Source organism: Centropristis striata, chromosome 2 (genome assembly GCF_030273125.1).
Source record: "Centropristis striata isolate RG_2023a ecotype Rhode Island chromosome 2, C.striata_1.0, whole genome shotgun sequence".
NCBI lineage: Eukaryota > Metazoa > Chordata > Actinopteri > Perciformes > Serranidae > Centropristis > Centropristis striata.
The window spans coordinates 38,395,719-38,537,009 of record NC_081518.1 but is presented as its reverse complement, the minus strand read 5'-3'; the positions used below and the strand labels follow the sequence as shown (position 1 = coordinate 38,537,009).

The following is a 141,291-nucleotide window of genomic DNA, read 5'->3' as shown; positions in this document are numbered from 1 at the left end:
AACCTCTGTCCTCATCAGAAGTCATTAGATAACAAAGCAGCAGAGAGGAAATGGCGTAAATCCAGGGATGCCTCTGACATCAGTATTAACCTCAATATTCATGCTTAATATTCAGCTTGGATCCACGCAACTTGTGCCCACAAGTTCTGCACAGAACTTGGGTATCATGGCTGACCTTTAAGGTCCGATTCTCCCTATACAACATTAGGAAGATCAGAGCCTACCTGACCGAGAATGCGACACATCTCCTGGTATCACGTTTACACTACTGCAGCTCTCTACTGGCAGGTCTCCCTGGATGCACCTTCAAGCCTCTGCAGGTGATCCAGAACGCTGCGGTGCGTCTGGTTTTCAACCGAGCACGTCACTCCGGCCCTACATCTCAAACTACACTCTTCCTCTGTAGCTCCCTAGTGGTGGAATGAATTTCCAAACTCCATCCGACCTGCTGAGTCCATCTCAATCTTTAAGAAGAGACTAAAGACCCAGACACAGATGAACAAGAGTACTACTTGCACTGCCTGATAACATTTATGTCCTAATGGGCTTAAACTTAACCCATTGCACTAACTCATCTGTCGTCTCCTGACTTCATCTTTGCTTGTGTTGAATTAACTCTCAAATGTACGTCACTTTGCATAAAAGCATCTGCTCAATGACATTGTAGAATTGTAGAATTTTTAAAAATGTTTTTTGACAATGAAGAAGGATTCTGGAATTTGCTCCTAATCTCTCAAATCTCGCTTGTTAATAAGTCACTTTATAGCCTGGATGGTGAGAGGAATGTGTGCAAAAACAATAACACTTGAAAAAATGGACATGTGGGGTTTTTTTGGAAATAATATGAGCCAATCCTTACTAAGGGTGCACTGCTAAGTTTTCTTGTGAAATAAGCTTCTGTTTTACTCAGCATTTCTAAAAACATTTAATCACAATGGGCCTCATGTATCAATGTTTTCTTATTTTCTAGCTTCTTCTTCAATACTTCTGCTGGTGAATTGTTATTTAGTTGTTGTTGTTTTTAAGATGTGCATGATGTCATCCATCTGCATTCTATCCAAACAAAATAGGGACCTATACAAACATTGCTCCGCAGTGCTGCTAGTGGTCAAAAACTCAGAGTGCCTTTAATCTTTATCTTTCCTGGTCTGGCAACAGAAGACCCCATATTCATAATAATAATAATACTGTATGTTGTAACAAGAGCAATACTCTACAGCCATGCTAGCAGCTCCATACAACTCTGTTTCAGCACAGCAGTTAGCTTAAAGCTAACATTAGCATGATAACATGCTCATAATGAAAATGCTAACAAGCTGATGTTTGGCAGGGTTAGCATGTTTCCCATCTTAGTTTAGTTTAGTTCAAGCCTGTCAACTTGCTAACATTTACTACTTTGCACAAAATACAACGTTCAGTGGTAGTATTGGGCATCCTGATTTTTTTTTTCCTGTTGGTGAAGCTAGAGGAAAGGTCAGAGGATCACCAAAGTTCATAGTATTGGTCCACCATAGATGTCTGTACGAAGATCCAATAGTTTTTAAGAAATTAGACAAAGAGTTAGACTGACCAACAGACTATTAGCATCATGGTGATGAAAAGACATGATAACTGCGCTCAGAATCACATTGTCTCATTAGATGGTGTTTATAAGGTGCTCAAAATAGTTTACTCGGGTTCATGGTTGGCAAAGCCACTTGCAAAGCCATGTTAGCTGTTCATTAAGCGCATCCTCACACATTAACATTTAACAGCAACAGCAGCCTGAATTAATGAAGTTTGAGGTAGAATCTGCTTCTTAAGTCCTAATGGAGTCCTGCTGCTCATCAGAGCTTGAGCTGTGAGACACATAGTGATTTTAGGAGCTCAGTGCTGGTACCAGATAACACGTAAGGACCAGGTCTGACAGTAGATGTGGAGGATAAGAGTGCAGCAGTAATGTAATGAGGAACTAATTTGAGCCAGTATGTGTCTCCTCTATCGGCCCACCCTCACAGTGTCTCACTCTGAACGTCGGTGATGGCTCACAGACAGAGGGAGACTGGAGAAGGAGGATAACAACCACAACAAAGGCAAGCCTTGTCCGCTGAGCTGCACGTAAACACTCCCTGCTGCCTGTGATGTAACACCGGCCTGCTTTTTGAACCTCCTCTTTAAATAACCCGATAGTTGCCCTGTAGTGTTGGCTGACATGTTCATTTGACTTTGTGAAATATCAAGGTTCCCCGAGTCGCAGAGAACATGTTTTCTGCACCGCTTGTCAGCATGAATTTGCATTTTGCTTTTGACATTTCACCTCCCCCTGCCCCGGGCCCCCGGCATGCTGTTTGCCAGTGGGGGGGAACTGTGCCAACACACATCCCAATAAGGAGATGGTGAAGGGCCCCGCAGCCCCTGAGAGCCTCCATCATGATACCACACCACTACACGTAGTAACTTCCCAACCTACATTATCCTTCTGACTGTTTTAAAGCCGCCAACAATGGCAGCATAAGATGGGAACAAACATTTAAGCTGCACCAGGAAAGACTTTAACATAAAATCAGACAATTACAAATAAATCAGCACCAGAGACAAATGTAAAGTCATCCAACTTTTGTGCTTGCAACTAAAATGTTTCATTTGCTTTGGTGGAAGTATTCACTCGACATCTAAAAAATTCAAGGCAGATAGAATGAACAGTGGCAGAATATGACCATATAAATACAAATACACAGGGTGAGGAAAGTAGAATACATGATTAACATCTCTGCTATTTAACACAATCGCCCTCATCAGACCTTGTGGTCGACATCGTCATTATCATCAGCATCCACTACACAAACCACATCATCATGTCATCAACTCAATACACAACTTGCCAAGTGAGCAGCCTGACGACTCACTGCCTCCTCCCCTGGCCTGGATTCACAAGTAAAATGTTCTGTGGGGATGAAGAAGAGCGTATACCTGTTTCTTTTAACAGAGAGGAATCTGAAATAGGACCAGAGACAAAATCTGAAATTCTGTGTATAGGACATTCCTCTCTACCTTTCTGTTAAAAAAAATCTTATCCTACCAACTGGGATCATTCAATTTTTTCATGGCTTTCTCAGTTTGTTCCTAATGACTTCATGTCATTATTTTCTCTCTCTCACTCTCTTTTAACATGTATCTTTTATTAAGATTAAGATTCCCTTATTTGTCCCACATTGGGGAAATTCAACCTCTGCATTTAACCCATCCTTTTGACACACCAGTGAACACACCGTGCTTAGGAGTGGTGGGCAGTACATTTCTGCACCCAGGTAGCAGTGGGGGGTTAGGTGCCTTGCTCAATGACACTTCAGTCCTTGACCTGTAAGTCCTGGGATTCTAACCAGCGACCTTCAGGTCACAAGCCCCATTCTCTAATCTCTAGGCCAATACACTGCCCAATACGCAAGAAACTTGCTAATCTTCTTGCTAATACGCAAGAAACATTTGAAATTATACTCATCAGCCACTACATTAGGTACACCTTTCTAGTACCGTACTGGACCCCCTTGTACCTTAATTCTTTGTGCCGTAGATATAACAAGGTGCTGGAAACATTCCTCAGAGATTTTGGTCCATATTGACATGATAGCAGCACATAGTTAGTGAAAATTTGTCAGCTGCAAATCAATGAAGTTAACTTCCCACTCCACCACATCCCAAAGGTGCTCTGTTGGATTGAGATCTGGATTAAGATACAGTGAACTCCTTGTCATGTTCAAGAAACCAGTTTAGGATGATCTGAGCTTTATGCATTTATGACATCCTGCTGGATGTAGCCATATGAAGATGGTACATTGGTCAGCAGCAATACTCAGGTAGGCTGTGGCATTTAAACAATGCTCAGTTGGTACTAAGGGGCACAAGTGTGCCAAGAAAATATCCTCAATTAGACCACCACCACCAGTCAGAATCTTTGATACAAGGCAGGATGGATCCATGCTTTCATGCTGTTTATGCCAACTTCTGACCCTACCATCTGAATGTTGCAGCAGAAATCGAGACTCATGGGACCAGGCAACATTTTGCTAATCTTTTATTGTCCAGTGTTAGGGGTGAGCTTGTGCGAATTGTCACCTCAGTTTCCTGTTCTTAGCTGACAGGAGTGGCACCCGGTGTGGTCTTCTGTTGCTGCAGCCCATCTGCTTCAAGGTTGGACATGTTGTGTGTTCAGAGATTGTCTTCTGCATACCTTGGTTGTAACGAGTGGTTATTTGAGTTACTGTTGCCTTTCTATCATCTCCTCTGGCATCAACTAGGTATTTTAACCTTTGGCCCTTTTCAATTTTTTTGGCTGGTAATTGAACATGTCACCCAGTTTTATGATGTTCAAAACCATATGGAAAACCCACCCATAGACTTAACAACATTACCTTTTGCCCATCTTTTGTAACGTGTCCTATAGCATATATTGTTTATTTATAAGGCACTACTAAAAAAACTACCATTCTACTTATCGAGCCTAGTGAGCTTCAGATCTTTTAACTTTCCAACTCGTTCATATAACCCACTGGCTCCAAATATCCCTGCTATTAAAACGGAGGTTGGGAAATTCGCTTTTGTTTATTTTGCTCCTTTTAAATGGAATAATTTACTGTCACAGCTTCAGCTGGATACACTGATTCCTTTTAATCATTTTAAAGACATTCTTATTAATCTTATGATTTCTGAATGTGTATGTACTCATTGAATTTATTGTGCTTCTGTTGATTATATATTATTATGGATATGTAGTGTAATGTGTTAAAATTGTATTTGTACTGTAATCAGGGCGCCATTGGAAATGAGAGCTTGCTCTCAATTGGCCCTCCCTGAATAAATAAAGGTGAAATGAAAAATAAAGCAGCACATACTGGATGTGTCTCTCCTGCCATTAACAGACGTCACTTTGCAGGAATTCTGGGTTTTGAAGTTCAATTCATTTTCAGCCATTTGGAGACGCTAGTGTGCAAAGTTTGTTGGCTCAGCTTGAAAGAAGCTTCTCTCCTGACAGGCCGGGGCCTGGCGGATGATGTGAGGTTTGATGAATCCTCGCTGTGTGAGTCACAGCAACAGTCTGACACTGAAGACTCGTCATGCTTGCTGTCATTCAGAAGTAGGTGTTTGTTATCACTTTTTATAGACAAGCAGCAGGCTGCCTGAGTAGACAGCGTGCCTGTGTGCCATTTATAGCAGGAGTGCTAAACTTTACACTCCCACACCAGAACATACAGAACTGACTAGAAACTAATGATTACATGTTTGTTTGTATTTGTTAGTAGAAGTAGGAATTAATACCAAATATAATCCAACATACAAGAATTCCCTGTAGCCCCAGAGTTTTTATACTGATATGCATGGTGTGACAGTTATAGAGATGCAATGATAAACTGAGGAGAAGACGTCTGAACATTTCCTGTCGCAGAAAAGAAAATTAATGTTCAGTCTCGGGATTTCCACCCTCACAAATGACCTAGGCTTTTGTTTTGGCGACTTAGCGAGCATCCACCAAGGACAGACCATAAACTGTTGTGACACATGAGGAACTGCAGCCAACCGTGAGTAATGTTAAGGTTCACGAAATGCCTTGGAGACTGCAAATAAAACCGTTCAGTCAAAGACTTGTCACAACTGTACGTTCACAGCTACATTCTTGGATTTTTTGGGTGGTAGAATTTTAGGATCATGCAGCACATCAACTCACTCCTGCAACACCTTATTCTGGGCTGGGTTATTTCAAGGACTTGCATGATAATGAGAAACGTTCGTTTTTAGAAAAAGAATGTGTTAATTTCGGCAGCATAACTGATTTTCCTTTGTTTGGGAGGACAAATTTTTGCAAAACAACATTTTGAAGAACTGGCTTTGTATGCACCCAGAACCCCCTCCCTATGCCCACCCAGCTCCCCTGTGCACCCATGGGGGTGGGCCCAGTGGACCACACACACCGTCTGAGCTGTCCTCCTGCAGCCTGGCATGGAGGGTAGGGGGAGGAAAGACACAGATGAGGACTGAAAGCCTGCACAGAGTTGTTAGCCAGACCCTCCTAGAAACACAGGAGCTAATGAATGCAGCCAGAAGTCAGCAGCTGCAGCTCCACAGCACGACCTACCCCACTGTAGCTGCTCTGAAGAAGAAAATAAAAGGAAAAAAGAAGCAGGAATGGCTCACCAAGTACAACAAATGAACAGGGATTTGTCTTGGATATTACAAAGAGAACATTATTCCACTTATACAGGCAGGAAAATGTCTCCAAATAGCTCTGTGTGTGTTCCTGTGTCTGAGTGATGTAACAGCCTCTGTACCGTGGGCAGGAATGACTCCGGGCTGCTCCGAGCACATTCACATTAATTAAGTTGATGCATCGTGGCAACTCACATGTGAACAGACATGTATAATCACATGGCCGCAACAAAGCAAGCTGTTAGTGAGCACACATGTTCTCCATGATCGCCAAACAGAAGGCAAAATACAGTAACGTTGTTTTAGGGGTGCATGAGAGCTTGTGTTAATATGGTTCTGTAGGTCTGACAGGAAGTACACTCAGGGCGCTGCTTGACCCTTTCACTTTTGTTTTACTTTGCTTCAGTGGTTGTGATGCCTTGTATATTCCTGTGTAGGCCTTTCACATCGGTGCTGCTTTATTAGAGGTTGCTTTGTGTGGAAACTGTTATTATGTGATCATTAAAAAGCAGCTATTTAAAAGCATTATGTTGATCATCACAGCATGATACCACCACTGCCTTTGTCTGTCTGGTAGATGTTGTATAATTGCATGATTACGGCCATCCCTACTCTGTGGAATATAATGATAGGGACAACCAACTGTAATTATTTTTGAATTTGAGATTCTGACTAATTTCCACCAAAACAGATATGAAAAACCGAAGTGTACTATTATACTCCTCTTGCTTGCTCTCTGCTTATATTATTTTTGCTACTTTTTTTATTTGTCTCAAACAGGAACATTTATGACAACTTTGAGTTCCAGAATCTACTGTTGACTGCCTTTTGTTGCCCACAAAGTTATTGCTACAAAAACAATAACTTAGTGGACTAGACAATAAACTAGTGGACAGACCTGACCTGGACTACACTTTGCATAATCAAATTAAATTATTCTACATGTAGGGACAGTGCTGTTTGCAGAGAGCACTCAGAAGTGTTAACATGGAATTATGTTTATTCATATTTTATTCATTCTTCAAGACAATGCATATCAATTAGCATTTCTGTAAATGTGCCAGTGTTAGCCAGCTGACTAATTTTCAACTTAAGTTCTTTCTGAGATTTTGTGGAACTGTTTAATTGTCCACGAAGGAATCAACATGTTCGGCACACTAGGACTCAACACAAGGCTCAGCAGAAATTGTGATCAGAAAGTGATCAACTCAATTTCTAATTAAATCCATTCTGGGGGACGTAGGCATGTTTTCAGGTCAGATGACCTCCATCCAAGCAGATCTGGAGTACTGATAGGCCGTTTTTGGTTTAGCCTGTAACACCCAGCGCCTAGGAATAAAATGATGCACACTGACGGTAAGCAGCATCTGCACAACAAGGACAAAAACATCACAGCCTCATTGGTTTGTTTCTTTACTTCATGTTTCTGAAACCCGGCAGAGAACAGAGCAGCAGTACTGAGTCAACCCCTCCTTTTTTATGAGCCAAGCTAGAGAGCATAAGGAAGGAGGTGGAGTTGCCATTTTGTTTAATAATTCTATTCAGCACAAGCAGATGTCTTATGGGAAATTTGCTTCCTTTGAATATGTTGCTCTTCAGCTGAACTCGTCATGACAAGCTTAAACATCTACAGGCCGCCTAAATATAGTGCAAACTTTTTTGCTGACCTTCTGTCCGTCATCTGCAGTGACTTTGACTGTGTAGTTACTGTTGGTGATTTTAACCTTCACGCTGATGACCCCCAGGACAGCAGCACTAAAGAGCTCTGTGTGGATAACAGGGCTGACTCAGCATGTGATGAAGCCCACGTACAATAAGGGACATGTCTGCTCTTAATCGTTTCCAAGGCTCGTAACATTTCTAAGGTTAAGGTGGCTGATGAGGCTGACTGAGATCCCTGTGCACACAAATACTTAATTAGTTCTTTTCCACACATGTCCTGCTTTGGTTCCAGTATATTATTGATGCTAAGGAAAAAACACCAAGGAGAAATGCCAAGCTGGTAAATATGTTTTAAAAAAGAGTGAGAAGCAAATCCGCAGGTACGTTATGACATCATGAAGAGAAATGCCAACAATTTGTTTCGTTCTTCACCGAATATGTTGGCCACAACTTATTATTAGACAGATGGACTTTCTGGCACAGTGCTAAACTGGCTTGAATCATCGACTGCATAAAACAAGTGGATGTAGCTTCCAAGTCTGAAAAGTGAAGTCTAATGTGGAAGTGCATTAAATTTGTATTCTTTCTAATCACCAGCAGGGGGCGACTCTAGTAGTGGCAAAAAGAAGTCTGACTGCATGGACATCAATGAGAAAATGACCCTACTTCTCACTTGATTTATAACCTCAGTAAACATTTACCTAATGAGTTGATGATATCAGTCACTATTTCAAGTATCTCCTGTTTCATTTTTATTTGATTTACTCTTTTTAAAATCTTATTTATGCATGTCTTTTTATATTGCCTTTTTATTAACCCTAACCCCACTAAAAATGAAATAACATCTGAAAGCTGGGGATCTGAACATTATTACATTATCAAGAATAATACATCAATACACCAAGACCTCTGGAACACCATGGAAAAAAACCTTGCTGTGGCTTTTGGTCTCAAAAACGTTAGACATTTCTGTATTTTTTGCATTTGGATGACTTCTGTTCTGGAAACTGCTGAGAAATCCCCTTATTGTCAAGATACACAGGAAAACCATACATCCAATGAATGGTCTCTAGTTTATGGTTGTAAAGTTTCATGAGGCTGTGATTATCCTAGAGGTCACAGCTCATTTTATACAGTGATGTCAAGTTTCAAGAAATGCTCTCCCTCTAATAAAATGGCTACCACAGGGACAAACATCATGACATATGAATTTGAGTGGGCTAATTGAATCCAGTTAGCAATGCAATTCACAGACTGTTAAGGGACCCCAGTATGCACAGATATTCTAAAGCAGTGGCAGAAAATAACAAATTGCAATTCAAGAGAAAAAATATGTGTTTTGTGCATTCATTCAGAAATGGGGTCAGAGGTCAGAGGGCCGCTTAGAAAAATGTGACATTTGAACATACTATAATATGGCCTTTTTTTCTTTGCATTTCTGGACAGACTACTCGATGAACTGTTTTTTTTTTTACATTTTCCGTCATACTATACTATGGGTTTTTTTTGGTTTTGGTTTTTTTATAGAAATACTGTGCTATGTTTTTGTGACGTTTTTTGGACTATACTATAACTATTATCGACATTCTATCCTACTGTATTTTTTTTTTTTTTGCCTTTTTGGACAAACTACACTATGACAGTTTTTCTAACAGTGGTAACATTTATAAAATAAAAAATAAACTCCTAATGACAATTTACTTCATGGACTAAACTGTGAAATATTTGATTCATCTTTTAGTTTATAAAATGTTATAAAATTGTGAAAAAATGCCCATGACAACTTATCAGAATACAATGACATATTGCTTCTTTTGTTTGACAAATTGCCCAAAACTCAAAAGTTTAAATTAAAACATTGAATTCTTATAATTGCATTTGAATTTTCTGCCAATCTACTAGATAATTGATCAACTACGTGTTTCAGCTCTCTCATATTCTGTTTCTCATAAGTGTCAAGTATAAACCATGATAAATGATTTGTGCTTCCTCCTGTTCTGTCTCTATAGATTGGCTAATTGATTGAGTGGTTTGGATTGGCTGCCGTCTGACCTGTTTCTGCTGATAGTAGTGACCTCAGTCCACTGAAACACTTTACGTAAGAATTACATGCAACCTTTGTTGTTCATGCAGCCTGAGGCCAGATTTACATCACTGCTTTCGTGTTCTTGCAGCCGCTCTGCTGCGGATTATGCTGGCCACAACGGTGACGCTCAGTAGTTATTTCCTGCTCAGCTGGCTGTATTAATGAACTACTATCATATAATTTCATTCAGATATTGAAACCCTGTTTCAAATATGCATCACACAGTAGAAATATTTTTTGCTTTTTTTTACCTAGGTGACTAATTCAGTCATCTCTGCCTTCAATGGCATTAGATTTGCATTAACTGTGTGTTTAGCTTGGTCTGTGTTTCAATATTTTCCCACTCCGCTGAGACTTGGCTTCAAAGACTCGCCTCCTGCCTCAGTCCAAGCTGGATTACTCATCAGCCCCCACACACAGACGTGGGCAGCAACGTCGTGCATGACTCACGTGGCTCCCAAGAATGTTCATTTTAACGCTGCACTGACGAGAAGAGATGGGAGCACTACGGTGAAAAACTTGGGGCATGATGTCAGATGTGTGTAGCACACAAAGGGCTTCTGAGTGGTCTTTGGAAAAATGTCAAGGTGACACACTACCTGCATTCATTCATAGTGTGTTCAGAGTACCAGCTAAATCCACACAAAAACACCCTGACTTTGGGTAATTTTATTGGATATTATAGCTGTGAATCATTCACTGAGTGCTGTCCAACCAGTTCAACCAGTTCATGTGTCCTTGGCCAGTTAAGCGCACCAATGGAGAGCTCAGGGGTTCAGAGTCTGGAGAGGCAGATGAAGGATTCTAAATATTTGTCATTTATGTTTCCTGTCCGGATGAACTGAAACATTTTTTGTGACATTATAGACCTTTATTGAGCCTATCTTTGACTGTCTATCCATCGTGAAAATGGTAGCTTTTATTGCATAATGCTTGTCTGAGACATGAATGTAAAAGCTTTTATTGACTGGCTGCAGGCTGAATCACTATTGTGTATCCTGAAGGGTGATGACAGGTGATGGGTCAAATCCCACGGAAACGTTAAGACAGAGAACATCCATCATCTCAGATAACACGTGACGAGACAGGCTGTGAAAGCGCTGTTGTCAATCACATTTACAGCGGCTCTGGTGCACACAGGCTTCCATGTCTGTTTTTTAGGGTCTGTTTTTCACACAAAAGCCATACAACATTTATATATTGAAGAAAAAAGCAATGCAATAAATAGGTACAGGTACAACACAACAGTTAAATGAGATTTAATGTTATGAGATTTAATTAGAATAAACCTAAAAAATAATTGCATACACGGATGCTAAAAAAAAAGCCTGGTTTGAAATTGATTTTGAAGTGTTTCATAATTAACAGAGGTTTTATGATTCCTTCCTATGCTGCCCTGCATCAATCTGGTCCACCTGAACAAACTAACAACTAGAATCCATGGTCATGTAAAGAAAGGCAGGGTGAGGGGATAAAAAATAATGAGTGAAAATGTAAACCATGTTACTTAAGTGTTCTTGAGTAAACCTATTCAGTTACTAAAGTGTTATACAGAGTTTATCACATTCAGATGACTGTCAGCTGACTCAACACATTTATGTTAATGTCCTCTATAAGCCAATCACAGCGTGCCACATCATCTAAAGTGGACTGCAGCAGAGCCACACTACCTTCTTCATCAAGCATGGCCGACTGTGAGGCGAGGAGGAAACACAAGGCACATTTAAAGTAGCTAAAGTACACAATTTGTGCTTAACTTGTACATGTCAAAATATCATATGAAAGATTTATGGCTTTTACTGTTGAATAGATGGAGGATCTGAATGTCACCAGAAGAGAAATTCATTGGAAAATACTGTTTTGATTTATTTTGACTCTTCTGATTTGATTTTCTAAATACAACCAGCTTATAATGGATCCAATGGATAATGTACACACAATATACAACTCAGGAGACTTCGAACATACTGTTTTCTGGAGATATATTTTATATATTTTGTATTAAAATAATAGAAATATATGCAATGTGTTCCAAAACATTTTTGTTTGAAATTTTCTGAAAATGTTCAGATTTTTTCCAATCCTTTGCAACCGTAAACATAGTCCATCTCAATAGGTTTTTTTTGTTTTCCCTCTGTTTTTCAGTGTTTTTTGATTCACTTGTATTGTTAATATCATTGTCCTGTCCTGATCTTTATATAACTGCTGTGTTTCCTGTGATGTGTCAGCCAGGTGTGTGCTGTTGGACTGTGACAGGTCGCATGGTTAGCGGGGACAGGCCGTGACGGACACTCTCTCCTGACCGGGAGGGAAACGTCCACGCGCAGCCGTCTGCGTCACGTGTCAAGGAGGCCATCGCTTTGACGAAGTCCATGACGGGACTCAGGAATGCTAACGTATTGAGGCAGCCTGTCACATAAATCCAACATCCTGTCCAGCCTCCAGAAGTTTGATGGCTGCAGCATTCGGCCCTGACTTCTCAGACGTCAACAGCCTAGTTTAGGAGCTCACCTTACCTTCACCTTCAGCCGTGACGTGCGGAGGGACGCTCTGATTGCGCCAGAGTTAATTGAATTTGGTGAGCAAGGGTCTGACACAGGGGAAGAGGGAGGAGAGGAAGGGATGTTAGCGCTCCAGCAGGGATGGAGATGATGAGTTTGCCTTTGGGGTGAGGGCTTGATTCAGTAGAGCATATGAGACGTTTTCAGTGGATTTCATCAGAGCTGGCCTCATGTTGTTTGGGTTGAGTAGAGGGCGCGTGAGGTTGGGCAGAGACATACCAATACACAGGATCTTATGTAAGTACTCCTTGTGCTGCACTGGGCCAGTGGCTGTGGAGGAACCTGGCTCCAATGTTAGAGGAGAGCCGAGTTCAGCGTTTCACGTTTAGTTTTTCTGCAGTCTATAATAAGGGTACAAATCATTACCATTAACAAATGATCATTTCTCTATGATTTCAAACAAATAGTTCACGCTTAACAGATCATTAATTAAGCAATTCATTCACAGTAACTTTACGCAGCCAAATTAGCTGGGTCCAGTTACATAAAAGTTTATGTCAGACCAATGCATTTGCTCAGCCTCCACTAAAGCAGAACAGTACCTATTCTCCTATAAATATTAAGCTTTTCAGGGGGTGGGTTGGTGTAGCAACATGTAAATATTTGCTTCCAATGAACAGTTGAATTTCTGGAGATAAATTTATTTTATTGTAGAAGAAAAAAAAACATCTCCACAAAGCCATATCAGGCCTCAAATAATCCAAAATGTAGGTTCCTAAAAGATTGAAATGTACTCTCATGAAGGTATAGTGACGAGCACATGAACACTGTTGTGTTCTACATCACAGTTGCTATTTTCAACACGTTGTTTATCCTGTAAAACGGTTAAGTTTAGGCACTAAAACCACTATCCTAAGGTTAGGGGAAACAGAGTTAGGCTTAAAAAACTACTTCCAGACATAAATTCCAACAATGAGTCACTTGCATGGCTTTCCACTCAAAGTGCTCATTCAGCCACCCTGCTGGCAAAGGCTACCCTAAGGAATTCATCTACACACCGATAGACGCAGCATCCGGAACAATTTGGGGTTCAGTATCTTGTCCAAGGATACTTCAACATGTAGGCTGCCATGGTCAAGGATCGGACCACTGAGCTGTACAGCCGTTGCGCTGCTTCCTCATTGAAAACATTTTGAGCCATACCTACAAATTCCAGTGCATTACTTTATCGAAGGAAATCATAAGAAAAGACTGACTGAAATCAGCTAGAAGTTGCAGCCATGATGAGAACTGGTTGAATTCTCTAAATGCTTAGGTTCTTTAATGCTTCCTTTCTTATTAAGTTAGGTTAGGTAGCCTCATTTTTTACATTTCAATTCCAACCTTGTTGATGAAGTCATATTTTTTACTTTAATGTTTATACAGCTGCATGAAACAACACCTTGAGAATGTACAGGGGGCAGTAATTTTCAAACTATTTGACCACAGCCCAGGTCTATCTAGTGCACTGAAGCTGCTTATCATGGTGCTACTTAGAGAAATAATACCTGCTCTACTGCTATATGTCTGGTGTCCTTTTTGGAGAAGCACTTGGAAAATACTTTTTGCGCTTTTCAATGAGATGAAGAATACATTTGTCAGTCGATCTATAACCCATTCTGCATCTGTAGTCTGTTGTTTATGTGTATAGTCGTCCCAGAACCTGAGCAGACAGAGGAACAGAGGAAGTGACAGGATGAGGACGAGCCCCACCTCCACCCACCCTATTGCACGTGCAAACAGACACACACTGACTCATACTCCCTCCTCACATGGGGAACAACACAGCCTCTTACTAAATCACTGTGGGTGTGTGTGTGTGAGTGTCGGTGTATGTGTGTTAATATTTGGTGTTTACAGATATGAGGCCTCTAAGGATAACGGGGATTCAGAGGCAGTGATGTGTGAGGGCCGAGATCAGATGAGGTCATCAGGCAAGGCGAGCTTAGAGGAGTTTGTCCTGAGCTGCAGCTCTGTGAGGAAGTCAGCTCTGTGTGTTTTTGAGAGAAGGAGAGAGGATGTTCTTAGTTCTGGCATATGTCAGAATATTGACCAAACATATAGCATGTGAAAAACACAAAATAGATTAGAAATAATCACATATATCTGGTAGTTTGCATGAAATTGCCATGTCATTGTCAATTTAAACATATGCATGCTTCAGACAACAAGTTAGAGCTCAAACACACAATATGCACGCTGCCGTTAATAAGCCCATAAAGCACCATTTGCATGATTGGAAACAAATGTCGGACACCTATTTATAGCACATCTGAATGCACCCGTTCCGGTCTGTCCCGACTCCACAAGGCCTCGTGTTTGCGGTGGTTCAGCTGTTCTCAGATTGGTTGTGTCCGCTGAGACCGTGTAAACATCAGTGCTCAAAACCTTCCAGTGAATGGACAGATAGAGGCTGCACGCGAAGGCAAACAAACACACATGGTCAGTAAGGATATTTTGGCGGGAGTTGGGTCAGTGTGGCAGACAGCTAGGACTGCAGAGGCTGCAGGCGGAATGTCTTTACCACAAGGGTCTGAAAAATCCAGAAAATCGCTCTCATTCCCGAGGCAGACTCTCTCCTTTCTGCCCTCCTCTCTTTTGTTTGCTTTGAATCCTAGAATTCGCCCGTTTTTCGGGGGAGGCTGTCCAGGGTAAAGATGGGCCAGAGTGCAGGTTTTCTGAGGTCAGACTGTGGGAGTTGGTGCTCATAGTGTAAACACACCAAGACAGTGTTTATTTGAATGTAAATACAAGCCGAGCTCTGCTGTGACTCAACCGCATGTGACTCTGTGCTGGGAGACGTCATCGTTTCAGTGACAGCAGAGCCTGCATGTACGTGTGTTAGTTTTTATGCGTGCATGTTTGCAGGAGAAACAGGAGTGAGGAGCGTGTTACAGACTTGGGGTCATAATTTCTGTCATGACTTCTCATTGTGTTGGTGGGGGAGGGGAGTTATGTAACAGAGAGAAAGGCATGCATGTTGCTTGCATTGCTGCGCATGTGGGGTGATGGGGAAATCTATGTGTGTGTGTGTGTGTGTGTGTGTGTGTGTGTGTGTGCGCGTGTGTTTGTGTGTGTTTACAGATGAAGATGTGAGTGTCTTCTGAACACCAACACCCTTATCATAGCTGCTATTGTAACATAGATGCCAGAAGATGTTTTTGAGACTTGTTTGTGTGCATCTGCGACTGTTTCTCAGTCTGTCAGTGTGTGTGTGTGTGTAAGAGAGAAAGAGAGGGAGAGAAACCAAGCTGTAGCTCTCTAACACACATGAAACAGATGGAGTATAAGGCTTCAGGCGGACCTCAGGGTCAAGACAAGATGACAGAATATATAGAGAAGATTGGGCATGATGCATCAGGGGAAATATAGTGTAAGTAGTATAGTGTAAGTATATAGTGTGTAATGAGTCCATTGTGAAATGCTTCGTACTAAAGATTCAAGTCTCCATTTGATCAGTTTAACCTCATAGGTGAAGACAAGATAAAATATATACAGTATATATTTTTACATACACACATCACATCAGATGTCAATTAACAGCATTTGACAGCTCAAGAAAGAGAGTTTGGATTTGAATAAGGAACACTACTGGGAAGCTACAGAATGAGGAATAATAATAAATGAATGGACCTGCCCATTAAGACATGTAAAAGTAACAAAATTCACAATTCAGGTATCGGGTATTTTCAGACATATTAAACAAAATGTGAAAACAATATAAGCTTGTGTTAACCACAAAACTTATTTCATCGAACCAAACACCCATTCAAAAAATCCATTGACTTCAAGACAAAGGAACCAAAAGTGGTTAACCATTTTTTTTAGGTTAAAGGACTCATTCCTACAGAACTTTGACAGTGGGTGAAATGACCCACAAACACGAAATGTTTTATGGTGAGATACCATGTGTTTACCTATTGTTTTACCTTGATAAATCCATTAAAATGTTGATCTGTGAAATGCTTATGTTGACAGAGAGACAAACACAAAAGAGCATCAATGGGTTTAGGGTGAAATGCGTTGATTTAAGCATACAGAATATTCTGGAAAGAGAGTTTACCTGAGCACATACAAAGTATCTCCCTCGGACTAGAGAATAGAATTAGACATGTATGATTCCTAGAAAAGACTGAGGTCAGAGGCTAAGACCTTCAGTATACATTAAATGTCAGTGTCAAAGATAGCAGTACATGGTAAATAGTAATGTTTTCTGTTATTTTATATTCAAGCAGTGTTACAGAAGCATATGTAGAGAAGAGCTGCACAGTCACCAAAATTAGTAATGTCAGTTTTTCAGCAAAAGGATATCTAGTTTTCCAAACAGAAGCTAACATTAGCTTGTTAGCTACCGTTTTGATTGTGTTTTAACGGCCAAAAAAGAGAATGTGGGATTACTTTTCTGAAAATCGATAGTTACACTTAACAGCCTTGGCATTAATGACAGCATTTGTCAAATACAGCCACATGTGTCACATGTTGAAGGACATTGAGAACATTTACCACATAGCTAAACACTGCTTACTAGCATAAAACCTACTGTGACCAATATGTTTTCTATATCATTGAGTTAGCTTAAAGTTATTTTGAATGTGCTATTATAGTCTACACTGTCAGAACTGAAAAAGTTGGTTGAGACTCTGTCTTGTGAACTTAGAAAATCCTTGAAAATGTTAATGTGAAACTTAAACAGAAGAGTCATTGAAAATATTTGCAAATAAAGGACCTTTCGCCTATAAACTCCACACACACCAGCACAGGATTATCTATACTATATTATTAAGCCGCAGATGTCACCAAACTGTTTGTTGTAAAATGGCTTTTTAAATTAAAAACCTTCATCATTCTCTGTCGCTCCCTGTCGGGCCCTTCTCCACTGACCTTCACCCCATCTCCAGCCATCTAAGCAGCCATTTCTCTCCATCCTCTTCCCGCTCCTCTTACTTCTCAGCCTGCTTTATCTCATCCTCCTCTCCTTCGTTCACCCTCACACTGTCGATTGTTTGCATCTATTCGTGAAAGAGAATTTTCCGGTTTTCTCATTCCATTTAAGCTCAGCCAGCACTAACCCATTGTGCTCTGATGTTCCTCTCAGGCAAGAGGTCTAAATCAGGCAGGGAAGACGGGGGAGGGATGGAGGGATGGAGAGGAGGGAGGATGGTAGGGATTTGAGGGAGGGAAGGAAGGAAATTCGGGGGTGAGGAAGGAGGGGGAGGGAAGATATTAGGAAGGGGTTAGAAAAGGGGAAATGCAGAGAGTGAAGCAAATGTGTGAGAGCAGTGAGGGAGAGGTGCAAAAGAAACATGAGGGGAAAGAAAAGCTAAATAAGCAGAGGCATTACAGTGCCTGAGTGGGCTGAGCAGCAAGCCATATGCTCATAATGTGGACTCAAATCTCACCCATGACCTTTCCTGCCTGCCATCTTCTCTTTCCTGCCTCCTGTAAAATGGTAATTTCCTTATATAACATACTAATATCTCTCATTAATGTCATTACATGTCATTTTTACTCCCCACTACTAGTTGCTTATAATTCTTCTGCTGGATAACAGCTGCGGCGAAGGGTCATTTTACCCACTTTATTAAATGTGATTAAAAAATCCCCTCTTTTTATCATTGGATATCCAGATGACATCACAGACTGTCTCACTGTGCGGCGACTTAGCCCACTTTGTAGCCCAGCGGATACAGCATGGCAATAAAGCTGCAATGCTTAGGAGGTTTAAACCCACTAGAGCTACTTACACTAATACAAGTTCATGCATTTGAATGCAGAAAAGTGGAGCATGCTAATATTAATACTAGTCTGCGCATACATGGAGATAGGAGCTGCATTTGATGTAGGCTGGTTTCTTTAAAGGGGTTTTAACAGGTTGGCAGCAGTTTTACAGAAAAGAATACTGTGTGTGGATTTAACAACACTTGTAAAAGCAGAGTATTATTACAGCACTGCAGTTTGCAGGGAGTGTAAGTTTAGGATCGCATGGAAGTAAAAAAATAAATTAATGGCTGACATCGTGGCACACAAGATAAGATGTTTGAAGACCCCACACACCGCTTTCCTGTACTCGGGTAGCTGGAGGCTGGAGCCGATCCCGGAGGTGTAGTACACCCTGGACAGGTCGCCCGACTATCCAGCACTGACACACAGACAGTGGTGGTTCTACACAGGGGCCTACAGGGGCCACTGCCCCTGTGAAGACGCCCTTGGCCCCTGCTGTGGCCCCTGTGTCAAATTAATAATAAAATGATCAATTTATAACAATGAACGACGGAACAATTCTTACCTATTTTTTGTTCAAACAATATCTCATTGTACACAAAAGGAACCCATAATTTGTACATTGTATAATAGTTTAATTGTGCAATAAAAGCTAAAGATAAAGATCATTCTAACTATACTGCACTTTCAAAATAAAAAAGTAATTGTGCACAAAAATGAGAAATGTCATTGTCGTACAAAAATAACTGTTAATGTTGGTAAGTCTCAGTGTTTCAATCAATGTACTTCTTCCATATGTGAGAATTTTAGCTAAAATAAAGGTTTTGAATGCTTAAATATAATTTTTGACTATTTTTAATGTGCCCCTCTGATTAAACACTGGCCCCTCCTTGGCCCCCACAGTGAAATTGGTCTAGAACCGTCACTGCACACAGAGACAGACTCTTCAGATTCACTCTCTCATTCACTCCTATGGGCAATTTACAGGACTGTGGGAGTAAGCTGGAGGACCCGGAGAGAACCCACGCTGACATGGGAGAACATGCAAACCCCCAGAGGAGCCCCAAGCCCGATTCGGACCTGTGACCCTCTTGCTGTGGCATGAAGTGCTAACCCTACACCACCATGAACACAAAAAACAACAGAAAAAAAACACAAGTAGCAATATAACATTTACTCTAAAGCCATGTTGGCCAATCATGCAAAGCGATTAACGGAAGGCACGTTGATCGCTCCATTGTGCATCCAGCCAGTGGTGGCAGGACCCAAACAGACTCTAGAACTGCAGCATAATATTTGTGTAAGTGTTTGATCTACGGTCCATTTCTGTGAAAGAATGTTCTGATTGTCCTCCGTCACTTTAACTTTCCACTGTCTGGGTTCAAATTATGTTTAATATCCTGTTGTTACTACTCCATCTCCTCTTGATGAGGCAGCTGGTGTTGTCCTCTCTGAGGGAATGTTCTGTTTGAGTGCGGCAGCTGTCAGAAACAAACTGTATTGTTTTTGTACTCAGCATCATGGAAAAGTTGATCATTCCGGTTTGTGTGTTTCATCTTTGAATAAAACAGTTCATTCAGTGTGTGAAGCACATACTGCAGTCTCACATGTTGTGGCAGAGTTCAACAATGCCTCTCAACAGTTTCATTTATTTCAGTGATGATTTGTCTTGTGATTTCTGCATCACAGTCCCCGTCCCGTCTGCTTGCAATTTTAAAAGGCAGCTGTTCTGCAATGTTTCTGACCATCCTTTTGGGGTTTCTTTTCAGTTCACACTCAATTTCACAACCTATTTCAGCCAATTCTCTGAACATTTGTGTTTCATCTTTCTCACTTTTTTATTCTCACTGTGCGTTTTTATGCTGTGAATTCTGTCGCTGAGTGCGTCTCTTAGCAGCTTCATTTCACACTTTCAATCATGCCAGTGTGTTATTTCAATCCCAGTTTGTTTACCACTTTTTTTCCCAGTGAATGTATTTTTTTCGGTGTTGAAAGACTTGTTTAGAAACCACTTCCCCTCTGCAAAAGTGTACATGTTAAATCTGAAGGAAATCACAAAATGCATACTTATACTATATATCTTGTTGAATTCATAACAAGGGACAGACCTCAATTGTTTTACCAGAATCATTTCCATTTAAGTTTTCTTATTTACTGATGCCAGATTGGATATATACACTGTTTCTCATCAAAGTTTATTGCAACAAGCTGTGAAAGAGAAAAAGTCAGATTGTATCACCTGAGCACATGCTCAAATAACTAGAGGCCATCTTGGGTTAAACAGCCACTTTGTTTGATCTCAGCTGCACATCTGTAAAGTTTTGTAACTTGCACATTTGTGATGCAATTGTGTTTACAAAATCAGTCCACAGCAAACACACAATCAGGGGCACGTTCAATATGAAAAAACGTTGTTTTTCCAGGTTGAATGTTTCCCTGAAATGGTGTGAAACAGTGTGCAACATGCTGGTGGGGTGGGGGTGTCAAAGTTGTAACACAATTAATTCTCAGGTTCACTCTTATCCAAGGCGTCAATCTTTAGATCTTCATCTTCATCACTTTGTTGGTAAAGAACTTCATCTCTATAAAATGTTTCAAAAGATGTCTAAAAGCCCATTTAACTGCTGTTTTAAAATTCTAATTCACACACAAATACACCTTTATATCATATTCATTTTTTTGTGTTTATATTGTTATTTTTGTTATGGTCATTATAACTTCTTGTTGATGTTATACATATGTTTTTCTATTATCAGTTTGTTATTACATTCTTATAACTATGAAATTACAGGTGGAGGCTTTGAATAAGCCCATCTGGGTTTTCTGCCTCTCCCTGCACTTTACACTACTTGTTATCACTGTCATTTTATGTGTTTCTAACTATGCAAATAAATAAAACCTAAACCTTAACAATTATCAGTGACGCTAATTTGAAGAGAAATCAAGTTTTAAATCAACTTAATATATCTTTAAAGGGTCAGTGCAACTAAATACAAAAAAAAAAATCCACTAGTGGTAGTAGCCATACATGCAGGTTTGGGAAGATTTAAAAATGACTGTAGATGTTAATATATGCTAGCTTCATTTGCCCAGGTTTTACAATTTCTCATACCATCCCAATACAATCCAGGGGAATGCTGCTTGAAACATTATTTAACAACATGTCTTTCCAGAGACAATGTACCAGTTACCCTGGATAAACAGTTTGCAAATACTTTCTACCCAAGAAACAGTCCCTGAAAGTGTTTGACAGTGTGTTCTCATGAGGAATTACTTGATGTTAGCCAGGGGGACAGTTGCCATGCTGACATGCGGTGTAGTTCAACACCTCCCAGACAGCCTGCGGGGCATCAAACCACCGCTGCTGGGGTGACTCGCCTGCCACCATATGGTGCGATGCTGCTGTGACCCCACCTGTCTGTTCGATCTCTGGTCAGATGCTGATGCAGAGAGAAATAAATCGCAGCTAATCATCAGCCTTTCCAAACAGCCTTGAATGCTTTCTTGATACAAAAACTAGGTTTGTCATACACGGAGCACTTTTCACTTCTAATGAGATTAGTGTGATATTTTGTCGTCTCACGAGGGGGGCGCCACTCACACACTGCTCTCCTTAAAACAGGCACCCCGGTGACTTGCTAATGGCGTCATCTCTGCCTGTGTGAATTTAAAAAATCCCTGAATGCACATATTGTATGCTGCAGGGCACATTTGTCTGATGAGATCAATCCCTTGACTAAAGAAACAAAGGTGTAACACTCAGCTGCAGAGGATCAGCGAGTGTGTGTGTTGGTGTACATAAACCCATCCCTCCCGATCCCACACAGGCTCCTAATCCTAGAAGATCAAGTGTAACCAGGCTGGAAGTGCGACTGGGCAGGAGCCAGCACGATGCTTTCGGTTATGTTGACTCACACCGTGATCCCTCCTACCTCACAACAACCGCAGTATGTCATGATTCTGTAACCTTTGGTTGCTTTGATTCAAACAGTCTTCTTATTCTTATTCAAAGGCCAAATGTTCTCTATCTGTCATGCACAATCTGTATCTTTTCAACATCGCTCTACATCTGCATTGTTTTTCTACATTATTCATGATTTTTAAAAATTTTGATTGATAGCAGAGAGGAATACTTCTGCAACACAGATGATGTTTATGCTGTAAGGGGAAGTAACGTGTCAGGTCTGTGTGTGCAGCCGTGCATTGCATTTACAGTTAACATCTGTGTGAAGGCTTTGCATGCACTTATGCTTCATATATGCGAAACATAGAGCATAACTGTTAATTGGGAGCAAGCAGGAGCAAGGGAGCATTGACGTGAGCCTATTTCTAAATCAGGTACTGTGGGTCATGTTTGTTGTAACTGACCATAAAGGTCACTTGCTGTTATTTAACAAACAGCTGATTGCATCCTCTTTTTCAAGTGAAGAACCCAACAAATATCCTCGAATGTTGAACAATTTTACTGATTGTAACATATTCTTTAGACACCACATGAAAGTCGAAAAATGAATGGCCAAAATCGTGTTATGGTCTGCTATAGCTTTCATAAGACGCTAATTTCATATGGAGAAAATAATTTTACTCACTTGACTTTTACGTACTTAGATTTTCTGGGTATCAGCACACATATTGAACTGTATCAAAAGTTGGGTGAGCATTTCTATGGAGACCCAGAATTAATTATAAAGGAGACATGTGAAAAAATAAACATTGTAAACAGTGCTTGTGCACATACATTTTGGTATCTTGAATGCCTACCAGGCAGCCCACAAAACTGACTAGGATGTCTAATTTTACTATTTGTGGGCAGCCTGGACACCTGAAAACCAAGATTAAACTAGGACTGCGCGCAGTACTGAACGGGCCCTCGCAGTACACGCGTGTCGGGGCATGCTGCCGTTGGGGTGTGTGCGTTACAGGGGCCAGTCTATACCACCCCTATTAATTTCATTGCCTTAAGTCTTGTGGTCTGGGCACAGTGGAACTTATTAAATTAAACTGCCGCCAGAGTGCCACCTAGGGGCCGATCAATAAAATCTTCAAGGGTTATCCTCAGGAGGGCTTTGACAATAAGTATACCAAGTTTGGTGTTAATCCGACGAACCGATGTGGAGATATAAAATACTTCAATTTAAAGAGCGCCACCTAGTGGTCATCGCGCAAAATTTTGCAGAGATCCTCAGGGGCTCATGGGGAAGTAGTAACCTGAGTTTCATGTCATTCAGACACACCAATGTGGAGATATGCAACACTTTGTGTTTGGTGTTGAAAATAGCGCCACCTGCAGGAAGTTGTTATTTAATAACTTGAGTATTCTTTGGGTAATCAAAATTCTTTTAATAACTTTTTGTCATGAGGGTCCATAGATGCTGTGTGCAAAGTTTGGTGCAAAACGATGAAATTTCCTAGGAGGAGTTCGAAAAAGTAGGTTTGCGACATTTTGCGAATTTGCGAAAAAAAACGGTAGGCGAAAATGGGCGTGGCCTATATCACGAGATTCAGCACAACTCAGTGAACGCGTGGATATACATTTTTTGAATGTGCGACAAAGTATGTGGGAGTTATTAGCCAAAACGCGCTTTCCTTTATTATAGCGCCACCTAGTGGTGGAAATTCAGGATGACAATAGATTATAAAATTTTTCACCAGGTGTGACTTATATTCAAAGTTTCATGAGTTTTGGGGTATGTTCAGGCAGTGAAATATGCGATCATTTGGGTACGAGAATAATAAAAAAAAAAATAAATAATCATTCGAAATACAATAGGGACCTCGCAGGTCGTTGCCTGCTCGGGCCCTAACAAGATATACAGATTTGGCTCCTGTTCCTATGGCATATGCAGCCTCATTAGAATATAAAGCCCCCTATCTGAGTATACTAAATATGTAAGAGATATGACTTTCTGACAGAAAGTCTAATGCCAGAAATCTTTATAGTACTAGTAGTAGTAGTAGTAGTATGAAGAGCGACAAAGTATGTGCAAGGGGGAGGTTGTGTTGGATGAATGGGTCAAACACAAGACTTTCAATCAAGAAAAAGGGGTTTGTATCCTGTGAGCTACCACTTAATCGACTATTTTCATTTTGTTTTTTGCCATTTTATAGTTGCAGTTTACAGTCTGACAATAAAACTACTTGGTTAAGTTTAGAGAAGGTTTATGGTTGGTGTGAAAATAGACTTCCACAACATTAACTACAAATCTTTCTGGCAGATTGATTTCTGCCACAAAGGTGCTTTATTTTTCCAGAAAAACACCGGCCAATCAGAGCAGACAGAGCTTTTTTGGGAGGGGTCTTAAAGAGACAGGCTTAGGTGTGTTCATGAGCTTTAAGTCATAATGTAGAAACAACAGGATTGTATTTTATTGCTCAGAGCATTTTAAGAAACACTGAAAGTATTTATGTGACAACTGAGAACAAAGGAAACAGATAATGTCTTAATGGGTTCTTATTTAGCCCATGCCACATCCTTCCACCAAGTTTCATGAAAATCAGGCCAGTAGTTTTTATGTAATCCTGCTGACAAACAGACAGCTATACAAACTACCAGACAAACTCAGGCCTGGCAAGCAACAAAACACACGTACCATAATAAAAGGATCCTCTGCTTTTTCATCATCATCATCATCATCATCATCATCATCATCATCGTCATCATCATCATCATCATCATCATCATCATCATCGTACTAAGGTAACTCCAAAGAGACCACATTAATAAAACACATCATTTAATGAACAGGGAGATTTGTGTCCAGGACTTTCTGCATCTTTCTATTCCTCCCTCAGCTGTTGCCAGAGGTGACAGTATATATTAAGAAGTGGGTGTCATATTTGGTACACTTGCCAATAAACATCGGTTAGAAGCTCTTGCAGAAAAGGACTCTCACTTTTAAGGCCAACACGATTGTTCTGTGACGCTCAGCTGCCACAACATGTCATCATGTGAAGTCATCTCCACTGAGATGTATGAATTTCACCATTAAGCCTGCGTGTGTGTGTGTAATTTACATCATCTTGGATTAAAACCTCCTGCTGAGCACCTGCCGGAGCACCTGTAGTCAGGGCTCAATGATAATCCATTTAAAAAAAAGTGAGTGAGACCTGGGCTGGGAACAGATCCCATGGGTGTGTGAATGAAAAGTGAAAAGATATAATTTGATGTTGAAACATGCTGGTTAGGCAAATTCTTTCTTTTTATTAAATTTCACAGAGATTACAGTTTTGATCTTATTCACCGCGTTACGTTTCAATCTATTCACCGGTGGCAGCTTTGAAGTTGGAGAGAGATTTAAAAGCGAGGCAGGTATAGGCTAACAGGGCCTCTATAAGCCTGTGACAAAAAGACACTGAGACGCTCTCTGTCTCACTTGATCCACAGGGACTGGAAAAGTAGGCCAGGCTCGGTGTCAGACTGCTGCGAGGATCAGGATGCTGAAGTTGTTGACTTGTAATCAAAGTTTCTATTCACACTTTGGATGTCAAGAATCTCACAGAGCGAGAGAGAGAGATTTAAAATATTCCTCACACACACACATGTAGGTGATATTTTTAGAATTGAGGCGTTCCAGCTGAACACTGCGTCAGACCGTGTCATGCAGAACCACCCAGCGTTTTTAATAAATCATCTTTTCTGGTGATGGAAGTTGAACTATTCACCCGCCTACCCCATCAAACACACGGAAACATGAGAGGAAGTAGCACAGACAATTCTATAGGAGGCCTAACAAGCATAAGACACTAATATCATAAACTCACTTGTGGGTACTACAGATATGTGAGTCACTACAGGAGTATTATGGTGACGCAAAATTTCTAATTTTAGAATAACAGCTCCAGTTTCTGAATGTTAGGGACAAGGAATATTTACAAGGACATTAAAGGCATACTATGCAGGGACTGTTGCTGACTGTTTGTAAACACAACAACCATACTTAGCACATGATGCATAATACATGGTTGCCCAGAAGTTGGAATAATCTTTTCAGACACAATCCTCTGTTAATTGTGATTTCATTTTCATTGTGATATGTTTGTAAGAGATTGATTAATTACGCTTCGAGAAGATATACACTTTATCTGTCAAAAATATTTTATTCATGCTTTATCGGCAACCGTAAATACCCAGATCTTTTAAAAAATCCCGGATTTTCAGCTGTTTTTAAGATCTATGGGGTGGCTGTGGCTCAGTTGGTAGAGCGTCCATCCAGTGAACAGAAGGTCGGTGGTTCAATCCCCGACTATGGCAGCCTACATGTCGAAGTATCCTTGAGCAAGATACTGAACCCCAAATTGCTCCCGATGCTGCATTCATCGGTGGCAGATGGCACCAGTGTGCCCTGGTAGCCTCGGCCACCAGTATGAATGTGTGTGTGAATGGGTGAATGAGCGTAGTGTGTAGTGTAAAGCGCTTTGGATGAAAGCTTTATATAAGTGCAGCCCATATTGGGCCAATATGGCTTGCACACTAAAGACTTTGTCAGCTACTTTTGGTTTAGCACTTTGATAACTAACTTCATAATGTGAATAAAATGGTAATGTTAATCTGCTGTTCTGTCGGACCAAATGCATTAAAACTTGTATTGGGAAACAAGTCATTTTGGAGGGTTGTGATGGGTTTGTTTTTTTTTTTAAATCCATTGATTTACAGACGTTTCTTTATCAACATTAAGTCTATAGGAAAAGTCTTTCTGGGACACGCCCAGAAACTGCAATTCCATTGTTTCGCCACTACATTAAATCTACTACATTAAATCTACAATTTATTTGCATCCTACCGGTGCTCTGTCCACTATTTTCAGAACTTTGTGCACTAAAAGAGACGCCCATAAACGTCACAAACACAGAAAGATGAAAATAGGGCAGAGGGCAGGGTCTTCGAAGATACAGACACACTTCCACACACTTCTCCTGAGTTATAAATGAGGACTAAAAGGGATTACTTAAATGAGTTTAAACATTGTTTCTCAATAAAAATCCTGCATAGGATGCCTTTAAATGCGCACGGAGGATAGATGCTCTGATTGAAATATGCATTTTCTTCATAATTTCAGTAGCAATCCGCTTGATCTTGCATCAAGCAAACCCAACTGGAGAAGACAGCGAGTCATCATTTCTAAGTGATTAGGGCCAATAAACTGAACTCATGCCGTGGGTTAATAGACAGCCATTTGACTAATTTGCAATTAGGAAGCTTTTTGTGTGTTGACAAACTGTTAGGCTCCAGCGCGCAGATGACCCTAAGACAGACAGAGGCACCAAAACAGCCAGGAGACACTGAGGCTCGTCACGTGTTGTTTGTCCCCCTCCAGAGTCCTGCCTGACTCCATCGCGAGTTATAATCAGACGGCGAATCACGGGAGCAGCCCACGATGCCGACGCGCGCCATGCAAGCGCACACTCAGTCCGGCGGTGCCTGGGATTGGGTGGAGGGAGTGGTGGCTGCGGACGGACTCACAGGATTGGTAGAGTTCAGCGCCAAACTTGTTGACTCATAACTGAGCAGCTCCACTCCATCCTTCACGGCGCGGAGCTGTCCAGGGCCAGTGGTGCTGAAACTGCCAGCTTCCGACTCTCAGCTGGAGAGATTTTTTTCCCCCCGACGGTTTGATTTCTCCCACCGAGCCTTTAAAAGTTACACGCGCTTTGGTTTAAGCGTCACTTGGAGGATATTTCATCCACCATCACCGCTCTATCCAAGAGCGCATCCAAGCCTTCAACTTCTCAGCCGATCAGGTAGAGGACTCTCCGAGGCGCAGCCATGGCTTTTATGGTGAAACACATGGTGGGAGGACAGCTGAAGAACCTGACAGGCGGACTGACGGAGGAGAAACCCGAAGCGGAGAAATCAGATGCTGCCGCGCAGGGGATGACTCAAGAGGAATTTGAACAATATCAGCAACAGTTAGAGGAGGAAAAGTAAGGCAATGATCGAAGCTTGTGAATGTGAAGTTGTGATGAAAACCTACAGCTTGTATACGGGAAAGCATGGCGTGCTTAAACAGCGCGTTTTTGTGTGTAAATAGCAGAGCGCTCCCAGTGTGCCGCGCGCTTTTTTACGCATCAATGCAATAACACGAGCGCTCCACACACAGCTGCTCCTCTCGCCCAGGGAGCTCTCGGTCTCTTAGCTTCGGCAAAATGTGTAGCGCCGTTTTTAATTTGGGATTCCTGGAATCATTCTTCCACGGAAATGTCTACAGGGATATGTGCCCGAGGCGAAACATGTTCCTATTGATGTGCGTGCGAGTGAATAATGAATCACACTGAGCGATAAATAAAGTGGGTGAAGTAAAACCTCCATTTGAATAAAAAAAAACAACCTGACTATTAATTCGATTTTTCTTTATAAGTCGTCTTGTAAAAGTTACAACTCAAGATAGTTGCGATACATTTACATTATAAAATGTATCGCCGCCTAAAAAAGTGGATACATTAAATTCAGATTGGTATGGCCTCTATTTTACCTCTAATATACATATTTACAGCTGTGATTCCATCTGTGCACCTTGTCACGCTTGCTTTTATCAGTTAAAGTTGTGTGTCTCGCCTACAAAAGTGAATTCTTGACATGTTAATGTTCCCTAATTTACATTTGTGCTATGGTGTTTATCTCCTGGGCCATTGGGGGACAATAATAAGGTAACAACAAGGTCATTTGGCAAACAGTTCACCCAGCAGGCACCAATTCACTATTGATTATTGTGATGCTTCCCTCAGAGCAGGACTCCACATCACATTTTAGATGTTTCCGTTCAGATCCAGATTATTGTCCATTAGATTTACATAGAGTGGGAATTTGTGTTTGGCACTGGCATAAAATACAACACACAAGAAAATACACGAAAATAATGCCTTTTAAAATCTTGAAGTGATCCAGTGGCAGTAATAGAAGTGTGGATTGTGGAATGGATTGTTCTCCTTCTTGCATGCAAGTCCATCAAAACATCACATGATGCATGACACATAGCCATATTGAACGTTAAATTAATAAATGTACCTTGAATTAAGTGATGATTGCAATGTCCTAAAAAGCCGCCTTAATAACCTGTATGTTCAGTTTCCTGGTCATAGAATAAGTAGGTGAATAATGTTGGAAACTGAATTCAGACCATGGTTTTTCAGAAAAAAATCTAGATTCTGATTATATATTTCAGTTGTTTCACAAATTATAGACATCTTAAGCAAAGCTGCTTGCTCTTTTCTAGGATATATTATCCTAGATGCAATTTATCCAATTGTTTCCATTTCCTGGCTCATCCCCACCAACACAAACACATTTTGTGCCTCACAGTACCATGTGCAGACATTTTAAGCACAAGTGTGAAGTGAAGTCCTAACTCCAGCAGCATTAACACTCAGCTCAGCCCACTAAGCGCCACAGGAGCCATGGCGAGATGCTTAACGCTCTGCCGCCATAATGTGACCTTCAGTGGACGTGAGTTATTAGTCAGAGGTGCTAAACATGAGCATAGATCACAGAGAAGCCCATAGTGCTCAGATTAAAGCAGAATAAGGTTGAGGGGGGTGGGTTGCTCACACTGGCATGTCACATGTAGACATTTTATCACCCTCAGCACCCGGGCCACAGTGACAACCCTGGTCATCTGATGCCCTTGAGAAGGGAAGACACATTGGCTGCGAGTGAGCGCTACATGGGCCCATGTGCCATTCGGCGTTTGGCCCACTCATGTTAATACAAAGTGAACTCGGGCTCACACAGACAGCTCCATGAATGCTGCATCTCCAGATAAAACGACCTTCCCCTGACACATTGGGTACAAACACTTTGCAAACCATGCCCGTGGTCCTCTAGTCAGTGTCCCCTCGCCTTTACATTATGCTGCTGATCTGATCCTTCTAGGCATACATGCAACCTCTGCCACTGTTGCTTTGAAGAATATCTTCTATTTAGTAAGAAATGCCTACTGTATTTCACTGACTCATAAAATGTGGTCTTCCATCACTCTATTCATGCTATGTTTTGCCTCAGGCCTTAGAGGCACATTTGTTAAGCATTATGTTGACTCATGATGTTCTAGGTATGTCAGCAAATGTAGCAATTTGCAAGGGACAATTATAAACTACACTGAAGCCATACATTTTCCAGTGACGTTTAGTGGAGAGAGATCTGCCAGCAGCTTGAAGTCTGCCCTCTGCTGGAGGCATCACATACTGTCGACTGGGTTGTTTTAAAAGACAAATAACAACAAATAAATATTGCACATCCTCCAACATTTTGTTTCTCAGAGACAGATGTGTTGAATTAAAAAAAACGCCTCAACGCTTCACTTGTATGCAGAGTCAGACTTAAGGCTATTATAAATATGGTTGGAGTGTCATCTTTCATTTCTTAGATGTTTTGCCTTAAACTACAGACAGTTACGAAGCTCTTTTGATGGTTTCCAGCCTTAAAGGAGCCACTGTAAGGAAATGCATGCAGTGCTGCACAGCTAAAGTCATGTAAATCCAGGCTGTGTGTGTGTAGGAGTATGAGTTGACAGTTGAAAGTGGGGGAGTGGTAGTGAGTTAGTAGGTTACCTCGAATAGTCCACATCCCAAGAGGATTAAAATCTCTCAGAGGAGAGCTGACTGACAGGATGCTGCATCTGGGGCTCCGAAACATAAGCACAACAGCTCTTCCTGTTTTTCTTTCCTTCATGGCATCACTGCTGTTGCTGCTCCACCTTCTGCTGGCTCAACACTCTGTGGTTAGAGTTTAGAGGAGACAAGGTAATGATAAGCTCCAAGGTCCAAGTCCTGCAGGAGCCTCATGACGCCCTGAAGCAAAATAAAACTCACAGTAATCAACATTGGTTTTAACCATTTTTTGTACTGTGTGCCTCATGCAGGAAGCAAAATACGAAACAATTCAATTGATTCCTGGGATTCTCCAATATTTTCTTATTTCTGCTCTTCTCTTAGTTGAGATAAAATTGTACAAATGGTCAGAACTGTTTGCACGTCTCACACAGCATATAAAAATCACAATAATGATATAATTATATTTTGATTATTAGATATTATAGATTATTATATATTTACATATTAGATTGCTAAATGTCTTAGCTGGGTTATTCCTTTCCCTGTAATGTCAATAAAACACTGATAAAAATCATATTTATTTGAAGTTTTTTTTAACAGTACATCAATACTGATTTTTTTAGTTGTCAGCTTGTATAGTGTTCAGGGGGTGCTGCCTATGCTAATAAACAATTATCTATCTATCTATCTATCTATCTATCTATCTATCTATCTATCTATCTATCTATCTATCTATCTACCTATCTATCTACCTATCTATCTATCTATCTATCTATCTATCTATCTATCTATCTATCTATCTATCTATCTATCTATCTATCTATCTATCTACCTATCTATCTATCTATCTATCTATCTATCTATCTATCTATCTATCTATCTATCTATCATTATGACCAATTATGTGGGATTCATCATTTAAACACACCTGAATCAGACCAGATTTTGTGGGTTAAGAATGCTTTTGGTGCTTCTGGAGATTAATTATTTTCTTCTTTTAACAGATAATTAAGAAAAAAATAGGAGACAATTTTAAGAGAATGTTGCTGCATGATACCCTATATGTTTTTTGTAACATTTGGGAGGTATCATTCCTTAAATAGCCTTGCTATATCAAGCTTCCCATGAAAGCGTGAATAGAAATACATTTGATTTAAACTTAGATGTTCAGTGACACTGACACATTTTTTGCCAAAAACTATTTTTCCTCCCTTCTTGCAGACAGGAACGAGAAGCCAATTTTGCCCAGAAGAAAGCTGAGAGAGCCACAGTTAGAAGTCATTTCAGGGACAAGTACAGACTACCAAAGGTAAATTCACCCAGCTCTACTTCTGTAAAGAGAACTTAGGACAAAGCACCAGATTCTTGTAGAAAAGTACTATATTTCTAGAAACAGTGAGGATACCATGGGATATAAAACCTTTGTTGTGTTTTCTCTCTTGTCCTCCTGTCCTGTTGGGTTTCTACCTTTAGAACGAGGTAGATGAGACCCAGATCCAGCAGGCGGGGGATGATGTGGTGTTGCCCACAGAGCTGGCCAAGATGATCGCTGAGGACAACCAGGAGGAAACACACAAGCAGTCAGTGTTGGGCCAGCTGTCAAACATCCAGAACGTGGACATCGACCAGCTGAAAGACAAAGCCCAGGCCACGCTGGAAGACCTCAAAAAGCAGACGGAGAACTGCAGTCTCATGTGATCTGCACTCTAAGTCCCACAAGTTTAGAGTCTTACTTGTACTAATATTTTTCAAAGGCTGAGCCGCTCTGGAGGTAGACATATTCTTACTGCTTTAGCGGAATTTCAGTTGGCAGAGCCACATAATAACAGTTTTTCTAGCTGTGCAAAGTTATACAGAAGCCCTGCAGAAAAGAAAGATGATGAAGCTGAAATCCAAGACCGGAAAAAAGGAATTGTAGCTATAGCGTCACCGAGGTGAGCTGGTTAAGTTAGCTTTCCTGTTGACTTTCAGATCTCCTAAAAGTCATGAATGTCATCCACATTTTCATTTAAATTAGCTAACTTGCACTCTGAAAGACTTATTTGGCTCTTACTGTTGAGATTTAACCAATTAGATTATTTCTGTCTTTAGAGCAACTCCTCCTCTGAGAAATATTAATCTACTAAATCCTTTACTCCCTTCAGTCCCTAACACCCTCAGTCTCTGTAACTCACGTGACCAGTGATAGCAAAATAGGATCTGCAGATGAGTTTTCAGGTGTGTGTGTGTGTGTTTGTGTGGTGTGGTGTGTGTGTGTGTGTGTGTGTGTGTGCGCGTGTGTGTGTGTAGATTTCCATTGTTTCCACACACACAGCAGATGATTTCACTAATTAACACAGTGAGGTAGGAGATCAGCTGCTCACACACACACACGGCTGACACTGGCTCATGTGAGGACGCCATGTGTGTTTTGCTGAATTTGCGAAATTTGGTCATTTATTTAAGAAGACATTTGTCGGGTTGTTTATATTCCATGTACAAAAGCACAAAGTCATAGAAATGGGAAATATTAATCTGAAGTAACAAAAGAGGCAGATTTTTGTCATAAGTAGCTTACTAATGTTGGCCCCCGGAGCCCTGATTAAACCTCCCTGCAAGCTGCATTAATCTTAGTTTTAATCTTCTCCTAGACATATCATTATAAAGTTTGGTTATTTTTTAGAAGTTTTTGTACTTCAGCGTGCCTTGGACGTCCGTACAAGGTTGTCTTCTCTAGAGCTCCAACATCTGTAAGCTACTTTTTACGAAGACGGGCCTTCTTGTTTCTTTGTTTCTGCAGGAGATTTCTTCAAAAGCAACAAATCATTTGTGAGGAGGCAGAAATCATGCCTTAGATGTATGGAAACCCATTTCTGTCACAGTGATGAAAAATCTTTGAAGTCATTATAATGACAAACTTTAAAAACATAAACTTTCTCAAAATTATGAGAAACTTTTTTTCAAAATAATGAGATAATGATTATCTTTTGAAAATGTTTCTCATTAGTTTGAGATACTAAGTCATTATTTTGACTACCAACTAACTCCTGGATATCCTAGATCATTTCAAGAAATATTTTTATTATTTTGAGATATGAAGTCATTATATAGAAAGTTTTTCTTCATTTGTAGATATAAAGTCATGAGATGTTGATCATTATTTCTAAATACTATGTCATTATTTTTATGAAAGTAAGTTTTTTTGAGATACTAGGTCATGATTTTAGAGAACATTTCTCATTTTGAGAGACTTATTTTTAAATAACATTTATTATAATATTAAAATACTAAGTCATTGTTTCTAGACAAGTCATTATTTTCAGGAAATGTCTCATTATTTTACAAAACTATAGTATGTCATCATTTTGAGACACTAGGTCATTATTTCGAGAAAGTTTTTATAATAACTTACCAAAAGTTTTCATCAGATTTTGTTCTTTAACTGGCAGAAATGGGCTTCCACATAGATGTGCTGCATTTTATATGCTGGAAGAATTGTCAGTACAATAACCACGCTCCTAAATTTAACCTTGCATCAATATGGAGCAAATCTGTGTTTGTGCTGCATCCAGAGGTTAAAACATTGAAAGCTGCTCAGATGAGAGAAATGTAAATGCTTTAGAAGTCGTATGCCAAAGCCTTTGTTGAAAACACTTTGACCAACATAAAGGAAATGGCACTAATATGTCAAACTATGTAACTGTGGTGTGAGTATAAATCCACATACAAATATTTATGTTGTGTAAGACGTAAATGTATCTGCTGCTCGCCAGTACTGTCAACAGCGGGCCGTTCTTCGCTCTGTTTCCATCAAGTCGCTCGGTCTCGTAGTGTCGTCACATGACCTTTGACCTGTCCTCCATCTCATTGACCCCTGCGTCTCAGTAGTGCCGTTGTTGTGCTGGTGGATTTGTGTTGTTTAGACGATGTGATACGTCAAGTGGTGTCTTTGTAAAAAAAAAAATGTGGCTGAGAGTGCTGGTCGTAGTGTTACGTGGCACACAGTCACTGTGGGCTTTACTGCGTAACTCAGTACTCCGTCTCTGTTGATATCTAGCCAAGTGAAGGCGTGGGCGAATAAAGAGAGGATGTTGTTGATGTTGTGTTACATCCATATACGCGACATTTTGACAGTGTTTGACTTTATGTAGCAGTGCTGCTGAGGACGATGTCAGCTTTGATCTCATACCTGTCCCCACTTTTATTTTGAAGGAAATATGGGCAAACAGTTATCGACTGTTTCGTTGCTGCAGGTGCCACATCACTGCTGAATCAAAGCTGAGTCTCAATTACCATGGTTGTCATCATATGATAGATAAACAATATATATTCATAACATTTTGAATAACATAAAGCAGATGAAAAGTTGCAATAAGTAATTTTATAATAGAACTACTAGAATATATCATGTCTGATCATGAGACAATATTGATCGGTGGAACAGAAGCCATAAACACTGCTTTGTATGAGTGTGTGTGACTTGAAATAATAATTCAATAACTCAATAATAATATTCAAATGTAATTTTTTTGTGTTGTCATCCTGTGGAACTGATTGTTCAGGAAATGGCTGCCATGACACGCAGTTTCTTCTTGTTCTTTGTTTGACAGTATCTCTATCATTCTGTCTCTGAAAGTATTTCAGTGATGTTTGAGTTTTAACTGCAATAAATTGATTTTTAGGATAATGAAATTCTGTTCTTTGTGTGATTTCTATACAGGGCTGTGACTGTATGTGGTAAGTTGTCAGAGGTTTAACTGGAACAGCAGATGGAGACAAAAATATGCTCACGACTACACAAGCTTCCAATAGGGAGGCTGCAGATAGACTGACAGATGTCAGTAATGGGATGCTGTGGTCAGTTAGTAAAAGATCAATTATATAATTTAACATTCTGTGGCAACAGTGCAGTGATACAATGAGTCTGTGAGTTTGTTTTAGGTCGAACTTGACTATGACATCTCAAGAAAAGCAATTTAATTGAGAGTGCCTTGGAGTTTTCATGTGATTTTTGGCTACATGTATCCTTATCAAAAGAGCACCTCAAACAAGCTCAATTTGAGTCCAGGAAATGTTCCTCTCCAAACATTTTTTGAGATTGTGCATGTTTGTATATCCTCTTGAAATTGACTTGCCTGCTGGCAATTTAAGTGGTAGGGGTAGGATTAGACCAGAACAACTTTTTGGAGCCAAAACTTATAACATAAAAAATGTGGGGATAAACTAAAGTAAATGAATACATTGAAACATTTTTTTTTCAATTTTCTGAAATGTGATTGTTTAGCATATAGCTGAAACACAACCTACAGTACATCAGCTCAAATACACTTAAAAAAAGACTTTAAACTTAAACTTAATTTAAACTTTGTATAAACTACTTGTTAGACTTTATGGTGGAGCTGTTGTATTGAATAACAATATATTGTATGGCTGGACCGTATAAGTAGAACACTGACTTTATAAATATATGTAGGTGGATTTATGGAAGATGTATAAAATAACACAGTGTAGTCTGATAAAAAATATTGCTGTTGATGTTTAGGATGTAAAGATTGTAGCTCATTTTAAACACACCTGTGTGATCATGTTTGAAGCTTTCATTTGCAATGATAAATTGGACCTTACCTTGCTCTGCATTCTGGTGTTGCTGGTATCTTGTCCACGTGGAATACAAACCTAGTTCCAAAGACGCTGTGAAAAATGTAAATAAAAACATTGTATTTCATACATATTTACTGCATGTATTTCATTCAGAATTCAGATTCACTTTTTTGGAATCAGGGTTTTTTGTAGACATGAGACCCTTTGTTTTTGTTTTTTACATATATATACTTTATGTCTAATCACTGGTGGACTCAGGGGAAAGGAAATGGGGGCAACCATCCCATTTGACCCCCATGAAACATTATCAAGTGCCCCCAGGATGCCTGTCCAGTGGAAATAATAAGATTAATTTCTTAAAATAAAGAAGACATGAGACAGTGCCATATTGGCTGCTACATGCTAGAAAACGTCCTGCTTGCTGGTGCCCCACCACATGAAGATAGTGCCCTTTTCGTTTTTCCGCCACTGGGTCCAATGCTAATTCTATGCATCTTTTAGATTCTGAACTGCAGCTATGTCATATTGTAGTCTTGAACAGATCTCAAGTCGGGCATCCATCTGGTTTCGTGGAACTTGTGCAACACTGGCACAGCCTCCCAGTGGGGGGAAAACCTGAAAAAAAAACAAGTTATTTACCATTTGAATGGCAGAAAAGCCTGGGCTGTTGGTAGTTCTCAAGTGTGGTGTGAAAGGGGATAGCTGTAAAATATATTGATGCTGAAACCCCTCTCTATTGATAGGCCGCAGTGCGTGGACAATCTTCAGCCTGGAAAGACACTGGGCCACTGCATGGCCAATCTGACACAATTGGGGTGAAACGGTCCAGAAAATACTATTCTCTCCCATTCTCTTCCATCAATCGGGGCTTAAAAACGGTGCAGAATGAGAGGCAGGACGGGGAGTGGGGGAAAGAGCGACAATTAGCGAGAACCTTTGAGTGAAAACTCTCAACGGCGACGCAGTTATCACAGAGGCTTCCCCCCTGTTCTGTTTGTGGTTAAAAAGGACCAGATTTGTTTTTCTGCGCTGAAAACTGAAGCAGTGAAGTTGCAGATGTGAGCTTCTTGCAAAGGAATGCGTTTTGAAAGCCTCCCCTGCCCCCCTCCTCCATTTCACTTGTATTTTGCTACAAGAGGAGAGGGGACCACACAGATGCAGGGAAAATCATAAACATTTTTATCCAGCCTATCTCGTCATGTAGTGAGAGGATTTGTGCGCAGAGCTGTGCTGCTGCAGGCCTGGAAATGGGTCCCACGGCTGACTCCTCAATGACGACCAATCGGTGGCCAGGATTGTAAATGAGAGAGAGAGAGAGAGAGAGAGAGAGAGAGAGAGAGAGAGAGAGAGAGAGAGAGAGAGAGAGAGGAGGGGGGGGGACTTTTCTTTCTTTTTTTTCGACAGAAGGAGGGGTGTGTTGGGGAAATGCTCAGTGGACCGTGAAGCGTAACAGCAAGAAGAGGGACAAAGACGCACATAGCGGGACAAAATGCGACAGACAGAAACCTCTTCCAACTAAAAAAAAACAACAACACCGGAATGGATGGATGGTAAAAGTAGTCGAACTGGGAACTGGAGTCGAAAATGGCAAGTAAGATGAGTTCAAGTGTACAAACGGAGTTGCGGACAATAACTGTGGTTAGAGTGCGCGTTAACTTTGGATAACTCTGCCAGCGGCGCGTTTCAGTGGTGTCCACCTCAGATCTGCAGCGGTGGATTGGAGCACACACAGGCTGCACTTTGGAGTATGATTTCCTACGTTTGAACGGACATGCTTCCCGGAATGCGCTGTTTCTCCTTTTTGCAGCCACGCGTGGTGATTTCCCCGAGTCAGATCCTGACTGCAACTGCTGCAAAGCTCCACAGGAGGAGGCAAAGTTAACTTCTATGATCATTTCTAAAGTGTGTTTTCTTCGACTGGGCTGCTAACAAAAGTGGTTGGTTGCAAAACGCATGTATGGAATACTTATGAACTCCAGCCTGTGAGTGTACATTGTCCTGATCCTAATGTGCTGGTGGAGAAAGTGCACGTCACCGAACTAGAACTCCATCCAAGCATGAAATGTTGGTGCAGCGCCCTGGCACTTCTCCCATGGGTGCTGGTGGCCTTAGATGCCCAGCTAATCTGCTGGCAGGCGCTCCTCCGGTGCAACGAGGAGCCCGAGTGCGACCTCGCATACAGTCAGTACCTAGCAGCTTGTGAAGGTAACATCAGAGGCACGAGGAGGCAGTGCCCGAGCCACTGCATCAACGCGCTGATCAGGCTCAATCACACCCGCAGCGGGCCAGACCTGGAGACCTGCGACTGCGCCCAGGACCAGGAGTGCCTCGGCGCCAAGCGAGCCATAGAGCCGTGTCTCCCCCGCAGACACCCGAGCGATGCCGGGGGGATAGGGTGCATGGAGGCCCGGCAGCGCTGCGAGGAGGACAGCAACTGCCACACCTCCCTCACGGCCTACTTGTCATACTGCGGGCAGCTGTTCAATGGCAGGAAGTGCTCCTCCAAGTGTAAAGCCACCATTCAGCAGATGCTGTTCATCCCAAATGGCATGCTACTGAACCGCTGTGTTTGTGATGGGGTGGAGAGGCCTTTCTGTGAAGTGGTAAAGGAGAACATGAGCAAACTTTGCTCCATAGGAGACCACATTGTTATTTCAGACCAGCCTGATGATGACATCTATGAGGATGAAGACTATGACCCTAAACATGACAGAGAGGAGGTGTATATTGATCGTTCCTCTGCTTCCCAGAGGTTGCCCAGCTGCATGACTCTCCTGTTTCTTCCTCTTGCATGGATATTATTCTGAGACAATGGCTACTAGACAATTTGGTTGGATTTATAAATGACAGTGTGATTCAAAACCTCTGTTCATTCGATCCCTACGGGGAGCGAAGAGTCCAGCTGGAGTTGGTATGGAATTAGTAAAACTCTTCAGCATGGCACTAGCTTGCTGGCACAGGATTCAAACCCAGGTCTGCCGGATAACGGAGGCTATTTTTTCACCCCCAGTCCTCCCTGCCATTTCATTTTAGTTGCAGGGCGACAGTGAGCACAGTAGTGGTGTGTGTCCTCTCCACAACCGTACAATTTGCATAGTAATTCTTCTCAGAGCACAAAACTGCCTTTTTTGATTTGTGATTCAAATCTTCACATAGATGGCCTTAAAGCAAACTGCTCACTTTTTTGCCTGTTGACAAGAATGTCAAATATACTTTGAGGTGATGATGAGAGGAAGTGAACCACAGCAGACTGGTTGCAGGGCATTGCCAAGTTGAGTGCCTTTAAACAGCTCCTGTTTGTTTGGTTTCAATGGTACTTGGAGTGTGGCTTTATTAAGACCTTAGACAAACATTGGACCCATCCAGTCTCTGTTTGCTCTGCTCTCCATTTCGGGGGCCTCTACATTGTTGCAGCAACGACACTTCAAATATTTGTGGGAACAGCCAAAGGACAGGCAAGGGTGTGGGATCAAGTACTGAAATTAACTGAAGCGCCTCTCCAGCACTCTGTCTGGGGCCCATCCCCCATGTGAGATTGTTTTATTGAACTTTTCCTGAGACACCCCCCACCCCGTCTTCCTCCTCTCAACTGCCTGCCCCCTTTCACGCCTTTAAAAGACCCCCGACTTTATTACTGCTTTCACACTGAAGCACCTAGTCAGGAAAGACTGTCTGTTGCTGGTACAAATGGGTCAATTTATCATAGCGAGAGTTTGTCCACAGCACTGCTCATTCCACAGAGTGAGTTTACCGCATAAGTTAGTTTGATTCACTTTCAGTTAATTTGGTTGCTGAATTTGTTTATGGAACAAAATCAACTGAAAATGAGTCACAGGGTTGCAAATTTGGTTGCTGAATTTGTTTATGGAACAAAATCAACTGAAAATGAGTCACAGGCCCTGATTGGACACTGCTTGGCTTTGTCTTATATGGCTGAATTCGATATTCAAACTGTGATTTGCTCAACAAAATTGTTACAATAGGTTTCCTTGAGCTCAGCAAACAAAGACAGTACATTAAGGATTCATATAAAGTCTTAAAAGTTTGGAGAAATGCTTGATTTTAGCCATTATCTTCTCCAGGTCAGGAATATGATTGCATTTGAATATACTCCTTGATAATGCTTGAATTTTAACAGGATCTGGTGTTTCATCTACACAATCACTGTACACACTCATGTAAACTAAACAATCCTGTCCCCATATGAGTTTTCTTGTCTCCAGGAGTCTCACACCAGATGAGCTAAGCTAGCTAATAGCTAAATAACTCCTGTCCAGCTGGCAAAATAATTGCTGTGGGTATGAAGGAATTCTGTAAACATAATTTTTCACAAATTGCATCTAAAGTAACAAGATTTGAGGATAAAAAAATGTTATGTTATGGATGTAATAAGAAAAGCATGACCAAACACAGGGTCACACTCAGCCTTATTGAATCTCCAGTTCAGCAACAACAAATCAATCAGTGGATATAATAAAGTTACAACAGGAGCAACAACATACTCACTCATCAGTCTGGTATAAACATACATCATACATAGGCTGAATGTATGTTGATATTTTGTGTCACAGTGTTTGTTAAAGGAGTGTGAGTGTACTAGGCTACACGTAGAGTGCTTTTAACACACAGGATTGTACTTTACACAACACAAACTACAAATGAAACTCTAATTAAAGCAAAGAGATTGAGTCCAGTTTACAAATTTGCTGTACTTTTTGAGCTTGGGCTGGGTATCGATCAAACATGTGGCAGCAATCTGTTCAATACCGGTTCCCGAATTATGTTTTTTTCTATAACCAATTTTATAAAATCCATTTTAACAAAATGAAAATAACATTACAGAACAAATCTTTGTTTACCCAGCCCTACAGAAGGCTTTTATTTTGTGTGTTTTGAGACAAAGAACAATTAATCACAATCATTTTTGGACCTGCTTTGTATTATTATTATTGAGCAGCAAACATGGCAAATGTTACCTGTCCCATGGTCCACACCAATGGTCCAGGAATTTTGAAGCAGCAGTCATTTCATTTCATTCTCATTAAGCTGTTTAGAAAAAAGGGAAATTAAAACAATATATTTGTTATTATTGATCACTTGTAATGAAGCTGCCGATTTGTGTCTTTGCCACTTGAAATTGTCTAAACTAATCTTTTTGTTTTGTTATGAAGTCTTGATAAATGTTGCTAAATGTTAAATTATGAAGCTAGAATATGAAGATTGTGTATATATTTTACAATTATATGCAGTAAAATGAGCCCACAGTCACTTACAGTTCAATACAATATGAAGACATATGTAGGACAGATTTTGTGCACTCAAAACCTGACATGATTTAGTTTTTCATCTCATCTTGTGGGAACATAGCAGTAAACACTTCAGAGCAACGTCTTCCATGTGGGAGGGTGAGTTTTATAATAAAATGTTTATGAGCTAAAGCTGTGTTATGATGTGATTTGTCCACAGAGAGATCAAGAAAGAAAATAAAAAAGATCAGTGACTTTTCAAAGATTGGTTTCCCTCTGAGTGCTGTAATCAATCCCATAAGATTTGCTTATACAATATTTACAAATGGCTGTTTTGGGTGGTGTGATATACAGTAATTCTTAAAACGAAAAAGCAGAAAATCTCAGACTTTGTTGGAAACCGTCATTCTCAAAATCAGCCAAATGACTCCAAAGTAAGAAGTGAATGTGGAATGCTTCACTGTCCAATATTTAAGGGATTAGATCAGTCTAACTGAAAACTGGTGAGGAATTTTAAGTGTCTCAAACCATCCTCATTGAAGCGAAAAGACAAATCAGAATCCGACTTTAAAATTTAGGCTCAAGTTGTAATAAAACCACCATGAATTGAGACAGTCAATGAAACATTTCAACTGATCCAACTTAGCTGAATGACTTTTCCTTATAATCACTATCTGTTTGCTAATGAGCAAATTTCTAACGTACCTACTGTTTCAGAGCAAGCAGCCATTTGAGGCTTGTTCCACACTTACTTTGGTATTTACAAGTCATTAACAAACTGTAAAGGAGTCATTTAGAGTTTCGGTGTGAGGTGTACACCTGCTCTGCAAATGCAAATTTAGTCATGTCCAAAAGGTGCAAAAGTGCTGTGGCAAGAGCAGGAAATAAACAAACTGGGAGGAAAATATGAAGGGTTTTCCAGGACAAGAAGGAGTTGATTTTGTAGAACTTTTCATCAAACTATTTTCTGTTGCTTGCAGAGAAAAAAAACTTCACCATCACTATGCATGGTAAGAAGCAGTGGTGGAGGAAGTATTCAGGTCACTTAGCCTACTTAAGTAAAAGTACTAATACCACACTGAAATTACTTCATTACAAGTTAAAGTCCTGGATTCAAAACTTACTGAAGTAAAACCACTTGTAATACGGTGGCCCTGAGACGTCACAGTGCTGCAACTTAAAAAAAAAACACATGCAAATCCACAAAACACAAGCAAATTGAGAAAACATCTTCATCAATTTGCACAGCATTTAGAAAATGTGCTGCAAAGACCACAACACAATAAGAAACAGCACTAAAAAGATCACAACACAACAGAAGTGTTTCCAGAGGACACTTAAATGTGATGCACACATCTCGACGCGCTTGTGATATTATCAACTTATTTCAAGATAATGATAATTTCACGTTATAACATAGCGCGCTAACGTTAACCGCGATCGATAGCATGATAGCGTTAGCGGGCTAACAAGACCAAGACCAACTTGGTGCTGCTCAGAGACCAACTAAAACGTGTATCATTCATTTATTTGATTTGTTTAACTGCAATGTGATTGATACGGGGTAGCGGGCTAACGCTATATATCACATTGTAACATGAAAATATCTATCATGAAATAACGTGATATTTTCACATTATAACGTGAAATTATCATTATCTTGAAATAATGTGATAATATCAAGCGTATCCAGGCGTGTGCATCACTTTTAAGTGTCCTCTGAAAACACTTCTGTTATGTTGTGGTCTTTGCAGCGCGTTTTCTTATTGTGTTGTGGTCTTAGCAGCGCGTTTTCTAAATGCTGCGCTTGTGTTGTCAATTTTGATGAAGACGTTTTCTCAATTTGCTTGTGTTTTGTGTATTTGCATGTGTTTTCTTAAGTTGCAGCGCTGTGAGCTTTCAGGGACACCGTTAAAATGGCCCCACTCAGATTGTTATGTATATGCCAAATATATTATTGGATTATTATTATTATTGATGCATTTATGTTAGCTGCGTTTTAATTTCCTCAATGTAGGGCTAATTAAAACTACCTAATATGCTGTTATGTGGTTTAATTTACAAGTATGTTTATCATTTTAAATTGATCATATTTTTCATGTTGAATTGTGACCTGAAAAGTAACTTAAGATGGCAGCTAAATGTAGTAGAGGGAGTAAAAAGGGCAATATTTGCCTCGTAAATATAGTGAAGTGGAAGTATAAAGTTACATATGAGGAAATATTTAAGTAAAGTGCAAGTACCTCAAAATTGTACTTAAGTACAGTACTTGAGTAAATGTACTCCACAACTGGTAAGAAGGTTCCTATGGGTGCTGGAAAACCATAAAAAATAGGTATATAAAATAGGAAATAAAGTACTTGAAAGTGCTTCAAATTTTAAGTTAAATAGGATGTAAAGTCTACCTACAAACAGGTGACACATTTTGAAACATTAACTTTGTTGTGCTTTGTCACCCTTTTATAGCTGCTGCCACAAAAAAATAGTTTTTTGCAGTTTATCGTCCTTTAAGATTTAATTTAATGTGATAAAGCAGTGAAATAATCAGTATGCTGTATTGACTGTGTGTATTGTAATTTACCACAGCAGTATGGTTCTGGAGAAGCTTGAAAATGCACCTTGAAAAAGCTTGAATTTGGCTTTGTAAAAAGTGTAGACACAGTGTGGTAATTCAACAGGCGGGTACTGATCGGGTCTCATCATCTGCTGCTACCATTATTTAAATAAAAAGATGTGTGTTTATGACCAATGGGTGGCAAATTTCAACATCTCGAAGCCTGGAAAAAACATCTGCACAGCTTCTCCTGATTTTTCGTTTTTACCACAGGAATCCGCGGGCTCTTCCAACTGTCTATTGTGTCATAAAAACAGCGAGATAGAGAAACAAAGTGGCCTACAGCTACAGTATAGCATGACTCCCTCTAGTTTAGTTAGATTGTCTTTGGTCCAATCTGTCTTAACCATTGCCATGCATCTTAAAGCCATCCAATGTAACCACCCGCACCCCCCCCACCCGATTCTGGGAGCAAAATCAAAACAAACATGAGCAGAGCAGCCTTGGGGAGTTGAGTGTGTGGAGGGAACAGGAGTATACAGAGGCACCACTGTGCTGGAGCCCATTTTCTAAATTATCTTTATTCAACATTTCTCTGAAACAACCGCCCCTCCGTCTGACCCCCACTCTCTCTTCACCGCTCCAAAGTGGGAGTGACCTGAGGATTTAGGAGGCTGTTGTCTCTCATTGGTACAATGTTCCATTCATGATAGCCATCGAGCCACAGTGAATGGCTGACCTGCTCTCCGTTTTCAGTGCAGGGGGTGCTGGAGTCAAGGGCACCCAGTTCCTTCAGGTCTAGAACATAGAGACCCCTCTTTATGGGTGACGCTGATGCCAATATGACTTGACTGCTGTCCCATCAACAGTATCAACAGAGACAGAGAGACAGAGAGGGAGCCTGAAAGGCGAAAGGACAGCGAGTGGTGTTGTTGGAGCTGCACAAAAAATGGAGGCCAATTAAAGCCACAATGCTGTAGGTTGTGGTTCGGGAGAGGAGACTGGGGGGTGTCTTGAAGGTTGAGGGTGGGGGATTAAGGTTTGCATTTCAGAGTCTCCCTTCCTGGGTTGCATTACTGTAAGGATATTCTACACACTTTTAGGGGGCAATATAAATTGGCAGAACTCCCAGAAAAAAGCAACAAAGCAAGCACATGGGTCACAATTGCATACAATGTTTTCCTGGAAGCAGCGTGCTCATGTCATGATTAAAGCAAAGAAGCTGAGCCAACACCATAGGCTCTGTTAGCCAATTAGAGGCCCCCTCCACAGCGCGGCCACAAATGGCTCTCGGTCCTGTTGCTCCAGGACTCTGCTGCTCTCCGGTCTATGCGTACAGTGTGGGAGTGATTTACACCTGGCATGCCAGGTGAATGTGATTAAGCAGCTGTTAGGGCAGAAAACAAACATTACTGTGAGTCCTGGGCACATTTGAAAACCACTTGTTAAACCTCAGGCAACTACAGTCACACTCTGTATTTCACTGCTGCTAAGAGAACTAGGCATATTTTAAAAAAATGAGAAAATAATTCCCAAGATTTTATCGTCTTTTTAGAGCCTATTTTATAGAGGCCCTCAAGATTTAGTATTGCACTTCTTTCAAGTTAAGGGATTTGCAAGAAACACATAAAAACAATGGTCAAAATCAAAGCAGCAGACACTGAGATATCCTCATTGTTTAGCCCCAGACACATTAAAGCGACATCAAAGAACTGGTGGCAACTGCTGTGTCAACTCACGTTGCTTGTGTCTGGCCCAGAAAGTTGTGCTTGAACACACCACAACGACTACAGCCAACAGCCAACTAGCACGTACATTTTGCGCCTGTGTGAGAGGAAATAACTCTTCATACCAGCGGTTGGCGGTAGTCTGTGCTTGTCGTTCAAAAAAAGGAAACCGGAAGACTGCGTTGTAATGATACATACATGAATAAAGCAGCATTTTTACACCAGTCTTGCTCACCACTTTTGTGTGACACAGACCAGTGGTTCCCAACCTTATTCTGCAGGGCCCCTCTTTTGTAAATCTAAATATTTTTCAAGCATCCCTCACCACCCCCCAGGCGACTGCCCAACAACACACTGAGGTCTCTCTTTCATGAAGCCAAGGGCCAAGGAAAGGTCTCAACATATTTTCATGTCCTTGTTTTGGTAGTTGTGTTTGGTAAGATTCATCATCTGCTTTAGGTTTACCTTGAAGGCCTTTACCAAGCTCTGCAGAACTATGCATTATTTAAATTTAGCATTGCCGAGCCCCGCTTTTATAACTCTGTGCACCCCCTAGGGGTTCTGTGCCGCAGTTTGGGAACCATTGCCTTGGACGGATCTGCACATTTAATTTCATTCCCTGCTTTTCCTAGTAATGTCCAATTTCTCTGCAAATGTTTAAATATTTTAGCAGAGGTTTGAATGAAAATTCTGATTTATCTTAATTAATTATTAATTGGTTAAGTTTATCTTGAATGTATGTATCGTGTATTGAAATGTGAAAAATGAAAACCACCCTAATTCCCAAAAAGCTGGGTCACTGCCTGAAACATAAAAAATCAAAACATGAATAAAAAGAGAATACAATAATTGGCAAACCCTTTGTGACTTATATAGCATATTTAACCTTTTAAAACCCACCTGCTCGGCGGTGGGTAAGGGTTTTTTGACTGTATCATTTATGTTATTCCTAAACTTGGTGCCTCTAATCCAGTGTTACTCCATCTTTCTAAAATAGTGAGTTTTTTTTCTCCTAAGCTTAATTTATGCTTGAGGCTACTTTTCTTCTGTCTAGAGTAGTACAACTTGAGTAGCACTATAAAAAGACCTAGAGCTGTCACAAATAGTGGAAGAGACAAGGGCAATAACCGATCATATATTTGTAATGAATTCTTAGTGTAATTCCCATAGTGGTTGAGATCTGGAAATATTCAAATGTAGTTTTCCAGACTTCCATAAGAATCATATAATCATCAAATGTCCTTACTTTGCCTGCCTTCCTCTCTCCTCCCCTCGTGGACCTGAGCCAGCTGTTTCTGCAGAGCAGCCTTCCAGATGATGACGATGACGTGGGACCAGCAGCGCTCCTGCTCCCACGTCAGCACATAAATCTTTCCATAGGTTCTGTAGGATGAGTAGTTTTCTTGTGCTGTTGACAAAACGTCTGAAGAAGTCACGGACTACGGAGGCTTTGGTGATAGCATTTTTATTTTCCACTGAATCTCTCATATAATAAATACATAATATATAAAATCACAGCTGTATAAACACTGAAATAAAAAAAGAAAAACAACACAGCGGTGTGGAAATCTCGCCAGCAGACATATTTTTTTCTCCTTTGACTCCTGTTTCAGGTATATTCTCCAGTTGCCTTAATAACTGAAATCACAAAGTAAAGCTCACTTTTGGATTTTCAAGCGCTTTACCTGTCTGAAATAAAAACAGTGTGGAGACCTACAACAGCGACGGCCACCGACTGTTAAGCTTTTTACCGTTTCACAGAGGCCTAGTTATGAAGGCTGTGCTTGAGCGCTACAACTCACTGTATCCCTCAAATACTCAGCCAGTGCCAAACCTAAGAAAATGCAAGTCTAGTGTAAATAAGGCAGAGGCCGCACCTCTCCAGTTTTCCCCTCATAGTGGTGGAGAGGGCTCCATCAGTGGAGAGAGCATGGTGAGGCTGTGGTTGAGCCACAGTAAAGGCAGTGGGGAAGGGAGGGTGAGGGAGTATGTGCATGTTTGCCGAGGCCTCAATATAATATTATACTTAATACTACAGTTCAAAACTGATGTGATACTTCTTGACGTCACAGTTACCCCTTGATTATATTTTCAGGTTTTCACAGTTGTTAGGTGTGCTGCAAATACCGTAGATTGTTCCACGCTACAATAAATGCAACAGTCTCTGTTTGACTCGTTTACCATGACAGTGTGGTATTGTCATACAAGCTGTCCAGCATTTACATATCAATGGTGTGTCAGTAAAGGGGGATTTGAGGCTAAGCAGTGCAACAACACTACTCTGAAATAACTTTCACATTCGACAGTGTGTAAACACAAAATTTCAGTATTTTACCAGCCAAACTGACCACCTCCAAATAACTATAAACATAAGTCCTCAATCTGCCAAATCATCAACTTTCAAGCAACAACCAAAACATTGACCACATTTAGCTGGCAATGATAATATCCCACCCAGACAGCGTTCTGAGTTAGTTTGGGTGAAGTGTGATGCAGGTTTGATTTGGCCCCAACAGAAACCTGGTCAGGTGAAAGCTCTGTGTTCAACCTGACCGGCGGTCTGATGCTCCACGGGGGCGTCCCAGCTCAGTTCCCACGGTGAGCGGCACGCTTACTGCAAACAGCAAGCTGAGAAAACAGAAATGATTGATGTGTTAGGCTTCATGTATTCAACACATGACTGACTTGAATTTTAGTCCTTGCCCCTCAGGCCCTCACACTGATGTGACGACTTAAAGTCTGTGAGGGTTTAGTGCTTCGGGGGGACCCTGTAACTGGGCCACTGAAACACAGCATGCAGCTCAACATCTAAAATAGTCTGAGGCTTACAGTACAATAGTTCTCAGCGAAAATGTGCTGCTTGTTTTGGTGTAGTCTAAGGTCACCAGACAGACTTGGGCGTTGCTACGACCCTCTCTCGTACAGCTGCTGTTGGCTCAGCGCCAGCTGGTACGGCTGGATGTGGTGTGGTTTTATTAAAATAACAGCAGCAGAATGAAAAGCTACGTTCTTCATGAAACTTGAGCAACCTCCAGAGTCATGGGTGCCCTTCCCCCATCCCCACTTTTTTAATTCATAATTCCCCAGGAATTTCTTGCTGAGAACAGGATATTGTCTGGGCTTTAGGTATTCACTATCCGTCCAGGAACTGAGCCCAGAAAATACTAGGAATTAGGCTGCATATATATGTTACAGCGAGGGAAGTTCAGTATATTATAATGTAACTTGTATCAGTTACACATTGGCTTTTATATAGTTTAGCAGTATATTTATAGTGTACAGGAGTTTACAGCATATCACAAGTTACTGATACACTGCTTTTTAATGATACATTTTCATTTGAAATGTACTAAATGTACACTGTTTTTTAAAATATATGTTTGGCATATTAACTATATTGAGTATGTGACATGAATGAGGTCTACATGTGTGCTGGACATGTTGTTGTTGATGTTAGAAGAGTAACTCTTTGCTAGTCTCACTTTCATAAGACAGGCTTTACAAGAGGGCAGAGGACAGAGCAGCCCAGGGCTGCACTGAAATGAAATCAAAGAGCCAGACAGTGCTGAGGGGTTGCCAGCACAGCAAGAGAATGGCTCATATTTTACAAGTGGAAAAACCTTTAATGAAAAGACATTTCATTGCAACTTTAGGCGGCCATTCCTCACTTAACCCCCACCACCTTCCTGTACCAATCCACCATATAGTCTCTTAAAATAGAGATATATGCCTGTTTTCCGTCTTTTAGTGTCTAGAAAAGCACTATATAAATTAAATGTATTATTATTATTATTATTATTATTATTATTATCAGACAGGCTGCAAGGTTCTCAAAAATCACACTTTCTTGAACAGTGGAGCAGTTTATACAACACAGCAGGGGAACTCACAGCTTCTGACGGAGTCTGCAAGAGGTTCTCGATCCAGAGACACGTCCCTCTGAGTCTCCTGCATCTGAAATATTCACATACACTTATGATTACCCAAAACTAAAAACCAAACAACAACAAAACATGGATGATAAATACAGATAAAGGGACTTAAATGTTTTATTTTTCATTGAGCATTACCGACAATGAATAGTAATAATTTAGCATCTTAGAATTTCATCCCTAATATTCCCATTTTGACACAAACATCGTACGTGTTCTCAGTAGAGCTGCAATGTTTAGTCGACTAATCTTTTAGTCTATCAACAGAAATAATGATATAACTATTTTGATAATAGATGTATCATTAAAGTAATTTTTCATGCAAAAACAGCAGAAAATGCTGTTTTCTGCAAAAAATGAAGCCTTTCTGCTTTTCTCTGTTTTATATCATATAAAACTGAATATCTTTTGGTTTTGGACTGACAAAACAAGACATTTTTCACTGTTTTCTGACATTTTATGGACCAGAAAGACTTATCGATTAATCAGAAAAATATAAATTGTAACCCTGCAGTCTCAGTGGCAGATTTACTCCCAAAGTCTGAATGTGTGTCTAGTCCTTCAGATGAATATTTGAAAGGAATGCATGCTTACCTTGATATGTTCTTTGAGGTATTCAGCTCTGGTCATGAGGCTTTTAATCTGGTGAGATATAAAATTCCAATAAATGTAAATACAACTGTGTTTGCTCATGCTTCTAGGGAAGAGACACATTCACGGCTCCCAGACAAACAATACAGACTTTAGTGATCCACTGACTTTTACTCTTAGCGCCACTAGCAGTTTGACATTTTTATGTTTTATGATTTTGTTGTTGTAAAATGCTTCTGTTGGAAGTATTGTGATAAAATTTGGTGATCCCTTAACTTTTCATCGAATACTATCTTCAAGCCAGAATGTTATATATACAACACTTTGATGACCAAATACCTTTAAAACTAATGACTTTCTCTTCAGAATCAGCTGAAATTGAACCTGTTAGCATGCTAACCAGGGCTGGCAATTGCCCCCCGTGGTTGCTAGATCAGCCAGAAAACAATGGTTTTCTATTGAGTGGCTGGTAGATTTTAGAAACCAAAAAATATTTAATTTTAAGTTATTTCCTTGATGCTAACACGCCAAACTTATAGGGTTAACATTTTACCTGCTTAGCATAAGCATGCTAGGATTGTCATTGTGAATATGTTAGCATGCTGACATTAGCATTTAGCTCAAAGTATTGCTGAAACAGTGTGGTCATCTGTTTAAACTGCAGCAGGAAACGCTTAGATGCGTGGGGACATTAACACCATTTTAAAATCAGATCTAAGTAACCAGCTCTGCTGATGTGCTGCTTGCTCTGTTATATTTTGAAAATGTTTCATATGGTACACATGTGCTAGTAGTAACTGCTGTCATCATCTGCTTGAGGGTGCTCTTTGCTGTGGTAACAGTCCTCTGGTGATCATGAAGGTTCTTGGCTGCACCTCATACCTAGCTGTATCTCCAACATGTCTCAGTATAAAGCAAGTCCTCTTGGGTAATACTGCAGCAACATCTGAGGGTCATAATCACACAAGACCTAAACTGATGGCTTCCATAATGTCCCTTTAAAACACCAATCTGTTGCGGTAAATAATCATTGTGACCACAGGTTTTAGTAGTCAGCCCTGACCCCAACCCAATGTAGCCACAGCACTTTAATCACAAGCCCTTTAATCAACAAATACAATAAATGGGGAGGAAATCTACATGGCTGATGGATGGGGCGTATTGATAACTTGCAGAGATCTAAAAAAAAAAGAAAAAAGAAGAAGGTACATATCCTGAAACACAGGCCACAGAACTGCAGGACCTCACGTATGTTACTGACTGGATCAAAGCTGTGGTCCACATATGAGAATTTGGGATATTGAATTACAGCTTTAAAAGGCTAAAGTGTGCTTTACAGTAGATACGAACGCTCACGGAGGCCAGTCGTGGCAGCATGTGTTGGTTCTTTGGGGTTCTCACATACACACATGCTTTCTATCGAATCCCCCGCCCCCGCCTCCCTAATGCTGTGTTAGATTATTACAGCCGCATCTGAATTTACTTAAGACAAGCACCCATAAAACTTCAAATGGGGAGGTCTATGAGGCCCACTCAAACCCCCAGCCCCCTTCTGGGGTTTGTTGGTGAAATGCTGTTGTCTGTTGTTGGCTCAATTACTGACTAAACAATGCACAAAAACACAAGGGCTTAGGAGCATTAATGGCAGACATGCACATGTCCTCTGCATGTGTTTTTCAAAGTACAATATCGATGTTACCACTGTAGATTTTACAGCCATCAAATTTACTGGACCATCAAAATTTAGGGTATATTTAAGTATGTTCTGGCTGAAAAAGAATGTATATATTCTTGAGAAAGTAAAAAGCAGGAATTTGTTGTTAATTTTTTTAAGTTAATGATTATTATTACTATAATTATTATCATTTATTTTATTCTTTAACTGTAATTGCCGATTTGGTGTCTAAGCCAAACACATTTTTTTTTGTAATGCTTATCATTATAGAGTTTATTCTTTCAAGTTACCTACATTAATTTAATTTTGAATGTTAAATTAATCACTTTTTAATGATTTTTAATAACAGGGAATCATTAACAAGTTGAATGTTTAGTTTAAAAAAGACCTGGTAGACACCTGGTAGAGCGCGTACCATAGAGGCTTTGACCTCGCAAGCGGGCGGCCCGGGTTCGAGTCCGACTCGGAGCCCTTTCCCGCATGTCTTCCCCTCTGTCTCCCCCTTTCACTCTCTCTCACACTATCAAATAAAGCCTTGAAAAATGGCCAAAAAAAATCTTTTAAAAGAAAAAAAAAAAGCAGCAACCAACAAGTGAAGCCAATGTGAAAGTGCCTTAAACCTGCATTCTTCTAATGGGCAGCAGGGGGTGACTCCACTGGTTGCAAAAAGAAGTCAAATTGTATAAAGGTCTATGAGAAAATGATTCTACCTCTGATTCCATTTATTATCTCAGTAAATATTTTCACTAGTTTATGGTCGCTAGCTTCAAGTTTTATTCAATATATTATCATTTTGTAAATGATGTAGTGTGGAGCTGTGTTTCTGGCCTTCTGATAAATTTAATAGTCAGGTGGCTCTTCTACTTCTAGCTTTTTTTAATTTACACCAACTCCTGAAGGAAATACCTCACTATTTGGCTGCTAAACACTCCACTGTGTTCACCAGCTAGTGGTTAACTTTGACTTCTTCTGTTTACTGCTGGGCAGGTACCAAAGGTTTGGTTTGTTGAGCTATTTTGCTGGAAAAAGCTTCCTGCTGTGGCCAAAAACAATGATAATAGCCGCAGCAACCAAAACAGTAAATATGTGGGCTGTAAAAACAAACCAATAAGCTGAAAGACCTTATAAAACGTTGTAGGGTTGAGGGAAACTTTAAAGTTGAGTGATGATTCTCTCGATTGTCACTACGTCACATACAAGTGGTGATTTAATCCGCTGGTGATACAAAAAAATATTCTAGCCACTCTCAGTAGGCAATTATAAAGTGGACAGTGATCTATGTGTATGCTACAGCAACACAGATGATGGATAGTATTATTTAGCCTTTACCACAAAAAAAACAAGTGCATGGGTCACGAGATGGAGCATCTAATGTGTTATGTGATCAGCCGAGGGCTCGATGGCGGTGACAGGTAGTCGTTCCTACCGTGAGCATTCAACCAGAAGCCTCTCCTACTCACCTCGCTGTGGAGCAGCTCTCTCCTGCGGCCCTGGGGCTCGGCTGGCTCATCGAGATGAGGGGGGAAAAAAAAGATAGAGAATAATGAGGAGAGCCTCCACTGCCTAATCACCTTGTTTGCTCAAGAAGAGGTCAACTACTAGATTGGATTTCGCTAGCGTGTAGACTGGGGGCTCAAGGCTGGATTCTAATGTAGGCCAGTGTTTTCACAGTCAGTCATCCTGGAGGGGAGAGTGACAGAGAGGGAAGAGAGAGGGGAGGAGAACTCTCTGGTGGCAAGGCATGTTGAGAAGCTGTGCAACAAAGACATCTTAACCAAACAAAGAACCAATGTTTTCTCCCCACAATTCCCTCTGGTGGTATCTGCTGTGCCACACAACGAGGCTCCCTGACACTGGGACGGGATTGGTTGGACCGGTAAATCATACGATACTGATCCAGAATGAAGACATAGCTGTAGCATCTACAGTCTATCAACTCAATTAAAAATGTGTTTAAAGCTTTACTTGATGAATCTTCAATAGCGCTAGTTCATTAGAGAGATAACCGTTTTTTATTTGTTCCCAGTGTGTAATAACACATAGAAACGAAGTGTGCTGTCTGAATGGGAAGCAGATGGCAGGAATCTCATACCACACACAGGGTGCTGGCACAGGGTCTCATCCCGGCTCAGAGCCACATCTGGATCACTCTATCCCACCTCTTCCATTAGGCCGATCTTCCAGATGAGCTCATGAGCCGGGTCTAATGGACGCCAGGCCACAGAGAGAGTCACTGGAGTCTCCGTCTGTCGCTTATTAAGTGTCCCTTTCTCTCTCCAAGTTCATTGCTTCACTCTGTCTGTCTTTCCCTCTGTCAGTTTGTCTTTAACACTTTCTCAATCACTTTCTCTAAGTGTTTTTCCATTTCTTTGAGACTTTCTCCAAGTCTTATTTATATCCATCTCTGTTAAAGTATGTCTTTCCTGGTAAGAGTCTCTCTCGGTTTGTCTCACTCGCTCCGTTTCCAGTTAACAATCTCCACATTTCTACTCACTCCAATTTGTTATTGTCTCTCTTTTCCAGCCTTTCCCTTGAGTATGATTGTCTTTGTTCAGCCACTTCATGACCTGTCTGAGTTCCTGACTGTATTTCTCTCATAATCTGCTCTTTGTGACCCACCCAAGATCACCTTATGTCCACCTGCCTTTCAAAATCATTTTTTTTGCTGAGTCTCCCCTATTCTGTTTCTCCAATACCAAATTTGTGCAAACCCACACAGCAGCCTGAAGTCTGAGGTGATGTTTTTTAAATGCAGAAGAAGTGTAAGATCTGGGACTACAATATTGTTTACATTTCTTCCTCCAACTGCTGCTAAAGTGTCCTAGGTAAAGGCGCTTAAACCTTTGGCTCCAGAGAAGTGGCTCAGTAGCTAACAGCCAAAAAAGCACAGGATAATTGCAAAAACAATCATTGGGAAAGAAAGGAGTTTATTTACCTGCTAGAGCCAACAGTAGTTCTCCTAAGCACTGTTGGTACACATCCAGGGCCTCATTATCATCCACTCCACTCTCCTCCTATAATGGAAGGTTGAATGCGAGACAAAATATAGCTTTATAACTGACAACAGAGACACTTGGGCCACCCTGGTTCCCATCCAAATGTATCACAAATCAAACCAAATTTCGAAATACATCTAAAGGGAATGCAAATGAATGTTTGTCACCATCCACTCGTTCAGCCCCCAGGAAGTGCGCTGTAATTACATGACGTCACAGGGCCCAAAAGACTTCTCCCCATCAACTTATGTCCGAAAATCGGCAGATCAATTTATTTTTGACCGTATTTGGTCCAACACCATTTGGGAAGTCTAAAACAGCTGTATGACTTAATCATTTTTTCCCAATCAAGTCAGTGGAGGGCTAAACCAGAAGAAGCAGGGTCAGGCAGTGGAAGTCTCTATGGGCCCCGTAGATCAAGAAGAGCCAAGGAAGATCCAGGTAATTTCATACATGAAAGTTACCTTTATATATAGTCAATAGCAGTATAGCATCTTACAGTAAAACACAATGAAGAAAACTCAATGGACACTTCTGTTTGTTCCATGTATTAATGTGAGGATGGTTACATGAGGAGACTGTTTCAATCTGCTGCTATTGTTTCTCTCTTCAGTGGACCAGAAGCTTCAGTCACACGCTTTACGTACGTCATGATTTATTTGCTAAATCTTTTTCATTTTGCTTTTATCGATACACCGACGTCTCCTCCTCAGCCAAGCGGAAAAATTTTCAAGTGCGAAATCTCAAGTTTGCAGGCAGAAACTCAACTAGTGTCAGACCAGCAAAAACCAGTGATCTTCAAAGATGTGGTTTGGAGAGCAATGGATGAAAGGAGATTGCTTGTACCCTGTTGGCTTTTTTCTGTTATATTACTTCTGCTTCACCCTGCCTTTGTCTGCATCTCTATAGCAGTGGCATCATACAGCAGTACCCCCTTCTAACCTTAGCAGCAGCAGCAGAGGCCACCTCCAGAGCAGCCAGCAGTCGTGGTTGGTCTCGAGACATTTCTGGAGCACAAAGAAAACAGAAAACACAACTGTATTTTAAGTTATAATGCAACACTAATCAGCATGCCCCTGCTGTATCTTAAGACAACATTTTTGGACCTGAGTTACTTTGACTTTTAAAGATTTATAATAGAGTATTGGAATATAAGTGTTCTTGAGCAAAATACTCAATTCCTAAGTGACCCAGAGCTGCTTTTTTGTGGCTGACCCTGACCTCTGACCTCTGAGGCAGGGGAAGAAAAAATAAGAATTTCCTCACAGGATGCATTAAAGAAGACAGGAAATATCTTTACTTCACAGCATTTTAATGTAATTCCTCATTCATAAAGCTATGTTATATATATATATACAGTACAGGCCAAAAGTTTGGACACACCTTCTCATTCAATGCGTTTCCTTTATTTTCATGACTATTGACATTGTAAATTCATCAGAACTTACTCATTGGCTACTTTGAGGAATCTAAAATACAAGACATGTTTTCAGTTATTTCACACTTTTTTGTTAAGTACATAATTCCATATGTGTTCATTCATAGTTTTGATGCCTTCAGTGAGAATATACAATGTAAATAGTCATGAAAATAAAGAAAAACGCATTGAATGAGAAGGTGTGTCCAAACTTTTGGCCTGTACTGTATATGCATACTATTTGATTAAAAGTACAAAACACATGGTACTTCTCAGGCTGTCCTGACCAGACCAGGCTAATGCCGACATACAGCGGCCCTGCCTCTGCACTGAGATGTGTTCTTTACCTCGGAGGACATCCCTGGAGGTCCGGGCCGCCTCAAAGCTCAGTCTGTTGTCTGAGGCCACCAAGGCTTTCAGCTCCTCTGCTCTGGACACATACTGGCTGACCTGTGGGAAGTCCTCTTACATTGACTCAACTTAATCATGTCAACCATGCCATATGCTCTCCATCCACACCATATGGTATTGATAGAGGGGAATTCATTCCAAGTGAAAGCCACTGGAGTGTGACAAAAAACTTTTTTTAAATAGAAAGTAATCCAAATGTGAATGAGGGCAGTGTTTTCAAGCCTACCTTCTGCCTGAGGACATCTTTACGTTGTCGATCTGTCTCGTCTGGGGAGGGCGGAGAGAAAAGGATGTTTTGGTTTTAAATTTAGTGCGTTTACTTTGCAAGTTTATTGTGGTGGAACAAAGGCAGTGCATTGTTGAAGGGATCAAGCCACAGACAGGAAATAAGAGGAGCTGTTGGTCTTACAGTGAATAGCGGGGACAAAATGCTCAAGGGCACTGCAGTAAAGGGAAAGAGCAGCAGTCCGCTCCCCCGCCTGGTCCTTCTGAACGGCCTGCAGGACCAGCTCTTTCTAAAAAGAGGAAATAGGAACTGGCATCAATGAATGCAAACTCTCCATTGCATATGCATGCATGCAGAGTTATACATGAAGGCCCATGTGGGGCAGGCATGACAACAAACCTACTACCACATGTGCTCAGCCAATTACACACACATTATTCATGGTCATCTAGAGTAGATACACACATGCCAGCATATACTTCCCTTTCTTTTTATTCTCTTACCGCTTTCACCAAGCTCTCTGCACTCGGCATGTGCTCCATATCCACAAAAGGGTGGGTGAAGAACTCTGCAAAGGTGATCCGGGCATCTGGGTTTCTCTCAAGCAGCCGCAACAGAAGGTCTCTACAGTCCTTGGATACCCTGGCCCCGGGAGGGAGCTGTTGCACAAAACATGACCTTATTATGTTGCACTCAATCCACAGGACAATCCAAGGGAAAAGGACAGCAGATTGTTGCCAGAGACCTTCTAGTCTCACATTGCTACTTTTTTATCAAAAGATGACCTTAAGACTCCATGTGAATCCCTGGTTAATGGGCCGTATGCTAATGCAATCCATTTAGCTCAAGTCTCATGTTGGACACAAGAATCCAAGTGTTCTGAAAGCCCTCCATCATTAAATGAACAGTTATCTTCACTGTCACAATGGTAGTTAACATTTGGTTTGTGTCTGTAGCGGGAAAATCAGGACAGGGGCGCTATGAGAACTTTTAACCGTCAGCAATAAGTTTCATTTTAACATACCAAACTAACAAAACTATTTAAATTAGAATTTTAAACTTTAGTATTTGTTGGCGTTTTTGCATATGAATAGTTAAAATAATTTCTAGATTATATATGAGCATATTTTGTTTCTTCACAGGTCAAAAGTTGGCAATTATTTTGAGAAATTGGCTACCACTTTTTTTTTTTTTTTTAAACTTTGGCTGCCATCAGTAGTAGCATATTTTTAACATATAAAAAATACAGACACGAAAAAGCCAAATGCACCTCAAAATAAATACACTTTAATATGTCTTGCATTAGTGGTATTTAAAAATTGTTGAGGGATCTGTAGAGAATGACAGCACTACTTTTATTTTCTATATATTCTTTTATGTCACATTTCATTATTAAACTGATGTATAACTGTATAGCATCGTAATTACTCAAAATATAACATAACAAAAAATGGCAACCATATTTTTAGTTTAGGCAATCAAAAGCTAATGCCACTTTAACAAAATGAGTGAGCCTGATTATACAGGCCTTTAATATGCCAGATTGTTCATTTTAATTGTATGAGATGAACAATAAGTCCTCGTTTCAGCTGAACTCCTCCACTGCCAGTCCTACTGGAGTGGGAGATGGGTATAGTGTGAAAGTATGCCATCTAGCGGTTTAATGGTGCAAAATCACAAATACAGAGTCCAGAAATGTGTTTTTTTTTCTTTCAATTGTTCAAGGGGAACAACAGGGAAAACATTTAGTTGCATACTACGTTGATTTCAACAGAGGACAAGATAATGGTAAGACGTACCATTATAACAAGAAATGTCAGAGATGGGCAACTGGAGGCCCGGGGGCCACATACACACCATCAATTGAAGTGGACCTCAATACAACTACAAGCATTTGAGCATAAAATCTTAAAAGTTCAGTGTAAAAATGCACAAAATTACTTCTTGCAATTAATGTTGGTCTGCTGTTCTTGCACTGAAAAAAAAGAAATCATAGTAAGTGGTTATTTTTAATTTGCTTCAAACCTTTTGTATTCCTATTAATACTGTTACACACACATGCATTTGAGCATGAAATATTTTAAGTTACTGCACTGTAAACATATTTAAAATTGCAGTTTCATCATATCTGGTTAAGTGCACGGTCCTATATGTGGCCCTGTGGTAGTGTTGATGAAAAATTGTGGCCCCCTCCAGCATTTAAGTTGCCCATCCCTGAGATATGTAATGGTATTTAAATTCTTACTCTGTTTGGGCATAGAAAATACATATATATATATACATACACACATCCAGTACATGCACTCTTTGTAAGGTACACTTGTACAATCTATTACAATCCAATACAACTGTTATTCCCTAAAGTTGACTTTTATAATGCCAACGATGTTTAGTATTTACGACACTTTCATAGAGGTGTTAATTCAGTTATATGTTTAGCATTGAGATCACAGTTAGCGGTAGTGTTGTGCTGGGCTACACTACAATTCATCAGCTAAAGCAACTTACCGCCAACTTTCAAGTGACTCTAGCCCCACTCAACATTCCCTCCTAGAATTTTCCATTGTGAAAAGCTCCAAGTCCTTTTTGTTATTTTTTGCTGGGGTATGTCATTGTTAAAATAACTGAATGAAAACTGCATGAAACTCCATGCAATGACTTTAATTGCAGTGGAAAACTGACATCCAGTCTAAAAAGCATCCTATCTAAAATAAACATAGCAGCTTTAAAGATGTCTTATTTCTGCAATTCTAGATATCCTTTATTTGGATATATATGCTCAACATATGCTTTATTAAATGACAAATATATAGCTAAATGTACCAGTACGAGCAGTGAGTCATTCATACATGTAAGCAGGATTTCTGACTCCAGAAATTTACTAATGAGGAACTAATTTATTGCTCAGAACTCACCTCAATAGGCTGGTTACTCCGGATCTTCTCCTCCAATTCAGCGTATGACCTTGATGCAAATGGTGCTCGCCCAAACAGTGCCTCTATATGCACATAAACAATGCTAAGTAAACTCTTCCAAAAAGGGTCACCTTCAGTGATTTTATCAATGAAAAGTAAAGCTTAAACCTCTGGTAAAAGGTTTGCATGCTTCAGAAATTATATTTGAAATGTACATTTTTTATTGTTAAGCTACATTAAATATAGCTTGCAAACAACTTGTCATGAACATAAATCATATCTTTGTATCTTTAGTGAGAAATTCTTCGCCAACAGTCTGTCAGTTACATTATTTGTCATACAGAACTGACAGCAACAAGAACCCCTCCCATTGTCTACTGTGCATTGTCACTCCATTCAGGGCCATTACTGTAATGTGCTGTTGCACTATTATTGTCCAATGACTGTACCAGACTAAAAAGGGGACAAACAAGGCTGCCATTTCATGATTAATGGCACAATTTGGTTTTGTGACCTACTCAGCACGCTCTTTCAAGCCTGCAGGGTCAGTCAACTGATTAGCCTTTTATTGTTGAAAAAGAAGCAATGCTGACATGTTAGAAATAATTATTAAGTTGGATTCATGCTACACAGCACAAGCACAACAGATTCTGTGCATGGGAATTTGTTTTGGCCACCTTAATATATAATGAGGCAGCATTACAATGAGCAGATTATCTGAAGCAGTGTGTAATCAATAAACATGGAAAGGATTTCATATTTAAAACAGATGAAAACAAAAAGTACTCACCATAGAGAATGACTCCTACTGACCAGAGATCCACCCTGGAGTCGTATTGGCGTCTACACACCATCTCAGGAGCCATGTAAAGAGGAGAACCTCTCAGGACACTCTGCTCATCCCATGGTGACATGTACTGGGCGAAACCAAAGTCTGAGAAAAAAGCATAGAGTAAAAACATGTTCTACTTCCAGCAAATTCATTTAGTCTACTTCTGAATATTATCCTTAGTTTCTTTTGTTCAGACAAAAAAAAAAAACATTTCCTACTTTCCCTTGTCTGAACAAAAGAAAACTAAGAAACTAAGGATAAAAACATGTTCACTGTGACAGGTTTCAGCGGATACAATTCCCCTAAAACTGACCTGTTTATTATTCAAAAGGCACAAAGTTGTTTAAAAACGCACATCTCAACCCTATGACAATAATGTTTTTTTGTTTTTTTGTGTTTTAAAGGAAAATTAGACTAATTATCATAGCTAGAAACTGTAAAAACAGAAAACCGGTCCTCTAACAAATTGTGTGTGTTACAAACACTTCTGTCAAGTAAGATAAACAAATCTTAGCTTAAAATAGTGATATTTGATAAATATCACTTTAGTCTAAATATCTCTTTTTTCTTCTTCTTTTTCCCCTATTAAAAGGGTTTCTTCCCTGGTCGATGTGAGGCAAATATGTGATTAATGATTTTGGGCTATATAAATAAAATTGACTTGACTTGAAATTTACTTTATTTTGCAAGAATTACCATTTGCAAAAAATAAATCATTACATTTTCCACTCTGCAGCTCAGCTGGGAAGACATGAATGACTCGGTTAAGACAAACAGTCACGTGAAAAAAAAATCTGTACTTTGAATGAACTCCAGGCTGTTTATACAGAGCAGAGAGGAGAGCACAAGAGAGGTTAAGTAGAGGTTATACAAATATAAATAGTTCAAAATGTGAAGAAAATAGAGACCTCATGTCTTTCCCACTATTGGTAACACTTGTGTAAACTTGGAAAAATTAAAAATAAGATCATGTTTTTTGCTGTTGTTTTCTTTTGTTTTAGGGTTTATGGCATTCCAACTGTGTAATACCACCCAAAAGACCAGTTTGAGTTCTCTCTACTTCTAGCAGTTTCCATAGAGGCGCAGGACTTATAGATTGCAGTGAAAAACAAGGCCACAGTGAGAAAAATGTGACATGGGCAGAAAAAGCCCTGAAATTGTTTGGGTTTCAGAGGGTATTCATTCATTCATTTAATAAGCAAATGAAGACACAGCAGCATGATAATGATTCAGTTTTTATTGTTGTCTGGTATGTTGTTGAAATTAATCATCAATATGTGTTTACTTGTTTACTGTTTGGGAAGTGTGAGGGTGTATGAGATCACCTGCTAGTTTTAGGACAGAGCCGCTGAGCAGAATGTTCTGAGGTTTTAAGTCCAGGTGTGAGATGTTTCGCTCATGAAGAAACTGAAGGGCACAGGCTGCAGACACACACACACACACACACACACACACACACACACACACAGTAATACTAAACCCACATCATGCAGTCCTAAAGTCTTCCGTTTGCAATGAGCACAACCTTGTTTCTACCACAGGAGTTAGTCAATATCAACATTTCAAAATGAATGATATGTGGGCATGGCTTCCTAGTTTTAAAATGATAACAGTAATACTAATTAGTACACAAAGAAGCTGTTGAAACTGAACCATTGCTGACGTGGTTATTTCTTAAAAAATCTCACCCATCTGTTGCAGGAAGCGACGGGCTACCCTCTCAGGTAAAATCCTGCGACTGCGAATAAAGCGGGAGAGATCTCCACCAGAACACCACTCCAGGATCAGATAAATATTCTCAGCATCCCACTGATGAAAAAGAAGAATTCAAACAATCAATGGCAGATTTCAATGTAAATACTTATGGATATGTAAACCAATATAGTTTCATTAGCTCTTATGGACTGCTTTTTTTCATTTCATAAACGTCCTTTGTACAAGCTACAACAACGCTAAAAGCTGTAAATGAGCTTACCTGAAAGTCTTTTAGCTGGACTATATGAGGGTGACGCATTGTCTTTAGGATTTCAATCTCTGTGAGCAGGTTTTCTGTAGATGCCCTATTTAGAGTCTTCTTCCCAACCACCTTCACCGCCACCACCTCTCGACTGTCCCCCTGCAGTGTCACAGTCAAGAAGTCAAAGTCACTTTAATAATAATAATAATAATAATAATACATTTTATTTGTAATGCACTTTACATTACAGGAAATCTCAAAGTGCTACAGGTTAAAAGCATAACATTCTAATTATAAATTATTATAATTATATTAATTATAATATAAACTATTATAATTATTATAATTATTATAAATATTTTCACTATGAACGACAAAAATCTAGACGAAATTTATAATACTGGTGTCATTCATTGGTGAATATAAATGTCATATATTTATACCAAATAGGTGGCCTGATCTTCAGCCTTCTACAGAGAGGTCAGAGGTCAAATTGGCAAAAGACAAGTTCTAACCATAGTATCTGTCAATCATTTACACATTTACTGTAGCATGCACAATTTGCAGTGTACAAAGTCCATCTAATAATGGCTCATATCTGTCAAATTTATTGCCACATCATAGCTGTTAAGCAAAGTAAAATACAGAAAACATCACCCACCTTGAGTTCAAATAGAAACCTGAATGTTACCCCTGATATTTCCACAAACTCACCTTCCGGTAGGCTTTGTAGACCGTAGCATAGGTACCACTGCCCAGCTTCTCTGTGAGGATGAAGTCGGAAAGTTTTGGAGGAGCAAAGCTGGAAGAGGTTGAAGCCATCCTGGCGACAGCAACATCAATTTCTCCAAGCAGAACTGGGCTGTAATGCAAGACCAATGTGCTATTCATAACAAATAAAGCTGCAGAAAAGTGATGCTAACCTTTGACCTTGCACAAAAATGAGATGCTTCGTAACGGGAGTGCACGGACTTTCTAGTTTTGGCCAGTCTGTCTAGTTTAAAACAGTGAACTGTCTCACCACTGTGTTTGTCAATCATCTACAGAGATCTACCTGTGGCGTGTTTTTCGATGTAAGGAGCGCCTCTTAACCCTATAAAGCCTGAACCATTAAATAATTGCCAGAAATGTATTTATTTTTTAAACTTGAGTGTTTAATTAAAAAAAAAATCCAAAAACAATAGGGATATGTGATTATAATTTGTATCATATTTGATACATCAGTTCTTTTTGTGCAATTTGTTGCTCACAGTTTGCTTTTCTTGAACTAACAAAAACATATAAAACCCAACATTTTTAACCTTTTAAGGCTTTACTTTCTTTTAACATTTTCCTCAAACATGCAAATTATTTTTTTCCATATGACACAACATCATACATCTGCTGATATGAAGTTTTCACGCAGCAATGACTGATCCATCAGTGGAACCTGCATATAAATTTTGCTATATCTTGTATTTTTGTGCAATTTGTTGCTCAGTTGTTTTTTTTTCAACACATGTATACATCAGGTTTTTCAGGAAAAAAATATCACACTGATGATGTAGAGGTCTCAAAAACTTGTGTATCAAATATGATACACTTGGCTTTATAGGGTTAATCTGAACACACGCTTTATTTACATTTTACTGTCCGCTTCAGTCCAGAATACATGCCGAATTTCAGACAGGCTCGTTAAATGTCTAAAGCCGTATTCTTTCATGCATTGGTCTTCCTAATATGTTAGAAAACTGTAAACAGCCAGGTGACTGAACTTAACTTGGTGTGCATCAGTTTTGGAGCTAGCTACAAGTTCTAGCTAGCTAACATAGCTCCTGTGTTCTGGCATTGAACAGTTAGCAAGTATGTGACGTCACTCTAGATGCAGCGGTAGTCAACTGTTTGCTTAAAGAAAACTGGAGTATGTTTGTTAGACATTTCCCTTTTCATTCAAAAGCTGGCACTTACCTGCGGGCTAAGAAATCCACAGCACATGAAGAGAAAGTCAGTGTTTACATTGCTGACGGGCTGGTTTGGTTGCACGTTGTACTGCAGTGATCAGCTGACATTAAAATGTGTTAGAAAATGTGTTATTGCCCCCTAGCGTCGCTACTCCATTACTGCAAAGTATCAACCACTATTCAGCAGAAATATATTTGAAATATCGTCACCCTGTTTAAATAATCGCCTAACTAATTTTTTCAAGTTTTGCAGGAAACACAAAAAACTTCACCAAAAGTGTAACATATGACATCTATTGATCATTTCACTCAAAAAGGATGTACCAAAGGATGGTTATTGGCACAGTAATAACACTGTGTGAATTATGTATCTAAAGAGAAATAAATGACTGAAATGCAATTTTTTGAACGTGCCTTTATGACTTAAGCAAGATATGGTAACACTTTATTTTGAAGGTGTCTACATAAGAGTCACACAAGCCTGTCAGAAACATGACATGACAAGTATCATGAGCATTAATGTTACTTCAAAGTGTCATTAATGTTCATGACACATCCCATGTCATGTTTATGACACGCTCATGTCACTCTTATGTAGACACATTCAAAATAAAGTGTTACCATATCTTGTTTAAGTCACAAAGCCATGTTCAAAAAGTTTTATAAGTCACATTTTATTTTGACTTAGGCATAATAAATCCGCTTAAGTCACACACTTGACATAGACCATTATCTTAGAGGGGTAAAATCACATGATCTGATTAACTGAGGATGTAGGCGATTTTACCATAGGTGGCCAGCGTCATGAGATGATTTAGGCGATTATTTTAATAGTGCGACGATATATATTTAAAAATAAAAAAAAGAACATGAATCATAAGAGCCCCAAACACATAATATAATATAATATAATATAATATAATATAATATAATATAATATATTTTTCAAATCGTCCACAGAAAAAAACGGAATCTCTGAAACTCAAAACACGAGCAATATGCATATTTATGGTTATCGAATGTATTCTAAATGTGTATTTTAAAAAATCATGTGGATTTGTTGTGGTCGCTTGCTTGCTTTTATTTCCAAAAACCCCAACCGGAAGTTATCTGTCATTGTGGGGTCGTTTAAAGATGGCGGAGTGCTTGGCCGCACGTTTGACCGCCCAGGAGGAGCAAATCCGGCTCCTCTCAAACGAAATCTCCACTCTCCGGGACGGATTAAGCCGAGGTGTGAATGCCGTCGTTGCTGCGGGTGTTACCCCGGAGCTGGAGAGCCTGCGGGCCGAGAACGAGAAGCTCAATTACCGGCTGCTGCACCTCCGCCGGGGTCTGCAGGCGGAGGTGCAGCTGGAGGAGGCGCAGGGCAAGAAACAACAAGGAGGGAAGTGTGGTAAAGCACCGGAGAAAAACACCAGCAAAGAGCAGCAGACAAACAACCGACCTGATAAAAAGGTAGTAATAAAGACTAGGACAGAACATATTACCTAATTTTAATGTGTAACGTGATAAGGGGAGTAGTGGGCCTCTGTCCAGAGAAGCCAAAGCAGCCAAATGACAACATCTCCAGAAATAGCTGTGTGTGTGTGTGTGTGTGTGTGTGTGTGTGTGTGTGTGTGTGTGTGTGTGTGTGTGTGTGTGTGTGTGTGTGTGTGTGTGTGTGTGTGTGTGTGTGTGGAATACTAAGCATGTTCACTGGCATTAATAATAGACTGATGATGTGACTCTGACATAGAGTATATAGTGATAAAAGCCTGTTGTAAGCCTAAAACATACACACGCTCTCTGTTTGTGGACAGGTGGCAACCCCGGATACTAAACCAGCTGACAGGAACAAGAAGGAGAAGAAGCAGGATAAGGGACAGGGAAATGGAGTTTTGAAAGAGGTAATTTATTAAAGAATCACAGGACTTTGATATTATCCTATTCACCCATTGTATCAACACAGGGACACAACGTGTAATACTCCCTTCACCATAGTCCCTGGCTTTCATAAAACATGAGAAGTTATATACAGAGTCGGTCTGAAACTTTTGGGGGCCCTTAGTATGATTTGGTTTGAGCGGCTCCCCTCATTGTAACATTTTGCTGCTTCACATGGTTTTGAACCAACTTGTACAATGTAAATATAAGTCTAAGCACAAATATTGTATAAATCGTACAACCAATTCATATAATTTTGTAAAAAACATTCGGTACAGTGATGAAACAACAAAGACAGAAAGGAGCACAGTTTCCAAGAAAAGAGCATGTATAATGTTAACATTTTAGCAGGAACCATAATAGAATGTATGTATTTATCTTTCTTTTTTCTTTAATTGAGTGTTATTACAGTAACCTTTCATCTACCTAGGCTTAAAGTACATTCCGCCGTTATTATTTCTTGGGGCGCACTTCTAATCCTGGGGTATTTTTGTCATAGGGGACAATAAACTACTTACTCAAAATTATGTCAGTTTTTGTTCAAGAAGTTTTTAGACTTTTATTTCATTTTTGTCTTATGATCATTAAAACAACCTTTTGCTTATATCATTTAATATGTAGGGCCAGCTTTGGTGAAATATCAATACTCTGATGGCTCATATGACCAAACAACACGCACAGCTCTGGATGTGCTTTAATTTTTCCTAAATGCATTTACCAAAGTAAAGCACTTTCTTAACTTTGATTGTTTTTATATTTTCCTCTGTAGCAGAGGACATTGCCTGGATACGTTGCCGAGCGCCTCAGCCTCTATGAGGAGCTGAAGAGGGAGAGCGATGCCCTGTTGGCAAAGAAAGCTGCAAACAGCAAGCCCATTACTGTGCAGCTGCCAGACGGACGGAAGGTTGAAGGCAAAGCATGGGTCACCACACCATACCAGCTGGCTTGTGATATCAGGTTGGTACTACAACAGCTGGCCAGATCCACAGTCTCATCAACTAAAGGCTGCTAATACTGCTCTCAATACTTCCCCAACACTGTTCTCAGTCTTTCTTTTTCTATTATTATGATTGAAATCTCTCGATGTCTTCGACACAGTGTTTCTGAGGAAAATTGCACTTGATCTTTCAGCCAGGGCCTGGCAGATAACGCTGTGATTTCTCGGGTGAACGGGGAACTTTGGGACCTGGACAGAGCCCTCGAGCAGGACTGCTCTCTTGAGATCTTGCGCTTTGACAATGAAGATGCTCAGGCTGTGAGTGCATTGGGCGTTTAAACTGATTATAAACAACAGTTTAACCCATTGAAGCCTGGAAAGCGGATTTGTCGTTTTGTGGTATTTGTATAAGCTCTCAAATACTTTTTGAATTTCATTTTTATCTGCTACAGAGGCTGTAAAAATCTATTATTTAGTAGAAGCGTTGACACTTCTGTTGAATTTCCAGAAAAACTTCAGGTTTTAGGGGCTTATTTTAAAATCGTTTCAGGCGTCAATGGGTTAACATATGTGAGATTTCCTTCTTTTGGCACTAGGCATATGTATTTTGTTATATGTATTATATGTTTTGTTGTATAGCAAAATCTACATTTGCATTGTTAAATCGTTGAATTTACCAGATTCATTATAATATATACTATATACATCATCATCTCATGTTCTAGGTCTATTGGCACTCCAGTGCTCACATCCTGGGGGAGGCAATGGAGAACTATTACGGAGGTTGTTTGTGCTATGGACCCCCCATTGAGAATGGTTTCTACTATGACATGTTCCTGGATGGACAGAAGTGAGCAAATATTTTTACTATCAGTATTTTCTCAGCTCTGGACAATTGTTCTTGTTTATGTTAAGTGTTCTGGAATAACAAAAGATAGACTTAAGATACCATGGTCTAAAAAAAAAGTGATACAAACCAGTTTTTCAAGTTAAAGGACAGTAATTATATACACACGATGAAGGTGCAAGGCTGTCAGAACAGTGTCAGTCACATACCAGTCTTTATCATGTATTTCACTTCTTGTTTTTTCAGTCATTGATGGTGTTTTGTTTGGTCAAAAAAAGTGGTTATTGCAGAAAAGAAATTGGCTTTTCCTTTCAAATGTGCCAAGTTGAAACGCAGGATCATCATGTCAAACGCTAACAGGTCATTACAGAAATGCGGTGGAACTTGACAGAGCAGCGCTTGTAATGAGCTGAACATGTTTGCTGTTTCCAGGGGAGTGTCTAGCAATGAGTTTGGGGACCTGGAGAGTTTGTGTAAGGCTGTGGTGAAGGAAAAACAACCCTTTGAAAGACTTGAGATCAGCAAGGAGACACTGCTGAACATGTTTAAGGTGAGAGACCAAGAGAGGGAGCACTCCCATCTGCTGAGATCCTCTGCTTATGTGAATTATGATTTCACTATGTTTATCGTCTACTTCAAAAGTGTAAATATGTGATGGGCTATTGTCCTGTGCCACGACTGTTACATGAACCAGACTCTTTAACCCATAAGAACCCATGGTGACACCCATGTAACAAACACTTTAAATCTTCTAGAATCTCCCATATTCAGCTTTATGCTTCACATTAAGTCATTAAATCCCTAAGTGACGTATACTCAACACCCTGGTGTGGTGGTCATGTGACTTTAACAGGAAGTGACTTCTCCAAAATGTAGCTGTGACTGGGAATAGAAATTTTAAAAAGCTTATTTTTTGTTACTTGGCTGGTTTAAACCCATTTAACAATTCTAAATCGTTAATAGGGAACTGAACAAATTAAAGTCACAATTTTGATATATATGTTATGGAGATGCAAAAGAAAAAGACAAATTTTCTGCTTACAGAGACACCAATTTGCCTATTTTTTATTTTAATTTTAAAATAAGAAATACCATAAACGGCCAATGTAACGTTCATATGTCACATCACAGATCTTTGGCATTTAGGGGTAGCATTTTTTTTTTTTTTTTAAACATCAGAAATGTGTTTTATGTGGTCAACTTATAGAACACATCCTTTAAGGATAACTGGGTCTGGGTTCTTATGGGTTAAATCAAGACAAAAAAACGTTACCGGTGTTTGTTGTGTTTGTGTAGATGATTCCTTCTGCCCAGAATGACTTCTGACTAACTCGAGGCGTTGTTTGTTTCAGTACAACAAATTCAAGTGCCGCATTCTCAATGAAAAAGTCAACACCCCCACTACTACAGTCTACAGGTACGTTGATTAAGAGAAAGAAAAATAAATACTAACTTTTTCTTTTCAGAAGATGTGTAAGTTGTCTTTGGGTCTTTGTTAAAATAAATGTGTTAACCCTGGTTAGATGTGGGCCCTTGATTGACTTGTGCAGAGGTCCCCATGTCAGACACACAGGCAAGATCAAGGCCATGAAAATCTACAAGGTAAGTGGAAAATACACAAAGGATCATATGTTTACTCTTTCAATGTTCTCAAAGTCTGCAAGCCCCAGTCAAATCCCAGTTGATGCTGTCCTCTGCAAATTTTATTTCTGCCAGAGTAGAATTCCCAGTTGATAGTTTCTCTAAAAGCTTTAATCTTGTGCTAAAGTTCCTTTCACGCTTTTCTACCTCTGCCTTTAGAACTCTTCAACCTACTGGGAGGGCCGCTCCGACATGGAGACTCTACAGAGGATCTATGGGATTTCTTTCCCAGACTCGAAGATGCTGAAGGAGTGGGAACGTTTTCAGGAGGAGGCCAAGAATCGAGACCATCGTAAGATCGGCAAAGTGAGTCACTGTAGGCAGCCATGTTCAAGCCCACCCAACTGGCTAAGGCCTAAAACTGGAGCCTGAAACCCATTACAAAGTGAATTTTGATTCATAATTGTATAACATGCTGGCTGACTCATCTGCTTTGAGGTCGTTGTACAAGTTTTTCCTTGAGAGTCTATGTTTGTGGTTTTATAGATGTGGTGAAGCCTTGAAACGAACCTGGATCGCCGTTTCCAGGGAAACTGTATATACATGCAACAGTATACAAACAAATACAACATGACCCAGAGAGAGACATTTTTCCCTTACAATATCCCCCGGTAATCAAATTTTCTTGCTCTTTTTGAACATAAAACACATGTTGTGTTTTCCACCAGCAGAGGGCGCTGTGTCTCTTCATACTGGCCCATTTGAGACCACTGAGTCATCTGAGCACCCCAGCTGGTTCCCCAGCATGGGAGACACAGACGGCAGCACCTCAAACAGCACTGATAACAACACTGCTCCATAATAAACCCGAGAGTCAAGATATTGCTGTGGGAGCCAGTTGGAGGGAGGTGACAAAAGTGACATGTTGTTTTAAAGATGGTGCTCTGTGGCGTGATCCCAATGCTGACTCTTGTGATTTGCGTAAGGCCTTATGAAAACCTCTATTTGCTTCCAATTTTATTACCTAATAGCACTGAGATAAAACCGAGTCACTAGCACCAACCAGCCTCTGACATATTGACTTAATATAATTGATCAATGTTATACCTCCCCAGTTTTTAGATGTGCACAGAGAAATAAAAGCACTAGTTATGAATATAAAAAAGATCTCCCGATCTCATAATACCGATGCATCAATCTGACTTCTTCAGTCCCGCTACCAAAACTTGGGCACTAAATTCATATGTAAAAATTTACTGAATTATTATTTATTATAAAAACGACAAAATGTGCACCAAAAAGTTTAAATGTAGAAACAGGTTGGAATTCAAATTCCAATATATAATGTGTATATAGCAGTGTTGTTGTAGAGTCACCAATTCTCTAGTACCCAATGTTTCAGTCTAAGTCCGAGTCAACAAAGAGCCTGAGGAGAGTCATCAATACCTGAGTAATGATGACTGGACTCATCAAGGTTGAGTCTGAGTCGAGTTCAAAGATGGCCTTGAGTTCTCCATTCAGGGACCTTCAATGATGATGTATAAATAAAATGGGTCTGCATTAAACATAATCACACTGTCACCATTTCAGGGAGTTTAAGTTCTTCCAAAATCACCCAGTGGTTCCAAAATCCACAGAAACTGAAAAAGACAATGGCCCTCATTTATCAAATGAGCGTACAAACCAGCGCAGATCTGATCGTATATTTTGTCTGACGACAGGGTTCATGTGTGATTTATCAAACGATCGTATCTCACCAATCGCATCGTAAGAATGATCAGCTGTTGATAAACGTGGCGGGTCGAAACAAGCGCCATATAAATACCACGCCCTAATATATAACTGATTCAGATGGCTCGCCTCCAGAGTTTATGACACCGAAGGGCGCAATACGGCCAAAAAGAGGATCGCCGGGGATAGCGAAATAGGCATATTACAGAAATACGCAGCGACGGAGGATTATGAAATAAAAGTAATTCATTAGTAAAGGGCGGCTGTGGCTCATCCCCGACCATGGCAGCCTACATGTCGAAGTATCCTTGAGCAAGATACTGAACCCCAAATTGCTCCCGATGCTGCGTTCATTGGTGTGTTGGGCCTCACAATGGGGCGTCAAATATGTTGGGGTATCTAGTTACAGATACCAACTGCCGGGTCACCAAAAATGTTGGGAATTAAGGATGGCTCTTTTATGAATAAATGTGGACCTTGCACAGGGCGTCAAATATGTTAATAAAAGGGCGTTATCATAAATGCTATCACTCCCATAAGGATACCAAATATGTAGGGATGAACCTGAGCAACACTTGTGTGGATCTCACAGTTCAAAATAACAAGAAGGAAGTTGAGTTCAATAATTTGCCGTCTTGCAAATTAAGTTGCTGGTTGTCCTTGTTGTTGAGGTGGAGCTTTCTCTGGCAGTTGCAATGAACTTTGTGTTCATTAATGCAACTTTGGTGCGCAGAGAAGGTCAGAGTTGCAGTTGGTTCAGAATTCCTTGTGGAAAGGAGGCCTCAGGAGGAAGAAGGACTCAAGTTTGAGTCTACTCCATCTTATATAGCATATAAACATAGAACTGAAGATGATTACAGAAAAATTGGGACAATGTCTGAAATGTAAATGAAACAGAATGGGATCTTTTGTAATATATTCGGTTAAAATCGGTACAAAGACGATATATTTAGCATAAGTCGGTATCGAGTCTGTGCATCACTATTTAAAAAAGTGAGATTACTGTTAAAACCAGGGTTATTTATATAACTAAGGCTCATTTAAAAAAAAAAATCTGTTTCAAAAAGAAGATAGATATGTCAGACCTTAGCTAACATGGAGACTAGCCTGGTCCTGCTCAGGTTAATTTGAAGGCATAGCTTCATCTCAGGTTTAACCAGTGTTACAATGAATCTTTTATCAGAAGGTTCCTCTTTACTGCTGCACTGTGAGATTGCAGTTTAAGCTCCTCTTTTTAGAACGTTTATGAAACAACCCTCCTGTGCCAAACTCATCCCACACTTCAATTTACTTTTACAGTCTATGATTGGGAGTGTTTGTTGAAATGGAACATTTTGTTGCGAAAACCTCCCTTTTTGAAATTATACCGAAATTGACGGCACTATCATGATTGTAGTATTCACTCTGTATTTATCCTGTAAATTTTGGTTAAGATGTGGTTTGTGTCTTCAGTTGTTCACTGCTGTAGTTCAAAAGGATGAAAAGACAGAGGTAAAGTAGGGGTTGTTTAATAAAAATTAATACTCTTCACCATCACAAGGTGCTCACAGAGACCACAGGACCTGCTGACACTGTTGTTACAGTATATTTTATTTTTTAAGGGGGAAATGATATGAGATTTACAAACAGTTGTTCGTGCTGTGCAGCTACAAGGACACACCAAACCTTCCTCTCTATATCTTTCCTCCACTCTGAGGGCATCGAAGTACAGATGGTCTGCTGTGTGATGATTGGAAAACTCCCCACTGTGCAGGAGTCTCCTGCTGGTTGTACCTGCAGATAACAAGGATTTGTGAAGTCATTAAAAAGTCTTCTCTGTCTGCTTCATAGGATCAGGAGCTGTTCTTCTTCCATGATCTCAGCCCTGGCAGTTGTTTCTTCTTACCACGAGGAGCCTACATCTACAATACACTCACAGAGTTCATCAGGGTAAGAGTGGTGGACAAATGCTTTTCTGTGCCGCTTTTATTTACAATATACTTGCTAAAAGTTATATCAAATAGCCTTTTTTTAGTTTTATTCTAAGCTAGAACAGTTTTCAGATGAGTCTCTTTCTTTAATGTCAATTCTTCACTTAATCTGAAAGTCAGTATATTAATATTAATTTGCATAAGTCATGCAAACGACGGCCAAAATGAATAAGAATACAGAAGAATAAGAGTACAATATACAGAATATAAGAATATATAAGAACAAAATAAGTATAATATAAGAATACAGAATACAGCTCAAGAGATGAAAATGGAGATATTTAATGTGGAGACTTTGATCACCATTGCTTATTTCAGGCTATTTGATTTTGTAAAATTGTATGCCATTATACAGAATGTCACATGTTAACAGTGGAAAATGTAATTTAAATATTAGGGAGGCAATTTGTTCATTATATAATTTTTTTTCTAATTGGTACAGAATATCTTTTGTCAACATAGCAAGCAAGATTTTTTAGTCAACCTGAAAAATGTCTTTATCATAATGAGCCTTTGGCTTAAAAAAAATACTTGCATACAGCAACAATTTATGTGAGACCAAATTCCCAGAACAAACTGAGCTTCAATATATTTATCGAGGTAATTGTGTTTTTATAAAAAACAAGCACTTCAGAAATGTTGAAACACAAACACTTCAAACCTCTCTTAACCTGAGTGCACGAGTTTCAGTCTGTGCTAAACATTTCCAGGGTGCCTGTAGTGATTGCCAGCTCATTGACATGCAAACCACTAACCCTTAATTTTTGCAGAGCATGCAATCACCAAGGAGCTCAAAGATAAGCTGTGACTGTTATAGTGGCCTGAATATTTTAGTTCAGCTCAGTCACTTCAGATTCTGCTCAGGCCAGCCCAGACTGCTGTATGAAGTTCACATTATGGCCTGAGCATTTCAAAGGGTTTCAGTCAAAAACGTAAGATGTTGCAAGTAAACTCCTGCACACTGTCTAACTTGCAAAAAATGTATTTATTTGCAAAGTTCTGGTGCAGGATCTTCATTGGGCTGTAATTATATTCCCCACATTCCCCATAGGAAGGCATAAAGGCCATACATCAGTTTACTATTTGGCAATCATCAATATGATATATGGAGCAGGGAAAGTGAAATATTGTGTATAGTCACAAGCGTAAAAGTGCACAAAAAGCTTTATATTAATTTGTAGATTCCTATAAAATAAATGCTTATTCAGTGCCAAATATTTCCTTTACATTGTATGGATACATTTGTACAAGTGGCAAGTAAAAACATTATCATCAATAAATGAAGAGAAACTTTCAGAATTGATGAAAGAAGATCTCACAAACACTTCATCAAACACTTCATCAATCAAACAATCAATTGAAAATATTTCAGCATAAAGCGCAAGCTCAATTCTACTAAAATTGGGATGCTCTGTAAACGTAAATACCAACAGAATGCATTAAGTTTAGAATGAGTGTATATATTTATTTGGTTTTTCATCATGTTTTTCAGTGTTGAGGTTGTAAATTGATGTTTGGTATTTATGCCTTCCTTTGGCATGTGAGAAATAAAATGACTAATTGGTTGCAGATTTACAGCCACTCCCTATTTTAAGATGGCATTTGCTTATAAAAATCATTTCACTGATGAAGGTCCAGCACCAAAACAATCGCAAATATATTTTTTCCTCAAACCTGTCTCATGAAATAGATGTGCGAAAAGTGTGTTTCTGGCCTGAAGCACTGAATATGTTGCAAACTGAACATCATAAGGTCAGAAGTGACAAAAACATCAAGATTTTCAGATTGTGGTACTAATGAGCACTCAACGGAGATGTCGTTTATCCAACTGGCCCCATGGAATGATGATTTGAAAGTTTTCTTTTCTAATTAAAGAACAAACTGCTGGTGTTTGAAAGCCCACCATACTTCCACATTTGGTATTTAAAATCTCAGGTAAGATTAGACTGCAGTCTTGTCCAAAGTTGAGCAAACTTTAGTGAGACTGCACAGGAAGTTGTCTCTGGCATATTTTTCAGAGATATGTCGACATCTTGAAGATTTTCACAGCACACGCCAACACACCGGACCAAGCCAAAGAAACCTGACATACATTACACAGAAATGGTGCAAGATCATTATCACGTCACTTGAGTCTGTTATCACTGAGTCAAAAAAAACCAGCATGCTATGCATTTCCTTCTTCAACATATCACTAACTGCAATGGATAAGAGACAACCGTCACTGCATCATGTTCCAGTTTTGTATCTCTCTTCCGCTGAACTGTTTTTATTCAGGTTACGCTCACTGAGCATGCATGATATTTTAAGCTCCTTCTTGTTACATATTCACAGTTGAAATCTTTCCAGTAACACCAGTCTTCTACTGTTTGTGTACATGGACATTAAAATGTTTTGCTTGAGGAAAACAAACCGATAAATAAAACCCACAGGATCTCATTTCCACTGTAGATTCGTGCCAGAAGTCATGATTCAGCACCGCTCTATAAAGTACCTGTGCAGTCCCACTGGCAGCTTCAGCTTGTTTATGTCGTTTTGCTGTTTTTGTTTTTTTCCAGGAGGAGTACTGGAGAAGAGGTTTTCAGGAAGTAGCCTCACCCAACATCTTCAACAGCAAACTATGGGAGACATCTGGCCACTGGCAACACTACAGCGAAAACATGTTCTCCTTCCCTGTGGAGGATGACATCTTTGCACTCAAGCCCATGAACTGCCCCGGGCACTGGTAAATTTAGATCGCACAGAGAGTGAAGTGCTTCCCAAATGCTGTAAATCAAACAGGACACACAGTGATTAAAGCGTGTCAGAGTAATTTGATCTCCTGTTGTCACGCTGTCCTGCAGTCTGATGTTCAGCCACAGGCCTCGCTCGTGGAGGGAGCTTCCTCTGAGGCTGGCAGATTTCGGGGTCCTCCACAGAAATGAGCTGTCAGGAACACTCACCGGGCTCACCAGAGTGCGGCGTTTCCAGCAGGATGACGCTCACATTTTCTGCACAATGGATCAGGTGACCACATCAGTAGTTCTCAGTGTTTTCATGTTGTTGCACAAGTGGGACAATTTTAGAAAAACAACAGTTTAGAAAAACAAGTACCAACTTATTATGAGTCATTTCCTGAAATCTGAATCTTTTTTTTTTTTTTTACAGATCGAGACCGAGATGAAGGGCTGCCTCGACTTCCTCCGCTGTGTTTACCATGTTTTCGGATTCTCCTTCCAGCTTCACCTCTCCACCCGTCCAGAGAAGTATCTGGGTGACATCGCTGTGTGGAACCAGGCGGAGAAGGTAAACTGTAATGTTGTATTTCTGTCCCCCATTAATTACTTCCTCATATTTACTTTAAAATATTTCCAATATTTCTAACAGGTGGCATAAAAACAGAATATTGCACGTTAAAAATGATTCTTTTTTACTTCAATGACCGTGCTGTTGGTACATGTGCACAATTTTACCATGTCCCCGTGCAAAGTAATCAATTAATTTCTACAAATACTGTAAGCCATAATATTATAAAACTCTCAAAATATTCTTTATTTATGTTATAGGCTATATATATATATATATATATATATATATATATATATTCCTCAAGTAATTTTCCACTCGGTAGTGAGTAGTTTCTTGCCTACCCAAAAGGAAAAAAGTCCTACAATTCAACTGAGACCATTTTCAGTAAGTGATATAATGTTTTAGGAAGAAAGTGTGTGAGCATAAACTTTCACCCACGCCTTTTTTTTCCTTTTTCTTTTTTAATCATGTTTTATGATGTTATTGGTTTGTCACACTCTTAAAGTTCCACCCTGTTGGCTACATTACGAACAAAATTGGTCAAAGAAAAATTTATATAGTTATACAAGTTCTGTTTATGTGTAGAAGGTCAGCTGGCTAAATCTGGAGTACTCACAGAGCTGTGGCTCACACAACCTTGTCAGTTCCTTGAATTTCTGTAGGTATTTTGTTAATAAGAGACATACTTACTTGGTTTACTTGATTTTTATCAGAAATGTTGTGCAGGTTTAAATCACATATGAAGAGAATCAACCCAAATGTCAATGTAGAAGCATGTTGAGCAGTACAAAGCCAAAACTGCATGTTCTGTACTTAACTTTGCACTGCAGTGTGACTTTGACTGCTTCAAAGTAATTTCTTATGTTTCTTAATTATATGTTAATGTATGCCTCTTGTCTGACAGCAACTGGAGAACAGCCTGAATGAATTTGGGGAGCCATGGAAACTTAACCCTGGAGATGGAGCTTTTTATGGACCTAAGGTCAGAACATTTGATATTACCAGCCAGAGACGACACTATTATAATTCTCTGAGGTTTTTAAAATCTTGTGATTCTGTCTGTGCATTTGCAGATTGACATTAAGATCAAAGATGCAATTGGACGATACCACCAGTGTGCAACCATTCAGCTGGACTTCCAGCTGCCCATCCGCTTCAACCTGACTTTTGTGGGGTGAGTCAATCAAAAAATTGACACGCTGCTGAGGCTTTGTGCTCTACTGCACCAAGTGTTATAATGTAATCCTCTCCTGAATAAGACGTCTCAGCTTGCACACTGTGGTCCACGAACGGGTTTACGAGGTTAGGAGTTGCTTGCAATTTGTATACTCAGCATGAGAATGCAATTCCTGGAAGTGTTGACAGCTGTGTATTAGTCCAATCAGCCCAGGATTACGAATGGAAAGGAAAAGGGAAATGTTGTGTAGACCAGTGGAAGGAACACTAGAGGCAGATTTTGAAACTTAAGTTGCAATTTAGAGTCAGTGGGTGGATACAGGGAGAGTGACTTTGGTTTTATTGTTTAAAAAGATGTTGCCTAATTGACATTCATACTGACACATTTCACAGTAACACCTAAATATTGTCTCTGATGTAATGTCTTACAGGAAAGATGGGGATGACAAAGCCCGACCAGTCATCATTCACCGTGCTATTTTGGGCTCAGTGGAGAGGATGATTGCCATATTGACCGAGAACTATGCAGGGAAATGGTGAGGTGTTTTCTACTTGCTCACTGAGAACTACAGTTTTTTTAAAAAGCGATACAAACACATGCTTTTCACAAGGTACAGGGAGGAAGAAGGGCTTTAACAACTGGGTGTTTTCATAAATGATAAATTATTCATGTATTTGTTTATGTAATCTATTTATTTTCCCAAAAAAAAATATTTTTTTTGTAAATATGTATTATTTAAATATGTATGTTTAGGGGAGAAAAAAAAGTGTTAATTGAGTAGTGGAGAAGGGGTAGGTTTAAATAAGCATATGCTTCATCCTACTCCTTTTCGGACATGTTGCGTTCACATTACAGCTTTTGTTTTGACTATTGCTATTTTTTTTATTTTTTTTGATTATTCTCATTGGATGTATTTGTTTTTGTGTTTACTTTGTGTTACTCGCACATGTTCGAAATAAAAGCTGAACTGAACTGAACAGTTTTAAAAAATCTTGGATGTATTAAGAGATTAACGATAATTCACATTGGCTGATATGGCCCACTGCTCTTAACTGTGTCATAAGTTCAGTGATCTTTCAGTTGATAAATCAGATGTCATTATAATGTTTCAGTGGCAAAATATCCCCTTAACTTATTATTACTTAACTGTATTGTTATAGCATAACCTTGGCCATTGGTGTATGAATGTGTGTGTTAATGGGTGAATGCTGACCTGTAGTGTAAAATCACTTTGAGTAGCTATGAATACAAACGTGCTACAACAGTAAATCACTCAAGATTGTTTCATCACAGTGTGTCTGTCCATCCAACAGGCCTCTGTGGCTCTCTCCACGTCCGGTGATGTTCGTGCCTGTCAACCCCTCCTGTGAGGATTACGCTAAAAGGGTATGTCTAATGTCTTCAACCTCCCCATCTTGACCATGTTTAAGTACAATCACAGGAATACAGACAATCATTTTCTGTGGCATTTAGATTGCTGAACCATAAATGTTTTTTCCGCCTTTCAGTTGTGTAAGCAGTTTACAGATGCTGGTTTCATGGCAGATGCGGACATCGACTCCAGCTGTCTTCTAAACAAGAAAATCCGCAACGCTCAGTTGGCCCAATATAACTTCATTCTTGGTGAGAAAATGTACTGCCCTATGTACAAGAAAGAGTTGTTTTTAGTTGTCAGCTTTTATTGTTAATCAAAGTGAAATTATTGTCCCGTCAGGAACACTGCAGACTTTTAAAATTAAATGTTTTAAAAAATGATAAACAGAACAAATGTGTGATTTGTAATCAGTGTGCTAAAATACTGAGTCAAAAAATAAACATTCTTAATTTGTTGACTGTAAAGCAAATGGACCTTCAAGCTGACTAACCACCCAAAGTTGTTGAATTCGGCGGCACAAAGCAGAGAATGTGTTAGGGTAGCTGTGTGCTGTATTGTGTGAATTGGCCCGTTACAAGCTGTTGTGTCTTCTTGTGTCTTGGCAGTGGTCGGAGAGAAGGAGAAGATGACTAACGGCGTCAATGTGCGCACTCGGGACAACAAAGTCCACGGAGAGCTTTCGGTGTCCGAGGTGCTGGCTCGCCTGACCCTGCTCAAACAATGCCGCTGTCCAAACGCAGAGGAGGAGTTCTGATCAAGACAAAGAACAAGCTAGACTCTTGCCTTGGAATACCTCAAATATAGTCAGATGAGCAGTAAAGAAACAAGTGAAGCCACATGTAAAGATAGTACAGTGAAAGTGTAGAACATCAATCAGGAACGGATGAGCTGATTTTCTGCAAGTAAATGTGACGAATGGGGCGACTTTTAAATGCCCACTGATCATATGAAGGTTAGAAAGGGTCATGTTTGTGTATGTGGGTATTAAAATGTCAAAGTCTATGTGAAGGGAAATTGGTTAATGATGGAAGGAACCACTGATGATTGTCATAATGAAGGTTATCGGAATTTGGCACTGATTTTTCATAAAGGTCTGTCTCTGTGGGGAACCATAGAAATAAAAAAAATTGTAACAATCTATTAAGTATGAGTGTTTTGTTTTTTTACTTTCACAACATGGGAGATGACTATTTCTTGTTTTAATTATATTTCTGTTTTATATTTTTTTATATTTTGTAGAGACATGAAACCTTACAGGGATTTTCCATGCATTGTTTACTAATTCTGAAGAAATAAGGTGAAAGTAAGCTGGGGGTGGGATTTAGCTAATGGTTTCCACTGCAGTGCATAGGTTTACAGTTATCAAAAATGGAAATACATTGCAACCTTTACTATTTAATGCTTACCTATTGAGAAAAACAGCCACATCCTACTACTGCATGTTGCCACTATCAGATCAGTCAGACAATTTTCATAGATATAGAAGATATAACTATGGAAATATATATTTCTCCCATACTTCCTTATTCCACATACGTGCTCTGGTGCTTATGACAGGACGGCGTCAATGTTTGCTACAGGATTCATACAAACACCAAATTCAATTTTGATCACTCAAGAATTACTTTGAACGCACCATTAAAAGCAGAAGAACTTTCTGCTTTTAATGGTGCGTTCAAAGTAATTCTTGAGTCGGTCTTGTCCAGGGACTGTAAGTTCTTGTCACACTACTTTTAAACAAGCGGTTTGGTGATATACTGTTTTCACGACTTGCATTTTATTTAATAGTATTTATTTATTAATAGTAATGACATCAAATTAAATAATGATTAACGCAGTTATTATCGTCAAGATTGTTATAACGTCACCCTGTTAAAATAATCGCCTAACTCATTTTTTCAAGTTTTGAAGGAAACAAAAAACTTCACCAAAAGTGTAACATATGACATTTATTGATAATTTCACTCAAAAAGGATGTAACAAAGGATGGCTATTGGCATAGTAATAACACTGTGTGTAAATTATGTAACTTAAGATAAATAAATGACATAGGCAAAAAAGACACATCCCATGTCATGTTTAAGACACGCTCATGTCACCAAAAAAAAACAATTTTGACAAAAATGACTTCGGCGATTATTTTAACAGTGTGACGATAAATATTGTGAGGTTGTTTATTTTTTCCTGGAACCCAAAAAACATAATATTTCATTTATAAAAGTGCTTTGATTTAATCTAAGACGTATGGGAAAAACCTAAAAACCTATTTATTCTCCTTGGCGTTCAGTCCCAGCTAAGCAAGAATCCTTGGCTTTCTTTTTTACTTTTTTACCCTTTTATTTGTCTTTTTATCTCTAACACTGTTCTGGATTGAGTTTATATTACTATTTTATTCTATTTTATTTTATTGTTTTTACTGTTTTTAGTATTTTATTGTTTTCATTGTTTTTATTGTCTTATTTATACCTATTTGTGTATGATTTATTCTATTTGAATAACTGTACAGCACTTTGGTCAACTGAGGTTGTTTTTAAATGTGCTCTATAAATAAACTTTGACTTGACTTGACTTGGGAACGATTGGGTGCAATAAACGCAATATTAGTAATTAGTGCCAGTGTATTTATTTACCTCTTCTTTGCTGAGTCGCTTTTTCTCCTACACGTCCTGAACGCAGCTTTACTTTGCTCTGCCGCAACAATGGCTACTATCTGTCAGATTTGGAGACCGGACCGAGGACGGTGCTTCAAAACCTACGGGATTGTTGTCATTTTACTAATGGACCTTGCCTTACAGTGTGTTAACGGTATGTATAAGGGCACTGTTACAGATATAAACCAGCTCGACTGTGGCTGTCTTCCGTTTGTTGTCATCGTACTAACGTTAGCTTCCTCCCAGTGAGTTAGCATTAGCTGGTTAGCCTGAGCTAACGCTAAGGCACCGAGCTGGTTAGCAATGAAAACATGGGATGCGTTGGTTAGCGCTGATTGAATCGTGTTTTGTTTAACACAACAGGCATTTCGGGTGGTTAAACTGTGTTTAATTTGCTATTCGTGAGAGCTAACGGCTGACTACCCCTTTTGACTTATGTTAACATCTTGCTAACATTAGCATTTGCCTGCATTGTTTAATTAACTAGACTTCTAATTTATATTTAACGATACATTGTCATTGTCTCGTCATACGCTAATGCAGCAGTGGGTATTACTAAACAATATTCAAACAGTCAGCACTTATGTGTTTTTAATAATGTTAGCTTTAATCAGCTATTTTTCTTAATAATCATATCGTCACACTGTTAAAATAATCGCCTAAGTCATTTTTTGTAAAAAAATGTTTTGTTTTTTTGCCTAAATCATCTCCTCATGACGCTGGCCACCTATGGTAAAATCGCCTACATCCTCAGTTTATCAGATCATGTGATTTTACCCCTTTAAGATCATCACTTCTTAGCTAGAGGGAGATTGTTTAGTTTTTCAGTGTTTTATTGTTGACACTAATATTGGTAACACTTTACTCTAAGGTGTCTACATAAGAGTGACATGAGCGTGTTATAAACATGACATGGGAGGTGTCATGAACATTAATGACACTTTGAAGTAACATTAATGCTCATGATACTTGTCATGTCATGTTTCTGACAGGCTTGTGTGACTCTTATATCTTGCTCAAGTCACGAAGGCATGTTCAAAAAATTGTAACTTAACTAAATTCTAACCCTAACCCTTTATTTAAAGTAATTTATTTCTCTTAAGTTACACAAGTTACACACAGTGTTATTACTATATCAATAGCCATCATTTGTTCCATCCTTTTTGAGTGAAATGATCAATAAATGTCATATGTTACTAAAAGGTGAAGTTTTTTGTTTCCTGCGAAACTTGAAAAAATTAGTTAGGCGATTATTTTAAGAAGAAGAAGAGAAGATTACTTTATTAATCCCACAATGGGGAAATTCAACCTCTGCATTTAACCCATCCCTTTTACACACAAGTGAACACACCATGCAAGGAGCAGTGGGCAGCACATTACTGCGCCCGGGGAGCTGTGCAGGGCGGTTGGGTGCCATGTGCAAGGGCACTTTAACAGGGTGATGATATATGGTTAGAGCACATGAGTAAGTTGAAGTTGTTCATCTTCCTTATTATCTGGTTGTTTGTCAGGCTACCTGAGCTCCCCTAATGTTGGCCAGGATCCTACCTACACCCATGCCCAGCATGGACCTGTCATCACCAGCCCAGTGGTCCCAGCTGCAGCCTCAGGTAAACACATCAGTTAATAATCACCATTCATGATACCGACTATAACCTGGTACCACGGTTTCTTTTACAGTGAACACATAAAGAGACTGATTCTGAACATTCCTACAAATAAATATAACAGCACGGAGAACACTAGGTAACTTAACCTAAATCAGATCTGAACAGTTTATTAGATTTGTATTCGAAAAACAATGTGCAATTTCCAACTATCACAGGAGGCACAATGTTTGACAAAGGTGAGTAGGTGCTAAAATACTATTTTGAATTAAGTATGGTTATACTGTAGAGGTGTCTCAGCCTATAAATTGTATTCTACTGACATAAGAAAAAATCTTTCTTGGTAGAGATCCTTGCTCAAAATAGAAAAGCAAACCAATATACAAAATATACAAAAACCAATATATTTAAAAAATAAAGTCAAAGTTATCCATATAGATATTTTTACAAATCATTTAGCCCTTACTAACCTATGTCTCCAATTAATGACATGTTGATGATTAGAAATCATCCAAACAAGCACTTGACAGAATAGAAAGGGGTCGCTTATATATAGTCTGGGATTATATACTGCACATCTGTGCATATCTAACCTACATCAGCACTTTGTTTATGTGACCATTGTCATGTAAAACAAAAGTTATCTTTCTTAAACTAAATTTATGTATGTTATAAAATAAAAACAAGACCATAGAAACAATGCTTTATTCAAACAGGATTGGTCAACTTTCAAATGCATTTTTGTATTTATTTTTTCAACTTTAATGCATGTTTATAATATTTAGGTTTTTCAATTTAAAAATTACATTTTCCTTCTTTTCCTTTGTGCTGGCCAGCAAACAGCCTTAATGGAGCAATCAGGCATGAATAGCTTTGCCCAAGGACTATTTGTCGGTCTTTGTTAGTCATTTTCCCCCCCACAGCTTTTCTTTCTATATCTGGCAATAGGTTCAGAAGGAAACAGTTATTGCCACACCTATTAATGGTCCTAGACATGAAGCCATGAAATTACATGAATTTTTCCTGCTATAAAATGAAAAAAAACCTCCCTATTTTCTGTTCTGCAGTGTCTCCAGCAGATGAAGAGAGCTACACCTCCAAGTGTCCCAGTCGGGGTTTGTGTGGTCGCCTGCCAGCTGATTGCATTCAGTGCAATTACCAGCACAACTGCACCTATAGGAAACTGGCTTCCTTCACTTGTAAACCCAAAAAAGGAGTTCAATGTATAGTGAGTAGCAGTTTATCTTGTGGTAGATCTATGCTGCATAAATGTAGAGTAAAGGTGGAAATCTATACTCAGAAGTCTACACCTTGTTTGGCACATTGATTTAAAAAAAAAAAAGAAAAGAAATGAACATGTAATGTAAATGCAGCATTTGTGTCAGCTATAAAATGTGACAAGTGATTTAATGTTGCTTAACGAAAGTCACCAAGATAAATAGATGTGTTTTAATTTTGCGTATTGATGATGTTTTTGTATTTGTAGGGAGAGTCGGGACAGCCTCAAACCAACTTCTCTCTCTCCATCACGTGTCAGTTCTGCTGGCAGCTGGACCCGTCCCAGTACCGCTGCTCAAACTCCACCAACTGTATGACAGTGTCCTGCCCACGCAAGCGCTACAATGCCACCTGTGACGTGTTGGACCATGTACATTGTTTAGGTATGATAACTGTGTCTTTGTCATGCACTGGAGAGATAGTTGGAAAGGGGTAGTTTAACAGATATAAATTTTACCTAGTTAAAATGTGTGACCATATTGCCTAAAACAAAAATACGAATTGTTAGCCATTCAAGGTTGTGTTTAAGTTCCCATGATTAGTCTGTCTCTTAGGTGATAAATAATTTGATCTAAAGATATTTTTGTGAAGCAATTATGGCCATGCAGTTTTTAGCCCTCCTCTTCAGGACGGGATCGCTATTGCTAATGTATTTCTTTAGGTCTACCAGGTGTAAATCAGGCAGTTTATTAAAATAGAAAAACATAATTTAATAACTTTATTGTATCTATGACACTTATCATTGGAATTGTCAATTTGGCAGCAGTATTTGTACATTTCCATATAATTATTTTTATAACGGGTATGCCACCAAGTGACTGGTCACTTGTTATTCAGTTAAACTGTACAGTAGTACATTGCTTTGCTTCTCAAAACTGGGGGCATGCCCTGCACGATCTACTCTAAATAATACTCTGAGTATGCATAAGCACCTCCTAAAACCCCACTTTAAAAAATCCTACAATCTTGTTAAAAATAAACCTTTAGTTACTAGAATTGAGTATAAGTCTTGTGTTGAAAGTATTTTGTGCATAGTGGTCCTTGATCGGAACCCAAATCTAAAGCAAATACACAATATTAAACATAAAATAATGCTAAAAGTGTTTTTGAAATGTTTTCTACATATATTGTGGATTTACTGGGGGAAATTTGTGTTCAGTCAGGCTCATTTGTTCTCCTGAAATTTGGTTGAGAACGTGGTTTCCTAATTAGGAAATATTTTTAAAAATCAGGACCTCTCTCTATGTACACTAAATATCTTTTTTCTTCTGCAGGTAAAAGACGTTTTCAGAAACGTTTATTTTGTAACTGGACTGGTGGATACAAATGGTCAACGGCATTAGCACTCAGGTAACCCTGCCGCTAGTATCACAATGCTGCAAACATTTGACATCCTGACAGCATCTGTGACACTGTGTTGTGTTTTTTCTCATGTCTCTCCGTAGCATTACACTCGGCGGTTTTGGGGCGGACCGGTTTTATCTGGGCCAGTGGAGAGAGGGTCTGGGCAAGCTGTTCAGCTTTGGAGGCCTGGGCATTTGGACGCTGATAGATGTTCTCCTGATTGGAGTTGGTTATGTGGGACCTGCTGACGGTTCTCTCTACATCTGAAGCAAAGCTCTGGAGACATGGCAGGATGGTTTGTGTCCTCTTCCCCTTCGCACCGCTTCACTCTCAAAGATTGAAGATCTGAGAGGCTGCGCTCTTGGCACGGTTGCCTGCTCGAGCTCGCTGTGCAACACGTCCTCATCCCATCTGCTATCAGGCAGGAAGTGTTTTCCTCATTACACCAACGTGACTCTACCCACACAACCATCAGATCAATCCCAATCATTCTGCGTCCGTCTCCTGTTGAGTTTCTTCAGACGGATCTGTGCGGGGGGAGGAGGAGCCAATCATTATGTCTATATTGGAGCGACTTAACTGATAGTTGGGTACGCTGATATATAGATGGGTTTGGTTTCCTGTGGAGAACTGCTTTCACAGACATCCTGCCATCTTGGAGCTGTGTGTCGCTCCTGTCTTATTGCAAGATGAATGCGTCAATGGGGGGGTCAGATGGTAACCATGGCTACAGAGTACCAGATACAATAGACAAGATGAAAGGTAATATTTATGTCCCCCCAAAAATATGATTTGTAGAAAGGAGTTTGTTCAGGTATTTTTATTGACGACAGTTGGTCTTGTGGATGAGTTCAACGGTTATTTTACACGTTTTATTTTCCCTGCTTTGAGTCAGGCCACAATTGTAAGAACATAAGATTAAATCAAATGTAAGAAATTGAAAGTGAATCCCTAAAGTTCTTATGTTCTAATAAAAGTACATGCATAAAGGTTACTGTACTTTCATCATTCACTGCAACATGTAGTCTGCTTTGTTGGGAAATTCAGAGATAAAAATCTAAGAGTATGTTTATAAATGATGCATATTGACAAACGTGTTGCACTAGCAAACTGCAGTCACTTGTGGTTTCCCGTGTTGAAGATATTGGAGATATCCTGTACATTGAGCTGGTATTTTTCCTCACTCTATCATTCTTCATATGTTCTGTATATTAACACTGTAACATCTTTGCTTAAGACTGTGTGGCACAAATGGGCTCACCTCTCACTTGATGTAGGTATGTTTTTTTTCAGTGTCAGGTCAATTTAATCTGTTTTAAACACTGTAAATTACTTTTTTTTTAAGTTATGTGAATAAAATTGTTAAATATTATTTGTGGTTATCTAAATGTACTTGTTGTTAGTGGATATATGAGAACCACAGTTTAATTATTTAATTCACTCAAAGGTTTTGCTTGCATCTAATGGGGCCACAGTACTCCAGTACACAATTTGGTCAGATTTTGCCAAAAGAGAAGTGGATTTTAAGGGCATAAATAAGGGTGAACAAGTCAATTTTGACTGTTTTATATGTTGTAAAACCAGATACTGAACCTAAGATATTCAGTGTTTGTGCAAACTCTTGAAAGTTTGGAAAATGATTAATTTTAACCGCTATGTATCCAAGGTCTAAAATTCATAAAATCTAGTAAACACCGAATGTAGAGCGGACCCTTACCCTAAATGAGAAGTGAGAGGGACCACAATGGAAATAAGCCTTAGGGCTTTATTGTGTCATCCCTGACTATTTATCTATTTATATTACGTATGAACCAGGTTGCTGTTTCATATTTTTTTATATCAAGAATGGTCAAATAAAATCAATCAATCAGAGAAGTTTACATGAAGACCGTTAAAATAAAGTGTCAATATACAGTGGTTACTGTGGACTCTAGAAGTTTTTGGTTTAGGTACCTTGAAAGTGCTTGAGTTTTATTCTTAAAAAGCAGTTTGAACCCTGGATATTCCCATAGAATAATTTGGCTGACTTTCTTTGATATGGTAATTTGATATAGGTAAGCAGCTTGATTTCTCATTTTCTCAATCATCCTGGACAAAATCCTGCTCATTTTTCTTACAGATGCTGATTATTTCCATCAAAGGTCAAAGGTCAACATCATCTCAATAGTGACAGATGCTTTGTTTCAAGCGGCTGTGGGTTTGGGCCTTCTACTTGAATGCAGTTCTCCTCGCAGCAGCCTTTTATTGGAATTCTCTATAATTAGCTGAGGTCATCTTCACAGATGTCTGTGCTTTTTCTCACATTTAACACAGTGAGTGGTGCCAGCAGCCTGTGTTACCCACAAGCATGTGGCAGAAGGATGGGGTCAAAAGGCTAACAGTGCACTGTTTAAGGGCCTTTGAGCAAGGCACTGAACTGCCAGAGACAGAGGTTAACATTAACAGAGAGTTATACAGATGTTTCAGTAAATCAGTTATGTCAAGATTTAATAATGGCACATTCAACAATTCATGTAGACATCTCTGTGCTCATGTTGCATAATGTGTTGGTGAATAAAAAAAATCGCTAGGGGGAAGATCATTTCTTTCTACTCTGTTCTTGTTTTTTGTATCGACTTTTCCAATTGGCTGATTTAGGACTGTTGTAAATTTACTCCACCCTGATTCTAGTTCCTCAAAATTGTAAACGCCCACTCACAGTTGCTGGAGCTCCCTCCCACAGACTGATGCAAGTGTGTGTCATAAACTCAGAGTTGTGGAGGGGATGTGAAATGCTCACCTCACAATGGGTATTTTTTTCACCTTTAGGAAACCTGTGAATTAAATATTGACAAAAGGCTTCAACAACATGTTGCTACTGACGACCTCAGTTTGGGTGAATCATGCTGTGTGGTTATGTGGAGTCTACTACCTGTCTCTAGGTAAATTAATCTAAATAATACTGAATGGATGCATTTGTTCATGTACATTTGTACATTTGTACATTTAAGTGATAAATAAATAAAATGGTAGAATACTTTAGTGTGACACAAAGCTGAATGCAAAATAGACAAACTATACTCCACAATACTGAGCTGAAAGAACCAAGCTAGAAGGTGAGTAACCACATCTTACTTATTGTGTCTGGGAAAAATCAAGTCTAGTCTAGCTAAATACTGCAGTAAAATAGCTTTTAGTCATACATTAACAGCTGCTGCCCAATTACAAATAATGGCCAAAAAAACAAAATAGGTTTTGCTATTATCTCTCTTTATGACATTCCCATTTACTGCAAGTAATAAATCATCCTTGATGGTAATTATATAGAACCTCATCTTATGAGAATAATAGTTTAATTTGTGGTACTTATCCCAAACAGTCATTATTCCGACTATTAGATTGAATAGTCATGTAGACTTGAACTGAAATATTGTCTGTCAAAGGCAGACAATATCACGACTTCCTGATTTTGAATTTCTAATCGTGCAAAGAGGAGAACAAAAGTTTATTCATCCCTCACTTACGCAATCCCACTCAGTCCCGTCGCTGCTTTGAATACTGGAGCATCGGCTCTGACCCTCTGTATCAAACTCAGCCTAACAGATTTTGTCCTCCCATTATGTTCACTCCTACAGGAGATAACATCTCTAACAGAAAGTGGATAAACACAATGCTGCAGCTTCATGTATCTAACGACTCTGCAAGCATCCAAATGTGCACTTTTTTTTCTCATCACTTAGATGGTTGCTAAGGAGCATTTGATGCCACTTGAGGACATGACAGAAATTATAGTGTCTAGGGTAAGTCTTCACCGCACTTTTCATTTTTGTTTTTGCAACACAACACTGAATCACAATGGAGTAATTAATTTGTTCGACCGTAATCAGCAGAGAGGAGCATTTAATGACAAAGTGAACACAGAGCTCGGCAATATGATCTAAATTAGGAACAAATATAGAACACAAAATAATGAATTGCATGTGTGCTCATGTCCCTTGCTACAACATGCAAAACATCACGGGTGATGATTATGTTTTTAGAAGGCACATTATTAGTTAAGTGAAGATCACACTGGTTTTTAACATTGAAACACCTGTAAATGAAAAGTGCAACATCTGGTTAACCAGGACAAAAGGACATTCAAGACAAGGTTGGGAAAAAATGACATGAAGGTTCCAGCCTGTGGAAGGATACTAGAAAATTTGCAAGAATTAATATCCCTCAAAGGTTGTCCAAAAAAAACAAAGTCCGTAAGAAGAGCATACATGAGCAGCCACAATGAAGTCTATGGACATGAAATGAGCGACAGGGTTCTGGTTCTGGCTCACATCTGGGTGTGTTTGCTTGAAGGCATGTGGGAAATAAAGCCAAACTAATTTATCATGCTCTCAATTTTATCAATCAGCTGATCAGACACAACATTGTGTATACCTTGTCCAATATGTGACATATGAAAAAACAAATTTACAGATCATATAATGCAGAAATAAAGCTTGGGGTAATTCAGATATTGTGTTGGTTATTTTATGTTTATTCATTTTTGTATTAAAATGGTCAGCAATTTACTCATACCAAACATACACTGTTTTAGCCATTTATTTTTTTCTGTTTTAATTTATAGACTTAGTTGGCAATGTAATGCATTGTACATATTATGTATAATAATGTTAAATATACTTTAATCAAGTTATGTTTAATAAAGCAGCTGTGTGAGTACCTTTGCTATCGGCTGCCGCATGTTTTATTTTTGAGTTTTTCCTCTCGAAAATCTGCACCAGCCTCAGAAATCTCTACTGGTTGAGAAAGTGAAACACTGCACATAGGCACAAACACACCATCCCCAGCATGGAGTCTGGTGGCAGCATCCTGCTGTGGGAATGCTCCTCTACACTAAGCCCCAGAAGGCTTACAAAAGGAAAGGTTAGCATGAAGGCAGCAAAATACAGACAAATCATAGAGGAAAATCTGCTGCAGAGTATAGGAGAGGACTTATTTTCCAGCCAAGACAACAACTCCAAACAAAGCCAAAGCTAGACAGGAATGTACTCAAAACAACAATGATACTGTCCAATTCACAATCCAAACCTCAATCCAATAAAGACTTGAAAATTCTCAGTCTCAATGCAACATGACAGAGCTTTGACAATGGAGTGGGGGAGTCCAGACCACTTCGACCCAAGGCTGCAGCTGATGTATAATAGGCGCCTCGGCCATGGGAGGTGAATACTTGTGCAACCGGTTATGTATATTCAAATTCAGTCTGGATGAAGCCTAATTACATACACCACTTCAACATTGGAAAACTAAAACATTAAGTCAAGGGTTTTACCTTTTTTCTGGCCTTGCAAATACAAAAGGTACAAGCAATTGGAATAAATTACTTGTGCAACAGGTCTGCTCCAACGTTTTGTCGATTGTGCATTTGTGGAGAGATGATATAACTTATAGTCCAGCATCCTTTTTATCTTCCTCCCATCTGTGCAAGCCATCAAGAAAAAAAAACAGCAGTGAGCCAATTCTGCTTTCCAAGCGTGGACTTGCTTCTTCAGTCTTGGCACAACAATAATATCTCACTTACATATTGAAATAAATAAGATTGGATCATGGTTGTTTCAAACCACCTTAAAATGTGCCACAAATAAAAGATACTGAGGCCAAATGCAGTTTTAGTGATTTATTTGTACAATAGGAATCGCACTGTACAAATGCCCCAGCTCAGATGTAAAGGCAAGAACATAAGAGCATTTTTCTGCCTGACCTGACACATCCCTCAAACCTCACTATGAGCTTACACTGATGGAAACAGATGCCAAGAACAAAAATAATAAAAATAAAGCTAAAATAATAAATAAAGCAGCTACCTGCTGAACAAATTAACATTTACAAGGCTAGAAGAGACCCTTCTCAACTAAGTGCCAAATAGTACTGAAAATACTGAAATTAAAAAAGGCAAAATAAAAACTAAAAAAATATCATGTCCAGATTTAACTGTCCAACCTTTATGGCAGTGGAGCGATTATGGCCTCATTTTAAATAGCATGTAAAAAAAAAAAAAAAAAAAAAAATGGAACTCACAGTAGACGAATACATAAAAGGCATATGGTGATATCTCTATCAAGCCCATGTGCCTATGCCACTTACACCACTTACACATATACACACCATCCACAGACAATGTTGTGAGCTTTTACACACAAGACAGGACACTTTTCAATTAAAAAAAAAAAAAGTGGAATTCCCTCTCCAAACCACTCCATGTAGAACAAGTTGAGACAGCAATGGAGGTGACATGGTGCATTTCAAAGCACTATCAATTTACATTCACTCAAATTTCCATTAGCAAATCACTAATGTTACCATGGTAACTGAAGACGTCGTATAAAAATATAACAAAGACTGAAAACTGATGCACTCAACAAAAATATATCTACACAGTCTCAAATGTGGGGTGGGGGCTGAGCGACAGGGCCGAGGACAGCTCAAGTTTCCATTGTATCGTTTGATTTCTGGGGAATGAGGAACGGACGCTCCACATATCAAGTCTGAGTAGCAGCACTCTTTCCCCTTTCAGCAATGGAGACACAGTGAAAGCCCCGGGTTCCATCGGGACCCCTCGGCAGCCTCATTACGCCTGGTGGGAGGCCATCAGCATTCTGGATCTTTCTGCCCATCATCGGGCTGCCCACCGGACTGCTCTCCTGAGATGCCACCTGCTTGCGCCGCTGGACCCACGGACTACCTGAAGGGGTGAGGCTACTGTCTGAGGAGTAGTCTGCCCAGCGGCGCCCGGGCTCAGGGCTCAGTCTGCCCTCGCTGGCTAAGGGAGACTTGTGGGAATGAGGAGATTTGCGCTGGGAACAAGGGCTGGCACGGGGGCTAGACCAGGGACTGTTACGCGGGGACATCCCAGGACTGAGGTGATTGTTCTGGAAGTTGATGCCTGCAGAGGTGGGGCTGAGCTTGTTGCAGGACTGAGACTTTCTGGCCAGCCTCGGGGACGTAGGGGTGCTCTCAGTCTCTGAGGAGCTGCAGGCCGAGTCGTCCCCGTGGTACTGAAGCTCCCGTACTCTGCTGTTGAGCGAGCGGCTTTTACGCATCCCTCCTTCCTCACGCGGCCGTTCTTTGGGTACCTTCTTCTTGGGTGGCTTGGTGCCAATCAGGACTACTCTCAACCCCAGCGACCCGGCCCCTCCATCCTCGCTCCCCACAGCTTCATTGGCTTTTACAGCAGCCTCCACCTCCTCAAACTCCACAATGGCGCATTCCTCCGTGCCCAGCTGACTGTAGCGGCCGCTCAGCCTCTTCAAATCAGCCGGCAGGTCCTTCCCGGGCTTAAGTACTCTGACGGAGGCGATGGCACCGTATGCTCCAAACTCTTTCAGCAACAGCTTCATCAGCTGCTCCTGCTGATTGGCTCCTCCCTCGCTGCCTCCATTATCCTTAGTTAGTGCTGCAAGCTCCGGCCACCTCTGCAGATCACTCAACAGCAGCATGCGGCTGGGCAACGACTCACTGGCGAAGACTGGCACTGCGGATTTACGCCGCACCTTACGGCCCTCATCGTTCAGCTCAAGGATCTTTGAGTGTCTCAGAGCATAAGCAGTTGTTCTCCAGTCACGGGTCAAGTGTTTCACCTGCAAAGAGACAAGGCTTGTGTTACATGTGGGAGAGGCAAAGTACTTTGAGAGCCTTCTCATAACCATTAGGTCATATATTGATCCATACAGCTGCTTCTCTGTGACAGTTGACAAGCTTCAGTTAATAATTGGCTAAACATTAACTTAAGTGTGTACTGCTCTCCTCTCAGTCATACTTCCTCAATCAAAATCCGTACCAAACATCCTGGCTTCACTGCATTACTCAGTTCATCGCTGTATAATGTGTTCAGGTGTAAAATGCATCACCTGAGTATCATCAAGCTCACATGTGAAACCTTGTTTATATTAAAAATGTGTGTGTGCGGGGGACTCGGATCACTTATGGCATAAACAGCCTAAAGTAGCACCAGCTGCTGTGAATCAATGTGAGAATCTCATTGCATCCCCCCCAACAGCTAGACACTAGAAACAGACACTCTTTGATATGCAATTTCAACAAACCTGTCCATAATTGGTATATAAAATGGCAAAGCCAGGATCCAGGATATTCACTTGAAATCAGCTCATGAATAAAAATAAAGAAAATTAAAAGCACATAATTATACTATAACTATAGCATGTGGTGCGTACAGTACAATTTAGCCAATAATAGTAAAGTGCTTAATTTCTAGCCTGATACGGGCAGTGACTACCAATTATTTCCTACTGTGCTTCCACACGTCACCCCTGTGACTTGCAGCCATGGTTACCTTTTTGAATGAAGTGAGCAGCTTGACGCTGACGAAGCCCAGTTTGTTGCGTCTGACATGTTTGAGCAGGAAGGCATCGTGCTCCAGGTTCTCATCGGACAGGTAGTACTCGATCTGCGCAACCAACTTCTGGATGAGCTCTGAATCTGGGGGCTGCCAGCTCTCCTCCTCCAGCTCGCCTCCACTGGTGCCAGCACCACTGTGTGTGTGTGTGTGTGTGTGTGGGAAGACAACATGGTCAGTAGAGTACATCACAGAAACAGCAGACTGCTTCATATCCTGAACTGTTCATCTACAACTGTTACACATTTCACTTTCATTAATACAATAAGCCAGAGGCTTACAAGTTGTTGGCAGAATTGGAACTTCATCTTGCCATTTCCTTTCTGCAATTTCTCCTCACAGCATTTGACAAGCTGCGTCTTCAGCCATAGTCACCATCACTCGGTGCCAGACCCAGACATCAGTGTCCCACCAATCCCGAAACTGCCAAGACCTCTCCATCTGAAGGGCGCAGAGTCACAGGCTCTCCCTCCCACACAGATTATGGTAGCTCACCAAATCAACTTCACACAATTTTGCAAAAACTGACACCAGCACAGCATAGCTGGGGCCTCCAGAAACCATTTGATGTCAGTCAGACACCTGGTCTTAAAACTGTGAAGTGGCACAGGCAGGTAGCCTTGCAGATTAAGTGTGAGGGTCTGAATGAAATTTTGTGGATGACTCATCACCTCCTCCCAGCCTCTTCCCCTCCTTTTCCTCCTGCGCACACCCTCAGTCAACAGCTTTCCAGCCGGCTGACCGCACAGCTGGCACGAGCCCTCTGCTTTTCCCAGGACAACCACGAGCATACGGTCACACATGTCAACACATACAAGTATGTGAATTAAAGAAAATACGGCAGAAATGTTAAGGACATTCTGAATGAAGTTCAGTGAAAGTTTTAAAAGCCACATATCTTACAGGCAGCTGACAAACTGCACCATCAGTCCCAAACATGCTGATATTAAAATGCATCTTGTGTGTGACACAAAGCCTGTACAAGTGTGACAGAAGCTTGTGGTGCCAGATACACATTAAGGTGTGACCTGCAGGCAAACTGAAAAGCTTTGTATAGGGTAATTTATTTTCCCTATTGGCCTTTCTATCACTGACTCACTCTTTGCGCATGCAGTCCGAGTAGACAACTTATAGGCCAGAGGATAAAAATAGCAGGGCCATGACGCAGGGGAATTAGATTAAAGTGAAGGTGCCATCCTTTATCTCTCAGGTGTCTGGTGTTAGAGCACTGCTGCCTGCCTACAGGTGGTTAAACACTTTCCCTACCATCCCACCTGGGACACAATAAATCCCTCAAGTTTGTCTGTGATTATTCACACTCCCAATTGTGTCCTCCTCGCACGTTGTAAAATTATTCACTGTCTTTTGTTGTCTCTGTCATACACCTGTCGGGGTTATGCTACTGTTTGTACAGCATCTCTCTACACAACTGGCATTCTTTCAGTGAAACAAAACAATCCCAACTGTAACCCACGCTGCTCGTGTGCTGGCACTTCACCCACTGAAGTAACGGGCCAAAGTCGGACGCAGAAATAGACTTGGTTTGGGTCCAATAACCTTGATGACAAGAGGAAAACGTTTCATTCACCCTCACACATCATCCAACCCAGCATGGTGTTCGGGGAATGCACTTTACTCACATTAATGAGCAAAACAATTCAGATAAATGATAAAAGCATGGAAGTAAAAGTCAGGACGCTGTTGTTGACCAGACGATAATACAATTATCCTAATCAACTTAAAGCAGGGAATAAGTCAAACCTTGATTTGTCATGTCTTCCGAGTTCGTCCTCACTACAGCTGCCGCCAAGGAAGTCTATGTTGTTGCATGACACTTCCTCGGGTTCCTCGTCCTCCGCCGCTTGAATGGCCACTGTTATCGTCACCGTCCCCATCTCTTGCGTGTGCTGATCCACGGTGATTACCTCATCGATGCCGTGCTCCGCTGACGCATCGAAGACGCACTCCATTGGGTTCGGGTTGGGGCTCCCCACGGACCCGCTCATGTTTCTGGAACAAGTCAAGGTGCTTCCACCCGCTCCCTTCCCCTCCACGGTTGTAGCAGCAGCAGCAGCAGCGGCAGCAGCAGCAGCAGCGCCTCCCTGGCAGCTTTGAATCTTGCTCGACTCGAAGGCACAGACAGGATACGGGGTGCGTAAAGCTGCTCGACGCTTCTTCGGGCACCAGTGATGGCGGAGAAGGACCCAAGGGGCTCCGAAGACGCGCTCCACGGCTCGCCAGAGACCCCCGATCCAGATCCGACCCGACGGAGGGCCCTGAGGAACAGCGGGGCTTGTAGCAGCCAGCGAGACGCAGCCTGGACCTGGTGAGACCGACGGGCTGGAGCCTCCTTGGGCTTCTACTGCTGCTGCTGCTAGTGCTGCTACTTCCTCATATGTAAGAGGCTTTCTGCTTTTGAAACGAGCTCTGGGATTGGGCCGCGGCAGCGTCTCTTCGCAGTCATTCCCAGCCCACAAGCAAAAGCTGACACAAAGCCAAGAGGGAGGCAAGAGGAAGGAGAGGCAGCGCATGAAGGCGTTCACTAAGGCGTGCATATTCCTCCTTCTCTTTTTTTCATACACAGATTTTTACAAACACTGATGTCTTTTGCTGTGAAGACACGAACGCCCCGTTTACATGGCTCTAAGTAGGGGAGCAAATACACGTGTTCCTCTCGAGCCTAATTGGGAAATTGCCGTGTCAAGGACGACCCTTTCTCTAAGGCCACTAATTGGATAATAGGCTCTCAGCGTCTGTTGCACGCACGGTACAAGTGGTGCATGTCTAAAGGAAGCAGACAACACAGCAATGAATAGCAGGTATCAATGAGAGACGAATCAGAGATTACAAATCATCAGTGAGTATCAAAACTACAGATTAGTAAGAGGTGATTCCTACTCCAGTCTGGGCCAAGGCCAGGATCTAACAGTTTTTAAACAGGTGAAAAACGAAAAAGTCAATAACATTCCAAAGTGTATGTATTCATTGAAGTGTTCAATTATATTTTCTGCCAAGTTAATGTTTCTAAACAATATTTTAATGCTGTTTCAATGCTTTCTCCAAACTACCAGGAGTCACTGAACAGGCCTACAGGGCTCAGGACCCCAACATGTCAAGGGCTTTCCTGGCCCTCATCAATAAAATGTCACCCAAAGAGATATGTACATGTGCAATAAGGAAGAGACTAAAAATGACCACATAAAATGCCTACAAAGAGTCACAAAAAGACTACAAAACAACTACAAAAAGAGACTGAGAACAACTATGGAAAGAGGCAAAAAACACTAAGGGACACAAATTGACAACAAAAAGACGCAAAGAAACTAAAAAGAAACACAAACAGACACAAAATTGCTACAAAGACATGCAAAACTACAACAAAAAATAGGACAAACAACAAAGTTTGTGTCCTATGATTGGTGGGACACACTGCCTCATAATGTGCCTGTGGGAAAGAGGATTTCAGAGACATATTTTCTTTATTTTCAATTACTTTTTTACTGAAAAACTGCAGAAGCAAAATGCATCATATTGCAATATTCAAACTCACGCTCAAGTCAGCAAATTCCCAGAGACAATAATGAGGACACAACCTTAATGTCCTAATGGTAGTTGTGGCCCTACTTTTGGCCTATGGCCTAAAAGAAATTATTATTTAGTCTTGGAGATCCACTGTGATCTTATTAAAATAGCCATGTTTGCCCAGAGTTAATTTCCAGAATCACTGGTTTCATTAATGGTGATTTGCAGCACAAGCGCATCTGTGGGTGCGCAGTGAGAAGGTTATTATTACAGTCATCTAAATATGTCTCTGTATGCCATACCTCAAGTCCAATTCCGTAGCTTGTTGTTGGCCTCTATCCTAATAGCCCTGTAAATCACCCACACCAATGTTGTTGGCTGCTTCCTTCCCTGCATGAAATATCTTTACTCCTCCCCACTGGCAAACCAGGCTCACGGCTGGTGGGCAGTCTGACTCATTCTCTGCACCACATGCCATACAATGCTCCAGTTTGTGTACAATGCAACATGGGGGAGAGTGAGACAGACAATGAGTTAGAGAAGAGAGGTGAGGAAAAGATTGGCAACAAATAAACTGAGGCATTTAGTCTCTTATTGAGGACTTATTTTCTCAAATAAATCGACAGTCTGCCAGCAGGACAATTTCATGTTTCCACTGATGTCAGGACAGCACTGCATGCACCTGTTGCAGATCACATCCTCTTTCAGGCATGGTTGTCCCAGTTTGACGTAGATGGCCTCCTTTAGGCCTCTTTCAACCATCTGTCAACAATATTTAAAAGAACAATTCTGAAAAAAATATATGCTACACACTGTGTGTGGAAAGAGACAAAAAACAGAGAGGCCCCTTTCAGTAAAATACAATTCAATTCAACAGAACTACAGCCTTCAAAATGTCAATAGAGTTCAATCAGCACCTCTCTGATGCATTCTTGACAACAACAAAAAAAATCCTGAAGACATGACGTATTACAGTCGTTCTGTAACGGAAATAGTTACATTTATCTCGGTGCACTAATAAGCTGCAAACTCAGTTCCATTCGTAAATCCCTCTCTGGGTATTTTCTTCCAATTCACGCCTTAGAATAGCTTTTTCATTCTTCACAATTAGCGTTTTCCCACTTCTGGCTCCTGTTGCATCATCAACCCTCCAAGGAGAATCTCTCTGTGAATTGCTTCTCCTCAGGATTTATATTTAGAGGATTTCCCCACTTTTTTAAATTTCCTTTCTCTTGTCCTTTATATGCTTTTCAGGAGGACTGCTTGGTACAGTTTATATATATATAGTTTTTATTAGCTTAGTCAAATAAACTTGATGTCTTATTTAAATCCAGTCAGAGGAGGAATCTTCTTAGATGAGGCCAGAGAATCAGAGTTATTCTATTATAATTCTATGGATGAGTGTAGTAGATGTCTAAGGACTTTTATCTGCAGAAGACAAATACAGCCAGATTAAATTAAGATATATAAATCAACCTGTTGTATGAAAATTAAATTAACCATCTTGTGATGGGATCACAACAGCCATGACACCAAATTGGGCCAGGAGTGTAAAGTGTGTGTGTATATTTCCTCAACGTATTCTCATGGACAGAACAGATTGGGAGCCAGAATTATGTTACATCATCATCGCTAGTGCTAGCAAGCTCGACTCCTCAGTGTCTTTTAGTACAGCTAAACGTGAACAAGACATTACCTTGCATGAACTGAAAACACACTGTGAAAGGGTCAAAGATCTAAGATTGCGCCAGAGTGCGCAGAGGAAGCCATTTACCATCATGTGGTAGCCATGCCCAATACCATACCCTACTACCTATCTTCTATTTTACTTTACATTCAACCATATTTTACTAAATGAACAGCATGCAGTATTGAAATAGTGATTGAGACCATACATTAGTTATGAGAATGTTTCCTGAGGTTAGGGTTTAAAACAGGTGGAGTCGCCCCCTGCTGGCCATTAGAAATAATGCAGGTTTAAAGCACTTCCATGTTGATTTTGTGGTGTCAAGTAAATGAGGAACCCAAAAGCAGAGACTTGAGTAAAGGAGATGGAAACAGAGGTTTTAATAAACTTTTGATAAACAAAGGGCTCAAGGGGGAAGGACAGTCTGTGGAGTTGAAGCTGAGTAGCAATGCATGGGGCTGGCGGTGTACAGAGGTGCAGTGCAGAAGTAGTTAGAGGCACTGGAAAAAAGAACAAAAGAGCATGTGTTACCACAGAGACAAAACATTGGAAAAGTTTGGTACGCAGGAATGATACTTAAGAGGCCAATCTACCACTGGTGTAGCAAAGACAATCTGGCAGAGGGAAGAGCAGGGGAATATAAGCTGCTGTTGATTGCAGTCAATGATCCTCAGCTGTGTCGTCTGTCTCGCGCTCCTCAGCCAACCAGAGTCAACAAACCAGAAAATAAAATACCATCCTGAAATACAAAATAAAACCAGAATTAAGTAAAAAGAGTTGACAGATTTAACTTTTTAGGACGAAGGTTGCCTACTGATTGGTATGAATGTTAGCATACCAACACAGCAAACCAAGATGGTAAACATATTCTACCTGATAAACATCAGCATGTAAGCCATTTCATGTTGACCCTGTTAGCATTTAGTTCCAAGTCTCACAGAGCTGTTAGCATTGCTGTAGCGTCTTGTTTTCGCACTGCAAAAAGCACTAATTTAATGTGTACATTATCAATAGAGGTTTAAACACAACAGATTATCCACCCAACAGAATGATGAAGCCTGAATGAACAGTACACCAGTTCCTTTGTGAGGTACTGGTGCTAGATGCTCATTAGGTTCCACCGTGAAAAACCTGCCATACCACTTGCATAGTTGTAGTAATTGTTGTTCTGAGCAACAGTTACAGCAGCTCACAACAGGGACTTTGGTGACATAAGGCCCACGCTGTGATCTTTTAATAATGAATTGTTACAACACTCCACTACTTTGACTTTCCACTCACAGAAGCCCTCCTCTCTTTGTCTTTGTAAAGCTTGATATTACTGATACGGTGTGGCATGGCAGATGGAAGGAGCCTTGGCAACCAATCTGTTTTCCCCTTCCTGACTGTTTTTTTGGGGGATGGTTGTAAAGCTGTGAGCTAGTGTTTGCAACCCCCACCTCTTGCAACCATAACAGTGCATGTGAATTCATAATTACAATAGATATAATTAACTTGTTTAACTAAAAATCTAATATAAAAATAAAAATTACAATAAAAATATTATTCATGCTTCATGTGTGTGAACTTATTAAGTGCATTTAACACAGTGTCACAACCACCCTGGCTTCACCTTGAGTCTCTTATATACAGGGTGTTTCATAAATAATAATCAAGTCATCAATTTTTTTTTAACCTCTGACTGTGAGTGGCATAAATATTTTCAGTTGGATAAACTAAATAAAAATGCTTGATAAAAAGATAAACAGGAATATCCAGAGTGCTCTCTCTCCCAAACACATGCACATGCTCACTGCCAGATGGTAGAAAACATCTATGTATATCACCTATTAGCGTAATTCTGCTTCCATATTTTTTATTTTATTTGAGTGAGAATATGTTTACAAATACTCTTCCTGTTTCAACATCTACAAGTCGTGCGTCAGCGAAAGCAGGTTTCATGCTGTGCTGCTGCCAACAAATCAGCATTGCTGGTACGCACCGTGTTTATTTCTGCATTTCTCATGATTTCCTGGTGTTTTTTCTAACACCAGACTCAGAATCGATGTGTGTATGTTTCTGGAGTCCACATGTCATCCAGTCCTCACTGGGTTCAACTTCAAGAAAAAATTCATACTGTAATGAGTGACATTAAAAGTGAAATAAAATAAGAAAAATACACTAAAAGGGGACACTTACAGGAATAACACAGTTTACTGACTCTGTGTCTTTCTTCTGGGAATCTTGTTTGACAGAGACAGATCTACTGTACGTTTATAGAAAAGCTATTTATCTATACATAACTAGAATTGTACTTTTTCAACATGGCCTGTCATACAACGTGTTGATGATCAACTCCCATAATATGTGTCAGCTTCATGCTTCATGAATAGGTTGTGACAGGCAGTGTGTGGGATGTCCCTTTGATGAATCTGGACTTGTGTTCTCTGAGCAACCGCTCATTACTGCCAGATTAAAAAGGCTGAAAATACACAACGCAATCTATTTTATCACATTTGGTTTTTGGTGGTGTTACTGACTGAGATTTAATGGGTATGGGTGTCATCAATGACATGACAAATAATTCACAACGTTGAATTTACAGCAAAAATGATAATTTCTCACATTTTGAATAGTTATAATCATGAGTCATTCATCTTATTAGGTACACCTATGCCTTTGGTGCTGACAAGTCAAACATCTGAGCAGGAGTAAGGTCTATTTTTAGATACCAGGTTGTTAGTTTTACACATTTAATTCAATACACGTAGTGCACTATTTATATTACCTTATTTCTGTTGGCACCTAATGCAACGTCTACAAAAGAGATCTTTGGATTAATCTGCACCAACTGAAGCAAGAATCTCAGTAGATTTTGAGACATACTGAACTGGAAGCTAATGGCAAAAATAATTCAGCAGTGAATAATTTCCAGATATTTGAGAAATGCAAGTGACTCACTATGCCATTGCTTACTGACACACCTAATTGGAACAGAGCCATCATTAACGTTATTTGTTGCACCTGTGCTTTTCCCTGCAATGACAAAATGTTCACTGTGAGAAAGGTCCATTGTCAATGTTCTTGTGGTCATTATGACAGCAATCTCTTTCCTCAGCATTATGTCGATTTTATCAAGGGTAAAAAATAGGAGCAGAGAGCGAGTAAAATTGAAATGTTCACAGGTGCAGGTACAAGAAATTACTTGATTTTGAGGTGTTTCCATTCAATTATGTTCACAATTGGGATGGGAAACGCGCATGCAATATGTTTCATTTGTATCTCTACAAATATAGTTCTCTGTTTAGTGATACAGCTCTATTGTTTTGTAGTGTTGCCTACTAGTTGGTTCTAGTTGCTTTATCATATTCAGATGTCTTGTCATTACTATTTTGACTCCACCAAGATTGTGATTTTGTCAGGATGAATTTGACTGAATAGTTGCAAAAAACACCAATATTTTACTCACAAACTGTAGGTCTATGTAACTTTATTCTTTATATAATATGATTACTGAAGTTTGTCTGTGTTGCTGGAAAAAACTGACTGCACCCACATCTCAAAAGTAAATGTGACTGACCCTAGCAGGGGCCAATATTTACTGAGGCCACTATGTACATCAGACCATTTGTTTTTCTGCTGCATTTACTCAGAAGTAGGCGTACTCTGTGGGCATGTGCGATTGGCTGACATACCCTTGAACTGAGAATTATCTTCAGCTTGATGTAAAAACAAGGCTTAATAAACATGGCCAGCTTGACCTGACAGTGGACTCTGGTGTTAATATGAGTTTTTCCGTCTCTACATTACAGCAGACTACACTTGCTATCTTAAAACACAACATACACTAAAATACAGACTTTTAAAGCAAGACTATGAAACATATCTCTTCTATATGGCAAAGTCACAATATTATGTAATAATACATCCTAACTAGAGAATGCAATTTCTGAAGAAATTGTGGTCTAAATGCTGGATGCTGCCTGGAATGTGTCAGAAGAAGTAGGAATAGTTTGAAAATTGGGATTGGTAGAATTAAGAAAAAATACAATGAAAAGTTGAATAATACCAATAATTTATACAAAAAAGTGGAATATCTTTGTTCATTGAAGAGATTATGCTTCTCTGTATTGTTTGTCTGAATGTATCAGAAGAAGTAGTAGTAGAAACCTATTTTATACAGTCTATGGTAGAAACACGAATTTTAAGTAGTAAGGGGTTGTTGGAAAACGGGGAGGTAGTGTGATTTCTATGAATGAAAAGCTGAATAAAACCAGTGCCTCCAGCATTCCCACCAATTAAGCTTTTAACCAAATTTAACCCACATTTGGCTAAAATAAAACAAAACAAAAAACAATTTCAGGACGAGTTTCGCTACGGACTGCTTTTTTCGTGACACGGGAAGTGAACGTAACCAGGCAACGCCAGTCGTTGCCATGGCAACGGCGCTTGTCTCCGGGGAGGTTTGTTGTGTGTGGTAAAGATGAATACCTGCTGAAACAGCAAACATAACGCTAAATTCTACAAATAGCTCATATTGTACAGTTGCAAATGAGCTCACCTACTCCTTTTGAATACTCATGGAGATAGTAAGGGTATAGTTAATGAGATAGAGCTTTTTTCGCTAACGTTGGTGTTCAGTTTAGCAAACATTGGCGGACGTTAAATGGAGCCGGAACGAACTGAGGGCAAAACGGTGCGTTCTCAGAAACCCAACGACAGATGGGTGTTTCTCACTCCTATGGTAAATATCACTTTCAACATAATGCTCTATAGGCTAACGTTAGCCAATAAAAGCTTCAGCTTCAGACTTAGATGAAGTTAACGTTAGCCTAACTAGCTATCGTTAAATGCTAAATTTAGACCTTGATGAAGAGTCAATACTTAAAAACCTTTCAAAGAAACTTGATGCCTGCTTAATGATTCTGGGCTTATCAAACAAACTTAAGTACTCCACGCTACCAATCCTGACGTTAACTGTTACAGACATTGGCATAGTTGTGTTTTGTAGGTAACTGACATTCTTTTAAACCATTCTTTTTATTGTTCTTTAATATGTAATGTATTCTATTAAGCGTCTGGAGTCTCCAAAAGCACCAAAGCATGACTTCTTCATCACATCCAGACTAGAAAACAAAGCAGCAATTTACCTCTAAAGTTCTGGCTGTAAACTCCATGAGGCCAGTTTCAGTTTGATGATGATATACCAAGTAAAACTGGAGACAAGGTCAAATATATTTAGTATAAAAATACAGAACTGGATGTAAGCCTCTTATGTTATATTTGCAACCTTTGTTCACATTTGCAACATTTAAAGTTCTTCATTGAGCATGATAGTGTTTTGGAAGTTTTAAAAAAATGATTTAAGATCACATTTATGTTGGTTTTTCTTTGTTTCTTTTTGGTTCAGAATGTTGATCCAGTAAGTCGGGATGAAATAATTAGGTCATATAGGTGAGGTTGTGCTGAAAAAATATACCAACATGGAATTTAAAATTTTTTTTAAAGCGGTGTATACAGGCAGGATGAGAAGGATTCAAAAATTGAGAAAATAGCCCTAGACTCCATAGAGTTAAGTGTCTTTTATCTGGACACTCGGTCTTTAGTTAAGCTGACTGATTGATTGAATAAGCAGGTTATGACATGTTTTACGCAACACAGATGATCTATTGGTAAAATATTTTCGCAGGTCAACAGCTGCAAGTTGCACCTTACAACTGTCAAATCACTAGTGCCTGAGAGATCCCAGAGGATGGTGAGTTATACAGTCTATGTGAATTACATAGAAAACACTGAAAGACTTTCACGGTTAACAGCCTAGACTTTCCAATGTGCGCTTCACAGATAATCATATCTACTGTTTTACAGACTGACTCTCAAGATTTTGTAAAAGAAAAAAACATGAATACTACCCAATCCATTAATCTTTCTATCCCAGGTAAGCTTGACCTAATCAACTCATATGCACACATTAATGCGAAAGATGTGTAAATAATCTTAATGGACTGCTTGCACACTTTGTTTCACTATACCATACCCTCTGTAGAAGCTAGGTTGCATGCTTGCAGAAGACTTGTCCAGACACCTCCGGTGCCTTCCTTTGCCAGTGACTCTACAGATTCCACTTTACATAATCTTGTACCACTAGCATGTGGTGCTCAAGGTGGTCTGGATGCAGTTTCATATGCTACACAAGATGCAAGAGACAGATCTGGGAAACCAACCCGCAGTGCAGGGGCCACTAGCTACTGTAATGCCTTAAGCCTTGCCAAGCCAGCAGGTACATATGGTAATCAGTTGGCAAATATTATGGAATTGGGATTTATTGCTGAGATTCAGATTTAGCCCTACAAGTATATATATTTTTTTGTAATAAATATATAATATTTATACTTGATAATTTACATTACTATAATTTTGTGTATCCTGAACGTAGTGTGTAATGTCCATGTCAGGTTCTGGAGGGTATAAATACAATGCAGTCCCTGCTTTTCCCTTCACTCGATTGCCCGGTGACAGTTTTGCATCCAAATTTCAACGAATCGACTTGGACAGGTACCTCTGGTCTCTTATATATTCTGATTAGAATTTTATCTGTGTAGTACAGAACATATTGCATAAACTGGACATATACCTACCATGAGCCATGGTAGTTTTACTTGTACTTGCAGTGCTGCTATAATTCTAATGTCATCCCTATGCCATTAAGTATGTTCGGTTTTATTAACTCTGGTCAAAGTATTTGCAGTAGGAATAATATGTCACCTAAAATGCAGAGTGCTCAAGATTGCCACCAGGGAGCAGCAAAGTCCCTTAAAATACCCACCCCTTGACTCATAGTTAAGAATGTGCTGCTTCATTTTTGACAGGGAAGAAATAAGTCGTCAATTTTAGCCATCTTATAAAAGCTAAGGCTTCATATGGGTGACTACATTTCAGGACTAATTTTTGCAATGCTGTTTTATTTTTCCAGACGCCATCTGGAAGAATGCCCTCAGCTGGGCATTATGGATGAACTACAGCTTCTCAACCTCCAGCACAATCGAATCACAATGATCCAGCATCTGTCACATTTGCAACAACTTGTATTCCTGAACCTGTATGACAATCACATCTCTGAAATGATGGGCATTGAATGTCTAAGCTCTCTTAGGATCCTTATGCTGGGGAAGAACAGGTTCGTTGTCATCGGTGGATTCACAAGCAAACAAACACACATTTTTAACAGATTTGTCTGAAATGCCTCTGCTACACATTTCACAGTTCATGAGCAATAGTTGCAGATTAGGTGACAGTGTAAAGACATAAATGGCACGTTGGTTTTTAATCAGCTTGATATCTCTGGTTTATGTGGAATTTGTAATTTCATTTATAGGTACTGTTATTTTGCATCTATGGTTTTATACATTAGATACTGCTACACGGTAGGCTTCAGAGATGAGAGTTTCCCAGCAGGTGCCCAGTTTAAATCGAAAAACCATTCATTTTGGGGTTAGTGATCTTTATTTTAAAAGGTCGGCAGGAGGAAGATTAAAGTCATAAATCACTGGGAATGACATCAGAAGCTTACAGATGAACTCTGGCATTTGTTTCTATAAAACATGACATTTACCTTTATAGACCTCCTTCCAGGGCCATATGCAATTCTTGAATAGTAAAGAAATCCTCAGATTTAAGTTTCCATTCATATTTTTTTTTAGAGGAAACAGGCTTTCATCCCTGCATGTAATTTGATCTTAATCCATATGGACAGTCCTGGACATTAAGTCACTGTACACTACTGTATGTTCAGTTTCCTCTGGGAAAGTAACCTTTTATACACTTGTTGGCCAGACAGCTGTCCTCCGCTTGGTAACTCTTCAACACACCCCCTCCACACATACTTTCCCATTTTCCTATTATTTTCCTGAAAGTTTATAGTTGGCTGCACATGATACATTGAATGGGCAATAATGTGCAATTGATTATTAACATCCATTGTGTCAAATTATATTCACATATTTTCCTTTTGTGCTCCTTCTTAGAATCCGTAAAATATGCTGCGTGGAAAACCTGTCCAAACTGAATATCCTGGATTTGCATGACAATCAGGTACTGTTCTCTCACCATCCTCCCACCTCCAGCACAGGTATGTTTAGTCTTGCACACTAAGCTGCAGATACTGTTACTGGAGATCATAATTTTCAGCTGCAAAGTTCAGCAGAAGTGGATTGTCTCTTTCACCTCCTCCACACTGTTGCTAACTGGTGTTTTGCTATGTGAGATGCAGCTCTCTTAATGCTAGAGTCAAACTGACACGACAGCAGGAGGCCAGGCATGACAATGAATGTTCTCATGCTCATTCTAAACCCTTCATCTTAGTCCACTGGCCTATAAAAGGATGTCTACTTGGAAGCGGGCATCATAGCGGAATTATCCACTTGTTTCTGTCTAACATTTTTTTCAAATAATAAAGTACCTTTTACTTATTTGTTATAGTTCCCAGCACTCTTATAGAACAAATGTTGAAAACCATCAGAATCCACAAGCTCTTGTCAAGGGTCTACTCACACATCCATTTCCTCAGTCACCCTAGCATAATTTATTCAACAGGCACAACTGTTTCTATGTTTTCTACATTGGGAATGGTTATGAGCTGAAGCAGATTATGTCATTCTTCAATTAATTTGAGTCAAAAACAATTATTGGGGGCTGTTTGTTCAGCCTCAACAATAGAGCCCTCGCTCATTGATATTAAAAGCCTGGGAAATGAAATGATGTAAGTAACACTGATGTCAGATGAGGATTTTAGCAGCTCTTGGAAACGGAAAATAGAATAGAAAGGCTTCCCTTGGTCAAATTAGTATTTTGCCAGCATGCCGCCTACGCCCCTCCTCAGAGAGCTACTCCAAAGGCCTAGTGAGACTCCCTCCCTCTCTGATGTTGGCTGCTCTTTGCATAAGCAGGCGTCCCAATTACTATTCAATGGCTTCTACAGTGTTGTGATTTTTTTTTCCTGATAGAGGATGCTTTGTTGCCTCAAGCTCTGACCATTTGTTGTTTCCTGACCACATCTCTATAGTTAAGCAGTTTTGACAATCTGACAATTGAATAAGTGATTTAGTTAATAGAATAGTGCTGTACCGTCCTTGTTGGTTGTTAGAGCACATTGCATTCAGAGGTAGCCATTTGTTGGCAGGCGCCTATTGGGGAGCAGATGATGAATCTATTATTCCAACCAGGACAGGTCACTTTTCACTCACTGACTTCAAAACCTCCTGTTTTGTGCATTCAAATAGCTGTTCAATCTCTTTTATTCAACATTTTCCAAACTCACCAGAGACCTGACCACCCAAACGTTATGTGAATGGCAACACAATGATAATTCGACATGATGAAGTGACTGAAGTCAGCAAGGGAATAAATGGCTTCATGAATTGAAATAATTCAAGTCGTGGTCCTTCAACCCAGTCAGGTTGTTGTTGAGTCACAACTGGCCATATAACACCAGCTGCTGGTCCTCTTTCCTTTTGTGTGCATGCTTAAACCACAAGCAGTACATCACTGTCATCTTTTCTTCTTTGCATCCTCTAACAGGGAGGCTCACATCACTCCCGACCTCTTTTTCCCCTTTTTTTCCTGTAACAGGATGTCATTTCATTTCCAGTTTGCTGGAAGTGTACAAAAGGAGATATTCTCTTTGGGAGTGTACATCCAACCCACACGTGACCTCAATGACCAAGTGTTGGGGTTACAATGTGACCTGACAATGTTGGATAACCAATCCTTAGTTAAGTGGTGCTGTTTTCCACTTGAGCAGTTTAACTTGAACACTCACAGTGGAAAGTGGAGAATGCCCTACAGCGTCTGTAAAACAATGAAAGAAATATCAGAGAGTTTCAGAGGTTTGTTAAGCTCCTGTTTATTGTAGAAATGATATCCCTCCTTCAACTGAAGATGATGATTCTTTTTTTAAATTTAGTTTAATTTTATTTTTTATAATTATTTTTATTAACGAAGAAACAAGGAAAAGAACAGTGGATTACTTATTAGGAGGCACAATATGAAAACAAAACACTAAAACACAATTCTAGACAACAAAGACTTACAACATAACATATTTACAAATTAGACAATGTACACACAAATAACATACAAAGAATAATATAAAGGATAACCACAACAACAAAAATGAAAACAATGATACACCAGTACAAAGCCACACGATGAAAACAGACAGACGACCAAAAAAAACAACAACAACAACATAGATTTAGCCCAAACAGAAATATAGAGAGACTGGTAATATACACAGATTCCAGGATAAAAAGAGAATGATGATGATTCTGATGTAGTTTGACTGAGTCTACCATGTGCTGCAAGCAGAGCACTTTGGGTAATGGTGAAGCAGAATCAACGCTGTTATCAGTGACACAAGGTTTTCTGTGTTTGTGTCACTGCAGCAGTGTGTGGCTAGTATTGCTGTGTGTATCTTAATGGCAAAATGTGGTGCTGGAGAACTCAACTGGAGTGGGAACTTCCATAGAAGCAGTATTTGCAGGCCAGGTTCTGAAGATGGGTGTGGTCCGAGCAAGGGCGCTGGAAGCAGGGGTGTAGAGTCATGGATCACTGTATCCTAGTTTTCATCATTGCTGCCCACTCTAAGACATTAGGTGAAATTCCATCATGTGTTTGTGTGTGTCTTAAATCACACACAGACACACTTGCATTCATGCCGTCTGCCTACTCAGGGCCTAATCCACCTACCGATTTGAACATTACTTCAGTTTTGGTTGGTCAGAAAGTTACCAACATCACGTAATAATAAAATCGTACTAAAACGAGTGTAGCCCAGATCTAACAAATGACCACCACAAATAAATAAAATAAAAATAATAATAATAATAATTAAATATTTACAAATGAGACAATCACAAATCTACTTCAGCGTGTGCTGACAGAGGTCTGGTATATCAGTCAAGGATGACCAAGTGTAGGCCAAAGTTAACGTTAACCTTCTGAGAATGTTTTTTGCTCAGCATGCAGCTGTTTACCATCCACTGCCTGCTTTTCAGCCGTGCATCTTCCTTCTTGATATTTGAACCGCAAACCTGTCACAAGCCTTCCTCACTAACCTTTTAGGTCCCATTGTCCTGTTAGTGTGTGATGACTGAAAGTATTCACTTCAGCTGTGACACCACAATACAACTGTTGTTAAGGTCTTTCAAGGCAGCATGATGTTCTCACTCCGTTGTATCCATCTCCAGCATCGGCCAAGTTTATCGGCATCTTCTTTCTGCCATCTGTATATGCAGCACACTCCCCATTTCAAGGTGGTTCTCTGTAGGTTTGAATATTGATTTGTAAATCTACTTTTTTTCTCACGTGTAGACCTTCAAAATCTGTTAACCCTTAATAGGGCACTCATTGAAATACTTGCAAATTCCAAATTTCTATGCTAGAGAATATTGAAGGATATTGCATACTGCAAGAATGTGGACTGTGTAAAAAAAACATATGGTCCCAGGGGAGGGGGTAATATTAAAGATAGAGAGATTAAAGTGGCAAATATACGAGAAAAAAATGTGCAGATTTATGAGATTTAAAATGGTGAATCTGCGAGAAAAAATTGCTTTTTTCCCCACTTTTTTCCTCATAAATCTGTGACTTTTTTTCACGCAGATTTGCCACTTTAATCTAGTAAATAGTTCTCTTTTTTGAGTTGAGGTGAGAAAAATAACAATAGTTGATGTTGTTAGACATGAGCTCAAAACCAGTCTTGGTTCTCAATTTGATCTATATATTTTTCACAACTTTTCATTATTTAATTCTTACTATAATACATTTCCCATCAATTCTCCCAACCCATATGACAGTGGTCTCCTTGGTTAAATCCTTTGTTTCTTTTTCTTTATACTACATCACCTGACTTCCTCCTTTGCTCTGGTCATAATTACTTTGGCCACTAGAGGTTTCTAGAATAATAAATGGAATATGCTGTAATAAGTGTTTGCTTCTTGGGATAAGACAGTCTTAAATTTCTATTACAACTGACCTATACTGTTTTTAAAAAATTATATGATTGCTCGGTATTGCATTTTGACAAAATCCTTGAACACCTGATGCCCTTTTTACTTTATCCTCACATGTATACAAGTGTGCACTATAAGGAGCAAATGCATCACTTTCAGGGTAACAGCCACAAGGAATTTTCTGAAGTATTTCAAGTGTCATTATGAAGGCCCCTAAGTATTCTCTTCCAAAGAGTGGGGAGAGATCTGGGTATAATTTCACTATTGACTAAACCTCACCTACTTGCTTGTTGTTATTATTCAGGAGGTCAAACAGGAGTCACAGCCCGATTGTTGTTATGAATTGGTTTACTCTTGAGTAAATAATGTGAGTGGGAACGTCATTTCTGTTTTAGTGTCCTTTAGTAGGAGGTGGAGCCTCAGGCATTACAAAGAAAATGGAGCTCACTGTGTTTTGAAAAACACTTAGCTGTGTGCAGGCTAAAGAATTCTAAATAGATGATCTGTCTGCTAAAATGTAAATACATGGTTTGCATTCATGTGGGCACTAAATGTATACATTTCCCGTGTATTATGATCTGCTAGTCCTGCCTCCCTCTGTCTCTCTCTATACATACAATAACATTATCAAAATTGCTATTTCACATTGTTTATTTTACGCATCTTCTTTCATTATGTGCTTTTATCCAGATCTGCAGGATAGAAAACATGTCTCACCTTAGCGAGCTGCGGGTGTTGAACCTGGCAGGAAACAACATATCCAGAGTGGAAAACCTGCAGGGCCTGGGCTGCTTGATTGAACTCAACCTACGACACAACTGCATCTCTATTGTGGTGAGGGGCCTCTTTCTCAATTAGCGCAGCTTAAAGCATTTTATTCACTGCATGCTTGCTATTCTACTCTGTCACACAATCTAATTTTCTACCAGCAAAATAGTTTCTGCTGCCTTGTCCCTTTGTGAGAATTGTATAATCTTCTATTTAAAAGTTTCTATGGCTTATACAAATACATCTTCTACATATTGGCTCAGTGTTCATTCAAACTGTAGCTGCACTATGATTTTCGAAAGCTAAGGATATTGCTCAGCTGAGCTTGTGAAACTCCTGCAGCTGCCCATAATATTTAACAGTATTTGTTTACGCATTTTAATGACCAAACACATGCACACTGACAACTGTTACTAAGGAAAATGTTCTTCAAAGGATAAAAGTACTGGTAGCATTCCACATCTTTCATTTTCCTGTCATTCTTTTGGACTTTTTGCCCTTTGGATGGTTTTGTGATCACACGTAGCAGTTTTTACTGTCAAAAATAACAAACACATAAATTACATCAATAGAATCTTTGTAAGGAAGGTCTGTGGTGAAATGTATCTCGATGGTGTTACCAAGGGAGACGTAGCTCATTACCCACAACCTTCCTCCGACTTTCTGGCGCAGTGAAAGAGAAACTGGATATTCTTAACACGGAAATTCACTCCCCTTGGTTTCTATAGTTTTAATCTGATAAACAGAACAGTGCATGCCAAAACAGGCCCCTTCATTTGTATGCAAATCCCCTAGGCCCTTTCCTGCTTTTTGGGGTAGAAAATAGGAATGGAATCCAACATTGTGTTCTGTGAAACCTCTCCCCATCACTCACCCTGTCCTCTGCATGCAAGTTCTCATCAAGAACCACTTCCAGTCGTAATTATTGGATGCAGTGTTTTATTTGATGCACCGGAGAGAAAAAATGCTACCACTCAGCAGATTCTCCAGTCTCTGTCATTAGTGGTGTTTGCTGCCAAGTGCTTGTATAAGGCACAAAGTAAATAACCATCCTCCAGGTGTCCAGGTTTTCCTTTTCATTCAAGGCAGATGAAAAGTGACCTCGAAAAAAACACTGACTGACTTGAAGTTAGTTGAAAACGTTTTATATGTAAGGCTCAGTTATACATTACATATTATACAAGCATTGTATGTTACATATCTATACTTTATCTTTTACATTTTGACATATCAACTCAATTAAAAGTTAGGTCATCTTGTAATGCATCTCTCTAAATTTCAATTTTTTCCATAGCTACAGCCAGATTTCCACTTAAATCCATACCATTTTTATTTAAATGACAGGTTTGCCACACTCTAATGCTACTACACAACGGCTGATAACACAGTGGTATTATAATGTATAGTGTAGTCATTTCATTATCCTTGTGTGTTTACACTTGCTCCCAGGTGGGTCTTTCCATTGAGAAACTCTGTGGCAGTCAGTAAGTGATGCATTTTACATTTTTGGCACCAGGAATCGTGATTTGTTTGGAAGAGCTGGAAAGACAGCATTAGCATTGATAGAACAGACAAAGCAGAAAGAAATCACCCAGAGGCAGACTAGCTTCATGGATTAGCAGGACTTTTTTTTCTGTTTCCATAAGCTTGTCTTCTTGTGGGGCCAATGAGTCAAGCATCACATTCACTAATCACTACCATTGAAAATGTAAAAAGTGTCCAGTTGGCTTGGGTAGTCTGCTCTAATCTCTGTGCATGTGTGTGTGTGATGGGGTCATACATTTTTCCCTCTTCGTTACATCTCTTGAATACATAATTTACTCCTTGCGAGCATAACATAGGCCTGTTTTACATTTTTGTGAGTTGAGGGCAAAGAGCAGGGGCACTCAAAGTTTTGATAGCGGAGTGCTGATTTGGGTAGCCAGCATATAATTGAGGGCAGAGATGTCGGGTGAAATTGCTAACTTCACCAAACAGCACTAGCATTGATGACAGAGTTAGGAGGCTTCAAGAAGGAGTCACTCTTAGCTTGACAGAAGCTTGTCTGGAGGACACAGTTTTAATCAGTTAAATGCTATGAGCTATTGAAAGGGAAAGTACTGAAATGGACTGCAGAAGATTAAAATATGCATGTCATGTTTGGAGGCAGCATAAAATATTTTTCAGGGCTGCCACTTTTAGCAAAAATGGCATTTAGCATATAAAAAAATCTAATAAAAAAGCAAGCAATTTTTGCAACTAACAATTCAATCCAAACTTCTGATTAATAAAGCAAAACCAATGCAAAAACAACACAACAATGAGCATTTAACACCATTTTTTTTAGTTTGTGTTAATGCACAGGATCTGCAATTCTAGCACACAGTACCTGGGGCCAGATGTGTGCCTGTTAAGCTCACACCTCAAGCCTGTGTTATTCAAAGAGCAACCACAAAACCCAACAACTAACAATCTTTAAAAACACCTTGGCATCCACGTGTACCTGTGTGTTTATTTGAAGAGCTTTCGTGCTCTTTTGTGGTGTGTTGTTGCATGCAACAAAGACAGTGGCGATGAGAGGTAGTTCTGTGTTTGTGGAGTAATGCCTCTGCCAGAGCTCAGTATAAAGTGTGAAAAATGAAGACACGCAAACTGTCAGTGAGAAGAGGGTGGAGTCGGGATAAAGAGGTGAAGACGCGGCCACATAAATACACACGCAGGCAACAGCAACACAGCTGTAACCAACCTCACTTCAGATCCTGTCAGCCGATTGGTTCTGATCAATCAGGTTTTTTTGTAAAAGAGACCACATTGGTGGGCGATTGTTATGCAGCACATCAGCTCAGTGATGACATCATTCTGTCTGAAAGAGGGCTGCTATATTTAGTCTCAGACAGCGTGCTGTGGCTGCTGCTTCACCAGCATTCATACAGGGACTGGCACAGACAGAGAAGCTGGGAGTGTGGTGGAGGGTCAGAGTAAGCTAGCACTGGATAGCATGACTTGCAGGTTTTTAAAAGAAGTAAAGAGAACATGCCTCTGTATTGCTGAGGTGCACTGCAAAGCATTACAAAAATCACTACACTTTCTTAGTTTCAATGTAAATAGTAACATATATTCAATATATTCAAAATGCTGTAAACATAAGAATCAAAATTGTCTCTCCATACATCAGAAACAATTGCAGATGGGGTTTTGTTTGACCACTAAGAAGCAATGATGTTTGCATACAGTTGACAAATTACATATTCAGCAAACACAGGACAATATAAACATCCCATGTTAGTTGTGTTCCAGGCTAAATGACAAATGTTGCCTTCAACCAAGGAGAATATACAAGTCGCTTTGGCTTTTCAGTTCTACCAATGTTGAGTCACTATACAGAACACACTGTCATATTGCAAAGAGACTTCAATGGTTCAGTTATGCACAAATATGGCTTTCCTTTTTGTTTTCTGATAATTTAGAGCACTGAGAGAAGACAGCAGTACAAAGAATGTACATTGTAAAAAAGTTTGGCTGCTTACCTTAGTAGCTCCCAGAGCAAGATGGTAAATATCCATCTGAGCTGCACCCACTGCAATTAACTTTAAACTTAATTCACAAGCTGTGAGTCATTGCACTTTAATAGTAGTGTCACTCACTGGTATAAATAAGCTGAGGAATGTGCATTATTATATATTGTCACTCTTATTGTGCTGTAAGCATCCCACAGCGTTACATTTTCAAAAGAATTATGATATACTATCACAACATAAGGAAGAACTTTATCAAAACCAAAGTTTTTTTAGATGCAAAATCATTTGGAGATTGAAACTAATGTTGAGAGCTTGATCATTTCATTATTTTAAAATTATAATTAATATTTTGAGATACTAAGTCATTATTTCAAGTTAAGTAGGTCATTGTTTTAAAATTAAATACCATTATGTTGAATACTTAGTAATTATTTCAAGAAAGTTTCTCATTATAGTTTTTAATCACCGACTAAGTTTTCATCCTGTTTTTTCTTTCACAAGCCGAATAGGGCTTCCATAATATCATAATAATAATAATGGAATAATGATGTGACACAGGTACACACAAAACACTTAGAAGCAGACTCTCTAGAGCTGCTCCTGATGTTACTTACTGTACTGTAGTAAGTTTCTGTTGGAATGGATGAAACAAGGATGAGTAACTGCGTACTATATTTATATGGTTGTGTGGACGGGGGTAGGAGGAATTTTCTAAATGACGAGACTCTCTGCTGCAGTGTTGTACTGTTCTCTGCAGAGGAGCTAGCATAGCCTGAATGCTAGGCTGATCTCTCATTTGAATGGATACTGGCAGCAGTTCTGGAGGAGGCTGCGAGGCGGTGGCTGCAATATGGGCGGACGCTGACGCAGCTCATTCAGACTGCTCCTGGGAGTGTCCTCTTTGCTTCCAGCATGTGCTACACAGTCCATCCACCCACACCCACTCACACAATCTGATTAGCTGAAGTCGTTATGATGGTGACATTGCCTACGTCCCTGTGTATCTTCCTCAGTTTGCCAGCTGGCCAGCTGCTGCTCCTTACCCCACCCCCTCACTAAATTCTGCATTGATTTAGATACTGAGCCTGCCTGATGAAGAAACAACCCCCATCCCAGTCAGAACAATTGACTTTATCCAGGTTATTGTTCTCGCGTGACGATGTACAGCAGCTGACTGAGTATGTGCGGCTGGATGTATATGTCTTCTCGTGGCATTTCGAGTTTACCTCCTGCAGCAGGGGATCTCTGCATTAGTGCAGCACACACTCCACTCTCTCTCCCCTCCCCCTTTCCTCCTCATGCTCTCTCTCTCTGTCTCTCCTGCCCCTCCTCTCCATGTGCAGACAAGGCAGCGTGCAGTGTGTGTGTGTGTGTGTGTGCATGCGCACAGGGTGGATGGGGATGCTGTATGCTGGAGCTGAGAACTGCAAGGTGACTGAGAGAATGGAGAGGGATACAGGGCTCTGACGACAGTGACGATGCAGTGCCCTCTTCCCGAGCACCTTCTCCTCTTCACATCCCTCCATCTCTCTCTCTTCCCTCTCCCTCTTTCTCTTTCTAGACTGAGGTGGACCGCCTGCCCTGCTTGCAGCGCTTCTTTCTCAGCTGCAACAACATCACCAGGTAAGAGCTTGTACCGCTTAACTCCCTCCTCCCCGCAGGGCAGGGACAGAGATGGTGGCTGGACAGTTCCACGTCCACTCCCTTGGCTCTGTAGCAGGGCCTGGCCAACCAGCAGACAGAATTCACACAAACACACACACATACACAGACAGGTCTGCTGTGGTGGGCAGTTTCTGGTGCAGAGAAAAAAAACTGCATGTGTTCCTTATTGTGAGTAATTAGGCTGCTGTTATTTAAGAAATGGGTGTGCCAGTTATTTAAAGTTATTCAAACAGCAGAGAATCAGGCTAAGAGAAGGTAGCTCACCACCATGGAAAATTAATGACAGATTTGAAGGTTGAGTGAATTCAAGAGCAGCATTGCTAGGTGAGAGTGTGTAGGATGAATGAGAGGTTTCTTTTGTTGCTTAGTGGAAATGCCAGCCTGCTTTACTCACTTTTTCCAGTATCTGTGGGTTTTTTCTTTGCTTCTCCCTCTCTGCTGAGCCCAGCAGTCAAGATGTCACAGAGTTAACTTGTTAAAGCAGCATAGCCCTCCCACTGAACAGGGTTCCTTTAAGGAGGGGTCTGCATGTGGGATTGAGGGAAGGACAGTGTTCATTAGCCTCGTTGACCATAGTCACCTTGTGCTGTGATAGATCTGACCTGACGTCTCGAGCCAGTGCTGCTGTTCTCGTGTCTCTATGATTCTGTATTTGACACACTAATACAGAGAGAGTCAGAGACAGAGAAATGGGCAACACATAATCAGTTTGTATTGTTAAAGTCCTTTGTTACATTATAGAGTGACAATGTCCTTTACATACAGTATGATAATTTCACTGATTTCCATAATATGAACAATTGTTTCCAAATGTTTTCCTTCTTCATATTGTTATTGCTATAATGACCTTTTCGAAAAGGCTTTTTAATTCAAACTACTCTTTTTGAATGGATGCTCACCATAGCCTAGTAGAAACCTGATGTGTGTACATTCTGAAACAGTTCAATGCTGATAGGAGAACAGTTGTGCTCTGTTGCTAGGTAGAGGGACAGAACACACTTATCTACTTGGTGCAGTCAGTTTCTGATGAGAGGATGTTTGAGCAAATGAAACCCATGAATTTTAGCAATTTTTAATTTTGTTATCATATTCATGCATTTTTTACTTTACCTGCCACTTTATAAATCCAAAGCAAGGCAGAACTAATATGCAGTTGTCAGGAAATATATGGGTAAAGGGATTGTAGTTTTAAACCACACCCACACAGCAATCACATATTTTCAATATTAATTTCTTATTGGATGTTTGATAGCATTCAGGGGCAGGTGCATGTAGACTTTTCAATAATCTAACTATTATTGAGCGGTTTTATCTTAGTAACAATACCCAGGAGGCCTTTGGTCACTGTGATTATGAATGCAACAATTATGCAAACTACATGAGATGCGGCCAACCCACACTGCAATCGCTCAAGTAGTCAACTAATATCGCTGTGAAAAACTACCCCTTCATTATCGCGAGTATATAATTGTCTTAATTATAAGTTATTATATGTGTTGAAACAAAGTATTGTACATGGTGAAATAATTACCAATAAAATGTTACGGGTTTCAGCACGTATTAATCAGATAATATTCTCAGATCTGCAGAAGAGAGGTAGCTGTGCCCACTGTGAGGTAGGAGAAAATATACTCTGATTTGTTCAAATATCTCAAATTAGTGCAGTTTCCTGACTACCCCAAATGAACCTCTGACACAGATCAGGCACAGTTCAGTGTAGTAGGTCCATAAGTGGTTTCAGGCAAATGATTCATCAAGGTTATTATCACAAATTAGCATAGATAGAATCTCAACTTCTCCGTACTTAGCATGGCTGTGGTTTTTCATGTCTCCCTTTGCCACAGGGTGATATCAACCATGTAGCAGATTTCTCTTTTTACATTGCCCCCTGAGTAATGTTAGGCTGCCTGCTAAATTACCAGTTTTTCATGTCTTGTTTTAGCCTGGCTCCATTCTGTCAGTACAAGCCTAGATTAAAGGTTCAAGAAACAAAACATAAAAGGGGGAAGCTGTTTTGTTTAGCAGTGGATGACTCAGGCTTCTCAAAATGTAGTTAGGTCACCAAGCCTTCAGAATACCTTGTTTCTGTATTGGAAGCATTTTTTTCCTTCATTTTTGTGTAGCTTTAACTCTATTTCAAAATATTTTTCTGTGTGTCTAGTTTTGATCAGCTAGCCTGCCTCGGAGAGTCACGCTCCCTTTCTGAGCTCACCCTGGATGGGAATCCTGTAGCCCTGGAGACATGGTACAAGCAGGCTGTCCTGCGCTGTGTGCTTCATCTGAGACAGCTGGACATGAAGCGCATCACAGTAAGACTCAACTTTTTAACTATGTGTGTAAAGGACAGAGGGTGTCGTACCATGTACAGTCTGTGAAGCCCTTTGAGGCAAATCTGTGATTTGTGATTTTGGGCTATATACATAAAATTGATTTGATTTGATACTGGAGGAAAAAACTGGCCACTGGCCAATAACTACTAATTATAGCTGTGGCTGTAATTTTTTATGTAGTTTGTAGTTCTTTTTCTGTATTTCTACACATTATTTCTGACATGACATTTTTATTATGCTTAAAGCTATAAAACCATCACAACTCATGGTTGTGCTGTCCCTTGTATCTACAAAAGCCTGCGTTGCATGTCATATTTGATCCGACAGTAATGTTTGGCTGATGGCCTGAGCTTTTATGTCACTGCCTGAGTACTGTACATTTTGATCCATCCATGAGTGTGACTCTACTTTATGATGATTTAACAGTTCAAAACAACCTTATGATGAACCCTCATAGGCAGTCTCCTATTCACTGTCAATGAGGCATCTCCAAGCTCCTGCACATCTTGATGAACCCGTTGTTTACTGACATTTGTGCAACATTCATCATGTTCTCGGTTGCGTTTACAGGCAAAAATGCATCTGTGGCTAAGCTGTGATTATAAGCTAAGCATTTACAAAACACATAATGTATATTTAGTTTAACAAAACAATTATTATCATCTCAAGCATAAACATGAAGTCATTGTATTTATATAACATGCCAGCAATGTGCTACAGTGAAATATCAGCATGCTTTTAGAAGCTGTCAAGCAGGGAGCACCCAGGTCTGAGCTTGCACTTTTAAGGAATCTGTAAGTACCACACACCTTGCCCTCAGAACATACTGCAGAAACTTTTTTTTTCAAGATCATAACTCCTATTTGAACAATCTTCATGTTTTTACTTGAATTTTAAGGTACATGTGGCCCTTAACAGGTTTAGCCAGTTTCATGATCTCCAGGTCCCATTAAGCCCGTCCAACAAACTACTGTGCCCTGTCAATCCTGAAAACAATGATGGTGTTTTGTTTCTAGAAAGTTTGCTTTTGGGAGAAGTTTTGATTTGACATCAAGCCTACCACAGGAGTTTCAATCTTTTCTAACTGTGTCATAATATTGCTGGGGGCAAACTTCGTTGTAGCCACTGAAGATCGAGATTTTCTCCACAAACCGATTTAACAAAACTTGCCCCCAGTGCACTATGCTGTCAGCAGTAGAAGTCAGATTGTCTGAGATAAAATCTATGCCTGACTTCTGGCAGATGGTTATTATATATGAATGAAATGAGTGTTATTACTGCGAGTGAGGTGCTACAGTAGTACTTTTAAGTTTTGGGCTGAATTACTAAATGCTGTTTTGATTTTTTCTTGAAGGGATATGTTTGGATTGTTTCAAAACAACAAACATACAGTACAGTGTAGCTATCCCTGACTGAAGACAATATCAGTTTGCTTTTAGTCATAATATTATATTGACTAATAAAACATGTAGTCCCACTGTGATTATAATATAACCTCCAAATACATGTAATGTGCCAAACACAGCTTTAATACTAATATATAGATACAGTAGATCTACACCACTGGTCAAAAGTTTTAGAACACCAACTTTTCCAGAATTTAATTTAAAATTATGCAGTTTAATGTCTCAGTCTACTCTGAAATTAACGCACATTTGCAACATTTAAAATTCTTTATTGAGCATGATAGTGTTTTGAAAATAAAAAAAAGATTCAAAATCACATTTTATGTTGAACTAAAGGACTAAAAAAAGACACAAAATGACACAAAAAAAGACACAAAATGACAAAAAAAGATATGAAAAGAATTCAAAAATGGACAAAATAGCCCAAGACTCCATAGAGTTAAGTTGTTAACCCATTTCTTGTTCCCTGATAAAAGGCCTACTTGCATTATTCTGAAATGTACATTATCTTTCAGTTTTGGTTAAGCTTGCTTTTTTTTATTTACCTCTGGCAGTTCACCACTAACCTTCGTACCCTTTCAAGCTGTTCATTTGACTTGAACTGCTTGAATTTCAATAAAAAATGGAAAAATAGTAGTGTATACATTTCAGAAAATAATTGAAATATGATCAAAATGTTTAATTTATTGTAAAACTAGAAATATTGTAGTTGAGTCAAACCTTAACAGCCAAATAATCAACCTAACAGATTAGGAGGCTGCCCAAACAATGACATTGTTATTGCTGAAAAATAGCATGCTTTTCAATCAATAAGATATTGACCAGTTTCACTGAATAGCTGATGTGGCACTTTGGTCCTTTTTTCTTCTTGCAAAATGAGTTTTATGTAGTGACATACAGGCCCTGCATCTTAATCTGTCTCCACTAGCTGACACCAGTGCCTGGGCTAGTGAGGCTATCGCTATCGATCAGACTGAAGCAACGTCTCTGCAAGCTCGTCACAGACAGCTGAATACCCCCTAGCTCTCAGCTGGCACACTCAGATTGTGTTGGCAGCATTGCATTCTGGGAGTTTTGGCTTTCCCCAACAGCTGGGCTCAGTTGATCCGAGACTGAAAATCAGACAGATAATCCTGTGATGTAGCCGGCTGGTGTCAGAATCTCTCCCATCCTCCACAGTGGTCCAGTTCTGCTGTGGAGAACAGCCTTCCTGGCGGCGTCTTTTGTGGTTCCCCTCTCTCCTGAATAATTTAAAACTCATGAATGGAGCGACACTCTGATTGCACAAGCTATCTTTTTCAGGACGAGGATCGGCGCATGGCTGGTGTACAGGCTCGAAAAGAGGAGGAGAAGAAGAAGGAGAGTCACAAGCAGACCATTCATAAGGTACTACTCCGATCTGATTTGCTACTGTTATCTTTGTACGCCTGGATTAAGAGTTTGAATATGTAGTAAATACACATGACAGCCTACATCTCAGAGAGTAGATTAACAATTGTGGTGACCCAGAGGTGCCCTTTGTCATACACTGAGTGTTGTATCATTAGTTATTCTTGGTAGGATGAAGAATAGTAGTTAGTTCACAGTATTTGATGTTAATTTATAAAAATACCATATGCTATATTTCTGATGAGATGTGTTTTACAGTGTTTGACGCAGCTGAATGTTACAGTGTTGAATCCATTGCATTTAACAGTATAAGCCAGCATCAGGCCATTATAAGTGGACGATAATTCAGACGATAATGACCTCTTTGGCCTCTTAATGGTACTTTTTATAAATCAAAAAATAATGGATGATAAAGCTCTGAAATATTTCAGTAATGCTCAGGATTTGTTAGGTTTTCACAATTTATTTCCCTCTTCGTATGAGTCTTTTAACAGGCCATTAAATACACTTTTTGGCTGCTGACATGGACTTGCAACTTTTTAAATATACTCACTTCAATACTACACAACAGAAGTACCCTCTGCAAACAATATTAGCATATAGAGGGGTACAGTCATCGCACTATAACTATGCCTGTAAATATTTCTTTAAAGGTCTAAGATGTTCTGTCTTACTCAGGCATCTGTTTTGCAGTAAACATGTTTGTGTAAGTATGCAAAAGTACATAAGGAAGGCGCTCCTGCTGTGTCTGTGCTGCAGTAGCGTCTTTTGCTGAGAGATGGTCTCTGTGTGGAGTGTGTCTCTGTAACCCAACTCCTGCTAATCCCTGGTGTTGAGAAAATGTTATATTGAATGCAGCAGCCAAGAGTTTGTAAGGCTAAAGGATTCCCTATGATTGATACTGACTCACCCCTGCATCGGGGAGTGGCACATTCCATAACTGAGCATATCGAAACTACAGCTTGGCCAGGAAAGAACAATTGAAAGGAGCATAAATCTTCTCTTTTGCAGGGTGGAGATGCCACTTTTACTGTCATTATTGCAGTTATAAATAGGACCAACACATAAATAGGACCGACACAAACATATACAATTTCAGATTGAACTTTAAGGAAGATTCTTATAGAAGTCTTGTAAATTTGCCTGTGATAGAGAGAGTGGTTACATTAGCCTAGTATATGCCCTCTGTTTTCTGAGCTCTCACTTGAAACCCTCTCTGTCCTCTGTGTGTGTGTGTTTGTGTGTGTGTGTGTGTGTGTGTGTGTGTGTGTGTGTGTGTGTGTGTGTGTGTGTGTGTGTGTGTGTGTGTGTGTGTGTGTGTGTGTGTGTGTTGCATTCATCAAGGAGAAGCGGCGTCTGGCGATCCGTAATGCAGCACAGCAGTGGGAGGGCGTCATTGCTTGCCTGGAGCTGCCACCAACAAATGGTGCTAAAGAAGAAGTCAGTCCAGAGAACAGCCCTGCCCACAGCCCAGCCCAGACCAATGGCCTTGCACAGGAACCTTCTCCAGATGAACCCAGGTAGACACCACATCAGCAGACAATCCACAGTGGCTGGTGTTATGTGTGACTGGTGCTTTTTGATGGAATCTCCAATCAGTTATCTGGCATTTGACAGTCTATGAAAGTCTAACTCTTTTTTTAAGAGTTGCTTAAACTTTATATAGCTCAGATGAGAACCTGAAAACATGAGGAATGAATGAACGTTGGGTTGAGATTCCAGGAGGTTTGAATTGATCTACGGTACTCATGGGTCTCCTCTCCTGACAGTTGGAGGAGTAATCTGATCTAGGACCTTGGCACTGATCCTGGGCATGGAATATCTGTTGAAAGGGAGCAGTTTTCAGATAAAAATTGAAGCACTTCAGAGCTGTTGGCAGACTCATCCCTCATGTTTTGCATTCTATGTTGTTTGTTTCATTTCTGTTTGTGTGTTTGTGTGTTGTCATGGATGGTTGTTCTTGTTTTGATAATAATATGAGACTGGCATTGGAAATGAGCTTTAGCTCTATTCACATGTACAGCATATCAGATACTGCTTCTGCAACTGTTAATGTCTCTCTCTACTTGTCCCTCATAAATTAAATACATTAAATTGGGGCATTGTGTCCATTTAAAACCAGTTCCATGTTGGCAAATATCTGGACAATACAGCAATGATTTCTAAATGGACAAAAAAAAACACATCAAGATGGAGCCTTTTAGTTTGATTGACAGCTGAGATGGAAGAAAATATTTTTTTCTGTTCAAGGATGCTAATCTTGATATTGTTGTCGTGTGTATAATGCTTTTCTTTCTAATCCTGTAATGTATATTTGTAATTAGAAAGCAGCAAGTCTAAAATATCTCCTTATGGGTGTGATTCAGCTGAAAAAATACCCTCTAATCTTAGCATCGCTTACCAGGCTTTCTTCTTGCTGAGTTTGTTTGTTTTGTTTGTTTTATCAGACGGGTAAGCCCTGGTTCAGGACCAGAGCGACCGTCAGGGGGAACGGAGAGCAGACTCCGCACCAACAGCCGTCCAAACAGCCCCCGAGATCCCAAGTAAGACAAAAATGCATGTGTGTTTCCTCCCACCCTGCCATATAAGTCTCCAGAAAGTCCAAAATAACCCTAACCCGCCTGGGTGTTTCAATACAAAGAAATGGCCTGAAGTCAAAAGAAGGGAAAATTTGTCTGTATTGACCAGTAACTGTACGAGATGCAACATGACTGCAGAAACTGAGGTTTTCTGTTGGAATCTATCATTGTTTACTCAGTTTTACCATACATCTATGTCGAAATTTGCTCGCATTGCAAAAATACCCTTTTGTTCTCTTGTGGTATCTAGCCAAGCAGAAAGTTCTGTTTTAAATTTACTTAGGTTTTGCCATTGTGACCCCTCTATTGTTTTACTACAATGGGACTTTCCTTCATAAATACAAACACACAAATATACAGACCGATGAATAAAGCTAACTCAAGAGAGGATGTCTCTGAGCTGTGAGTACACTCACAATGTATCTGCTTGAAAGAACGTCCATCCAGACTTTTGGTTGGCTGCTCCTGCCGCCCTGACCTCTTTCTCATTAATGTTTCCTATGCAGTGTTTCAAGCAGCTGCATTTTCCTTTTTTTACTCATGCGTTGGCAAAATAGTATAAAGGAAACATGAAGAGAGATCATCTCAGTGACACATTTGATCCCTGCAACAGCTGGTGGATCAAACCCATCCTTAAATATTCTGGAGCAACAAAGTGATCCCTTTACTTTGTTGCTATGGTGTGGGTCTTGGTTTGCTTCAGGGCTCTGCCTGCTCTCTGGAAAAATTAGTAGATGCATGTCCAAGATGTCTGAAGACAGTTGTCCTCCTCCACTGTTTATAACATGAAGCTGGAGCTGCTCCAAATCAATAGCCTGTTCCAGTTAAGTTTAATGTGTGCATGGGACTCTGATATACTCTCCTGCACACAGTGTTATCCAGGTCTGGATGAATTATGAGGGGGAGGGCTGGGATGGAAGTGGAGGCTGTGTCAATGACTATTATTACATGTTTCAAAGACGACTAAGACGGCTTTTTCTTCCTGAACCAGGATATGAAAATGAGCCCAAAGGCTATGGCTTTTCTTTACACTGTCTATTATAAGTTCAGTCATGTGGCTTAACAGGTTATGGTGACGAACAGGACTCACACAACTCAATCTGACAAACTCTTCTGAGATGGGAGTTGTGTCACTTTGTCTTGTATTAAATGTCAAAATAACAATGGCCTTTACAAACCTGTGCACTATCAGGAAGCAAAGCAAGATCTGCGACTAAAAGGTCAAAAGGTAAAATCCTCAAAATACCTGGGAATATGTACAGAAGCAGTAGCAGTAGGGAAATTTAGAGGTTGTTTCGTTCACCAGTGTGTGGGTTTATTGAAGAGTATTACTGTTGAAGTACTAGATATGCCTGAAAATTACATCATCCAACCCGATGGAGAGCATGAAGAGGCAAATGATGGATGAACTTGTCCCTGTTTTTTTAAGGCCCGTGAATTCACACTCTTGCCTCAGTAAATATCCAGAAATTTCAACAGTGAGAGCAGGTTTATTCTTTTGCACCCTGAAGAGACACTGTGGTTTGTTGCCGGTCATCCATAATCCTGCTACTCCAGAATCTCAACAGGTTTCTTGGTTTTCCATTTGGGTCAGGGGCTGGACCTGGCAATCCCACACATCTGGATCTGCTCAGTGACAGCCTAGGGAGCAGGGCACCCTCTTGGTGTGTGTGTGTGTGTGTGTGTTTGTGTGTGTGTGTGTGTGTGTGTGTGTGTGTGTTTCTTCCTGAATAAAAAACTAGGTACTGCCCTATCGTTCTTTATGGTCAAACCCGCTGCTGAGATCTATCATTTCAACTACAGACCATTAAGGACCACAGTTTCTTTGATTGAGTTCAGACAAGTCTGAACAATGTATTTGATTATTCATTTGGGCAGTGTGTAAGTATTCTGATATAATCTGCATATAACTAACCAGTCACATTTGACATAGTGACTTTTTTAGCTGTATTCAAACATCATATTTTGAGTTAAAACTGTTCACTACAAAATAAAACAACTTAATTGCCTAGAATGTCTTAAAATGTGATGACAAATGGAGAAAAAGATTATGATATGATGTCATCTCTGGTTTGCTTTAGCAAACTTAGTTTGGTGACAAATTACAATGAGATTGAAGTGAATGTTGACAGCAAATTTGACGTGATCGTCTCAATGTGTTCCTACATTAAGTTATGGGACAATAGCTTGTAACACTGCCAATGTGTGACTATGATACAGGCCCAAGTTTATTCCCGTGTGAACAATTTTGATTTATGGGACCTCAAATCCCCTGAAACATGGCAATAGGGGTACACGGCAGTAGAAAAGTTATTACTTTGAAAGGCAATAGTGGAGTGGGTCACCATGTGAGATGAAAAGGCCTTTGTACTATTCATACATCCATTTAATAAAAAGACCCTGAACAGGTGGCTTTGCAAGAACATACAAGAATTATCTTCACAATGGTGAGAAAGACGTTTTGTTGGCTACTCAAATGAAACCTTAAATCCCAAACCACCACACAGTGGAATCCCACTTTACAGTACCTAGTAAACCTAACCAATGCACTGCAACAGTAACTGCCACTTGAGCCATTTGTTTTCACTGTGAAATAATGAAATGTTCTTTTGAAATGACTGCTCAGAGAGTAATGGTTGAGACACATCACTACCACACAGTATTACAGAAATTGAAGACATGTGTATGTTACAAGCCATGTCTTTGGGGGGATTAAGTTGTTGAGAGATGACAGATGTCCTTTTACAAACTTGTGGAGGATTAAGTGAGATATCCATAATTGAATTAGATTCAGAGGCTAATAGGCCAGAGAAGGATCCATGTAACTGTGACAGACTCTTCATTTGGTCTTCCTCGTCTTGTTCACTTCTTCCTCTCAGCATCAGTTGCTGGGTTCATGTCACAAGGGAATCTGGGGCCACCTGGCTGCCTTTCAGCTCTGATTATAGGAGAACAATATGTTACACAGTGCAGAGTGTGTTGATGGCACACGTCCAGGTGCACAAAACTTCTCTCATTCTTTACGTGACATATATACATGTCAAGCTCCATGTCCTGCACTGCTCTCCAACTCCCCCTGATTTAATGCCTTTGGCAACCTTTCTTCTGGGAGGCGGGGCGTATCCTGATGATTAAACTGCTTTTTAGTGTCTGGCGCCTCCCCGTCTATCGCAGGCCAAGTCACTTGGATTTTCAATTCAAACATATCTCTATCCTCTACGAGGTTTTAATACTTTAAACACAGCACCTGCTTTCAGTCAATGCTCTTGTTATTGGAATGTTCATTTCATTATCTGTAAGAATGCATTTATCTTTTACGTTTATGTACTTATACCTGCTTTTGTAGCAGCAATTCACTATTTTTGAGGCCTTTTACATCTGTCAATGGCTATGTCAATTCTAGATGTTAGCACTGTCACAAAGAATCAGATTAAAAATTGACCTTGTGTGTTGTTCAAGGTGTTCTGTATTCTTCGTCTTTGGGGGAAATGCTTTCTAAGCCTCCAGGGGATTTTTTTAGTTGGGTTTTGCCAGTTGGCCACTGTGAAAGATTGACAGCAATGATGACTCTGCCAGGCCATATCCGCTTCTCCTAATATTACTATTGTACCCCCCCTCAAATTCTGTCATGATCATCCCTTGACATTTGAATAAGAATGGCTTTCACAAGGAGTGCTTGGAGGGTCACCTAAGGTATCATGTGGGGGTAATGTGTCTGGATACAAATATGATTAATGGGTGGGATAGTCCCTGTCAGTCACTTATTTGTTGTCCGTCCTTTTGTCTGCGTCGTTCTCGTACATGCGATATCTCAGGAATGCCTAAAGGGAATTTCTTAAAATATACCACAAAGCTCTATTTGGACTCGAGGAAGAACTGATTAAATGTTGTAAGTATGACAATATTTTACACTAATGTCTAATTGGAATAAATCGTGAAGTGATGCTATTTTATATCCAAAAGGTCAATGTCCTTTCATGTGAAATGCTGGGTGGAAAATTTTAGAATTTGCAGCTTCTTTGCAGCAACATCCAGAAGCATTGTCTGTTATCTGGGCACAACTTTGTGTTCTATCCTGTTTCTCTGGTGGTCGAGCAGCAACCTCATTGGTTTTGCTGATACGTATATGGCTTCAGGTGACTGTCATTGCTCCAATGTGGCAAAACTCTATCAGTCCTCTATACACTTCTGTAAAAAAATGATTAATTTACTAGAATCATACATGTCAATATAGTGCTTCCAACTTCAATTTTGCCAAAAGGTCTGCTCAATACCTTTTCTTAAAAGTCTATGTGAGTCTGGACATACATGGATGTGAAATGCAACTTGATGGGTTGGTCACGATACAAGGCTGTAGAATATAGTATAATAGTAGTTGGTCCAGGCTGTATTACACGATTAATCTGGTTGTTGTGTTTGCTGGCAAGTGTAATTTGTGGCCTTTTGTGTTAGGCCATAGCTCTCCCAAAGAGTGTTCAAAATGAACTGAACTAATTAAAACTGACTGAACTCGAAGGCATACTATGGCCTCAAAGAAGACTTTGATTTAGATACCTACAAGTGGACCACACGCACAGAAAGTTTCACAAATGCCTAACAGCCCTCGTCTAAACTGGTCCTGCAATTAGTCATGTCCTGAGGCTCTTGACCATTCACTTGTTTTTTACACAAGAATGAATCCATAAAAGACTAGTGGAATGCAACTATTACTGGTTTCGTGTCCTCACTTTTCAACACAGTTGAAACAGTTAACAGATTAAGCAAGAAAATGATAATATAATATAATAATGCAGAAAATAGATTAGGATACTAATCACTAGTAGCATCCCTTGTCCACAGCATATCATCATGATTATAAACTGTATGTAATTTGTAATTTGTTTACAACGAAAAGTAGTTCTCTATTTCCACCATTCCTCTCTTCTCCTGTCCTCCTGTTTATTTACTTGTACTTTTTATTTATTTGGCCGAGACTCCAATCTCCTGAACATATCTCTCATTTTATAGATCGTCTTCTATAATCCAGTTTAATTGTTAAATTGTCGGGTTCGCCAAATCTTTGATCTTAATCTTTTTGCTGTTCAGGTTTGAGAGCCTCCTCTGGGGTATCAGTCTTACTGTGCCTGCAACAAAGGTTGCCTTACTAAAGAAGCTTCAGTTACAATACAGCTTCATTTTGTCTCCTTGTGTATGTACTTCTCTGTCTACCATGTATCTGCTGTCCTTTCTTTTCTTTTCTTCTCTGTCCCTGACTCTCACTCTCTTCTCTCACACACTTCTCAAAAACACACTTTTTCAAAATCGGTCTCAACAAGAAATCTTGGATTAGAGTTCTGTAATCAAAGGATTAGTCTGTAGACCATGATGGCTTTCTGTTGCGGCAAGATTGGGAGGGTGTGAAATATGAATAGGGGTGATTAGTTTGTTGGTGGGCTGAACTCAAAATGATCAGTGTTGAGTAGCGTGCAGCCAGTAGCCATCTGATGCCCTGCTATGCTGAAAAGTCCCTTGAGTGTCAGCAGACCCAGAGGGCTGAGTGCACGGGCTCAGGCAGGGAGATTATGTCTCCTTGAGACTCGCCCAGATTCTCCACTCTCACGACTCTCTTATCAGGGAAGGGCATTTCAACAGGAGAATGGAAAGCAATTAGACAAGACAAATAGGACATTGACTGGGCCCCTGTGTGTTCTGTAGTGATGTTGCTTTTTCCTTCTTTTAGCACAGTGCCTTCTTTTTCAAAGCACTTTTGGCCCACAGATATCCTTTATGGCATCAAATTCCATGCAGTCAGCATATAAAGACTGGTGTTTAAGTGTGTTTTTGTGTGTATATTTTGCAGGCTTGTGGAGGCAGGGAGCGGCAGTGTTCAGAGCTTGTCCCTGTCTGACAGTCACCTGGCGGAGTTGGATGGAGACACCCTGCGTTTATTTGGACTTGGAGCCCTGGAGGCCTTGGAGAGGGGCTGGGGAGTTCAGACCGCTGGTGCTGTCACTGTAATAACCTTCCGCTACATCAACTTTGACGCCATTGTACCAACACTGCCGAGAATAAGAGTCAAGTTCCCCAATCTATCGGTGAGGGCACTATTCTCATACTATAATGACCTCTGGGAAAATGTTGACATAAAGAAGAAAATATAGAATACATATTTTTCATTTTGCCTTCAGTGGTTGTAGTAAATGCTGAGTGTCGTCTAACACCCAATCTCAGGACACATTGGCTGTCGATCTGTTGATGATTTAGCCTCTGGGGGCAATGGACAATATTTCTGCATATCTGCATTACGGATAAAAGATTTGCAAGTCAAGACTATTTCTTCCAAATGCCGTTTATTGTTTACTATAGGAGTTGCAACTCTCAGTTTTGTCGAAATGCTCAGAACAATTTAAAATGAGGAGTGTGAACCAGAGCTGAACCTGTTCAATGTTTGTGCAAAGGGGGTAAGAGAGAAAAAAAGAGAAAGGGAAATGCTGATGAAAGTTTTTAATTGTCTTAGAATTGAACCACAAACTTCACAAGGGTTTGCAAGTAAAGTTTTGCTAGTTAGCCTTCCATTGTCGTAGCTTAGACAGCTAAATAATGTTGAAACATATAGTAGCTATAAAGTAGCTGTACTTCTTTGAAACCAACTTGTTACTTTCCTACAGCACCTGATCTTCTTGGAAACCAACATCAGCCGTCTGCCCCAGCTGGCGGCACTGGCTCAGGTGAGGCGTCTGGACCAATTGACCATTCACCCGGGGGGCAACCCAGTGGTCAGTCTGGCTTTGTGGCGTTCCTTTGTCATCTACCGCCTCCACCACTTCAACCTGCAGAGGATCAACGGCCAGGAGGTGAGGGTTATTGATGCATTCGTCTGCTGTATAAAGGAAGTGTCTCCTACCCCCTTTATATCTTTGTAATCGGTTTCCTTGGGCATTAAATGTATTATTGATTAAGTTCAGTTGGATAGAGTGTGTTTAATATGCCACTTTATAAGCAAAACCTGAATCAGCAATTTGCCTGCCTAAAGGAATAGTTTGAGTATTTCACAACTACACCTGATTTTGTGATGGAGTTAGATAAGAATAATTATACCACTCTCTTGACTGTCTGATAAACTCAAGGCTTCTTCCAGCAGCTGGTTAGCTTAGCTTAAAGACTAGAAACAGTGGTAAATAGCTTGCCTGGCTCTGTCCAGCCCCTCTAAGGATCACTAATTAAACCCTTATATCTTGTTTGTTTAATCTGTGCATCCCTGCTAGGCTTAAATCATGGACTCACTGTACCTGATATAACACATTACAATACTGTACAATATTACAATATACTTTTGTGCTGGAACTGTAACTTTTGCCCCAAGGGTCAAACCCCGGGACCCAGGTGTGGGCAACCAGTCTAGATTGAACTGTACCTTGTGCTTGTGAAGTTTTGTGCCTTCGGGAAACTTCTGGCCCATGTTCACTTGGAGTAAGTGACATGGTGCTCAAGCCTGTGAAGTCTGACATGTCAAGCGGAAAACTTTCCCATTCTGTTTGGCAAAAAAATATAAATCCTCCCATTCAGATAAAAATCTCCTGTCCTCATTTTCATATATGTGCTTAGCTTTACATTTTCCTAAATCTGCCATGGCTATTCAGTCAATAGCCTAGCCTGGCAGACTTTCCAAAGAACTTCTGTGAGAGCCTAAATATTTTCATGTTTAGACAGCGAGCAGGCAATGTGCTTGACCCGCCCGAGAGTTCCATGTAAATCATATTTTTTGTGTGTTTTAAATGAGATGATTCAGCACAGATTAAAATACATTTTGAAATGTAAAAAATCAGTAAAAAAAAACAACAACAACAACAACAACACATGCATAGAAAAGATGAGAAGAAGAGCTGCAGGATTTCCACCCCTCATAATAACCCATGACAAAACTGTAAGTCTTTTGTAATTTTGTGTTTCCAGAGTTAAGCAGTCACATGAAGTTACCAGTCAAGATTTGTGTGTTTGTGTGTCTACCTTAGGTGACCATGAATGATGTGATTGCTGCAGAGCGTGTGTTTGGAACACTGGGTCATATAGCAGCCACCGAAACTCCACGTTGCCGGCTCCTCCTGCTTCTTGAGGAGTCCAGGTGAGAACCTGACCTCAGAGAATAAACCACTGCCTAACAAAAACTGTAGTTTAATGGCCGGTGTGTGCTGTGTATGTTGTTTGTTTAAATATGCCAAGAATGTGTGCATTTTTACATGCGTGTGTTACAGCTTGAGATTGCGTTTGCTACGGTACATGTATGTGCATGCCTTTGCATAGCGTTTTGCATTATATACATTTGCGTGTGTGCATGTTTGTGTCAGACAGCGAGACAGAGCCTGGCACCAACGGAGCCAGAGGAATTAGACTATGTGTCTCAGGGTAAGGGTGGGTACTTGGCACCTGGACACAAACATTCTTCTCTCTCACCAGCCAGAAGCTATTGAGGTCTGTCACTCTTAATGAAAACATCCTTGCAAATGCAAAAATCTGCTCAATCTGTCAAGCTCAAGAATCATTTTAAATAGTTGTTATCATCTGGTTGTTTATGGGCAGTCTTAATTGTGAAAGGTCAAAAGCAAAGTTGCACAACAGAATTACTGTTTCTCCAAATATTGGAAAATTGCCTGGTCAAATCATCTGATTACGTAAGAAATCAGTATTACATGCAGCACTCTAAATGACCTTTATTTTGATGATGTGATTAAGGAAATGAATTGCTCTGGTTGAGGTACTCTGTGACAGTAAGGAAAGAGTATGACAGTAAGGTTCATAACAAAAGACCTACTCCCCATTAATTGTTGCCCACAGTAATTAATTTCAGCTGTCCACATGTCCTCAGTTGCCCTTTCAGAATGGTGTTGAAAATGAACTGTAGGACAACTGGCTCTCAGCTGCATCTCATACTCCATTTACAGATAGTAATTATCACTGTTGATAGATAATACATAACAGCCCATGGCTGAAGATTATTTTCACATCCGCACTGAAATCTTAATCACTGCACGCAGAATGATTTCCCCTGTAGTCAAAATATCCATGTTACACTTAATGTGTTTAGATTTGTCCTCTTATCTATAAAAACATTCCTGTTGTAGACTGTGTGTCATATACTGTGTGTTTTCTGAATGAGATAACCAATATAACGCCTGCAGACAAACTGTTGTGTTGCACAGCGGATTGCGGATTTAACAGGAAACAATTTTGAGGTGTCATGGTTTTTCTGTTTTTGCAGATGAACTCTTCATATATGTTGCATGTAGCCCTTAGCTTAGGATTTTTTTAACTATTGTAAAATTGTGAATATGGCCAGGTAGATAATAATACACTGAACAAAAATATAAACGCCCCATGTCAAATTTTAGAGTTTTCATCAACATTAGGGTTACGCAATATATTAAGCGAATCAAAATTAATTTTTGTTAATGACTAATCTTCAGATCACCGTCCATTACATCTTGATATTGGCATCTGCAAAGGAGCGACAGTCCTTTGAACATGTTGAGGGTCTGGTTAAAGAAATTGAATATTCAATATCTTGTGAGTCCACCATTTGCATTTCTCAGAGCAACACATCTCCTTCGCATAGAGTTGATCAGGTTGTCTATCGTGGCCTGTGGAACGTTATTGCATTCTTCTGGTAGGGCCACCCGGAGCTGACGCACATTATCCAGAACTGGAACACGGTCGTGGACACGTCGATCCAGAACATCCCAAAGATGCTCTATGGGCGACATGTCCGGCAATACAAACTCTCAAACAGCCTATCGTCCGATAATTAACATTCAGCTGCTCTGGTGGACAACCATGCATCCAGCATGCCAATGGCACATTCCTGCATGATCTGAGACATCTGAGGCATGATGATTTATGACAAAATTTTACATTTTGGGGTGGCCTTTTATTGTCCTCAGTATAAGGAATTTCTGGGTACTGCTCATTCTGTCTGATCACTGACTGGAAATGCCACACCCATGTACTGAGAGAAGTCACTGCATCACTGAGCAAATGCTCTCTGACAGAGAGAAGGATTAAAATGTTACACAAATCAAGAGAAATAATTCTATTGTTCAAGTTAAAGTCAGCATATTTCCACTTAGAGTTGTTAACTCCATGTGGCATCAATATTTGACATTGGGCATTTATATTTTTATTCAGTATATTTGCTGTTGCACCTTTTATGCTAAGTATCTTGACTTTTTGCACAAAAACACATTCGTTGTATGTGCAAACCCACCTGACAATAAACAGTTTGTAATTCTGGGGGTATACAAAACTTGCTACTGGTGTGAAATGCATCCTTCAGATCCCAGGATGCTGCAGTTTGTGACTTTTCTGCTCTCAGTGGCTGTTTATGTGTAATGATGCACTGTGCACACAGTGGATTAAAATACCGAAAGCCTTTTATTAGTTTGGGACAACACTTTCATGTAATGGTTGTCAGGGTTGTTTGAGTTCAACCTCAGTTGACCCTTGACCTTGTGCCCTTGTTGAGAATTAGGAGAGAAACAACTATTTTATTGTGGAACCGAAGGCACCCACAATAATGCTTTATGCTATTGTTGCATGAAAACCTTATATCTTACAAAGACATACTGCTCAAGACCTTTAAATAGACTTTGTTGGCTGTGTTTGAAAAACTCAGTCAGCAATTAAAGTATCATGTTGACTTTTGAAAAAATGGAACTGAAATGAACACGTTTTTAATCACACATTAGATATTTGACACAAGAGCCAACTGACTGAGTTGGTATTTATTACAAGCTGATCATAACTGCAGTTCTCTCATTAATGTTCACACTCAATTACTCTCTATTAATAAACAGAATAGTTTGAAGGGTTCACAACACTTATTTTTTTATGATGCCAACATGAGTCACATGCACACACACAGTTCTGCCTTTCTAAAGCTTGTTTTACCTTCTTAGACAGTATTATGTGTGACTGACACACATGCACGCGCGCACACACACAATTTTCATACACATGTATCATTGAACCAAATGTGGAATTTTAGCCTCCAGCCTCCTCTGAAACACTATTTCAGCATCCTGGCACTGGCCTGTGGAACATGTTGGTGCAGTAGTGTAACACATCATCAAGCAGCAAAATTTGATTTACTTTACACCTCTTTCAATCTACTGCTTTTATACGTGTAAATGAGTGCAATTAAAACAATGACATTTATGGAAATGTATTCACATATACCAGTATTAACATTCAATGATGTGGCAGTTGTATTGGTGTATTGCTGTGTGTTGAACTCACTCTTGTCTCTTGACCCTGAAGGAAGCGTCAGTTGCAGTTCCTGTTGGAGGGCCGTGGCCGGCGGGCAGGACTGAGTCCAGAGGAGCTGCGAGACAATGGAAAGCTCCTGGGAGAAGGCCTGAGCAGAGCGCTGTTCAACTATCCAAGTAGAGACTGCAGTGCAGAGAGCCCTGAGGTCAGCATTGTCTTTTGTTTTTTGTTTGTTTTGCTCACCATATATTTTTCAACAATGGCCTATTTAAGTTTGAAAGACAAGGCAACAACTCTCGAAAGTTATTAAAAGCTACTTTCAGTCCCACTTCCATCCATTTGTAAGCTAACAGCCATCAAAGCTTTAGTGAAATATCTAACCAACATTATTCATGTATGTCATATGTCAGCCTGTACATCTCAGTTCAATCAATAGATATTGCTTGATCTTGCATTTATTTTTTCAGTTAATCTAGGGGAGTTTTCACAAAGAAGTAAGAAGCTAACAACATCAAATGGCAAAAGATTTTTTTTTCGATCTAGTGCATCATTACACTGGAATTAACACTCTCCATCCACTCTATATACTTGCTGTGCATGTCACAGTATTTATGTGGGCACCTGCAATCACAGATGTTTTGCTGTACGCAGTAGTTCAGCACATCTGATTTCACTTTCTATGGTATTGTGTTGTGGTTTAAAACCCAATGCTGTGCCCCAAGTCCAAAACATAACTCAATCTTCATTTCCACAACAGTAAATAAATAAGATTTGGGTAACAGCCCACTCAACCATAAAAAATGTTAATTTTATCAACAAACAATACCAAGAATTTAAATGAGCACAAAAACAGTCTACAGTCAATATATTTTGTAGCTCCCTTTCACAAAGAGGGTGTGGAGTGGTACATTTGAGGTTGTATTTGTGCAGATCAGGAGCTACAGAACAATACTGGTCCTCGTTTCGTCATTTATGACATTGTTTCTGCTTTTCTGCCTTCTGTTCAGATCACCTCTTTGACTTTAATACCCTGCGTCCACCAAGGAGTGGGTGCATATTTTTCTTCTGGAACAAATTTGAAACTATATCAAAGAACAACTTTTAATTAAATCAGTGGAGGTCGTGTTTCTGTCCAATTTTCATAAAACTTTGTGCTAAGGTGTATCAGAACCCATTACATTTTGGACTGGATCGCCTCAATTGTAACAATACTTTTTTCCATGAAGATGGCAAGTTAAGTTTATTCATGAAAAAGAGGGAGAGGAAATAACTTTGCACACAACATGCTGGAGGTGCTGGCCACAGCAAAATGAACATTTAATCAGAAAAACATTTTTTTCTGTTAAAATGTATTCATCAAAAGTAAAGCAGTTTAAGGGTATTAAGTTACTCCACATAACTTCGTGACAGGAATTAAAAAAAAATACACTTGACATTAAAACCATATTTGGGCTGTTGTTTATAAGCATTTTGGAAATGACATATTTGTGCCTCCTGTATCAATCATTTTGTCACATAACAGTATTTTTGATGCTGTTTCTTATTAAGAATTAATATCCTGCGTCAGCAAATGTATTAAACATGTAGATGTGATAGCTTAATTAGGGACCGAGCACCGAGGTGCGAGGACCCTATTGTAATTTGTCCGTTTATTATTATTCATACCAAAAGAAAATTGCCTTTTCGGGGGCTTTATCATATTCAAAAACTTTTTTGAATTTACGTCAATCTCCCAGTAAATTTACTTATTATTCTAGTTTTAAATTATAATACATCTTATTAGGGCCACTACATCATACCTTTATATATTTATAAGAACTGAATCAACATGCCTGATATTCTCTTGTTTTCCTCACAGGAGGGCACTGTGGAGTCATCGGAGCGTGCTACCATGATAGAGCAGTACCTCCAGGAGTTGGTCCAAAGGGCTTCAGACACCAATCTGAAGGGCGAGGCTCTACACAAGCTCTGGCCCTCCATGTTTGCGGAGATGGTGAGGGACTGTGTGTTGGACATGAGGGACCGAGCGGCCTTCCGCCAAGCCAGCCTTGCAAAGCTCTCTGAGCCCAAGTGAAGAGGACCAAAGGTTCACTCTAAGAACACACACACATGCACACATATGGACATAGCTTTCCCAGGCGCCTGCAGGGCTTCATCTCAAACTCCATTTATAATGCATCATCACTCAGTGACTTAACACTGACTATCAGTTATTATAATTGTTGGAAACTGAAAGGTGTATTTCCCAAGTGTTTGGGAAGCTCTTTAAGATGGATGTAGACTGTTTTAAAGAAATTATCATGACACAGGCGTCTTGATTGAATGTAGATTCTCACTGTTTGATTCTTCAATGCTTGGAGCTGTAACATACTTAAAGAAAGTTGAAGGGACGTATTGACTCACAGTGCATTGTGGTCCCTACGGAGCATCCTCTGCACTTTAAAAGCTTTTTGAATGACCCCTCTTCACCATTTGTCATCAGCTGAAAATGACCGGTGTCTCTTTTGTCGAGACTAGAATGATTTTTCTGTGTCTTAAATAATGTTTCATGCATCGCTCTCTCACTTTCTCCTGCCTGACATAAAAGGAAGGGCACAAACAAGGACAAAGACTTTTCTTTGTTTACACCTGATTTTCTGTATTGTACTTAGTATTAAAAGATTCTGTATTAACACTCAGTTTGTCTACATGGTTTGCATGATGGTTCTTCCTGCATGTCATGTCTTTGTTTAATAAGACATCAAATGGGTGCAGATCTGTTGTTTTGTTTGGTGCAAGTGTTCCACTGTCCGTATAACATGAGTCAGCTTTTAATTAGTCTTGCATAGCCAGACCTATCAACACAGTGCTGTGCCAGCGCTGCAGAATGGTCTGGCTGCACCCACTATGGTGCTATCGGGGAAAAACGCTCCAGCTTTTTTATATTTCTTTACACCAATCACAAATGTTTGTGCAAACTAAGTCCAGGATGCAGCGACAGCTCCCCTGCAAAAATAGAAATATGAAAGCAACAGGGGAGGAAGAATAGAAACAGATTTTATTTAAGTCCCGCCCACACTGGAAGGGAAAACAATTCTTGCTAACACATGACTAATAGTGCTAAAATATTTCTTTGACATGCTTAAATCAGATTTTTTTTTTTAGCTATCCAGAGGCATTTTTTTTAGCGTTTCAGCCCTTGGCTGCATATTGTAACGCCAATTATTATACCTTCTGGTGCGCGTGGTTTTCAGAGTATGACCTATAGCACTCTTGCATATCCAGTGAGTCAAACTAACCTCTAAAATATGTTAATGCTCAGGGTCATCTCTAAGACCTGACAGTTACTTTGAAGGACAGCATTATCACATTATCAACACCTGATAGACCACTGATCTCCCATGAGGCTGTGTGTGTGTGTGTGTGTGTGTGTGTGTGTGTGTGTGTGTGTGTTTGTGTGTGTGTGTGTGTGTGTGTGTGTGTGTGTGTGTGTGTGTGTGTGTGTGTGTGTGTGCGTGTATGTGTGCTAGCAGGTCCAGAGACCTGGTCTGACTGGAGACTGGAATGTCCCTGAAGGTGTATAGGCTTCACCAGTTTATCACCACCTGCTCCTGCCTCCCTCACTCAAACCATCCAAGAATTTAACCCTTAAATAATCAGGTAACACAGCACCAACCCGGAGTGTCAAACAACATTACACACACACCAAGGAGTTGACATTAAGGCCATGCTAACAGGTATTTGACTTGAACAAGACAAGAACTTCAGGTTGTATATTGCAGGAGTATGTTCTTGGTGCAGGGTTCTTGTTTTTAGTGGTGACCAACACCTTTCAAAGAATTTTCCTTTCTCCATCTGTGAGTGTTCACCTCAATCACCAAGGTGTTACACTATCCTAAGCAAGTTGAATCCAAACCAGACTAGATGAGTACTTTCATTTTTTGTCCAGACATTTACACTAAACACATATTTTTTTCAGATTTTGCTCTCACTAAGTAGCATTATACAATATATCCTCCAGTGAAAAACAAATCCATAAACATATCGTATTGGAAGTATGAATTAATGTGTTGTTTTTCAGGGTGCCTGTCCTATGAAGATCTCATGAAAAATAAATTTCATTCCATGTTTTCTTTTTTTTCGCTGACAAGAAACCATTGGGTTCATTGCTTTGTGCTGACACATTTTGTCATTTTATGGGACTCTGGCTGTCAACATAGCGAGAGAAGGCTTATCCCAAAGGACTGAAAGAACTCAGAGTCTAGTGACAGCATGCAGATGCAGAGACAGAGAGTCGGAACAATATCTCATCGCTGGAAAGCAGACAGTGCCTTACATTAGCATTTTCCCAGAGTTCCGAAGGGGAAGTACAAAGCCAGGATATAGAGTTGTGATGTTGAGGTCAGGTGGTT

At 39.9% G+C, this 141,291-nt stretch overlaps 7 protein-coding genes and 1 long non-coding RNA gene across 9 annotated transcripts; 5 read left to right on the top strand and 3 right to left on the bottom strand.

Annotated features, from left to right (window-relative positions):
* The first annotated feature begins 27,583 nt into the window (after nt 1–27,583).
* Nucleotides 27,584–33,018, top strand: cplx3b (complexin 3b). The gene is made up of 3 exons (XM_059360008.1): nt 27,584–28,107; nt 31,954–32,041; nt 32,206–33,018. The coding sequence occupies exons 1-3, from the start codon at nt 27,950–27,952 to the stop codon at nt 32,428–32,430; spliced, it is 471 nt and encodes a 156-aa protein (XP_059215991.1). The 5' UTR covers nt 27,584–27,949; the 3' UTR covers nt 32,431–33,018.
* Nucleotides 33,019–37,844: 4,826 nt separating this feature from the next.
* On the top strand, nt 37,845–41,750 carry si:ch1073-459b3.2 (growth arrest-specific protein 1). Its single transcript, XM_059346842.1, has one exon. It carries the CDS (start codon nt 38,370–38,372, stop codon nt 39,117–39,119), a length of 750 nt encoding a protein of 249 aa, XP_059202825.1. The 5' UTR covers nt 37,845–38,369; the 3' UTR covers nt 39,120–41,750.
* Nucleotides 41,751–47,288: 5,538 nt separating this feature from the next.
* On the bottom strand, nt 47,289–64,841 carry ulk3 (unc-51 like kinase 3). The gene is made up of 17 exons (XM_059357860.1): nt 64,739–64,841; nt 63,506–63,653; nt 62,810–62,950; nt 62,523–62,643; nt 62,160–62,255; nt 60,793–60,936; nt 60,003–60,085; nt 57,591–57,746; nt 57,271–57,376; nt 57,088–57,128; nt 56,798–56,900; nt 55,976–56,040; nt 54,973–55,051; nt 53,498–53,538; nt 50,366–50,413; nt 49,730–49,793; nt 47,289–48,467 (listed from the first exon to the last, which is right to left on the bottom strand). Exons 2-17 carry the CDS (start codon nt 63,611–63,613, stop codon nt 48,451–48,453), a joined length of 1,413 nt encoding a protein of 470 aa, XP_059213843.1. The 5' UTR covers nt 63,614–63,653; nt 64,739–64,841; the 3' UTR covers nt 47,289–48,450.
* A 1,024-nt stretch (nt 64,842–65,865) lies between these two features.
* tars3 (threonyl-tRNA synthetase 3) lies at nt 65,866–80,694 on the top strand. The gene is made up of 19 exons (XM_059359323.1): nt 65,866–66,186; nt 66,531–66,617; nt 67,424–67,611; nt 67,786–67,909; nt 68,317–68,441; nt 68,871–68,988; nt 69,791–69,855; nt 69,962–70,040; nt 70,239–70,385; nt 73,581–73,679; nt 76,279–76,445; nt 76,564–76,726; nt 76,868–77,005; nt 77,913–77,990; nt 78,082–78,182; nt 78,616–78,720; nt 79,499–79,571; nt 79,694–79,808; nt 80,166–80,694. The coding sequence occupies exons 1-19, from the start codon at nt 65,866–65,868 to the stop codon at nt 80,312–80,314; spliced, it is 2,442 nt and encodes an 813-aa protein (XP_059215306.1). The 3' UTR covers nt 80,315–80,694.
* Nucleotides 80,695–81,889: 1,195 nt separating this feature from the next.
* tm2d3 (TM2 domain containing 3) lies at nt 81,890–87,812 on the top strand. Its single transcript, XM_059359430.1, has 6 exons — nt 81,890–82,365; nt 83,723–83,821; nt 84,886–85,046; nt 85,305–85,479; nt 86,371–86,446; nt 86,542–87,812. The coding sequence occupies exons 1-6, from the start codon at nt 82,260–82,262 to the stop codon at nt 86,705–86,707; spliced, it is 783 nt and encodes a 260-aa protein (XP_059215413.1). The 5' UTR covers nt 81,890–82,259; the 3' UTR covers nt 86,708–87,812.
* A 4,266-nt stretch (nt 87,813–92,078) lies between these two features.
* On the bottom strand, nt 92,079–97,753 carry larp6a (La ribonucleoprotein 6, translational regulator a). The gene is made up of 3 exons (XM_059358918.1): nt 96,591–97,753; nt 94,767–94,965; nt 92,079–94,053 (listed from the first exon to the last, which is right to left on the bottom strand). The coding sequence occupies exons 1-3, from the start codon at nt 97,382–97,384 to the stop codon at nt 92,956–92,958; spliced, it is 2,091 nt and encodes a 696-aa protein (XP_059214901.1). The 5' UTR covers nt 97,385–97,753; the 3' UTR covers nt 92,079–92,955.
* Nucleotides 97,754–100,411: 2,658 nt separating this feature from the next.
* Nucleotides 100,412–101,444, bottom strand: LOC131992355 (uncharacterized). Its single transcript, XR_009396212.1, has 3 exons — nt 100,912–101,444; nt 100,632–100,777; nt 100,412–100,538 (listed from the first exon to the last, which is right to left on the bottom strand). It is a non-coding gene; the product is annotated as an uncharacterized LOC131992355 (long non-coding RNA).
* A 3,048-nt stretch (nt 101,445–104,492) lies between these two features.
* On the top strand, nt 104,493–139,572 carry LOC131987320 (leucine-rich repeat-containing protein 49). 2 transcript variants are annotated; one of them, XM_059352492.1, is made up of 18 exons: nt 104,493–104,761; nt 105,707–105,772; nt 105,886–105,955; nt 106,064–106,297; nt 106,473–106,572; nt 106,991–107,194; nt 108,042–108,108; nt 112,719–112,862; nt 117,855–117,916; nt 120,120–120,267; nt 122,997–123,080; nt 124,428–124,603; nt 125,531–125,626; nt 131,502–131,736; nt 132,310–132,495; nt 133,654–133,763; nt 136,952–137,105; nt 138,759–139,572. In XM_059352492.1, exons 1-18 carry the CDS (start codon nt 104,684–104,686, stop codon nt 138,972–138,974), a joined length of 2,430 nt encoding a protein of 809 aa, XP_059208475.1. In that variant the 5' UTR covers nt 104,493–104,683; the 3' UTR covers nt 138,975–139,572. The 2 variants fall into 2 exon arrangements, with proteins under 2 accessions (XP_059208475.1, XP_059208476.1); XM_059352493.1 differs by lacking the exon at nt 106,064–106,297.
* Nucleotides 139,573–141,291: the final 1,719 nt, after the last annotated feature.

Bases quoted from the DNA above. Each gene is read 5' to 3' on its own strand.
- si:ch1073-459b3.2 (XM_059346842.1), top strand. From the start codon at position 38,370: ATGAAATGTTGGTGCAGCGCCCTGGCACTTCTCCCATGGGTGCTGGTG.
- ulk3 (XM_059357860.1), bottom strand. From the start codon at position 63,613: ATGGCTTCAACCTCTTCCAGCTTTGCTCCTCCAAAACTTTCCGACTTC. The intron at 62,644-62,809 runs GTAAGCTCATTT...CTTTTTCATCAG, and splicing joins TCCAGCTAAAAGACTTTCAG to TGGGATGCTGAGAATATTTA. The intron at 56,901-57,087 runs GTAGGCTTGAAA...GACTTCCCACAG, and splicing joins AAGATGTCCTCAGGCAGAAG to GTCAGCCAGTATGTGTCCAG.
- cplx3b (XM_059360008.1), top strand. From the start codon at position 27,950: ATGGCTTTTATGGTGAAACACATGGTGGGAGGACAGCTGAAGAACCTG. The intron at 28,108-31,953 runs GTAAGGCAATGA...CCCTTCTTGCAG, and splicing joins CAACAGTTAGAGGAGGAAAA to ACAGGAACGAGAAGCCAATT. The intron at 32,042-32,205 runs GTAAATTCACCC...TTCTACCTTTAG, and splicing joins ACAAGTACAGACTACCAAAG to AACGAGGTAGATGAGACCCA.
- larp6a (XM_059358918.1), bottom strand. From the start codon at position 97,384: ATGCACGCCTTAGTGAACGCCTTCATGCGCTGCCTCTCCTTCCTCTTG. The intron at 94,966-96,590 runs GTTTGACTTATT...ACACACACACAG, and splicing joins GGAAGACATGACAAATCAAG to TGGTGCTGGCACCAGTGGAG. The intron at 94,054-94,766 runs GTAACCATGGCT...GTCTCTTTGCAG, and splicing joins TGCTCACTTCATTCAAAAAG to GTGAAACACTTGACCCGTGA.
- tars3 (XM_059359323.1), top strand. From the start codon at position 65,866: ATGGCGGAGTGCTTGGCCGCACGTTTGACCGCCCAGGAGGAGCAAATC. The intron at 79,572-79,693 runs GTATGTCTAATG...TCCGCCTTTCAG, and splicing joins GTGAGGATTACGCTAAAAGG to TTGTGTAAGCAGTTTACAGA. The intron at 79,809-80,165 runs GTGAGAAAATGT...GTGTCTTGGCAG, and splicing joins CCAATATAACTTCATTCTTG to TGGTCGGAGAGAAGGAGAAG.
- tm2d3 (XM_059359430.1), top strand. From the start codon at position 82,260: ATGGCTACTATCTGTCAGATTTGGAGACCGGACCGAGGACGGTGCTTC. The intron at 83,822-84,885 runs GTAAACACATCA...TCTGTTCTGCAG, and splicing joins GGTCCCAGCTGCAGCCTCAG to TGTCTCCAGCAGATGAAGAG. The intron at 85,480-86,370 runs GTATGATAACTG...TTTCTTCTGCAG, and splicing joins GGACCATGTACATTGTTTAG to GTAAAAGACGTTTTCAGAAA.
- LOC131987320 (XM_059352492.1), top strand. From the start codon at position 104,684: ATGGAGCCGGAACGAACTGAGGGCAAAACGGTGCGTTCTCAGAAACCC. The intron at 131,737-132,309 runs GTGAGGGCACTA...ACTTTCCTACAG, and splicing joins TCAAGTTCCCCAATCTATCG to CACCTGATCTTCTTGGAAAC. The intron at 133,764-136,951 runs GTGAGAACCTGA...TTGACCCTGAAG, and splicing joins CTGCTTCTTGAGGAGTCCAG to GAAGCGTCAGTTGCAGTTCC.